The 139,459-nt window shown below is 38.0% G+C and overlaps 6 protein-coding genes across 11 annotated transcripts; 3 read left to right on the top strand and 3 right to left on the bottom strand.

Annotated features, from left to right (window-relative positions):
- Positions 1–320: 320 nt before the first annotated feature.
- Positions 321–22,444, bottom strand: LOC123879068 (pro-neuropeptide Y-like). Of its 4 annotated transcripts, none has more exons than XM_045926577.1 (3): positions 22,234–22,444; positions 2,223–2,393; positions 321–882 (listed from the first exon to the last, which is right to left on the bottom strand). In XM_045926577.1, the coding sequence occupies exons 2-3, from the start codon at positions 2,387–2,389 to the stop codon at positions 768–770; spliced, it is 282 nt and encodes a 93-aa protein (XP_045782533.1). In that variant the 5' UTR covers positions 2,390–2,393; positions 22,234–22,444; the 3' UTR covers positions 321–767. The 4 variants fall into 4 exon arrangements, 3 of the variants coding, with proteins under 3 accessions (XP_045782533.1, XP_045782532.1, XP_045782534.1); XM_045926576.1 differs by having other exon boundaries at positions 2,223–2,391; positions 22,227–22,444; XM_045926578.1 differs by lacking the exon at positions 22,234–22,444 and adding an exon at positions 21,817–21,839 and having other exon boundaries at positions 2,223–2,391.
- Positions 22,445–29,991: 7,547 nt separating this feature from the next.
- On the top strand, positions 29,992–49,733 carry LOC123879066. Of its 3 annotated transcripts, none has more exons than XM_045926571.1 (14): positions 29,992–30,010; positions 32,422–32,537; positions 33,984–34,089; positions 36,462–36,547; positions 37,149–37,294; positions 38,000–38,132; positions 39,278–39,404; positions 40,726–40,793; positions 41,245–41,365; positions 44,556–44,671; positions 46,596–46,787; positions 47,549–47,724; positions 48,735–48,870; positions 49,542–49,733. In XM_045926571.1, exons 2-14 carry the CDS (start codon positions 32,453–32,455, stop codon positions 49,601–49,603), a joined length of 1,554 nt encoding a protein of 517 aa, XP_045782527.1. In that variant the 5' UTR covers positions 29,992–30,010; positions 32,422–32,452; the 3' UTR covers positions 49,604–49,733. The 3 variants fall into 3 exon arrangements, with proteins under 3 accessions (XP_045782527.1, XP_045782529.1, XP_045782528.1); XM_045926573.1 differs by lacking the exon at positions 29,992–30,010 and adding an exon at positions 30,036–30,054; XM_045926572.1 differs by lacking the exon at positions 29,992–30,010 and having other exon boundaries at positions 32,262–32,537.
- A 3,538-nt stretch (positions 49,734–53,271) lies between these two features.
- On the top strand, positions 53,272–66,347 carry LOC123879240. Its single transcript, XM_045926868.1, has 12 exons — positions 53,272–53,818; positions 54,091–54,763; positions 55,878–56,368; positions 57,153–57,338; positions 58,385–58,453; positions 59,424–59,525; positions 60,141–60,233; positions 60,787–60,885; positions 61,627–61,775; positions 63,332–63,437; positions 64,395–64,502; positions 66,241–66,347. The coding sequence occupies exons 2-12, from the start codon at positions 54,115–54,117 to the stop codon at positions 66,304–66,306; spliced, it is 2,118 nt and encodes a 705-aa protein (XP_045782824.1). The 5' UTR covers positions 53,272–53,818; positions 54,091–54,114; the 3' UTR covers positions 66,307–66,347.
- Positions 66,348–90,793: 24,446 nt separating this feature from the next.
- Positions 90,794–103,018, top strand: LOC123879260 (protein obstructor-E-like). Its single transcript, XM_045926907.1, has 6 exons — positions 90,794–90,885; positions 97,960–98,069; positions 98,994–99,107; positions 99,673–99,769; positions 100,943–101,078; positions 101,376–103,018. The coding sequence occupies exons 1-6, from the start codon at positions 90,879–90,881 to the stop codon at positions 101,548–101,550; spliced, it is 639 nt and encodes a 212-aa protein (XP_045782863.1). The 5' UTR covers positions 90,794–90,878; the 3' UTR covers positions 101,551–103,018.
- On the bottom strand, positions 92,264–95,461 carry LOC123879247 (uncharacterized protein CG4449-like). Its single transcript, XM_045926877.1, has 2 exons — positions 93,805–95,461; positions 92,264–92,360 (listed from the first exon to the last, which is right to left on the bottom strand). The coding sequence occupies exons 1-2, from the start codon at positions 95,165–95,167 to the stop codon at positions 92,293–92,295; spliced, it is 1,431 nt and encodes a 476-aa protein (XP_045782833.1). The 5' UTR covers positions 95,168–95,461; the 3' UTR covers positions 92,264–92,292.
- A 951-nt stretch (positions 103,019–103,969) lies between the features above and the next one.
- LOC123878934 lies at positions 103,970–131,453 on the bottom strand. The gene is made up of 16 exons (XM_045926310.1): positions 131,311–131,453; positions 126,310–126,393; positions 125,693–125,875; positions 124,110–124,226; positions 122,733–122,900; positions 120,346–120,543; positions 117,715–117,943; positions 113,064–113,113; positions 112,536–112,637; positions 111,186–111,256; positions 109,978–110,077; positions 109,073–109,183; positions 106,504–106,677; positions 105,485–105,682; positions 104,626–104,734; positions 103,970–104,125 (listed from the first exon to the last, which is right to left on the bottom strand). Exons 1-16 carry the CDS (start codon positions 131,317–131,319, stop codon positions 104,001–104,003), a joined length of 2,028 nt encoding a protein of 675 aa, XP_045782266.1. The 5' UTR covers positions 131,320–131,453; the 3' UTR covers positions 103,970–104,000.
- Between the last annotated feature and the right edge of the window lie 8,006 nt (positions 131,454–139,459).

Consider the following 139,459-nt stretch of genomic DNA (forward strand, 5'->3'; position numbering starts at 1 on the left):
AAATAGTTCCCACGGGATCTTTAAAAACCGAAATCCACGCGGACGAAGTCGCGGGCATCCTCTAGTTAGTATATAAAAGTATTTTTTATTAGAGTCCCACTGCTGGACACATTTCTCGTAGAAGAGAGAAGTAAATAGAGGGCCTTTTCCATACTTATATCAGCTTTGCATGACAAATCAATCGCTGAACCGGTTGTGATAAAAGACACGTACATAGCTTGAATCCCGGAAACAGGGATAGGATACATTTTATCCCCATAAAAGAAGGGTTTACTACAGGACGTGTAAATAAAACAGACAAATCACATTCGTGTATTGCATTTCTGAAATAAGTAGGTAGGTACTATTTATTAAAACTCTACACTAGACCCCTAGAACTATAATTTTAACATTTAATAAGTTTTAAATTAATTTAACAGTGATAGCGGCCAAAAATCCCAAAAATAATTTTCACCCAGCCTGAAAATTTATTTTGAGGATTTATTTTTAAAGTACGTTAATTGACAATAAATTAATACTCAATTGACTAGTTAAGAGTAGCACATTTTGGTATTGAAATTGATAGTTAAATAAATTATAATAGTTAATAAAACTATACATAGGTACCTAATTGACAATAATTACTTAAGCGTAGTATTTGGCATATTAAAATTCACTAAAACAATTATTTACATTTTTTATAATGTTTATCAATCTGAAATAAATAATACTGGGACATTTTTTTGTGTTTTTTTTTTTTCATTTGCGACAGTTTTTTCGATTCCATTTTACTTATATCCAAGGTTCTTAAACATGGCGTCTTCGTTATGCATTTCGTCGAAAAATGGCATCTCCCTAAATACTATCGACGAATCGGCTATGTGCATTTGCCTTTTCCCGTACCTGCAATAAAAAAAAAAATATAAAATTCAAACAATGGTAAAAAAATCTTAACAAGTGTAAATAATAAATTTATAACACCCCCGACAAGTGAAGGTTACAGTAACTAGAAAAAAGCTGATAACTTTCAAACGGCTGAACCGATTGTCTTGGGTTATAGCTAAGAATACTCTCGATCAAGCCACCTTTCAATTCAAACAAAAAAAAACTAAATTAAAATCGGTTCATTACTTTAGGAGCTACGATGCCACAGACAGATACACAGATACACACGTCAAACTTATAACACCCCTCTTTTTGGGTTGGGGGTTATTAATAATTCGCCAATGAATCTTACAATACCAACAGCGCCATCTAACGATGTAGTTATAAACTACGAGATTCTACAACAAACCACGATAGAAACCAAAACGTTGCCAAGTGATTTTATTAACTTTCTTTTATATAGCAAGCGAAAGAGTCACGCCATCTAGTGGCAAATAGCTTTAATTATTAGCGCCCAGTATGGGTCGAAAAGTAAAAAAAAAAACTTAATATCGAAGAACTAAGGTAGACTGATTTTTAACTGGATGTGTTATTTAAATTTTTATAATATAAAACAATACGTTTCATTAGTCTCTAGAAGTCCCACGTTGGGCGCCAACCGCAAAATAATCGATTTCTTTAGTAACGATATTTATACCGGTTGTAGTAGCGGTTTTGAAGTAGCGATACTTATATGGGTAAGTAGCGATACTTATACACCGATAAAAGTACAATACTTATACCGGTAAAAGTAACGATACTTACCTATACCGGTAAAAGTACGATACATCAATAGGTTATTAAGCTACGCACCGTCCTCTACCATGTACAGAGTAGTATTCCTGTAGTTTTTTTTTTATTTACTATAGGTAAGCGCTTGACCACAATCACACCTGATGGAAAGTGATGATGTGGTCTAAGATGGGACGCGTTTACCTAGAAGGTGCCTATTCACTCTTGTTTTAAAGATACCCGGATTGTAAGTTCAAGTAGTTGGAGATCTGTTCGGCGGAGTCGAAGCGCTCGGGGCGGCGCGGACGGTAAAAGTGACGATATTTATACCGGTTAAAATAACGATACTTATACCGGTAAAGTAACGATACTTATACCATTAAAAGTAACGATAGATCGATATTCGATAGGTTATTAAGCTACGCACCGTCCTCTACCATGTACAGAGTAGTATTCCTGTAGTTCCTTCAAGTAGTTGGAGATCTGTTCGGCGGAGTCGAAGCGCTCGGGGCGGCGCGGACGGTAAAAGTGACGATATTTATACCGGTTAAAATAACGATATTTATATATTGGTTAAAGCTACGCACCGTCCTCTACCATGTACAGAGTAGTATTCCTGTAGTTCCTTCAAGTAGTTGGAGATCTGTTCGGCGGTGTCGAAGCGCTCGGGGCGACGCGGGCGCGGGTACTGCGCCTGCGTCACGCACGACAAGATGGCGCACAGCAGCAAGATGGCTGACAGGAGGACGCGCATGGCTACAACAAAGAATCCTCATCATAATCATCGTCAAACTACATACAGCGTCCACTGCTGGATATGTAGGTATTTTTAACCGACTTCAGAAAAGGAGAAAGTTCTTAACCGACTTCAAAAAACGTTCAAAAAACTACATTACACGTGTAGAAACAAAAATTATTTTTTACTTTTTAGTGTTTGTGGTAATTGAAGTCGGTTTTTTTTTGTTTTTTTTTTAAGAAATGAAATTAAATGATTTATTTATTTTGCGAAATTTGACTAACAATGATGGTATATTGACAGGTCTTTGGCCTTCACATTTTGCCATTTATGTATGGCGTGCTAAATAGACACTTCCACACTTCGCGGTCTATCCAGCGGCGAAACATTTAGGGTACTTCCCGTTGACCTAGAATCATGAAAGGCAAGTAGCAAGGTCCTATAGCACAAGTAAAGGGAAAAATCTGAAAAACGGGAATTTGTGGTTCCATCACAAAAAATTAAAGATTTGTCCGAAATGATTAATTTGATAAATCACATCAAGATGGCGCTGTGCGACATTAACTTTCAACATTTCATCGTACTAGTTTCAGAAATCTTAGTGAGAGTCAGTGGAAGAAGAAGACATTAAGCCTCAATAGCTCAACGGTTATAGGAGCGGACTGAAATTTCGGATTTCAGTCCGCTCCTATAACCGTTGAGTTTAGTTGGTTGGCGGTTCAAACCCCACGTTGTTGTTGTTACGAATGTTAGTCATGATTAAAAATGGGTATTTTTTTTAAAATGTTGTGCCGACCCCACGTAGCATGGGATGAGGTCTGGAAAAAGAAGGAGTTTCAGAAATCTTGTACCATAGTGCGTAACCCCTCGTGTGTAAATCCGATTCGCACTTGACCGTTTTGTTTTTAAGTATCGCGGCAAAATATTAGAGAGATAAAAATCCACAATCTATCATATTAAAATCCTGTAACTGATTAAATTACAAAAGAACCGATGCTGTTCTAATATCGATTACATAATTAAATCTCGATTCGGGGATTTCGATTATCATTTCGATAAACAAAATCGATTATTACAATCAGTATCGGTACTCTACAGGATATACTATTGACATATATTTTGGAGAGATTTTAGAAATTTTTGACCTGGTTCCTCTTTTACCTTTCTACCATCGTACTGCAAGGCATCGTCAAGGTCTGCATCCGTACGTAGTCGAAATTCCACGCGCACGTACGAAGCGATTTGCTTCCTCGTTTCTTATCCGAAACGTTAGGATATGGACGCCCTTCCAGCATCAGTTTTTCCCTCCACTTTTAATATGGGCACCTTCAAGTCAAAAGTGAATAGGCATCTTTTAGGCAAGCGCGCTCCATCTTAGGCTGCGTCATCACTTGCTAGCAGGTCTGATTGCAGCCAAGCGCTAGTTTATAAATTGTAACTTAAAATTTAAAAAACCCCCGACACAAAAACCTCTATTAGAAAACTAGAAAAGAGCTGATAACTTTCATCGGCTGAACCGATTTTCTTGAATTATAGCTAAAAACACTCTCGATCAAGCCACCTTTGAAACAAAAAAACTAAATCGATTCATTAGTTTAGCAGCTACGATGCCACAGACAAATACACGGATACACAGATACACACGTCAAACTTATAACATCCCTCTTTTTGGATCGGGAGTTAAAAATAAAATCTTTAGTCCAATTTTCAGGCCGGCCGACACCTTAATATGGTTTTAATAGGTATTGTAACACCGATTTTAGTACTCGACCCGAAGACTAGATGGCGCTCCAACTAGTGGCCGATCCGACGCAACGGTCCAACACTTCTACAAATTGGCGTCCAACGTAGGGCTGGTCCAACGCCTCTATAAATTGGCGATCCAACGTGCGGCTGGTCCAACGCCTCTACAAATTGGCGATCCAACGTGCGGCTGGTCCAACGCCTCTATAAATTGGCGATCCAACGTCCGGCTGGTCCAACGCCTCTACAAATTGGCGATCCAACGTCCGGCTGGTCCAACGCCTCTAAAAATTGGCGATCCAACGTGCGGCTGGTCCAACGCCTCTATAAATTGGCGATCCAACGTGCGGCTGGTCCAACGCCTCTATAAATTGGCGATCCAACGTGCGGCTGGTCCAACGCTTCTACAAATTGGTGCTCCAACGTGCGGCTGGTCCAACTCCTCTATAGTATATTTTACCTTAACTTACAAGATATTGAATGCAGTAAGTACTACCAAGCATTTTACCTAGGTACTTGAAATGTATGAAACATTTCGGAGTGAGATGCGCAATGTTATTCAGACATCTCAAGTTATTTCGAGTATCTCTACGGTTAAATTTTACGATAACTGAGTTTCAGATGTGTTTAAGAGGTTTATTCCTTAGGAAGTGGCTAGAAAGAATATTCATTTTTAACCTACTTCCAAAAAAGGAGGTTCTCAATTCGTCGGAAACTTTTTTTTTTGTTATGTATGATTACTTAAAGACCCCTGGGCCGATTTGGAATTTTTTTTTTGTTTGAAAGGGTATAGGTACTGTGCAGGTAGTCCCATATTTTGATGAAGATCTGATGAATATCTTCGGAAATGGAGAACAGAACTCCGCAATGGATAAGAGCAAATTGCTCGCGATCAGTGTAATAGCTTAGTAAACAGTAGGGTTTTAACTGGGCATAGCATATTATAGTATAGTAGGGCCACCAAAAATTGTGAAATAAAAAATTTTCAAAAGTAAAATTTAGCTAGACGTGTAATGTACCTAGGTATGAAGGCGGGCGAGCTTCACTCTTGGATTTCTAATTTTGTTTTAATATGCTCCTTCGACATCATACCTAGGTACATTACACGTGTAGCTAAACGAAAATTATTTATTACTTTTTAGTGTTTGTGGTTTTTAAAGTCGGTTATATATTTTTCTTTTGAATTTTTATTATTAATTTTTAACAAGACAAAACTTCTACTTATTTTCTAATTGCCTGAAATGTGAAATTCAATAAATGCTAATGAATACTAGACAGGTATCTCCTAATAAATCAAGTATCTAGTTTGACCACAATCACACCTGATGGTAAGTGATGATGTGGTCTAAGATGGGACGCGTTTACCTAGAAGATGCCTATTCACTCTTGTTTTAAAGATACCCGTATTGAAATTTGTAGGAAACACAGATCGCGGAAGAGTATTCCAAACCTTAGCCATGCGTATGAGGAATGATGACAAAACGTTTCGTGCGTGTAGATGGAATGTCGACGACATACCTACTCTGCGTTACTTTCGTTCGAAAACTGATCTAATTGGATCTAAAGAAGTTTTAGATACGTCATTTTTTTATTTTAAATTCAGTATAGGTAAGCGCTTGACCACAATCACACCTGGGCCCCAAGTCTGCTATTTTACATGATTTGTCATTGAACTACAATGCAATTTTAATTCAATTACCATTGGTTCATAATTTCGTAGTCTACTAAATTCACAATGGCCGACCGATGGTCTTATAATTGGATTGTAGTTGCATTGTAGTTGGTATTGCCATTTGCTCAAAAAGCTTTTGCCGAAATGAGTCCAAAAAAAATAATACATATTAAAAACGTTTATTTAAGCTAGATTCGATTATAAATGTTATCTATTTGTGTTTTAAAGATTAAGCCTTAAGTAATATGATCATAAAAAGCCAAAAAGATAAATTTTAAGTGCGATCTAAAAAATAAAATGTTAAAAATAATTATATTTCATCTGTAACTGTCGAATTGACATTAAATGTCAATGTCATTTGATAGTTCTTGCAATAAGCAAGCCACTAAAATAAACAACAAGCAATTTGAATTTTGATTTTTGATTTTTGAGGCGACTTGCGAATACCTACCTAGGTAGACAGAATATTTAAATCTTAGAGGTGTGAATATTATAAGGAACTGCGAAAATGGTAGTAGTGGAGCAGATTTCGTCACTGCTACACTACTTGGAGAGCCATCCCGGTGACTGCAACCGCACCTGTGACGGGGCAAAGCCTGGCTAAGCGGTGTTCGCAGGCCAGGCTTGACCAGATCGAGGTTAAAATGCAGACGCAATTTTGGCTCAAGCCCAGGCGACAGAAAACTTGGATGCAGCAATTGTCAGACTGGGGACTGCAACAAACCAAAACCAAGCTGCTGCTAGGCTGGCTGCAGCAATTGAGAAGTTTGCTGCTGCATTTAGCAGGACAGCAGGAGGAGCAGGAGTTGCATTTCCCTCGAAAAAGGTTGCCTTTTTATTCATTTAATATTTAAAAACAATTTAGGTCATTATATTATATTGAATAAACAGTAGTTTGTTTTCATAAATATCGCACAAAACAGCTATCAGGATCAGAATCTGATGACTACATTCAATGTACAATTTAGTGTCTGTTCAAAGAAATTAAATGGAAAATACTCTGGTAATGGTGTCAGATCAGCAAATTATTATTATTATCAATTACTATGCTTGGAGTTTCCAATATTAATCTAATCAAATATTGAATAGAAACAGACATTACATTGTGGAATTCCATGGCATTTAAAGAAAAATTAATATTCTTATGTTTCACTATAATCACTAAACAGTTTGCGGATTATAGGAAAGAAATATTATTTTTTCTTTAAAAATCTAATCAAAGTCTAGTCAAAATTCAAAATCATTTATTTCAATTATTTATTATTAACTTCATGCATTTCTCCACAGCCTGTTGATGAGAGCCTGCTGCAGCACCCTACCTTCAAGCAGACCTTGGTTAACTCGATGGCTTTGTGAATGCTGTACTTCAGTAGCACTTTCCAACTCAGCCCTTGAATTGTGTTCATCCTAAAATATACAATAATGTTGTTTAATTCATAATATTATTACTCTTATATATTAAGGATATTTTACTCTTTTTTATGTTAAATGAATAAACATATTTGTGGGAATTAGTTTTTTTTTTAAAGAATTAATAAACAAAAATTAAATCACATGCCTGTTGCAGAAGAAGAGCTTCCACAGGCATGAGTGGAGGCACGTGCTTTGGTCCGAACGATAGCGTTGTTGAGTATCAACCGCGTTGGCCAATTCCAAAATATTCCATCTTATTCTAGACATTATGCCTAGGTGTTCACCTTACAACGTAGAAAGATAACTTTACAACTAAGTACCCAAACTATTGCTAAACATGATGTAAAACCCTTGTAAAACCAAACAAACACTGGCATAAAAGCAATGACAGCACAATGGCGCATCAATGATAGTTCAATGGCGATCCAATGGTCATTGCAACTGTCAAACTATTCAAATTCAAATTCAAATTCAAAATGTTTTTATTCAATTAGACTTTTACAAGTTCTTTCGAATCGTCAAAAGCATCTACCACTGGTTCGGAATGCCTTTCCTACCGAGAAGAACCAGCAAGAAACTCGGCGGTTGCTCTTTTCAAAGATTTGATATACAATATTATGCCATGTATAAAAGCAATTGAAGTCCTGCGCATTGCTGGAGCGAATCGAAGTTTAAATCCACGCTTTTTTATCATTTACATAATCTTCGATAGTATAATATGCTTTTCTCAAGAGCATATTTTTAATAGATTTTTTGAACCTGTGTAAAGGCAAGTCCAAAATTGACTGAGGAATTTTGTTATAGAAGATTATACCCATTCCCACAAATGACTTTTGGACCTTCCTGAGACGGAGCGTAGGAGTCGCAAGCCCGTTACGGTGTCTAGTCAGCCTGTTGTGTAGATCGCCAACCTTCTTGTAACTAAGAATATTTTGTCTTACAAAAATTATGTTGTTGTAAATATATTGAGAGGCTACGGTAAGGATACCTATTTCCTTAAATTTTTCTCGAAGTGAATCGCGTGGTTTTAAGTTATAAATTGCCATATTAGCAGACTACGCTTAAATTCGATCATTGACTTGTCATTAAGTACGGGACTACCAATTATTTACAATTGTGTCAGTGGCACGCCATCGGAAAACAATTGTGACGCCATTGAATTAGTAGACTACCAAAATTGCTAAAAGTAACAATTAAGATGTCATTGATAGACAACTGAAACACAATTGCAATAGTAGACTTGGGGCCCTGATGGAAAGTGACGATGTGGTCTAAGATGGGACGCCTTTACCTAGAAGATGCCTATTCATTCTTGTTTTAAAGATACCCGGATTGAATTACAATCCGGGTATCTTGGTAGGAAACACAGATCGCGGAAGAGTATACCAAAACTTAGCCATGCGTATGAGGAATGAAGACGCAAAAAGTTTCGTTCGTGTAGATGGAATGTCGACGACATAAGGATGGAAACTCGCCCGACGTCTTGCGGTTCGGTGGTAAAATGGTGAAGGGGGGACAAGATCGAAAAGTTCCTGTGCACACTCTCCGAAATATATCCTATAAAACACCGATAAGCCGGCGACCTTACGGCGGTGATCGAGACTTTGAAGTTTCGCCAACAAAGGAGAGTCTTCGCCTATAAGTCTCCTAGCTCGACGAAAAGCTCATAAAAGAAGTTAGATAAATTAGCTGTTATTTTAAGTCTGTAATAAGTGTAAATTAAAAATTTATAACACCCCCGACAAGTGAAGGTTACAGTAACTAAAAAAGAGCTGATAACTTTCAAACGGCTGAACCGATTTTCTTGGATTATAGCTAAGAACACTCTCGATCAAGCCACCTTTCAAACAAAAATAACTAAATTAAAATTGGTTCATTAATTTATGATTTACGATGCCACAGACAGATACATAGATACACACGTCAAACTTATAACACATACCATAACTTCGGGTCGGGGGTTCATCATTTTGATGATCATATTTTGATTGGACACTATAACTAGGTATTTAATAGGACTTCGTCTGTGTTGGTGTTAGCTGGCGGGCGTGCTCTGTCTTTTTGGGGTGTTTTTTTTTGTTAAAACTGACTGGAAAGCGCTCTAAGGGGGTGCCGTGCGTATGTCGGCGAGCGCCGGCACAGACGGGGTCCATGCTTGTATAGTTTAACTAACTTGTTACAAATAACTACAAACTTGACATTGGCTAATCTTTGTAAAGCCAGACGAGAGAGGAAAAAGGTATTTAATAATACCATAACATAATAATAACAGCTTACAACCTACGAACGACCAATTAAAACCCTTGACAGTTGACACATACGCCATGTTTGCAAACCTCTTTCCCGCGCTTTGCCACGATACCTATTTATAATTTTAACAAAGCCGACAAAGCAAACTAATTTATGTAATGCGTTGACGCTACCCACTTTAGTTTTACAATATTATGAAGTGTTTTACAACTTTTGTTTAAAACCTGTATAATTACCACTTGTAGAAAACTTTGTAGGTAATTACCACAGAATCACACTAATATTATAAAGGCGAAAGTTTGTATGTGTGTGTGTGTGTGTGTGTATGTTTGTTACTCCTTCACGCAAAAACTACTGGATGGATTTGGCTGGAATTCGGTACCGAGGTAGCTTGCGTCCCTGTAATTGACATAGGCAACTTTTTATCCCGGAAAACCAAAGAGTTCCCACGGGATTTCGAAAAACCTAAATCCACGCGGACGAAGTCGCGGGCGTCAGCTAGTTATAAATAAACTAGAGGATGCCCGCGACTTCGTCCGCGTGGATTTAGGTTTTTAAGGTCCCGTGGGAACCGTTTGATTTTCCGGGATAAAAAGTTGCCTATGTCAATTACAGGGACGCAAGCTACCTCGGTACCGAATTTCATACAAATCGGTTAAGCGGATGGGTTTTTGGGAATCCCGTGGGAATTTTTTGATTTTCCGGGGTAAAAAGTAAGCTAACCCTGTACCAAATTTCGTCAGAATCGGTTAAACTGTTGGGCCGTGAAAAGGTAGCAGACAGACAGACAGACAGACACACTTTCGCATTTATAACATTAAGTATGGAAGTATGGATTACCACTTGTAGATAACTTAAATCCCTTCAATCGTATGAACAACGTTGCATGGGGTTATTCAAGGGGCGGCCTAGCAAATTCCTGAAAGGCCAATAACGCACCGGCGGCATCTCTGGTGCTGCAAATGTTCATGGGCGGCGGTAATCACTTAACACCAAGTGACCCAGCTCGTTTGCTCGCTATTTTTTATTTAAAAAAAATCACAAACCGCAGATTTGCGTAGGTATTTCCTTAACTTCTAGTTTTTAGGGTTCCATACCCGAGGGGTATGGAACCCCGGATTCCTGAAGCCTCCGCTGTCCGTCCGTCCGTCCGTCTGTCTGTCAACGGGCTGTATCTCGTGAACCTTATTAGGCAGAGAATTGATATTTTCACAGAAAATATAATCAATACCGGTAATAGACAGACAGACAGTCAGACGGACAGACGGAGGGACGGACGAATGGACGGAGGGACAGCGGAGGCTTAGTTAAAAGTTATAAAGTCCTATTGGCACCCTTGGGGTTACAAATTAGCGCCGATTCTGTTGACTTTCTCTATAATAAATAGAGTAAGTAAAAAATCTTTTTAATATTGCTGAAAAAGGACGTAACATGAATTTTACATTTAAGAGGGCTCTCCGTCACTCGTTTCATACAATCCTAGTTCCAGTTTCATTTGAATATTAAGCAACCAAAGTCCATGAAATTTTGCAGACATATTCTACAAACTAATACCTATGTCTGTGGTTTTCCAGATTTCTGTTAAAATATTCGGTTTCAAAGTTACGCGGTCTTAAAAATTTTCATACAAATCTTTGAGCCCCTGTAATTTTAAAACTACATATTTTTAGAAAAATCTAAAACACCACAGGCACAGATATTAGTTTCTAGAATATGTCTGCAAAATTTCATGGACTTTGGTTGCTTAATATTCAAATGAAATTGGAACTACGTTTGTATGAAACGAGTGACGGAGAGAGCCCTGTTAAAGACTCTAAATTTTAGTACACGCTACAAATTTAAACAATTGGCTCGCGACTGGCAGCTAAGTCAAAGGTAAAGTGGCAGTTTGACAGCTCTAAATTAAACTTAAAACTTGTCTGTCTATATATAAGGTCTATATGATTTTCTTGAGAAAAAGCAAAAGGGCAGTATACACCATCCAACATAAACCATCATGATTTACGACGCAATAATGGCCATACAATATCAACAGTTACTTTATTGGTGGAAATAATGAAATACCGCTTGCAATACCTGCACTTTATTTGAAAATATTAGCTCTTATCGTGCTCTTTTAAAATAGATTTTCTTCTGGAAATACCTAATTATGTGAACTTACATGCAATTTATTATATAATTCTTTATGTAAATATATTTAGCTCGAAGGCATACAATACGGGCGTTGGTAGCGATGGGAAGTTATCTTTTTTCTATTATTAGACTTTTCTTTATTCTGTTCTGTCTATATTACGTTGCAGCTAGAAAATATTATCCGGTTAAAAAAAATATTCAATTGAACTTTTATACTCTGAATCGTCAAATAATGCATCTTCCACTGGCACTGGTTCAGAATGCCAGTTTTTCAGGTACCTAAAATTATTTTTACCTGAAAAACCGGCCGAGTGCGAGTCAGACTCGCGCACCGAGGGTTCCGTACTGGGGTATTTTTCCCGATATTTTGCGCGAGAAATCAAAAACATGCATTAAAATAAATAAAAATCTGGTTTAGAATGTACATGTAAAGCCTTTTCATATGATAAGCTTACTTTGAAAGGTGAAAATACTAATGAGAACACATTTTAATTTTTTAACAGACTTTAAAAAAAGGAATAATAATTATTTTTTCTTTATTATCATGACATTATTACAAAATTCATTTAGGTATATTCTTTTTCCTCTCTCCGTCACACATTCCATACAAACGTAGTTCGTCTCTCACTGGAATACTAACCAATCATACTCAATGGAATATCCGGGAACTAATATCTATGCCTGTGGTTTTCCAGATTTCCGTTAAAATAATTGGTTTCAAAGTTACGCGTTCTTAAAAATTCACATAAAAATCTTTGAGCCCCTGTAATTTTAAAACTATATAATTTTAGGAAAATCTAAAACACCACAGGCACAGATATTAGTTTCTAGAATATGTCTGCAAAATTTCATGGACTTTGGTTGCTTAATATTCAAATGAAATTGGGGCTACGATTGTATGGAGTAAGTGACGGAGAGAGCCCTGCTGAGGGTCCTATATTTCCATTCAATATTTTTCATACAGTAGGTAGGTACTAAACAATTCGCTAATCATGCTAACAAAACAGTAGCTATTGTTTAAAATGTAAAAAACGTTGTTTTCTTTCCATCGGCTGAGAATATAAACGGGCGCCACGTTTCCCCTGTAATCGCGGGTGAATTTTCCCTCTTTCCAATAAATCGGTGAGGAGAAAATTACAAGCCTTTTCTACGGCACGTTTAGTGATGCGCTTGGATTTAAATATCGATTTATCGATGGTTGATTTTAGATATCCATACTAATATTATAAATCCGAAAGTGCGTCTGTCTGTCTGTCTGTCTATCTGTCTGTCTGTCTGCTACCTTTTAACGACCCAACAGTTTAACCGATTCTGACGAAATTTGGTACAGGGTTAGCTTATATCCCGGGGACGGACATAGGCTACTTATCCCGGAAAATTGAAGAGTTCCCACGGGATTCCCAAAAACCCATCCGCTTAACCGATTTCTATGAAAGGTACCGAAGTAGCTTGCGTCCCTGTAATTGACATAGGCAACTTTTTATCCCGGAAAATCAAATATTTCCCACGAGATCCTTAAAAACTTAAATCCTCTAGTTTTTAATATTTTATTGGTCCGTTTTTACCCGACTACGGCAAAGAATAAAGAAGTGTTATGATTTTAGCAGTCTATGTATGTATGTAGCTTTGTATTTATGTGTGTTCTACCGTAGCGCCTAAACTACTGAGCCGATTTTGATGAATGAGGTGTCAATCGATTCGTTATTATGGACCGGGTGTAATAGGCTAGGGTGTCATAGGCTACATTTTATACGTTTTTTTTAACAAGATGATGTCCGTGACTTCATTAATAGCATGAATTAAGGTTTTTTGAAAAATCCGATTGGCACTGATTTGTCCTGATAAAAAGGAGCCTACACCCAGTTTACATCCCGCAGAATCTATGAACCTTTCATCAAAATCTTTTCAACTTCAATGTAGTTTTTGACTAAAAATATCTGTGTATTTTTTTTTTATTTTAAGGGCCGATTTCGCAATCTTCAAATAACTTTTATCTAAAGGCTCTACACTCGTACGTGAAGTCGCGCCATTATTTCACGCCATGAATGTATGCCGCGATCCACGCGTGAACTGTGTCCCTCCACACTCGCAAATCAACACAGTCTTGTGCGTGACTATGAACGAAACCCTTTGTCGCGGACTAAAACCGACACTGATCGGGGAAAGGGGAACGCGAAGGTGTGAACAACAGCTACACTTGTGATTCGCAGTTGTCGCGAGCTTACGCGGCCGTTCGGGAGGTTTTAGCCCCTTGCGTAACGATTTCGCATTTGAACTTTCGAAATTCAACACTCGATAAATGTATCGATAGTGACTGTCGTCACATCACTAGTAGCAGGTGATTTGACGCGTTTACAACAACAGACTGATTGCTGCTATGTTTAGTTCAAAGATCTATTCTTTGTGCTACCCGACACGTTCAACTCATTCATCGGCAGTTATCTATTATTTAGCAGCCGCTCTCTCATTATTGAGGGTCAAGCCAGCGAAGATGAGGTCCTCAAGTCATTTTTATTTAGGTATTTTTAACCCCCGACCCAAAAAGAGGGGTGTTATAAGTTTGACGTGTGTATCTGTGTATCTGTCTGTAAATTGATTGATATTGAAGGTATCTGTACCAAGTAAAGATTTCGTCGTTGACTTCGAGGACCCAACTCCTCAACCCTGATGCTGTAAGGAATTGCATTCCTAAGTCCTGGCGATCCCTCGGAACTTTTAAAGGATCATCCGTTTAAATGTTTTCACGTGGTACAGAAACACGTTGCATCCAGGGGACGGGCTATTACGGATAGGCTACTTTTGTCCTGGGAAATCAAAAGTTCCCACGGGATTTCAGACCCTAAATCCACGCGGGCGAAGCTGCAGGCATCAGCTAGTTTTTTTAATAATATAATGAGCTTTTGGTAAGTAATATGCACCGAAGTTAAACTTTCCAAACGAGAATTATTTATTTTTAAACTTCCATACATGTTTAATGTCACCTCAGCTTCGCAATTTACATAACTAAAGCGTTTCAAAAGGGAGGAATTATAAAACTTTGTACGTGCAAAAGACATCAACCAGTGCGCGGCAACCGCCATTTTGAATCTCACGTTCACGTATCTTATTAAAATGTTGCCAGGCGTAAAAACAATATCCGACGCGGTCTGAATCCCTTTGACTTGCAACACTGGGCTTCAAAATTTCAAAGTTTAAATTTTGAATTAGAAATGGCGCGGCCATTTTGAATTCCTGTTAATTGAAGCTTGCAAATTGGGTGAAATGATAATTTTATTTTATTCTGTTGGTTTTGTATTTGGAATATTTATTACGGATTCGTTATTTAACTAGCCGGTTTCCGTCGGCTTTGCATGGATGGGTTACCAATCAATGTAGGTATCTAAACGTACAATATCTACCTACTACAATATCTTCCTTGTGTAATGCATTTAGGTATTGCAAAAATTATGGTGGTTAAAAATGGAAATCCACTAAAAGCTAATTACTAACCACTGAATTTAAGTTTGTCTAAATACTTTGTGCACAAGATGAATAAATCAGTTTTCTTTCTTAAAAAATAAAAAATAAACCGGCCAAGTGCGAGTCAGACTCGCGCACTGAGGGTTCCGTACTTGGGTAGTTTTTCCGACATTTTGAACGATAAATCAAAAACTATTATGCATAAAAATAAATAAAAATCTGTTTTAGAATGTACAGGTATTAAGTCTTTTCATATGATACTTGAAAATTGAAACACATTTAAATTTTTTTTAATGATGTATCCACAAATTCACGGTTTCCGGATTTATTCCTTTACTTGTGCTATAAGACCTACCTACCTGCCTTTCATGATTCTAGGTCAACGGGAAGTACCTTATAGGTTTCTTGACGGACACGATGGATGGACGGATGGACGGACGGACGGACGGACAGACAGACAGACAGACATACAGAGACAGACAGACCAACAGACAACAAAGTGATCCTATAAGGGTTCCGTTTTTAACCCCCGACCCAAAATGAGGGGTGTTATAATAAGTTTAATGAGTGTATCTGTGTATCTGTGTATCTGTCTATCTGTCTGTGGCATCGTAGCTCCTAAACTATTAAACCGATTTTAATTTAGTTTTTTTTTGTTTGAAAGGTGGCTTGATCGCGAGTGTTCTTAGCTATAATCTAAGAAAATCGGTTCAGAGGTTTGAAAGTTATCAGCTCTTTTCTAGTCACTGTAACCTTCACTTGTCGGGGGTGTTATAAATTTTTAATTTACACTTGTAAGTAAATACCTAGGTAGGCACCTTCATATATTATTTCGGCTGACATATAAATAACTTAAGTAATTCTTATACTTAACTAGTAATTTATCTTTATTTAAAAGTAAAGGCACATTACCTACCGTTTATTCCGAAGTTAACAATAGCTTTTATCTTACAATAGACCGTTAATTTAAAACCTTTTAACTCCTTGCTTTATCCATTGCATAAAAATAGCGCATTGAAAACAGAAATCCTTAAGAGCGTTAACGCATGAGCCTGATTGGCAAGTTTAGGTATTTACCCGAGGTTCTTTGTTTGTTTCCGTGAACGGACGTACCGAGTTCAGTTTAGTTTATAACAAACCGTTTTGATCCTAGACGATTTTCAAACGGATTATTTTTTCAATATTTTTAAGTATGTGGTATTAGTTTGTCGTTTTTTTTTTTAAAACAGTGATGTTTTTAAAAACAGTGTATTGTCTTTATAGATTAAGTACGAGTGAATAAAACTTATAATTGTAGTCAGTACTTAATACTAATCTTTATATACTTGTGTAAGTATAAGAGAGTCAAGAAATTATACAAAATTCAACTTTCCTTATTCATATTTACGAAAATATGGTTCCCTTATCATGCACAGTATAAATAATTACGAAAGATTTGGTTCTGTCATCTTATTAGTTCAGGACCTTTTCTTTGGTAAATATATTTCTTTGTGAGAATCGACCAAGTAACTTTTGATGTAGTGAACGTCAAAGATGACACGAAATCCAAAATTCAGTAATAGTCTTTTGGTATTTTAGGCAATAAAAGATAAAATATGAATAAATTGCAAAATGTTGTCTGTCAATTTGATAAAACAGGAAATATTCTACAAAGTAGTATATAAATGTTTTACATAAATGCAGTGTTTAATAAAATATAGGGGGGCAAAATAGCTTAAAAATAGCTCATACCGGTTCAACAGTCTTAAAAATGAGCAAAATTTTAAATTACGCGTAACTGCCTAATTTCTTAAACTGGACCCTTTCAAGTAAAGATTTTTATATAAAGCTGTGAGGATGATACTGCCATTGGCGCAATTAGAATGCCATAAGCCTACTTTGTCGTATTGGTTTATAAATTGCGAAAAACCAAATTGAATTTGAATTTTGCAGAGGGGCCTCTCCGTCACTCGCTTCATACAAACGTAGTTCCAATTTCATTTGAATATTAAGCAACCTAAGTCCATGAAATTTTGCAGACATATTCTAGAAACTTATATCTATGTTTGTAGTTTTCCAGATTTCTGTTAAAATATTCAATTTCAAAGTTACGCGGTCTTAAAAATTTACATACAAATCTTTGTGCTCCTGTAATTTTAAAACTACATATTTTTAGAAAAATCTAAAACACCACAGACACAGATATTAGTTTCTAGAATATATCTCCAAAATTTCATGGACGTTGGTTGCTTAATATTCAAATGAAATTGGAACTACGATTGTATGAAGCGAGTGACGGAGAGAGCCCTGTTAAGGCTCGGTATCCATCTAAGCGGAGAGGACAGGAGATGTGTTCAGTCCACCAATCAGATTCATAATAGGTACATAACGTGTAAAAATTATCATGTAAACTTTTAACAAGTGTAAATTAAAAATTTAGAACACCCCCGACAAGTGAAGGTTACACTAACTAGAAGAGAGATAACTTTCAAACGGCTGAACCGATTTTCTTGGATTATAGTTAAGAACACTCTCGATCAAGCCACCTTTCAAACAAAAAAAAAAAACTAAATTAAAATCGGTTCATTACTTTCGGAGCACTGACAGATACACAGATAAACAGATACACACGAACTTATAACACCCCTCTTTTTGGGTCTGAGGTAAAAAATCTGATGGATAGGTACCGGGCCTTAGTAACAGGGTTCCGTTGGTACTCTTCGGGTACGGAACCCTAAAAATTACCCTTAGTCTGATAAAGAGATGATGAAGTCATTTATTTCACATCTAAACAACTTTATAAAACACAACAATATAAAGACTTAACTCATATAAGTTGTTCAAAATGTCATCTACCTCTTACGAAGTTGTGAAGTCTTGATATTAACAGGGCTCTCTCCGTCACTCGTTTCATACAATCGTAGTTCCAATTTCATTTGAATATTAAGCAACCAAAGTCCATGAAATTTTGCAGACATATTCTAGAAACTAATATCTGTGTCTGTGGTGTTTTAGATTTTTCTAAAAATATGTAGTTTTAAAATTACAGGCGCTCAAAGATTTGTATGTAAATTTCAAAGACCGCGTAACTTTGAAACCGAATATTTTAACAGAAATCTGGAAAACCACAGACATAGATATTAGTTTCTAGACTATGTCTGCAAAATTTCATGGACTTTGGTTGCTTAATATTCAAATGAAATTGGAACTACGATTGTATGAAACGAGTGACGGAGAGAGCCCTCTTAACGACTTTTGCTAAGAGATCAAAGGTACCGTATGTAACAAGTGACAAATTAAAAATTTGTAACACCCCTGACAAGTGAAGGTTACAGTAACTAGAAAAGAGCTGATAACTTTCAAACGGCTGAACCGATTTTCTTGGATTATAGCTATGAACATTTTAGATCAAGCCACCTTTCAAACAAAAAAACTAAATTAAAATCGGTTCATTATTTTAGGAGCTACGATGCCACAGACAGATACACAGATACACACGTCAAACTTATAACACCCCTCTTTTTGGGTCGGGGGTTAATAATTCAGATGAACAGTGGACTAGAGTAAAGGAATTCTTGGTTTGATTTTGAACCCTAACTATATATTTTGACGTAAGATTTTTTGACAGCATTATTACCTGTTATATCTCAAAGCCACCATAATCCAAACTTCATAGTCGCTGAACGTTCTTCCCTGTGTTGGGGATAAGACGCGGAGAAATTTTCAGCTTTTATAAAATAACTAGCTGATGCCCGCAGCTTCGCCCGCGTGGATTGGTCCGATGCCCTGCAGCATCAGGATTGAGGAGTTGGACTCCAAATTTTTTATAAAACAATGTCGCAAAGTTCCTCTATCGATTAAAAAAGAAATGACGCAAATCGGTTCAGAAATCCTGGAGATTTCGGTGTACATAGGTAGAAAAACATAACTCCCTTTTTGAAAGTCGGTTAAAAAAGTAGCCTATGTTACTCCCTGGTCAATTTTCTACTTGTCTGTGAAAATCCCGTCAAAATCGGTTCAGCCGTTCCCAAGATTAGCCTTTTCAAACAGACAGATAGACAGACAGACAAAAAATTTAAAAACGTGTGATTCAGTTATAGTATCGTTCAAATAACCATATGACCTTAATATGCGGTAGATATTTTGAAATTACAGACAGACACTCCAATTTTATTTATTAGTGGTACGTGCCCAGGATCAAACTCCAGGCCTTCCGATTAGGAAGCTGATATAGTCAAGTCAAAGTCAAAATCATTTATTTAAAGTAGGTACAATTGTACTCTTTTTGATGGTCGAATTTGTACGATATGGTGATAATTAATTACGTAACTTAAAACTAAAGCTACGAGGGTGCCAAACGCGCCCAAGTCTGAGAAGAGCCCACAACAAACTCAGCCGGGTACTATTTTTTTTTATTTTATTTTTTATTTATATTAACCACTAGCTGATGCCTGCTACTTCGGCCGCGTGGATTTAGGTTTTTGAAATACCGTGGGAACTCTTTGATTTTCCGGGATAAAAAGTAGCCTATGTGCTAATCCAGGACATTATCTATCTCCATTTCACAGCTAAATCCTTCCAGTAGTTTTGCGTGAAGGAGTAACAAACATACACACACACACACATACACACAAACTTTCACCTTTATAATATTAGTGTGACTAGGCTTGCACCGCTATTTGCTAATTGGCTATCTTAAAACTTCTTGTGGATGTCAGAAATTGTCGAGAGCTCTCGTCATTTGATGAAGAAAACTCAAGTGTCCTATTTGAGTTAAATCCAATGTTTTTTACCCGACTATGGCAAAGCCAAAAGGAAGAGTATTGATTTTAGCAGTTAGTATGTAGGTTTGTGTTTATGTGTATTCCATGGTTTGCTGATGTCCTAAAAAACTCGGCCAAGTGCGAGTCTTATTCGCGCATCGAGGATTCCGTAATCGGGTATTTTTTCTGACATTTTGCACGATTAAATCAAAAACTGTTATGCATAAAAATAAATCTATAAAAATCTGTTTTAGAATGTACAGGGAAATCCGTTTGGTATAGTTATCTTACTTTGAAATTGACTATACTAATTATTTGTTCATGAACACATTTTAATTTTTCTTTTGTGATGTAACCACAAACTCACGGTTTTCGGATTTTCACCTTTACTTGTGCTATAAGACCTAACTACTTGCCAAATTTTATGATTCTAGGTCAACGTGAAGCACCCTATAGATTTTCTTGACAGACACGACAGACAGACAGACAACAAAGTGATCCTATAAGGGTTTCGTTTTTTCTTTTGAGGTACGGAACTCTAAAAATCTGCCATATCCCTTCCAAGTTAGCCCACTTCCACCTAAGACTCGATGAGCATCAAGACTTGAGCACCATGATCACTTACTACCAAGTGAGATCGCAATTCGCAGTAAAGGGTTAACTTATGCTGGAATAAAAAAATCCCCTAATGCTAAATGATTGGTCTTTTGAACACGTCTCCGCACCGCTTCGCTTCAATGGAAACGCGTCCTTTAACTATCTAGATTCTAGTAGGTAGTCATAACAATGCTGCAATGTCTGCCTAGGTAATGTAGGTGTAATAAAAATATGATACACGGATGCTAAGACGTTATGTGGGAACTTATTAGTTATTTATATAGGTACTTATGGAGTAAGAGCCAGCGCGTGCCAGACCTTCGTTCCTTCTTTTTTGAAGTCGGTTAAAAAGTCGTTTAAATAGATCAAAAATATATTCATAATTTTTTCCGAGTTCAAATTATAACGTGTTTATATAATTTTTAAGTATGTAACTTACATGAACCTACGTAACTTATAACATTTTCTTTATTAGATAGTGGTGGCATTTTTCTCTTCAGCTTTTGTAGCGTCATAAGGTTTTCAATTTCTAGAGGATTATATCGAAGATAGCTCCTTATTCCTTGTGTAATGTGTAACATTGATATAAGTATTTTTATACGTTTAGGTACAGTAGTTACGATAGGCGCAAATTATGTAAACAGAGAATTAGTTTTGTATTATTAACATATCTTTTTTTTTTTGGACTTCGTCTGTGTTGGTGTTAGCTGGCGGGCGTGCTCTGTCTTTTTGGAGTGTTTTTTTTGTTAAAACTGACTGGAAAGCGCTCTAAGGGGGTGCCGTGCGTGTGTCGGCGAGCGCCGGCACAGACGGGGTCCACACTTGTATAGTTTAACTAACTTGTTACAAATAACTACAAACTTGACATTGGCTAATCTTTGTAAAGCCAGGCTAGAGAGGAAAAAAATCTTTTCTTTTTTTTAATCTTAAAATGAATTAATCTTTTTTTTTGTCAGCCCTAGCACAGACTGCGGTCTATATTTGGGCTGCAAAATTTCAAACACCAGTCTCAGTTTTTGTCTAGTGCTTTGGTCTACAACAATTGGTGTGAAATGTTCTTTTTTAATTAAGTCTTTAATTAAATAAATTAAAAAAAAAATTGTATTTGTATGCGATTCTTTGGTGTTGTAACCATAATATTACCACCATGTGGTCCACTACAACGTGTCAGTCCAAATAAAAAAAAAATAGTTTATTGCACAATACAAATAATTCTTTTTAAAAACCATGTCTTATTTTATCAATAAAGTATTTTTTTTAAATATGAAAACAAGTTTAAAAAGCATATAAGTAGTTCGTAAATTAATTTATTATTGTTTTTGTCTTATTTAACATAAAAAAGCATACAGTTGAAATTATATCTCTAATGTGGTTTTAACTTTTTTAAATGTTTTCGAATGGGTGATTCGAAAAACATTTTAAAAAGTTAAAATCACCTGCGTCTTGAAGTCTCGATAACTTTAATAAAATTTAAGTTATCCGCCGCTTGCTAACCAACCGGTGTTGGTTAGCAAGCGCTTCCAAATCAATTATTTTTAATTTTATAAAAAAAAATAGGCAAGTTAAATAAAAAAATATTCAGTCCTTATAGAAAATGTTTAATAGATACGTTATTTGGCCAAAATATATAAGATAAATAATAAGATGTGTAATTTAATTTTAAAAACTGGCTCGCTCTACTTTTTAATTATTTTACTTTTCGATTTTAATTTTTACTTATGCTACTTAACTGTGTAGGTACGATAAAATACCTCATATTAAAAAAACATCATCCAGTCGACATGATGAAGCACCCATTCGGAGAACATTTTAAAAAGTTAAAACGGTACGAAAGTTCCGAACTCACCTGCGTTGCGTCTTGAAGTCTCGTTAACTTTAATTAGCTCGCGTCGGTTTAGCGGCGCTTAGACAGTGCGGCGCGCGCGAGCTCGCGGCCGCTTTTATGTGATCTTGCTGCTTGCTGCGTGAGGCGCTGAGGTTGTACCCAGTGTTACAGGTGGGCGGCGCGGACAGGGGAGGCGTAGAGACGACTTTGTTTGTTATTAATTAGCTCGCGTCGGTTTAGCGGCGCTTAGACAGTGCGGCGCGCGCGAGCTCGCGGCCGCTTTTATGTGATCTTGCTGCTTGCTGCGTGAGGCGCTGAGGTTGTACCCAGTGTTACAGGTGGGCGGCGCGGACAGGGGAGGCGTAGAGACGACTTTGTTTGTTATTAATTAGCTCGCGTCGGTTTAGCGGCGCTTAGACAGTGCGGCGCGCGCGAGCTCGCGGCCGCTTTTATGTGATCTTGCTGCTTGCTGCGTGAGGCGCTGAGGTTGTACCCAGTGTTACAGGTGGGCGGCGCGGACAGGGGAGGCGTAGAGACGACTTTGTTTGTTATTAATTAGCTCGCGTCGGTTTAGCGGCGCTTAGACAGTGCGGCGCGCGCGAGCTCGCGGCCGCTTTTATGTGATCTTGCTGCTTGCTGCGTGAGGCGCTGAGGTTGTACCCAGTGTTACAGGTGGGCGGCGCGGACAGGGGAGGCGTAGAGACGACTTTGTTTGTTATTAATTAGCTCGCGTCGGTTTAGCGGCGCTTAGACAGTGCGGCGCGCGCGAGCTCGCGGCCGCTTTTATGTGATCTTGCTGCTTGCTGCGTGAGGCGCTGAGGTTGTACCCAGTGTTACAGGTGGGCGGCGCGGACAGGGGAGGCGTAGAGACGACTTTGTTTGTTATTAATTAGCTCGCGTCGGTTTAGCGGCGCTTAGACAGTGCGGCGCGCGCGAGCTCGCGGCCGCTTTTATGTGATCTTGCTGCTTGCTGCGTGAGGCGCTGAGGTTGTACCCAGTGTTACAGGTGTGCGGCGCGGACAGGGGAGGCGTAGAGACGACTTTGTTTGTTATTAATTAGCTCGCGTCGGTTTAGCGGCGCTTAGACAGTGCGGCGCGCGCGAGCTCGCGGCCGCTTTTATGTGATCTTGCTGCTTGCTGCGTGAGGCGCTGAGGTTGTACCCAGTGTTACAGGTGGGCGGCGCGGACAGGGGAGGCGTAGAGACGACTTTGTTTGTTATTAATTAGCTCGCGTCGGTTTAGCGGCGCTTAGACAGTGCGGCGCGCGCGAGCTCGCGGCCGCTTTTATGTGATCTTGCTGCTTGCTGCGTGAGGCGCTGAGGTTGTACCCAGTGTTACAGGTGGGCGGCGCGGACAGGGGAGGCGTAGAGACGACTTTGTTTGTTATTAATTAGCTCGCGTCGGTTTAGCGGCGCTTAGACAGTGCGGCGCGCGCGAGCTCGCGGCCGCTTTTATGTGATCTTGCTGCTTGCTGCGTGAGGCGCTGAGGTTGTACCCAGTGTTACAGGTGGGCGGCGCGGACAGGGGAGGCGTAGAGACGACTTTGTTTGTTATTAATTAGCTCGCGTCGGTTTAGCGGCGCTTAGACAGTGCGGCGCGCGCGAGCTCGCGGCCGCTTTTATGTGATCTTGCTGCTTGCTGCGTGAGGCGCTGAGGTTGTACCCAGTGTTACAGGTGGGCGGCGCGGACAGGGGAGGCGTAGAGACGACTTTGTTTGTTATTAATTAGCTCGCGTCGGTTTAGCGGCGCTTAGACAGTGCGGCGCGCGCGAGCTCGCGGCCGCTTTTATGTGATCTTGCTGCTTGCTGCGTGAGGCGCTGAGGTTGTACCCAGTGTTACAGGTGGGCGGCGCGGACAGGGGAGGCGTAGAGACGACTTTGTTTGTTATTAATTAGCTCGCGTCGGTTTAGCGGCGCTTAGACAGTGCGGCGCGCGCGAGCTCGCGGCCGCTTTTATGTGATCTTGCTGCTTGCTGCGTGAGGCGCTGAGGTTGTACCCAGTGTTACAGGTGGGCGGCGCGGACAGGGGAGGCGTAGAGACGACTTTGTTTGTTATTAATTAGCTCGCGTCGGTTTAGCGGCGCTTAGACAGTGCGGCGCGCGCGAGCTCGCGGCCGCTTTTATGTGATCTTGCTGCTTGCTGCGTGAGGCGCTGAGGTTGTACCCAGTGTTACAGGTGGGCGGCGCGGACAGGGGAGGCGTAGAGACGACTTTGTTTGTTATTAATTAGCTCGCGTCGGTTTAGCGGCGCTTAGACAGTGCGGCGCGCGCGAGCTCGCGGCCGCTTTTATGTGATCTTGCTGCTTGCTGCGTGAGGCGCTGAGGTTGTACCCAGTGTTACAGGTGGGCGGCGCGGACAGGGGAGGCGTAGAGACGACTTTGTTTGTTATTAATTAGCTCGCGTCGGTTTAGCGGCGCTTAGACAGTGCGGCGCGCGCGAGCTCGCGGCCGCTTTTATGTGATCTTGCTGCTTGCTGCGTGAGGCGCTGAGGTTGTACCCAGTGTTACAGGTGGGCGGCGCGGACAGGGGAGGCGTAGAGACGACTTTGTTTGTTATTAATTAGCTCGCGTCGGTTTAGCGGCGCTTAGACAGTGCGGCGCGCGCGAGCTCGCGGCCGCTTTTATGTGATCTTGCTGCTTGCTGCGTGAGGCGCTGAGGTTGTACCCAGTGTTACAGGTGGGCGGCGCGGACAGGGGAGGCGTAGAGACGACTTTGTTTGTTATTAATTAGCTCGCGTCGGTTTAGCGGCGCTTAGACAGTGCGGCGCGCGCGAGCTCGCGGCCGCTTTTATGTGATCTTGCTGCTTGCTGCGTGAGGCGCTGAGGTTGTACCCAGTGTTACAGGTGGGCGGCGCGGACAGGGGAGGCGTAGAGACGACTTTGTTTGTTATTAATTAGCTCGCGTCGGTTTAGCGGCGCTTAGACAGTGCGGCGCGCGCGAGCTCGCGGCCGCTTTTATGTGATCTTGCTGCTTGCTGCGTGAGGCGCTGAGGTTGTACCCAGTGTTACAGGTGGGCGGCGCGACAGACAGACAGACAAACAGACAGACAAACGGACAGTTGTCTGTCTGTCTGTCCGTCCGTCCGTCCGTCCGTCGGTCCGTCCGTCTGGATATAGGATGTCTGTCTGTCTGTCTGTCTGTCTGACAGACAGACAGACAGACATCCTATAAGGGTTCCTTTTGAGGTACGGAACCCTAAACCCTAACCTAATGTTAAAAAACATGATCGAGACTTTCGTGAATTGTTTTCACGAAACTACAGTGTTTATAACCTGAGTGAGGATTGCTTAGCAACGCTCGTGTTTGATTAGTCGAGTGTCTAGGTCGCGATGTCTTCCATGAAGCATTTGCATTGGCAACGCGAGCATGGAAAGAGTGGAGTCGAATTATTTAAAAGAATTTAAAAAACCGCCCAAGTGCGAGTCAGACTCGCGCACTGAAGGGTTCCGTGCTCGGCTATGATTTCCGTCATTTTGCACGATATATCAAAAACTATCGTGCATAAAAAAAAATCGGGATTTTTCGGATTTTTTCCTGTACTTGTGCTATAAGACCTACCTACCTGCCGAATTTCATGATTCTAGGTCAACGTGAAGTACCCTATAGATTTTCTTAACAGACACGACGGACGGACGGACAACAAAGGTTGCCTGGTAGAGATTGCTCAAAGCAATAAGGCCGCCTTTGCACACAATTGTCTTTTCTGTTTTCTTCTATCTTTGTTGTGTTCCTTTACATGTGTTTTTGTGTGCAATAAAGTGTTCTATCTATCTATCTATCTATCCTTTTTTTTAAAAACGCTTCCGGGTGATCCTTTGTAACAATACGCTTGCGTGTATTGCCATACAAAAAAAATATAATAATGCGAACCTTTTTACTACTTTTCGCGAATAAAACAACTCCGTTCCAACCATGTTCTCCTGTTACGTAGCATCTTAACATCTCTGCGTCTTTGAGAGGTGGATTTTTGTAATTAAGCCATACGTATCTCGGGATTTAAGTTTAATGAGTGCACGGATCCTACTTGTAATTCAATTAACGCGTTTAACAACCAATTAACGAGAAGAGGGGGGGGGGGGGGCGGGGGTGCGTGTGTGTGTGCAGAGTTCCGTTCCGGGTGGACCTATTTTTGGAGATCTATTAAAAGCATAAGGGTAAGCATTGTTTTAAGCATTTGTTCAAAACAATACCATGCTTTTTTTAGCCGACTTTGGCAAAGCCGAAAGGAAGGGTTATGATTTTAGCTGTCTATGTATGTATGTATGTTTGTATGTAAGTTCTGTGTGTTCGTGCCTAAACTACTGGGCCGATTTTGATGAGTGAGGTGTCAATTGATTCGTCGTAAAGGTCCGGGTGACATAGGCTACATTTGTTACGAAAAAATTGATCTCACGGAAGTTACATCAAAAAAAATTGGAGCGGCCCCAATTGTTTTTTTTGCCATTGTATCGAGTGGGATGTCAAATGAAAGAGGAGAAAATTCTGAGTTCATAAATATAAATGTACTACAACATTAAAATATACCAAGCGACAGAAAAACAATTTTACTATATTTCAGTTTATTAAGACGATCGCAGTCGGGTTTTAGTTTTCAACTTTATCATGTTATTCATTTTAGGCAGCTCTTGACCACAATCACACCTGATGGAAAGTGATGATGTGGCCTAAAATGGGACGCGTTTACCTAGAAGACGCCTATTCACTCTTGCTTTTAACCCCCGACCCAAAAAGAGGGCTGTTGTAAGTTTGACGTGTGTATCTGTCTGTGGCATCGTAGATCCTAAACTAATGAACCGATTTTAATTTAGTTTTTTTTTTGTTTGCAAGGTGGCTTGATCGAGAGTGTTTTTAGCTATAATCCAAGAAAATCGGTTCAGCCGTTTGGAAGTTATCAGCTCTTTTCTAGTTACTATAACTTTCACTTATCGGGGGTGTTATAAATTTTTAATTTACACTTGTAAAGATATCCGGATTGTAACACAGATCGCGGAAGAGTATTCCCAACCTTAGTATCAGGAATGATGACGCAAAACGTTTGGTGCGTGTAGATGGAATATCGCGACCTTATAAGATCCTATAAGATTTCCGTTTTTCCTTTTGATGTACGGAACCCTAAAAAAGTGTTACTTCTTGTAAAACGGTACGGAACCCTTCGTGTACGTGTCCTACTCTTACTTTACCGATTTATAACGTAGCATCATTATTATTGCAGAAATAGTTCAATACTCGGTAAACCCGCGCAGTATGCAAGAATGCACAATCAATCTATGCAGATCACACCTCGGTTGCGTTCTATTCAAAACTTCCCATTTGATACTAAACAGTTAGGTTTGCGAGAAGATTAAACGTATATTTATATCTTACACTAGATATATCATAATATCCGCAACTTCGTTCGGGTGGATTACACTAATTTCGAACCCCTATTTTACCCCCTTGGTAGGTGAATTTTCAAAAATCCTCTCTTAGTTTTTTCTTAAAGAATATTAGTCATTTTAATCATGACTAAGATTCCCCTTTCCCCTCCAACTAAGCGTAAAGCTTGTGCTAGGAGTGGGTACGACAATAGTGCAACGGGTGGGGTTTGAACCGCCGACCTTTCGGATTTCAGTCCGCTCCTATAACCGTTGAGCTATTGAGGCTTTCTCTTAGTATTATTTACGTCATAAAAGATATTTGCATGCCATTTCAGCCCAATCCGTCCAGTATTGTAGTTTGCAGCTCAAGTGTTGATATATCAGTCAGTCAGTCAGTTACCTTTTTCTTTTATTTTAGAAAAAGATTTTTTTTTTTTTTTTATTCACTATAGGCAAGCGCTTGACCACAATCACACCTGATGGAAAGTGATGTTGTGGTCTAAGATGGGACGCGTTTACCTAGAAGGTGCCTATTCACTCTTGTTTTAAAGATACCCGGATTGTATTGGTAGGAAACACAGATCGCGGGAGAGTATTCCAAACCTTAGCCATGCGTATGAGGAATGAAGACGCAAAACGTTTCGTGCGTGTAGATGGAATGTCAACGACATAAGGATGGAAACTCGCCCGACGTCTTTGATGAAGATTGTAGAAATAGTTCAATACTCGGTAAACCCCCGCAGTATGCAAGAATGCACAATCAATCTATGCAGATCACACCTCGCTTACGTTCTATTCAAAACTTCCCATTTGATACTAAACAGTTAGGTTTGCGAGAAGATTAAACGTTTATTTATATACATATAAAAACTACCCTATATACCTATATAAATTTTTAATTTACACTTGTAAATTATCGATTTAACTAAACAAGTGTAAATTAAAAATTTATAACACCCCCGACAAGTGAAGGTTACAGTAATAACTAGAAAAGAACTGATAACTTTCAAACGGCTGAACCGATTTTCTTGGATTATAGCTAAGAACACTCTCGATCAAGCCACCTTTCAAACAAAACAAACCAAATTAAAATCGGTTTATTAGTTTAGGAGTTACGATGCCACAGACAGATACACAGAGACACAGACACACACGTCAAACTCATAACACCCTTCTTTTTGGGTCGGGGGTTAAAAAGTGGTTACTTACGTTAAATTACGTCAAATGTTATGACGTCACATCTGTATATTTCATACAAGCTCCCATACTAATCGAGCGTTTTGACGTTTGATAAAAAGTCGCTGATTTGACTAGTAGTCATCATGTTATGAAAATATGATGATAGAATAATCGATTGTGTAATACCTAGGTTAGATACCCGTCATTCATTAGGTAAGTAGGTATTTTATTATCATAACATCAGCTATTTTTTCTCATAACAAAATAGTGTTGTCAAAAAGAATTCTTTATAGGTAAGTATATCGATAGTCATATTAGTGGCATTTTGAGGTATATTAAAAATCGGTCAAATGAGAGTCCGTAACATTTTATAAGAAATATTACAACAATTTTTAATGTTTAGTGTTCCGTACCTCAAAAGGAAAAACAGAACCCTTATAGGAGGTCTGTCCGTCCGTCCATCCGTCCGTCATGTCTGTCAAGAAAACCTATAGAGCACTTCCCGTTGATCTAGAATCATGTTTGGCAGATAGGTAGGTCTTATAGCACAAGTACAGGAATAAATCTGAAAACGGCGAATTTATGGTTATTTTATTTAAAAAAAATTAAAATGTGTTTCAATTTTCAAAGTAAGATAACTATACCAAATGAAAATGAAAATGAAAAATCTTTATTTAGAACTCTTTACAATTCCTTAACAGTAAAAGTACGATAACAACTGCATTAGTTTCAAAACTGTGTTGCAGTTGTTACAATGCGACATCATATGCAAGGGCTTTAAGTATACTTTCTTAAACACATTTTTATTTATTTTTAAGCATAATATTTTTGACTTGACAACGTCTTATAATTCGATAGAGCCGGCTGCACGCACGAAAAAACATGACTCATGCGGCGTTACCTCGCTCTGAGGCGTTCCATGTAAGGCTTGAAGTGCAAGCGAGAGCGCGGAACGAGCGACAAAGAAGCACAATCGGCCTTTGTTGTCACGTTCAACTATCGTCAGTAAACCGACTTTACAGACAACCAATTTTTTGATTCATCGTGCAAAATGTCGGAAAAAACACCCGAGTACGGAACCCTCGGTGTGCGAGTCTGACTCGCACTTGGCCGGTTTTTTCATATGGGTCCTTAAGAATCTTCCATCGATACTTAATTAATCGGTCGGTTGTACAACATTATTAAATATTTAAAGACAAAAATCGTCAGTTATTATAACCACGACAGTTACTATAATCAGATTATGATAATCTTAGTACAGTCACTCTTGTACAGTTAAGACATTATCAAGATTTTTTTTTTTACCTTATACAGTGATTTAATTAATAATAAACTAAACAACTAAACTAAATAACTAAATAATAATAACAATTAAAATAAAACTAAATAATAATAATAATTAAAATAATAACCTAAAACTAAAAAAAAAACTTTATTAAAAATATAATCTACTAGCTGATGCCCGCAGCTTCGCCCGCGTGGATTGGTCAGATCCCCTGCAGGATTGAGGAGTTGGAATCCAAATTTTTTATGAAACAATGTCGCAAAGTTCCTCTATCGATTAAAAAAGAAATGACGCAAATCGGTTCAGAAATATCGGAGATTTCGGTGTACCTAGGTAGAAAAACACAACTCCCTTCTTGAAAGTCGGTTAAAAAGTAGCCTATGTTACACCCTGGTCAATCCTCTACTTGTATGTGAAAATCCCGTTAAAATCGGTTCAGCCGTTCCGAAGATTAGCCTTTTCAAACAGACAGACAGACAGACAGACAGACAAAAATTGTAAAAATATAAATATAAAAAAATATAGATATCTATATTCTATACTAATACTAATACTAATACTATCTATACTAATAAATAAAATTGGAGTGTCTGTCTGTAATTTCGAAATAACTACCTCATATTAAGCTCATATGGTTATTTGAACGATACCATAACTGAATCACACGTTTTTAAAATTTTTGTCTGTCGGTCTGTCTGTCTGTCTGTCTGTCTGTCTGTCTGTCTATCTGTCTGTCTGTTTGAAAAGGCTAATCTTTGGAACGGCTGAACCGATTTTGACGGGACTTTCACAGGCAAGTAGAGGATTGACCAGGGCGTAAAATAGGCTACTTTTTTAACCGACTTTTAAAAAGGGAGTTGTGTTTTTCTACCTATGTACACCGAAATCTCCGAGATTTCTGAACCGATTTGCGTCATTTCTTTTTTAATCGATAGAGGAACTTTGCGACATTGTTTCATAAAAAATTTGGAGTCCAACTCCTCAATCCTGATGCTGCAGGGGATCTGACCAATCCACGCGGGCGAAGCTGCGGGCATCAGCTAGTAATAAATAAAATTGGAGTGTCTGTCTGTAATTTCAAAATAACTACCTCATATTAAGCTCATAGGATTATTTGAACTATACCTTAACTGAATCACACGTTTTTAAAATTTTTGTCTGTCTGTCTGTCTGTCTGTCTGTTTGAAAAGGCTAATCTTTGGAACGGCTGAACCGATTTTGACGGGATTTTCACAGACAAGTAGAGGATTGACCAGGGAGTAACATAGGCTACTTTTTTAACCGACTTTCAAAAAGGGAGTTGTGTTTTTCTACCTATGTACAGCGAAATCTCCGAGATTTCTGAACCGATTTGCGTAATTTTTTTTTTAATCGATAGAGGAACTTTGTGACATTGTTTCATAAAAAAATTGGATTCCAACTCCTCAATCCTGATGCTGCAGGGGACCTCACCATCAATACTGATGGGATTTAGAAACTGTCGGTTATAAATTGATTTATATTGAAGGTATCTGTACCAAGTAAAGACTTTCGTTGACCTCGAAGACCCAACTCCTCAACCCTGATGCTGTAAGGAACTGCATTTTTAATTTATGGTGATCCCTCGGGATTTTTAAAGGATCATCCGTTTAAATGTTTTTACGTGGTACAGAAACACGTTGCATCCCGGGGACGGGCTATTACGGATAAGCTACTTTTGTCCTGGGAAATCAAAAGTTCCCACGGGATTTCAGACCCTAAATCCACGCGGGCGAAGTTGCGGGCATCAGCTAGTATAATAATATTTTTGTTTTATAATCTTTATATTTAGGTAGGTATTTTTAACATTTGTGAAAATCTGTATTATTACTTTCTGAATAAACAGTTTATATAATTGGAAAAAATAATAATAATATAATAACTAAAATAAATTATTAAAGGAAGTCCCTTTAGGCAAGGTTCCGAAGATACTGACAGCGTTCCCCCTTTGACTGGCTAGACTAATTCTTTGTCCGAGGTAGCTGCCAGCTCTTCGGTCTCCTGTGATGTCGACTAACCTTTTGCCCTAAAAACCTTTTTGCTTTTTTTTTTAATTTTTTTTTGTTTTTTTTTTTTTTGTTTTTGCTTTATTATTTATGTAATTTACCTATTTTCTGTTCTTTTCCTATGTACCTTCTTATACCCGGCTATTGTGTGTTTTAATTTTGTGATAACTTTTCGTTGGACACTGTTGTGGTGTGTGTGCTTTGTATTTGTGTTACCTTTTGTTTATTGTTAATACTGTGTCTCCATAAAAATAAAATAAAAAAAAGCCTTATAGCGCTAGGACCCCACGGACCAAGGGTCTCGACACCGAATGGGAAAAAGTCATATTCGGAGCATAGACCCCTGTATTTGCACACTTTAGCCTTTTCAGCCGCTTCACAAGCCGCACCAAGATATTAATTATGTATCCCGTTTTGATAAATTTTGTGTTGAGTTTGACTCTACTCGTACAAGAGTGTGTTAGCAGTTTACATGAGCAGTATAGAGGTAAGTAACTTCATAATTTAATATTATTTCTGACTAGAGGATGCCCGCGACTTCGTCCGCGTGGATTTACGTGATCCCATGGGAACTATTTGATTTTCCGGGATAAAAAGTTGCCTATGTCAATTACAGGGACGCAAGCTACCTCGGTACCGAATTTCATACAAATCGGTTAAGCGGATGGGTCTTTAGGAATCCCGTGGGACTGTTTGATTTTCCGGGTTAAAAAGTAGCCTATGTCCGTCCCCGGGATATAAGCTAACCCTGTACCAAACGTCAGAATCGGTTAAACTGCTGGGTCGTGAAAAGCAAACAGACAGACACACTTTCGCATTTATAATATTAGTATGGATATATGGATTTAGAATTTAGATACTTTGCAATAAAGACCTTCAAACCGATTTTCTTTATTAACAATCACACTGATATCTTATATTATAAACGCGAAAGTTTGTGTGTATGTATGTGTGTATGTTTGTTACTCTATCACGCAAAAACTATATGGCTGTTTCGAATAGAGATAGATTATAGCCTGGATTAACACATAGTACACTTTTTATCCCGGAAAATCAAAGAGTTCCCACGGGATTTCGAAAAACTAAATCCAGGCGAATGAAGTCGCGGGCATCAGCTAGTGTTGCAATAAAACTTAAAGCTGCCTAGACTTTTCTAATTACTGTACAAATCATGCTCACGTGGAATGGTGCCAAGAATACTAGTTGAATTTCTACGCTGGACAGCCAGGCTGATCCTTTGCGCAAAAAATGAGCCAGCCCTTCTGTCTCCAGATGAGGCCATAAACCTTTAAGATTTAAGTTTTTTTTCACCCCGATTTTGATTTCCCGGGACAAAAGGTGTTTATTATATCCGTCGTCAGGAATCATCTATAGCAAACAAACAGACAGACATACACACGTTCGCATTCTTACCTACTTATGGATATTTGCAAACACAAGAGGTCAATGGTCTAGGTTGCAATGACAGCATAAAACTTTAAGTACAAATAAGTATAATTATTATAGCTGGTAGGTAAAGTATCAAATTGCACTTTTTGCAACATTGAAACTTGAAACAATAACTCAATTGTCCTAAACTAAGGCTGCCTGATCACGTTTTTTAAGATACTATTACTAGTCTATCTGTCTGTCTGTCCGTCCGTCCGTCCGCCCGCCCGCCCATCGAATTTATTCCTTTACTTGTGCTATAAGACCTACTCACCTGCTAAATTTCATGATTCTAGGTCAACGGGAAGTACCCTATAGGTTTTCTTGACAGACACGTCACACGACGGATGGACGGACAGACAGACAGCAAAGTGATCCTATAAGGGTTCCGTTTTTCGTTTTGAGGTACGGAACCCTAAAAAAAGATAAAAAAATGATTTTGATTTTGATTTTGGAAGTCTAAAAAGCTACTGTCCGATTAGCCTCTTGTGTCTTGTTATTTCAGTGCCCCGTGCCTCATCTGACCGCTGGGAAGCCTACGTCTTCAACGAGCAGGAGTATCTGATACAGAATCTACCAGTCACTTGGGAGAACGCCAAGATTCTATGTCGGTACGTATATGTCGGCGACAATCCCAGAATATAAAGCCATTATTGTAATTCATAGATCATAACAAACATTAATTCAAGTTACAATGATAATTATTTACACTCTAGCCTTTAAAATCACATTAATAAAATTAAGTATTCAGAAACATGTCTACTCTTTTTTTTTTTCTTCTCTCGTCTGGCTTTACACTGATTAGCCAATGTCAAGTGTGTAGTTATTTACAAGTTAGGAAAACTATATGTATAAGTATGGACTTCGTCTGTGCTGGCGCCCGCCGACATACACGCGGCGCCCCTCTAGAGCGCTTCTCAGTCAGTTCCTCGGTCAGTTCCACCACCAATAAACACCAGCACAACACAAAAACCGGCCACTTCTAACAAAAAAACACTCCAAAAAGTCACAACACGCGCGCCAACAAACGCCACCACAGACAAAGTCCCGTCTACTCTTCCACTCTTCTTCCAAAAGTTAGCTGTTTCCGCCGAGGCACCCTCAGCTCTGGCGCGACCAACGTGATTCGTCAAAATGGAGTCAATTAACATTTTCTATATTTCTTAATTAAATAATTATCAAGTTTTTTTTTTTTCTTTATTTATTTAAGGGCTTTTATACCTTTTATATGTACATGTCAGCCCTATTATAATCTAATTAAATATAACAATACAACAAAATTCTTAACCTAACAAAATAAACAAACTATAACATTTAAATACAGTGCAATAAATTCAAAGTCTTTCTCACTACCCATAATTTGATTTAGTAAGCTGCAGTCATGTGCAGATGTCATTATTCCCAAACCAAACCGAAATATACTTCATAATCTCCTCAATAATAAAACCAATGAATGCTTTAATTTTTTCTTCGAAAGTACAGTCCGACAAATATATCTCTTTCAATTTTTTAATTTATTTTATATAATTTATGCTACCTTTTTCTCTCTCGAATTTTTTCTTCCCGTTGCCTTTGTTTTCATCATCACACTCATCCATGGACATATCTGTATTACTTTCTTTCTTCTCTTCACCACTGCTTCCTGTTTTCGTATTATTAATTATCAAGTTAAATGCCATAATAAATATCTTAAGAATAATAAGATATTTAAATAATATCAAAACAAACAACAGAAGGTCATATTAATCAACTTATAAATTCTATTAGGACAATTAGTTCTAGTATTGGCGCCAATTTATACGTACTAAGCGGTGATAGAATCTGGCTAACGAAAGTAGAGACTAGAAAAGTGCGCCAAATCCAATAAATAACCAGTCAATTGCGAGTATAATCCATACCTACTATAAATGCGAAAGTGTGTCTGTCTGTCTGTCTGCTACCTTTTCACGGCCCAACAGTTTAACCGACTTTGACGAAATTTGGTACAGAGTTAGCTCATATCCCGGGGATGGACATAGGCAACTTTTTATCCCGGAAAATCAAAGAGTTCCCACGAGATTCCTAAATACCCATCCGCTAAACCGATTTGTATGAAATTTGGTACCGAGGTAGCTTGCGTCCCAGTAATTGAAATAGGCAACTTTTTATCCCGGAAAATCAAACAGTTCCCATGGAATCTTTAAAAACCTAAATCCACGCGGACAAATTCGCGGCCATCATCTAGTTCTAAACAATGTCTTACGTAGGTAAATGCTCCAATGAATTTTTAGTGAAGTAATTCGGAAGCACCAGAAATCTGATCCCTTCTTAAACCGGAACCTTGTAATCTTCGAGGGGCTTTGAGATGAAACATTTTTAAAGGGCACCTACTTTAACTACTCGGTGATTATTTTTTTTTATTCAACATTTTTACCTGTTGCTATTTATATTGCAACATCATTCTAATCTAATTTTAACTTAACTTAAACCTACCTACTCTTGGAAAATAAAGCTGTTTTTCCGGGACAAAGCCTAAAGTCTCCAAACTTAAATGGGAGCACCGTAGATTTTTCGTAAATACAATTAATAAAAATGTCGCGCTCGCTTCGCTCGCGCTTTTATTGTATTAGTTTAGCACGGGTTTACATTTTTGAATATCCCTAGAAAGCTAGAAACTCTTTATTTTTCATGAGAAAAGTTGAGTGAGGTGCTTTAAAACATAACACTTTTTATGGCTGAGCTCGTACATTTCTCACTTTTTTATCTGTATTAAACAGATGTTGTTTTCTATGTTGCTGTCAAATTGAAAGGTAAAATTCCACTAAGCAACTAGATATTCACCCCGCCAAGTCGAGTAGAAGTTTTTTTTCCTCCGGATAACACCCCCCCCCCCCCCCCAACCAATTTCTGGCTACGGCCTTGCTATAGGGTACTTCCCGTTGACCTAGAACCATGAAAATGAATTGAAAATTAAAATTAAAACTGGAAAATTTTATTTTCATAGTGGACATCATAACGGCTCGCTGGCTATCTTGGATACAAGGGAAAAAGCAGAATTTTTGGCCGAGGCACTATCGGAACTGCAATTTAGTAAGTACATAGTCAAGCAAGAGCTTTTAAGCAATAAGGATAACCATCAAATCAAATCAAATCAAAATAATTTATTCATAACATTACAAGTGTAAATTAAAAAATAACACCCCCGACAAGTGAAGGTTACAGTAACTAGAAAAGAGCTGATAACTTTCAAACGGCTGAACCGATTTTCTTGGATTATAGCTAAGAACACTCTCGATCAAGCCATCTTTCAAACAAAAAAACTGAATTAAAATCGGTTCATTAGTTTAGGAGCTACGATGCCACAGATACACACGTAAATCTTATAACACCCCTCTTTTTGGGTAGGGGGTCAAAAATAGACACTATTGTACACCTTTTGTTAGTCCGATTTGTTAGATTTGAAAGATGATATTATAGTGGTGATAAATCGATTTTGAAAGTTCCACCTACTTCTATACATGAACATAACATATATAATAATCGATTTGCTCGATTACTCAACATTAGCCGATTCAACATCGATATACAATCGATTGAATCGTTTGCGTTAAAGGTCTTACATCCAAATTCCGAACTCCGATACGTTGCGTGAGCGAAGCGAGCGCACTTTTGTTGCAACAAATTGTTCCAGCGATCGAATCAGTATGGGTAGGCGCTAGACGTCAATCAAGTGATGACCCTGAAGGTTACCGCTGGAGCCATGGCGTGGAGCTGACGAGGACCGTTGCTGATGTGCTGTCCAATGAGTTGGATGAAGCAGGGGGACATTATCCTATGGTAACTTCACTTTTAGGGTTCCGTACCTCAAAAGGAAAAGCGGAACCCTTATAGGATCACTTTGTTGTCTGTCTGTCTGTCAAGAAACCTATAGGGTACTTCCCGTTGACCTAGAATCATGAAATTTGGCAAGTAGGTAGGTCTTATAGCACAAGTACAGGAATAAATCTGAAAACCGCGAATTTGTGGTTAATGTCATTAAAAAAAAATTAAAGTGTGTTTTGATTTCCAAAGTAAGATCATTATACGAAGTGGGGTATCATATGAAAGGGCTGTACCTGTACATTCTAAAACAAATTTTTATATATTTTTATGTATTATAGTGTTTGATTTATCGTGTAAAATGTTAGAAAAAATACCCGAGTACGGAACCCTCGCACTGTCTGACTCGCACTCGGCCGATTTTTTATAATTAAACCTGAACGCTGGTATTCTAACTTGCCAGTATGGTAGCTAGTACAGTTGGTAACTTTTTAATTTGCTGATTTTTTGACGTGACAACGTCTTATAATTCGATAGAGCCGGCTGCACGCACGAAAAAACATGACTCATGCGGCGTTACCTCGCTCTGAGGCGTTCCATGTAAGGCTTGAAGTGCAAGCGAGAGCGCGTAACGAGCGACAAAGAAGCACAATCGGCCTTTGTTGTCACGTTCAACTATCGTCAGTAAACCGACTTTACAGACAACCAATTTTTTTATTCCAGTGGTTGAATCGCACTCACGTGCCGGTTCCTGATGGTGGCGCAGACTGCGTGGCGTTGGAGAGAGTGCGTCACGACAAACCAGTGTTCCTCGACCTGCCCTGCTATTTGGAGAGGCCTTTTGTCTGCGAAAGAGGTACCAACTCAACGGTTATAGGAGTGGACTGAATTCCGAAAGGTCGGCGGTTCAAAGTTCAAACCCCAGCCGTTGCACTACTGTCGTACCCACTCCTGGCACAAGCTTTACACTTAGTTAGAGGTGAAAGGGGAATGTTAGTCATGATTAAAATGGCTAATATTCTTTGTAAAAAAAAAAACTCTACCACTGACTCCTATATGCAGCAAAAATAGAATACACCAGTCATATGACGGCACATATTCAGAAATGGATCAGAATGGCTGTGTCATAGTTTTTTCAGTCCAGACTCCAGAGTGAACTCTAGTGAATGAGCTTCAATCTAATTCTGAATCGACACCTGTCAAATATTTGGTATTTGAGTATTAGGGGTGGCGTGAAATCAAAGATTAAAAAATAGTATAATATTTAAATTTAAAGGTCGCTGCATACGTAGCGTGTTTTCCACGTCCCGGGCGGGACGGGAGGATTTCTCGAACTACTATTAGATAACTAGAAAACGGGCAGAGCGGGACAGTCTGTAGCGGTTGCCACCTTCACAAGATGTCGCTTCTAAACTCAATCAATCAATAATGCTCGAAACACGAACCTCAGCCTGATAACTCACGACCTACGGCCTAGATGGCAGCACGGGTAGCTTAATTGGAAACTCAAGTAGAACACGCAACTTTCAATCGCATTGACAGAGCGTTTACCAAATTGCACTATATACAGAAGTTTCGACGCACAACCGTCGGAGCACAACACCGCTCGGTTGGGAAATGTAGAGGCTCTAGCGTGTAAGCATTTTAGAGGCTACGCGTGCGACGACGTAGCGAGATTAGTCAATTGCTTGTAGCTCGCGGTATTGCATGGTAGCTTCCAAAATTGTTACTTAAAAATTGTGGATAATAATATATATTTTTTAGTGTTCATTTCTTTTGTTTTCCTTACTACCCTGGTAAAGAACACGGCGCTATATATCCAGCAACATCAGTCGTACACCAAATACCTGTACAGGAAATTTCCCTATTGCTACGGAAGTTGTCCAATAGTGGTTCAAGAAATCCTTCCGTCCCGTCCGGGACGTGAAAAAACACGTATCGTATGCAGCGACCTTAAAACTCTGTGGATCATGAAGATAATGATAATCTTGTTTTGAGTAGAGGCCCGAGTGGAAGTAAAAGTACAACAACTGAAGACTGTACGTTGCCGTACAGGACGGTACCACGTCTTCGATGGCAGGTTGGACTGGTATCAAGCGGCCGCTTACTGCGTGCTGAGGAAGATGGCGTGAGTAATCGAAATACGATTGGTGGAGTCAATGAAGCCGTAAAACAGCCAATCTTAGGAAGTCTAAGACCTCAGAAACAGTCCAGGAGCTGTTTCTGAGGCCTTCCGACGAAAAGGCTTCATTGCTTCCACTAGATATACACCTACTAGTACCTAGTAACTAGATAGTACTTATCTAATTTACCTATTTATTACGACACGGCCATTCTGATACAGTTTTTTTAAATCACACTTCACATCACACTAATCACACTAATATTATAAAGACGAATGTTTGTATGTGTGTATGTTTGTTACTCCTTCACGCAAAAACTACTGGACGGATTTGGCCGAAATTTGGAATGGAGATAGATAATATCCAGGATTAGCACATAGGCTACTTTTTATCCCGGAAAATCAAAGGGTTCCCACAGGATTTAGAAAAACCTAAATCCACGCGGGTGAAGTCGCGGCCATCGGCTAGTACATAATAGTTTTTGATTTATCGTACAAAATGTTCCCCTCCTCCCTTATCTCCGAAGATTACCAATCGAAAAATCTGAAATAGTTATGGTTGATAGGAGTTTATTTATATTTTTTAGGGAAAATCAAACCCGCTAACTAGCGTAGTTTTTTCATTGTACCTACACTGGACTGTACTTACCATGAGTATAATGATAGATAGAACTGACCTATTTTTCCAATATTTTGTCAGACTTTTCAACATTTTATTGTAGAACAAGTGTAAATTAATTTATAACACCCCCGACAAGTGAAGGTTACAGTGACTAGAAAAGAGCTGATAACTTTCAAACGGCTGAACCGATTTTCTTGGATTATAGCTAAGAACACTCTCGATCAAGCCACCTTTCAAACAAAAAAAACTGAATTAAAATGGGTTCATTAGTTTAGGAGCTACGATGCCACAGACCATAGAGTAGGATTATCCACAGACAGATACACACGTGAAACTTATAACACCCCTCTTTTTGGGTCGGGGGTTTTTTTTTCTCTCTCTCGTCTGGCTTTACAAAGATTAGCCAATGTCAAGTTTGTAGTTATTTGTAACAAGTTAGTTAAACTATACAAGTATGGACCCCGTCTGTGCCGGCGCTCGCCGACATACGCACGGCACCCCCTTAGAGCACTTTCCAGTCAGTTTTAACAAAAAAAGCACACCAAAAAGGCAGAGCACGCCCGCCAGCTAACACCAACACAGACGAAGTCCGGGTCGGGGGTTAAAAATATTTTCTGATGATATCATTAGTGTTTCTAAAAGGCCTAAAACATGGATGACTCAAACACATAGGTACTACTCTAAAGCCTCTCGTCTATTCCACAGGTTAGCAAACATAGCTTCAATGGCATGCTTGAAGAAGATAGGGCTTACCATGTTGAAGGCAAGACCAAGTGAGTACAGAGTATTTTATACGTACCAGGGTTACCACCTGCCATTTTTAGGGTTCCGTACCTCAAAAGGAAAAACGGAACCCTTATAGGATCACTTTGTTGTCTGTCTGTCTGTCCGTTCGTCGTGTCTATCAAAAAACCTATAGGGTACTTCCCATTGACCTAGAATGGCAAGGTAGGTCTTATAGCACTAGTAAAGGAATAAATCCGAAAACCGTGAATTTGTGGTTACATCTTTAAAAAAAAAAAAATGTGTTTCAATTTTTAAAGTAAGATAACTATACCAAGTGGGGTATCATACGAAAGGGCTTTACCTGTATATTCTAAAACAGGTTTTTATTTATGTTTATACATAATAGTTTTTGATTTATCGTGCAAAATGACGGAAAAATTACCCGAGTACGGAACCCTCGGTGCGCGAGTCTGACTCGCACTTGGTCGGTTTTTTCAGGTATAGAGAGTGCGTGGATAGGCGCTCGGGGTTCTCTGGGTCAATGGACGTGGTCAGACAGCGGGCGGAGCATTTCCAGTGCTTCTCAGTTCACTGACTCTCCGAACTGGCCGCCTATGAGGTATCTAACTATCTAGATTTTACAGGTAGGTATAATAATGCCCTCCTAGCCGAATATAGGCGGCCATCTCCATAAAATCAAACCACTCAGAATCTCCGTAGCAAAGCTTTTTTACTTATATACCTACTTATTAGGTGGGTCATAGCCGTCAATATACAGGATGTTTGGTAATTAGTATATAATGACGACACGTATCCATGCTACTTTGATCTGATAAATACAATGCTGAAGTAAAATGACGAAATAAAATTATAAAAATTTCCATACAAAATTTTAATTTTTTTTTATGACCAAGTTTTCATGGCCCTAATATGCCCTAACTCACTGAAATCGTTGGCATCGGCCTATCTAAAGATGGAAAACGATCTCAGTGAGTTAGGGCACGTTAGGGCCATGAAAACTTTGACATAATATTTTTTTAAATATTGTATGGAAATTTATATAATTTTATTTCGTCATTATACTTCAGCATTGTGTTTATCGGATCAAAGTAGCATGGGTACGTGTCGTCTTTATATACTAATTACCAAACACCCTGTATATTTGCCGTATTCAATTCGTTTACAAGTATTTTTGAATCATCAAAAGTATTTACCACTGTTTCGGAATGCCTTTTCTACCGAGAAGAACCAGCAAGAAACTCGGCGGTTGCTCTTTTCAATGATTTGATATACAATATGCCATATATGCAATCGCGTTCCCGCGCATTGCTAGAGCGAGCTGCAGGTCAAATCCAAGCTCTTTACGTTACACGTGTAAAAGCAAAAATTATTTTTTACTTATTAGTGTGTGTGTATTGAAGTCGGTTTTATTTTTAACCCCCGACCCAAAAAAAGGGGTATTATAAGTTTGACGTGTGTATCTGTGTATCTGTCTGTGGCACCGTAGCGCCTAAACTAATGAACCGATTTTAATTTTGTTTTTTTTTTTGTTTGAAATGTGGCTTGATCGAGAGTGTTCTTAGCTATAATCCAAGAAAATCGGTTCAGCCGTTTGAAAGTTATCAGCTCTTATCTAGTTACTGTATACTTCACTTGTCGGGGGTTTTATAAATTTTTAATTTACACTTGTTTTGAATGTTTTCTGTTTATGTGTAGTCTATCGCCTAAATGGCAAGTATAAATTGGTCGACAGATGGCGCTGTGGGTTATTGTAGCGCGCCGTTATATTAGAGTTCATAAGGATATAACTGCACAAACAACTATGAACGAAGCATTACAATTGTCGGCTTAAAACCTAAAGCCTCCGAAATCCTCAATTATCAATTTTTGAAAGTCGGCAATCCTGATACTTCAGAGTTACCATAGTGGTTGCAGACTAGTAATTTCTAATATTATAAATGCGAAAGTGTGTCTGTCTGTCTGTCTAATGTCTATCTGTCTGTCTGTCTGTCTGCTACCTTTTCACGGCCCAACAGTTTAACCGATTTTGACGAAATTTGGTACCGGTTTAGCTTATACCCCGGGGATGGACATAGGCTACTTTTTATCCCGGAAAATCAAAGAGCTCCCACCACGGGATTCCCTAAAACCCATCCGCTTAACCGATTTGTATAAAAGGTACCGAGGTAGCTTGCGTCCCTGTAGTTGACATAGGCAACTTTTTATCCGGAAAATCAAACAGTTCCCACGGGATCTTAATAAACCAAAATCCAAGCGAAGTCGCGAGCATCCTCTAAAATAAAATAATAGAGTTATACCATAGTAGTAAGAGAATTCTCGGATTGTTAGACAAGTGTAAATTAAAAATTTATAACACCCCCGACAAGTGGAGGTTACAGTAACTAGAAAAGAGCTGATAACTTTCAAACGGCTGAACCGATTTTCTTGGATTATAGCTAAGAACACTCTCGATCAAGCCACCTTTCAAACAAAAAAAAAACTAAATTAAAATCGGTTCATTAGTTTAGGAGCTACGATGCCATAGATCTGTCTATCACACGTCAAACTTATAACAACCCTCTTTTTGGGTCGGGGTTAAAACATTCGGTTGGTGACTCCAAATAGTTATCGCCCACTGAGATTTTCGTCTCTGTCATATGTATGGCATTACGCAACAGAGAGAGCCCTATACTGGTTATACTAACTTCTTTCCGTGAATAGAGTTATAGTGATCGCTACAGATTAAAAACCGGCCAGGTGCGTGTCAGACTCGCGCACTGAGGGTTCCGTACTCGGGTATTTTTTCCGACCTTTTGCACGACAAATCAAAAACCATTAAGAGGGCTCTCTCCGTCACTCGTTTCATACAATCGTAGTTCCAATTTCATTTGAATATTAAGCAACCAAAGTCCATGAAATTTTGCAGACATATTCTAGAAACTAATATCTATGTCTGTGGTTTTCCAGATTTCTGTTAAAATATTAGGTTTCAAAGTTACGCGGTCTTAAAAATTTTCATACAAATCTTTGAGCCCCTGTAATTTTAAAACTACATATTTTTAGAAAAATCTAAAACACCACAGACACAGATATTAGTTTCTAGAATAATATATGTCTGCAAAATTTCATGGACTTTGGTTGCTTAATATTCAATTGAAATTGGAACTACGATTGTATGAAACGAGTGACGGAGAGAGCCCTGTTAAGTATGCATAAAAATAAATAAAAATCTGTTTTAAAATGCACAAGTAATGCCCTTTCATAATATGATACCCCACTTGGTATAGTTTACTTACTTTGAAAATTGACACTTTTTTTTTAAATGATGTAACCACAAATTCACGGTCTTATAGCACAAATAAAGGAATAAAATATTATAAAGCGGAAACCTTTGTATTTTTGTATGTTTGTATTAAATAGGCTCAAAAACTACTGGACCGATTTCAAAATTTCTTTTACCATTACTTAGAGGGATTCTTCCGAATCCGTATAGGCTATATTTTTATCCCGGAAAATAGATAGGATTTTTCGTGGTAGTGTTTACCCGTGCGAAGCCGGGGCGGGTCGCTAGTAAAGGAATAAATCCGAAGATTTATTCCTTTATTTATGCTATAAGACCTACCTACCTTCCAAATTTCATGATTCTAGGTCAACGGGATTTCTATATATATCCCTATAAGTTTTCTTGACAGACACGACGGACGGACGGACGGATGGACGGACAGGCAGACAGACAACAAAGAGATCCTATAAGGGTTCCGTTTTTCCTTTTGGGTATGGAACCCTAAAAATTGAATTGAATTTCACAGGGACAGGTCGGCTATGAAACAAAATGGCTGCCTTCAAATTGACAGGCATGAAACTCGAAATCCTGTGTTTTTGGAAGCGCGGTGTGAAAGAAAAATGCGGTTTATATGCTATCAAGGTAAGTCCATACTTCTAAATATACAGGTAACCAGTGTGCCTAGTGGGAGATTTTTAACCTATTCGATCGCGTAAAAGTTAACTGCGTTTTGTATGGAATTGAAACAGCGCCATCTTCTTGTCACTAGATGGCGCTGTTTCAATTCCATACAAAACGCAGTTAACTTTTACGCGATCGAATAGGTTAAAAATCTCCCACTAGGCACACTGAACGCTTGCAAAAACTTAGCGTTATTATTATACTAGGTACCTTAACACAATGCAATGCCAATTTTTTTTTTTTTAAAGAATATTAGCCATGCTAATCATGACTAATACTCCCCTTTCCCCTCCAATTAAGCGTAAAGCTTGTGCCAGGAGTGGGTACGCCAATAGTGCAACGGGCGGGGTTTGAACCGCCGACCTTTCGCAATTCAGTCCGCTCCTCAACCGTTGAGCTATCGAGGCTCTCATTACCATTTGCCTTACCTTGTAGTTTTAGTGATTTCGTATTTTTCAAAACCGCATTGTATAGCGTGCGAAATTCAGGTCAGTGCCCCAGCTACGACGTGGCATTGACTACGATTGACCTATTTACGGAACCGTCGTTGACCTCTAGCGTCAGTCAGGTGTTTTATTTGCAATATATTGTGAACTTTTAAAAATACAGGATTTTTTAGTTATATTTTCGCTTTTTTTTGTGGTAGGTATATCAGTTACTAGCCGATGCCCGCGACTTCGCCCGCGTGGATTTAGGTTTTTTGAAATCCCGTGGGAACTCTTTGACTTTCCGGGATAAAAAGTAGCCTATGTGCTAATCCAGGATATTATCTATCTCCATTCCAAATTTCAGCCAAATCCGTCCAGTAGTTTTTGCGTGAAGGAGTAACAAACACACACACACACACACACATACAAACTTTCGCCTTTATAATACTAGCCGATGCCCGCGACTTCGTCTGCGTGGATTTAGGTTTTTCGAAATCCCGTGGGAACTCTTTGGTTTTCCGGGATAAAAAGTAGCCTATGTGCTAATCCAGGATATTATCTATCTCCATTCCGAATTTCAGCCGAATCCGTCCAGTAGTTTTTGCGTGAAGGAGTAACAAACATACACACACACACACACACACACACACACACACATACAAACTTTCGCCTTTATAATATTAGTGTGATTAGTGTGATCATCAGTACTATGACCGGTCTTCGTTTTTGCTAGCGTTCTAATTACATCCTGTATATGAAACAACAGGCTTACTGAGTACTGACTGACTGACTGACTGATCTATCAACGCACAGCTCAAACTACTGGACGGATCGGGCTGTTTGGCATGCAGATAGCTATTCGGAGAGTGTGCACAAGAACTCTTTGACCTGGTTCCTCCTTCACCTTTCTACCATCGTACTACCAAGCATCGTCAAGGTCTGCATCCGTACGTAGTCGAAATTCCTCGAACACGTACGAAACGATTCAAAATTCGCGAAATTCAAATTTTATTTGGTTTTTCGCAATTTGTAAACTAATACGACAACGTAGGCTTATGGCATTTTCAATTGCGACAATGGCAGTATCATCCTCACAGGTTTATATAAAAATCTTTACTTGAAAGGGTCCAGTTTAAGAAATTAGTTCTAACTAGCTGACGCCCGCGACTTCGTCCGCGTGGATTTAGGTTTTTCGAAATCCCGTGGGAACTCTGGTTTTCCGGGATAAAAAGTAGCCTATGTGCTAATCCAGGATATTATCTATCTCCATTCCGAATTTCAGCCAAATCCGTCCAGTAGTTTTTGCGTGAAGGAGTAACAAACATACACACACACACACACACACATACAAACTTTCGCCTTTATAATATTAGTGTGATATCGACTAATGTGTCAGAATTAGTCGATACTACAGCTTATTTCTTTGGGTTTGAAAAAAACTTTTATTTATTTGACAGGTATACCAACCTTCCAGCTGTTACCAGCGCCACCTAGCGATGAAAATTATTACTACGTGCTTGTCAGACAGCTTTTCTATTGGCAGCACGCCTTTGAAAACTGCCAAAAACTGAACGGTTCCCTCGCAGCCATTGACAATAATGATGTATTGATACAGCTGCTCTTGGTGATGGGCGAAAATAAAGACGAACGTATTTATTTATTTATTTATTTATTTTGACCACTTAAAACTATCATTACAGGCTAACCTAATTTAACTTAAATTATTTATATCTAATTATGATTACATACTTTTACTACATATGTACAACTAACTGACTTAAACTTAAATAACCTACTTTATTTAAAACTTAACAAAAACGTTGTGGCCCGTATGTATTTTTAACCCCCGACCCAAAAAGAGGGGTGTTATAAGTTTGACGTGTGTATCTGTCTGTGGCATCGTAGCTCTTAAACTAATGAACCGGTTTTAATTTAGTTTTTTTGTTTGAAAGGTGGCTTGATCGAGAGTGTTCGTAGCTATAATCCAAGAAAATCGGTTCAGCCGTTTGAAAGTTATCAGCTCTTTTCTAGTTACTATGACCTTCACTTGTCGGGGGTGTTATAAATTTTTAATTTACACTTGTTAGCGCCATCTATTGTCCAGTAGTGAATTAAAAAGTTTTACAATAGGGCCTCTGTCGTCGAGTGGTAGATAAGTTTTAAAAATTACTACTTTTTGAAATTTTTTGCTTAATTTCTTTGAAATATTACAATATAAAAAATTATCCTTCGAACCGGATTTTAGTGCTGTTTAACTTTATTTGTCATTATTTGCAGCTGTTGAACATATTTTTAAAAATTACTACTTTTTAAAATTTGTTGCCTAATTTCTTTGAAATATTACAATATAAAAAATTATCCTTCGAACCGGATTTTAGTGCTGTTTAACTTTATTTGTCATTATTTGCAGCTGTTGAACATATCTGGATCTCTGGTCGCCTGGACATGAGGAAGGACGTGTCCAGTGACATGGCGACATATACTTGGTACAATCCGGCCAATGGGAAAAGGATACCACATCCTAAGACATATAATGATATACAAGCTCATCCCAATAGCTTCAATGACACTTCTGTTGGAGAGTATGTAAGTTGGTTCGCTTGTTTTATATTTCTATACCTCCCATACACAACTAGTATAGGGCTCTCTCTGTTACGTAATCGCATACAAATGACAGAGACAAAAAACATATATCATAATATAGTCACACTAATATTATAAAGGAGAAAGTTTGTATGTGCGTGTGTGTGTGTATGTTTGTTACTCCTTCACGCAAAAACTACTGGACGGATTGGGCTGAAATTTAAAATGGAGATAGATTATACCCTGGATTAGCACATAGGCTACTTTTTATCCCGGAAAATCAAAGAGTTCCCACGGGAATTTAAAAAACCTACATCCACGCGAACGAAGTCGCGGGTATCAGCTAGTTACTTATACAAATGAAAAAAAAAACTTAGTAGGTAGGCGTTAAATGTTTTGAGCCACAAATCAATCCAAACGAAACAATGTTTTAAATTGAGTTTGGACGATTTTTGGGTTCCGTACCTTAAAAGGAAAAAAAGAACCCTTATAGGATCACTTCGTTGTCTGTGTCCGTCCGTCTGTCAAGAAAACCTATAGGGTACTTCCCGGTGACCTAGAATCATGAAATTTGGTAGATAGGTAGGTCTTATAGCACAAGTGAATAAGAAAACCGTGAATTTGTGGTTGCATCGCAAAAAAAATTAAAATGTGTTCATGAACAAATAAATAATTAGAATTTTCAATTTCAAAGTAAGGTAACTACCAAGTGGGGTATCATGTGAAAAGAATTTACCTGTACATTCTAAAACAGATTTTTATGCATTAATAGTTTTTGCTTTATGATGCAAATGTCGGAAAAACACCCAAGTACGGAACCCTCGGTGCGCGAGTCTGACTCGCACTTGGCCAGTTTTTTTATAGAGAGAGTTCTCTCTAATTGATTACGAAAAACATTGGTCGTTTGTGATTGATTGGCCAATGAGCCCCTATACTAACTTCTCTCCGTGGATACCTACCTATAGCTACCTATTGAGTGAATAAATTTATTTTATTTCTCTCGTCACTACTAGATGCCGCCATGGCTGAACGAGGAGTTCACCATGGACAGTTCCTGCCTGAATCTGGACAGACAGGACCATCTGAACGGGCTGCTATACGGGTTGCCTTGTGATACTCCGCAGTACTCCGTTTGCATGATACGTATAGGTATAGTTCGCAATTTTTAGGGTTCCGTACCTCAAAAGGAAAAACGGAACCCTTATAGGATCACTTTGTTGTCTGTCTGTCAGTCTGTCTGTCGAGTCTGTCAAGAAAACCTATAGGGTACTTCCCGTTGACCTAGAATCATGAAATTTGGCAGGTAGGTAGGTCTTATAGCACAAGTAAAGGAATAAGTCCGAAAACCGTGAATTTGTGGTTACATCATTTAAAAAAATTAAAATGTGTTTCAATTTTCAAAGTAGGATAACTATACCAAGTGGGGTATCATATGAAAGGACTTTACCTGTACATTCTAAAACAGATTTTTATTTATTTTTATGCATAATACTTTTTGATTTATTGTGCAAAATGTCGGAAAAAATACCCGAGCACGGAAGCCTCGGTGCGCGAGTCCGACTCGCACTTGGCCGGTTTTTTCAGATACAAGTTAGCCCTTGACTGCAATCTCACCTGGTGGCAAGTGATGATGCAGTCTAAGATGGAAGCGGGATAACCCGGAAGGCGTATATCAATTATTATTAAACCTTTGGTTTCTACACGGCATGTACCGGAACGCTTAATCGCTTGGCGCCTTTGAAGGCTTTTTCCTGGTTGAGTCCTAAGTGAGGAGTGAGGACCCTCCATAAAGTACAGAGTGAATTTCTCTCTTATTTCAGAGAAATCTTCACCAACACCTGCATCCAGTGAAAATATCAAAGAGGGATCTGAATCTACATGAAACTTTCATCACAGGGCATTAATGCCCACACTACCAAGTACCAGCAAGAAACTCGGCGGCTGCTCTTTCAAAACAGGACAAAGTTTTAAAAATGTAGCCTGTCACCATATGTATAAATAAATGTCTGTCATTTCCAAATAACTGACTTTCATTTCCCATCCGCAGGAGTGCCCGCATACCGAGAAGAACCAGCAAGAAACTCAGCGGTTGCTCTTTTTCAAAATCTTAGTCTACTATTTTTTTTTCTCTCTTGTCTGGCTTTACACAGATTAGCAAATGTCAAGTTTGTAGTTATTTACAAGTTAGGGAAACTATATTTAAGTATGGGCTTCGTCGGTGCCGGCGCCCGCCGACATACACGCGGCGGCTCTTTAGAGCGCTTCCCAGTCAGTTTCACCACCAAAAAACACCAGTAAAACACAAAAACTGGCCACTGTGATAATTTCTACTCTCTACCTATTACAGTTCATGAGATACAGCCTGCTGACAGACAGACGGATGGACTAACAGACAATGGAGTCTAAGGCCGAGATCTATAGCCCATACTTTGACTTTGCTTAGACTTAAGTTTCGGTTAAAACGAGACAGATTTATGCCAGCGGTATAATGCTGTCTCGTTTTAACAGAAACTGAGAAAAATCAAAGTGCATTCTGTAGATGTCAGCTTAAGTATCTGGCAATGCAAAACATGTTTTTTTTTTTAAATATAGAGAGCAAATGTTTTATGTTGGCGATATAACAGTCTTGTTTTAAAGGTCCTAAGTCTGAGCAAGTATGCTCTATTGACCTCAGCATTAGTAATAGGGTCTCTTTGGGACCCTGAAAAAAGATGTAAGTAATAAAATGTAGTATAATGTCACTCCATAATATTTAATGTATCCGTCCACTGGCTGTTCACTTTCACAAGATGTTTACAGTTTTCATTGACAGCGTGCAAGTCTTTTCTCATGGTCCGTAGATTCTCCAAGTAAACTCGCAGGCTGGTGTTCAGGGCAATTATGGCTTCTATTTCTTGTTTTAAATCCGATATTGTCTTCTGCAATGGAAAAATAATTTAAATTAGTTGTATAGAAGCTACATGGTGGTGTAGCATAAAGCATGGTTCACAAAAAACAGTGAAGTGCATGCGTACACAGAAATCCCCACAGTAAAGGAGGAAATAGAGAGGTCACTTGAGGCCTAAAAACTAGACTTGCAACGAATATTCGGTTACTATTCGGTATTCGGCCTATTCGGCTGCTTTTATTATATTCGGCCGAATACCGAATATCTACATATTATTCGGCCGAATACCGAATACTTAACTAATATATTTTGTCATAGAGAAATAATTGGTAAAATGAAAAATTAAAATCGATTGATTACATGTACATATTCATATTTTCATTTCTGTTATAATCATTTAAGTAGTCATTGGTGCATAACACAGGTACACAATCATCTTCTGAATTGGAAAAATGGAGGATTCTATGTATTTGAATTATTGTGGTAATCAAAATTTAGAAGGGTAAGGTTCCCATTTCTTTTATAATCATTTATTAAGTAGTCATTGGTACATAAAACAGGTACATAATTTAATCCAATTTAATAAAAAAATCCAGCCGAATACTTTTGCCTAATATTCGGCTATTCGGTCAGGGGCCTCGCCGAATATTCGGTATTCGGTATACTGCCCAATATACTATTCGTTGCAAGTCTACTAAAAACAGAGACATGAGAGTCATAAAAACAGCCTAGCAGTCCAGCTTCTGGATGCCAGTTACAGCATGTTCCGCCTTAAGAGCACTAGATTGGCCAGCTTATAGTAAAACTTCATCTTGAAGGGATGTCACATGTCTGGATGTGCAAAGCCTCGTCTGTTAAAATATTTACAGTCCTCAAATCTGTTAGCCAAGGACTGATAGCAGATGGAAGAGATATGTAGAGGAAAAAAAAGTTGTATAGAACCAGGTGTTACTTTGCAGAAGTCCATGATATACAAGTAACCAAAAGCTTAATTTGCTATAATCTATTTAGATACTAACTTACATACAAGTAACCAAACCAAACTATACAAGTAACCAAAAGCTTAATTTGCTATAATCTATTTAGATACTAACTTATAATATAAATATTAATCCCTAATTCCTAATAATAATAATATAATGTGAAAGTTTGGATGTTAGTTACTCCTTCCCTTCATGATCCGATTTGGCTAAAATTCAATCGAGTTAACTCATACTAATTATTAATTTTATGTAACTTACCTATTTTCTGTTCATTTCTGTACTTACCTTTTTGTACCTGGCTATTTGGTGTGTTTAATGTGTGTGAACTTTTCGTTGGAGACAGTTGTGGTGTATATGCTTTATGTTTGAGTTACCTATTGTTTAGTTTTAATACTGTGTGTCTCCATTAAAAATTAAAAATTAAAAAAAAAAAAAAACTTGACTTCAAACATCAGCTAGTAACCTATACTTCATAGGTAGGTACCTAATTTTTATCCCGGAAAGTTCTCGCCGATTTAAAAAACCCATTTCACGCGGGCGATATGTATCCTAGTGGACAATAGGGAAACGTTGGAATTTGGATGAATTTCGGAAAACTCCGCATTGCTAAGCTGAGACGAAAACATTAAGTAAGAAGTCGAACTTTTAAGACCACAAACTTTTACCTCTCGTTTAGACGACGTCACAGATGCACTGGACATTTTAGCGACTCAAATACACACGTTGTAATTGTAATTTTTGTAATAAACTGAATTATCTAAATATCTTGCCGTTGAAATCAATTTTTAAACGCATAGATATTGCATAGATTAAAGATTTCGCAATTTCGATTTTCGGCGGTATTTTCTTGTCAAACGGCGAACGGCCATAGGCTGTCATTTTTTTTTTTTTTTTTCTTTAAATCTGGCTTTACTCTGATTAGCCAATGTCAAGTTTGTGATATTTTCAAGTTATTGAATTTATACAAGTATGGACTCCGTCTGCGCCGGTGCCCGCCGACATACGCGCGGCGCCCCTTTAGAGCGCTTCCCAGTCAGTTCCACAACCAAAAAACAGCAACTAACACAAAAACCAGCCACTCTTAACAAAAAAAACACTCCAAACAAGCACAGCACGCGCGCCAGCAAACGCCATCGCAGACGAAGTCCATAGGCTGTCATTGACATTGACAATGACATTAGTTTTTTTTAACAGGCTTTACGGCTCTAGGTTCTAGCCTTGAGATTAGCATTAACACACACAAATTATGACCATTTTGAAAATATGTTTTTATCTTTCTAGCTGTGGACTAGGGATTCCGAGTTCTTTTCACTGGGTTTCAAAAAGTAAAGTTAGTTCCTTATATAATCCTACTCTATGGTTCCTTCCATAATTTGGATTTAGGTAGCAATATAAATTTTTAACCGTAATATTTATCGCCCTCGCGATATTTTTATTAGAAAAGTAAAATTTGTTGCTTTTTAGTTTTGCTTGCACGTGCAGCCCAAGTTTCGACATTGATTCTCCTTCTATCAAAGGTTTTGAGAATTAAAAAGAGTCTAGACTGCAAAGTGCAAGATCTGCAGTGCTGAAGTTAGTGGCTACACTATCGAGTATCGACGTTTTTAGAGCAAAAATAAAACGCATGCGCAGTTCCGCAGCGCCATCTGAAGAAAAAATTCTTCATTACGAAAGATAAAGAATCGCCGCCATTTTGACATTTGTTTGGCTTTGTGTTTTTCAATGCACAAAATATTGCTTAAATTACGTGATTATCGAGAAGCGCATCCACTTTTCTGTTACAAAATATTTTCAGCGATGTGTCAAATAAATAAAACTGTACGCATGAGTGAGAGGGTTAAATGATAAGCGGCGCACAAATCAATAATTCAGCACCGCCGCTTTTTTTATTTTTCGGGATAGTTATTCTGTGATTATTTTAGTATTACAGCGATTATATTGATTATGAATGCATGTTTTATGGTTTTCGGCGTGTTTAAACTAAATTTCGGTGAGAAATAGTTCGTAAAAGTGTTTATATTTGTCCCGATAAAAAGGCGCGAAGGCTGCCGCGCCGATTTTTTTTTGGTGAACAAAATTTTCGTGATCAAGTGCGAAATATTTTGTACGCTTTCAAAGCGTAACTTACCTACGTTTGGAAAACACTAATCGCAATGTACAAATATAAACTGTTACATCATTTAAATATGTGGAGTAAGACTTAACTTTCTAATGCTATAGAGTTCAAGTAAGTATAACGCTTATAGTTATAATATATACTTAACTGATAGTTAATAATTTAATGTTTATAAAATGGTAAAGACTTATATTATGAGACAAGAATCTTAGAGATCAGTAGAACGAAATAGGTGAAAAAGATATATAAATTAAAAAAAATGGTTTAAGTTTGAGCAAAGTCAAAAGAAGCTGTAAAGATATGCCTAAATGTACTTATGTATAATTTATAGAAGTTCATTAATACATTATTATTACTGATAAAAAATATCAAATCTTCTACAGATTAAGCATCTTCTTAAACTTGCGATGCGGTTAAGAAGTAGAAAGAGGGAGCGACCGCTCTCAACGAGAAACAAACAGCGGGTAACAAAATCCAAACAGAAGCAGTTAAAAACCATCCTTAAAACCAAGTCAACTTGGAAAAAGATCTTAAAAGCGGACAATGGTCTGGTTTCCGGACCTCACCTGCATTGCATCACTAGATCTCAAAAGAATTTGGACTTAAAAACCAGGCCGGTAAGAACTAAAACCGCTAAAAGCATGGAGAAACCAGTGGAAAATAAGACCCGGGCCAAACCGAAAGAGGAACCGAAAAAACCCATATTCCAAACGGTTGTGAGAAGTTCTAATAAAGATATAATGTCTATAAAACCGAAGACTCAAAACGATAAGGTTTCAACGACGTCTAAGAGCAAACTTAAAGATGTACGGACAACTAAAAGTGTTCAGTTAAGGCAGAGCTCGTTAAATAGGGAGTTGAGAAAGACCGAGTCCGTATCCTCAGCATTGAGCTCTCCTCGTAAAACTAGGAGGATGGATAAGCCAGATAAGTCAGCTTCGTTAAACAGTTCACCGATACGTAAAATAAGGCAGATGGGTGTGCCTTCGTTAAAATTGGGCAAGATTGCCGTTAGTTCAACGAATGAGAGCCCGAAGAAGAAGTTGAAAGCCAAAGGTAAAGTATTTCTGGCATGTTATAGACATACTAGCGACCCGACTCGACTTCGCACGGGTGGACACTACCACGAAAAATCCTATCTATTTTCCGGGATAAAATATAGCCTATACGGATTCGGAAGAATCCCTCTAAGTAATGGTAAAAGAAATTTTGAAATCGGTCCAGTAGTTTTTGAGCCTATTCAATACAAACATACAAAAATACAAAGGTTTCCTCTTTATAATATTAGTATAGATAACCAGAGGTATTTTATTTCTGGCATATATTTCAATCAATTGATATGTGCTCTTAAAACTAGGTTTACTAATTTTAAGGGCTTCCATATTTGAAGAGTGCCAATGAGACCCTATTACTAAGCCTTGGTCATCTGTCTGTCCATCCATCTGTCAGCGAGCTGTATCTCATTAACTGTAATAGGTATAGATTTTTTTTGACGTGACAACGTCTTATAATTCGATAGAGCCGGCTGCACGCACGAAAAAACATGACTCATGCGGCGTTACCTCGCTCTGAGGCGTTCCATGTAAGGCTTGAAGTGCAAGCGAGAGCGCGGAACTAGCGACAAAGAAGCACAATCAGCCTTTGTTGTCACGTTCAACTATCGTCAGTAAACCGACTTTACAGACAACCAACTTTTTTCTCTTCATATCTCTTCCATGTGTGATCAATCCTTGGACTATGAACAGATTGGGTATAGATTATAGAGTTCAACTTTTAACAGAATGTGTATTTCTATTACTAAGAACTGCTAAGTGCTATAACAACAAATAATAAAAATTCCAAAATGGTCACCATGAGAATTAAAAAAAAAAAAAAATTGGTTGTCTGTAAAGTCGGTTTACTGACGATAGTTGAACGTGACAACAAAGGCCGATTGTGCTTCTTTGTCGCTCGTTCCACGCTCTCGCTTGCACTTCAAGCCTTACATGGAACGACTCATGCGGCGTTACCTCAGAGCGAGGTAACGCCGCATGAGTGTTTTTTCGTGCGTGCAGCCGGCTCTATCGAATTATAAGACGTTGTCATGTCAAAAAAATTCTTGTATGATTCTTTGGAATCCTTTTGTGTGAGTCAGACTTGAATTTAACTGATTTTTATCGTTATTTTAAAGCTCCAGTCGTGCCAGAACAAACCAACGGCTTCACGGATGACAACGACATTACAATGTACGAACCACACACAACAACCTTTGTAGACTTTCCGATACCAAAAACGGAATCCGATTCCGAAGTTGAGTCATCAGAACTGTGTCTTCCCAATGACTGTCTCAACGATTTAATGGCTATTGCTGAATGTGCAAGGCTAATCACCAACGATTTGCCAAATAGATTATTAGCCAATGATTTACCAGCAAGGCTATTGACCAACGATTTGACCAATGGTTTGGCCAGTGACGACGACGATATCAATTTCCTAGCAGACAGAGCAGCTAAAGTCATGACAACAGATAGAGATAGAGAAGAGAAGAAGAAGAAGTGTGATAAGAAATTGCAGAAGAGAAGAAAGTCTAGCAATGATCTGGAGATGTATCAGCCAACTTCTACGACTGATGACTTGGATTCGTGTGGCGACTTTTTGAATTCCGCGGAGAAATATGTACAGGTATGAAATAATCCATCCATGCTAATATTATAAACTAGCCGATGCCCGCGACTTCGCCCGCGTGGATTTAGGTTTTTCGAAATCCCGTGGGATCTCTTTGATTTTCGGGATAAAAAGTAGCCTATGTGCTAATCCAGGATATTATCTATCTCCATTCCAAATTTCAGCCAAATCCGTCCAGTAGTTTTAGCGTGAAGGAGTAACAAACACATACACACACACACCCACACATACATACATACAAACTTTCGGCTTTATAATATTAGTGTGATGTGATGTGATAGTGTGATTAGTGTGATAGTGTGATGTGATGTGAAGTGTGATGCGAAAGTGTGTCTGTCTGTTTGTCTGCTAGCTTGTCAGTGCCTAACAGTTTAACCGATTTTGATGAAATTTGGTACAGAGGTAGGTTGCATCCTGGACTGACATACAACTTTTATCCTGGAAAATGAATGAGTTCCTACGGGATTTTTATAACCTAAATCCACGCGGATGAAGTCGCGGGCATCATTTAGTTGTAAGAGTTATGGGTACCTACCTGAAATAATATTTTTTGTGTGAACTTTATTTCATCCATACTAATATTATAAATGCGAAAGTGTCTGTCTGTCATCTGTCTGCAACCTATCTCTGGAACAAGTTTCATCAAAATTGGCTAAACAGACAGACACACTTGCATTTATTATATTAGTATTAATCAAAGATATTCTTCAATTTTATTCATATTTATCTTAAAGTTAACTTAAAAAGAATTCTACAATATCAAGCTATCTCTCTCCCACAGCCGGATTTCGTCTCAATGTTAGAGCAGGACAGCTACGTCCGGGATCCAGAGTGTGAAATCTCATCTACCTGTGGTGATGCACAGGGCACAGCTATAGAAAGTTTAGAAGCTCTCTCTGCTCGGAGCCCTAGTTCTGGTTTCCTTGCAGAGATCAGCCAAAGCCTGGCTGCGGAAGCTGCTGGATGGGTGAGTGATGCTATCTCTCTTCTACAACTAGTCTTGCCCATATGCTAGAGCAGAACAGCCACTTCCAAGGTTGCTGAGTTACTTGCTGTCTCCCTCTCACAGCTACATTTATTTGAATGCTGGAGCAAGACAGCTGAGTGTGAGCTATTGAAAGTTTAGAAGCTCTCTCTGCTCGGAGCCCTAGTTCTGGTTTCCTTGCAGAGATCAGCCAAAGCCTGGCTGCGGAAGCTGCTGGATGGGTGAGTGATGCTATCTCTCTTCTACAACTAGACTTGCCCATATGCTAGAGCAGAACAGCCACTTCCAAGGTTGCTGAGTTACTTGCTGTCTCCCTCTCACAGCTACATTTATTTGAATGCTGGAGCAAGACAGCTGAGTGTGAGCTATTGAAAGTTTAGAAGCTCTCTCTGCTCGGAGCCCTAGTTCTGGTTTCCTTGCAGAGATCAGCCAAAGCCTGGCTGCGGAAGCTGCTGGATGGGTGAGTGACCTATCTCTCTTCTACAACTAGACTTGCCCATATGCTAGAGCAGAACAGCCACTTCCAGGGTTGCTGAGTTACTTGCTGTCTCCCTCTCACAGCTACATTTATTTGAATGCTGGAGCAAGACAGCTGAGTGTGAGCTATTGAAAGTTTAGAAGCTCTCTCTGCTCGGAGCCCTAGTTCTGGTTTCCTTGCAGAGATCAGTCAAAGCCTGGCTGCGGAAGCTGCTGGATGGGTGAGTGATGCTATCTCTCTTCTACAACTAGACTTGCCCATATGCTAGAGCAGAACAGCCACTTCCAAGGTTGCTGAGTTACTTGCTGTCTCCCTCTCACAGCTACATTTATTTGAATGCTGGAGCAAGACAGCTGAGTGTGAGCTATTGAAAGTTTAGAAGCTCCCTCCCACGCGTCCAGGATAGTGTGAGATATTGTTACTTGTTATCTCTTTCCCACAGCCAGACTTGCTTCAATACTAGGATGTCTGCTTTGAATAAAAGTAGTTCAAAGTAGCAACTTTTCCAGATGGTGATAAGAAATGGTATACATAAGTTTACTTTTTTCAGAGTGCATCCGACGTCGTGGTGGACGAGAACTCTCTAAATTGTCACGATGAACCAACACCTGACATAGAGGTAGGATTTCAATACAATTTTTGAAGCTAAACTTGTGTTATTACAGGCTAGAAACTAACCCTATAAATTAACATATTCTGAAAAAACCTGCCACTTATAAAATTACCCAAATTTAAAAGCTGCTCAAAATTCTCAGCTATCACCAACCGTTCTCGTTTCTTCAATCCCACACGATAATTTTTTTTTTTTTTTTAAAAAAAGAATATTAGCCATGTTGAATGACTAATATTCCCCTTTCCTCTCCAACTAAGCGTCAGGCTTGTGCTAGGAGTAGGTACGACAATAGTGCAACGGGCGGGGTTTGAACCGTCGACCTTTCGGTTTTCAGTCCACTCCTTTACCGGTTGAGCTATTGAGGCTCTAATATTGGCGAAGTAAATCGCGCCCACCCGGTGCAGCTCCGCGCCATAAAATAAAATATAATAATAATGAGTGTTTTTTAATTGCCGCTACAGCAACAAATGATAAAAATTAAAAAAGGCCACCATGAAAATTTAAAAACATAGTATGGAACCCTTTGTGTGCGAGTCTGATTCACACTTGACCGATTTATTTATATTGTCCAGAGCTCTTGATTTCACTAAGAAAGATATTGGACTTTGATTTAGACTTTGACTTTTGTTTGCAGGAGGAAGCCGAAAATTAAAATGGGCCAACATGAAAATTTAAAAACATAGTATGGAACCTTTTGTGTGCGAGTCTGATTCACACTTGACCGATTTATTTATATTGTCCAGAGCTCTTGATTTCACTAAGAAAGATATTGGACTTTGATTTGGACTTTGACTATTGTTTGCAGGAGGAAGCCGAAAATTAAAATGGGCCACCATGAAAATTTAAAAACATAGTATGGAACCTTTTGTGTGCAAGTCTGATTCACACTTGACCAATTTATTTATACTGTCCAGAGCTCTTGATTTCACTAAGAAAGATAGTGGACTTTGATTTGGACTTTGACTATTGTTTGCAGGAGGAAGCGGCTGCAGTCATATCATCGTGCAGCGTCCGGTCGGATTGTGAACAGATATCGTCCTGGGCGGATGCGTTTGATCCATATTTGTTCATCAAACAGGTATGCTATATTATATCCACAAAATGAATCTCGCTCTCTCTATCTAATCCCATACAAAAACAGAGAGAGCGCTATACTAACTTCATTTCGCGGGTCTTTGAGTGGTCGAAGTTTTTAACCTCCGACCCGAAAAGAGGGGTGTTATAAGTTTGACGTGTGTATCTGTGTATCTGTCTGTGGCATCGTAGCTCCTAAACTAATGAACCGATTTTAATTTAGTTTTTTTTTTGTTTGAAAGGTGGCTTGATCGAGAGTGTTCTTAGCTATAATCCAAGAAAATCGGTTCAGCCGTTTGAAAGATATCAGCTCTTTTCTAGTTACTGTAACCTTTACTTGTCGGGGGTGTTATAAATTTTTAATTTACACTTGTTATTAAATAAAATCACGCAACTACTGCAAAAGAAAATAAAACATTCATATTTTTTTGCGCCAAATCGGTAAAAAAAGAACCCTATGGTGCGACTTTTGTGTTCGTCCGTCGTTATAAATTTTTAATTTACACTTGTTTACGAGTTCTTTTCCGCAATCAGCTCTTTGTAGGGTTGTCACATTGGAGTTTTAATTTAGTTACATTATATTTTTGTAAACAATTTTCACAATCCTCTTATTTCACAGCTACCCCCACTGGAGACGGTAGCAACGGGCGCGCTGCGGGCTCGATACCCCGCGCTACCGCTCAAGACTAGGACCAGCCCCGACTTCAGTCTGGTGAGTTCACTACATCACAGACCACCGCATTGGCAAAATTCGATTTCTGTGCAGGTGTATCAACCTAACTTATAAAAGTGGTAGGTACTTTTTTTTGACGTGACAATGTCTTATAATTCGATAGAGCCGGCTGCACGCACGAAAAAACATGACTCATTTTTTTTTTTTTAATCTAGTTAATCAAAAAAATTTAACAAGAATCTATAATATTATAGCTCGCCAAACTGGTGTGCCAGTTTGTTGGCGAGGTGGCGCTCATGCGGCGTTACCTCGCTCTGAGGCGTTCCATGTAAGGCTTGAAGTGCAAGCGAGAGCGCGGAACGAGCGACAAAGAAGCACAATCGGCCTTTGTTGTCACGTTCAACTATCGTCAGTAAACCGACTTTACAGACAACCAATTTTTTTTTTTTTCTTTTTTTAATAAAGAATATTAGCCATGTTAAATGACTAATTTTCCTCTCCAACTAAGCGTCAGGCTTGTGCTAGGAGTAGGTACGACAATAGTCGTAGTCGTAGGGATCTCTTCATTTCAGAGAGAACTGTTTATTCACAGGTGTTGGATCTGGACGAGACGCTGGTGCACTGTTCCTTGCAAGAGCTTCCCGACGCGAGCTTCCACTTCCCAGTTCTCTTCCAGGACTGCCGGTATACGGTAAGGATTTTTAAATACATAATGCCATTGACTATGACTATGACTATGACTTAGGTACAGTCAGCAATGAAGCCAGGTTTACCCGGTTTACCAGGTTACACCTGGCAGTAGTAAGCAACAATGGATGGGTGCAAAGTTAGCCTTTTTTTTCAACTGCATTGTTTTTCCAGAGGACTACGGGTAAAAATATACCTGTGGTACCTTCCCGGGGTCTACGGGAGGCACCCTGGGTAACCAACCTGAATTAAAAATTAATTAATCCATACCAATATTATAAATGTGTGCGAACGTTTGTCCGTCTGTCTGCTAGCTTTTCACGGCTTAAGAGTTTAACTGATTTCGATGAAATTCGGTACAGGGGTAGCTTGCATCCCGGGAAACTGACATAGGCAAATTTTATCCCGGATTTTTTTAAAAAAACCTAAATCCACTCGGACGAAGTTGCGGACATCATCTAGTAGTAAATAGTTTAGTAGTAACTAGCCGATGCCCGCGACTTCGCCCGCTTGGATTTAGGTTTTTCGAAATCCCGTAGGAACTCTCGGATTTTCCAGGATAAAAAGTGGCCTATGTGCTAATCCAGGATATTATCTATCTCCATTCCAAATTTCAGCCAAATCCGCCCAGTTGTTTTTGCGTGAAGGAGTAACAAACATACACACACACACACACACACATACAAACATTCGCCTTTATAATATTAGTTTGATAGTAGTAAATAGTAAGAGTAATTTTTCGCAGGTCTTCGTACGAACGCGGCCGCATTTCGCCGAGTTCCTTTCGCGGGTTTCGCGGCTCTACGAAGTGATTCTTTTCACGGCGAGCAAGCGTGTGTATGCAGATCGACTCCTAAACCTTCTGGATCCTGCACGACGGTGGATTAAATATAGGTAAGGAGATATCACATTATGGCATAAATATGACATATCATGACATTAATATGACACATTATGACATGAATATGACACACGGCATGAATATGACACATTATAACATGAGTATGACACATTATGACGCGAATATGACACATTATGGCATAAATATGACATATTATGACACATTATGACATGAATTTGACACTTTGGCATGAAAATGAGTTTCTTTCGCGGGTTTCGCGGCTCTACGAAGTGATTCTTTTCACGGCGAGCAAGCGGGTGTATGCAGATCGACTTCTGAACCTTCTGGATCCTGCACGACGGTGGATTAAATATAGGTAAGGAGATATCACATTATGGCATAAATATGACATATCATGACATTAATATGACACATTATGACATGAATATGACACACGGCATGAATATGACACATTATGACATGAGTATGACACATTATGACGCGAATATGACACATTATGGCATAAATATGACATATTATGACACATTATGACATGAATTTGACACTTTGGCATGAAAATGAGTTTCTTTCGCGGGTTTCGCGGCTCTACGAAGTGATTCTTTTCACGGCGAGCAAGCGGGTGTATGCAGATCGACTTCTGAACCTTCTGGATCCTGCACGACGGTGGATTAAATATAGGTAAGGAGATATCACATTATGGCATAAATATGACATATCATGACATTAATATGACACATTATGACATGAATATGACACACGGCATGAATATGACACATTATGACATGAGTATGACACATTATGACGCGAATATGACACATTATGGCATAAATATGACATATTATGACACATTATGACATGAATTTGACACTTTGGCATGAAAATGAGTTTCTTTCGCGGGTTTCGCGGCTCTACGAAGTGATTCTTTTCACGGCGAGCAAGCGGGTGTATGCAGATCGACTTCTGAACCTTCTGGATCCTGCACGACGGTGGATTAAATATAGGTACGGGGATATGACTTGAATATGACACATTATGACATGAATATGATAGACCGTTACATGAATACCGTTACATGAATAATGCACTTGACTATATATATAATTAATGAAATTTGAAATAATGCACTTGACTCTTGATTCTGTTTGACATTAATTTAAATTAATTTTGTTATCTTAAATATTTGCACACTAATAATTTAGTAGAAAGTTAAGGACTCTAATCATAAATTTCCATCTTATTGTACCAACTTTCTCGCAAATAAATTATCTTATCTTATCTTATCTTAATATCACACAATATGACATGTTGCGACATGAATATAACATGTTGTGACATGAATATGACACGTCACATCAGTATGACACCTTTTGATATGAATATGACACGTTTGACATGAATGGGACATGTTGTGATATGAATGACACATTGTGACATGGATATATCATGTTGTGACATGAATATGACACATCGTGTCATGGATGGACTCATTGTGACATAAGACATGAACGTGACACGTGACATATATCGTGTTCGCTTCGAATTGCCTACGCAAAGCGACGCCTTAGTTAAAATTACAACATTGTTTCAGATTATTTCGTGAACACTGTTTGTTGGTGAACGGCAACTATGTCAAAGATCTATCGATCCTAGGGAGAGATCTACGCAAAACTGTCATCGTCGATAACAGTCCGCAGGTATGTTCCCACGTATCTCTTGAACCAATGTTAAAACATGTAGGTCTGTCAATTTCGTAAACAGTACATTTTTAACCCCAATTTTGTAAACACTTAAATACATTGTTGTCCCCAATTGTGTAAATTCTACATTTTGTAACATTTTGTAAATATTGTTGTCCCAAATTCTGGAAATAATCTACATTCTACACATTGCCGTCCCCAGTTCTGTAAACCGGCTGTTTGTCCTTAATTCGGCAAACAGTATTATACATTGTTGTCCCCAATTCTGTAAACAGCCAACAGTTAACAGCCAATACATTTTTGTCTACAAGCCTTAGGATATCAACTTTGGTATCCCAATAGACAATCCCAATGGACTACAGCGACAATGAATTACTGAAACGACTACCTTTCACATGTCGCCAATTTTGTACTGTCTGTATATTGTCGTCCCTAATTTTGTAAACAGCCTGGACCTTTATGTTCCAAATTCTGTAAATAGTCTATTTTTGTTTCTTATTTTTAACCCCCGACCCAAAAAGAGGGGTGTTATAAGTTTGACGTGTGTATCTGTGTATCTGTCTGTGGCATCGTAGCGCCTAAACGAATGAACCGATTTTAATTTACTTTTTTTTGTTTGAAAGGTGGCTTAATCGAGATTGTTCTTAGCTAAAATCCAAAAAAATTGGTTCAGCCGTTTAAAAGTTATCAGCTTTTTTCTAGTTTTCTTGTAGAAAAGGTCAGATAACCGTTAGGTTCATAATATTATGTCAATTGACAAATGTCAAGCTGTCAAGATGGACGTTGCCTAGATACATGATTATTTATTTGAAAATGATGGTTTGGAAAACTCAGATACTTTGGACTAGTTACTGTAACCTTGACTTGTCGGGGGTGTTATAAATTTTTAATTTACACTTGTGTAACAGTCTATACATTGTTGTCCCCAAACGATATATACATTGTTGTCCCCAGGCCTTTGGGTATCAACTGGAGAACGGTATCCCCATAGACAGTTGGTTCGTGGACCGCAGCGACAATGAACTACTGAAACTACTGCCTTTCCTCGAACACTTGGCCACTGTAAGTATTATTACACTTCGTACTATAACTATCCACGGAAAGAAGTTAGTATAGCGCTCTCTCTGTCACGTAATCCAATACAAATGACAGGGACGAAAATCTCAGTGGGCGTTATTTTGCCATTTTGGGCGGTGGCCAACCATTTTGAGCCACCAACCAATCACAAAACAACGTGTTATCGGGCGCGAGATGGGGACTATCTCAGAAACTAAACTAGTTAGGAATATGAAACGGTATATTATGTACAATTTCAACAATAAATACTGAAAACAAAGATTTATAAAATAGTTTGTGAACTGTGACCAAAACAAACGAACATCTTTTAGGTTTTTCTTTCGCGGTTTTTATTTTATTTTAAACTAGCTGACGCCCGCGACTTCGTCCGCGTGGATTTAGGTTTTTCGAAATCCCGTGGGAACTCTTTGATTTTCCGGGATAAAAAGTAGCCTATTTGCTAATCCAGGATATTATCTATCTCCATTCTGAATTTCAGCCAAATCTGTTCAGTGGTTTTTGCGTGAAGGAGTACCAAACATACACACACACATACAAACTTTCGCCTTTATAATATTAGTGTGATAAGAATTTTATCCCCGTTCCCCTCCAATTAAGCGTATAGCTTGTGCCAGGAGTGGGTACGACAATAGTGCAACGGGTGGGGTTTGAACCGGCGACCTTTCGGAATTCAGTCCGCTCCTCAACCGTTGAGCTATCGAGGTTTATTGCGATGTTCTAGCTCTGAAAAGAAACAAGTATTTCATACACCCAATATACGATGTTCATAATTATTATGTACAGAACCCTAAGGCTGCTTTTCCACCAGAGATGTGCTATGCTACGTTGCTATGGATGCGTTTGATGTCCACCAATCATATTCATTGGCGCACATAGCTTAGCACTGGTGGAAACGGATTCAACTAAGATATGTTTTTGACGTGACAACGTCTTATAATTCGATAGAGCCGGCTGCACGCACGAAAAAACATGACTCATGCGGCGTTACCTCGCTCTGAGGCGTTCCATGTAAGGCTTGAAGTGCAAGCGAGAGCGCGGAACGAGCGACAAAGAATCACAATCGGCCTTTGTTGTCATGTTCAACTATCGTCAGTAAACCGACTTTACAGACAACCAATTTTTTTATATGGAAGGATGCGTGCTATGGATGCGTGCTATGGGCCGTCGCGAGTGGTGTAGCTATGTGCAGGCACGGCAGGCGTCTCTCCTCACCGCGTCGCTCTCACCGCTTCCCTACTATCGATACATCGCATAGCTCGAGCTGCGCATGTTTCTCGCGCAGCTACTTTGCGGCGGCGCATCTTCATAGCGCATCCTCCTCGCACAGCCACATAGCTTAGTATTGGTGGAAACGGTCACATATTTTCGTAGCGTAGATTTCACATCTTCATAGCATAGCTGCATAACACATCTCTGGTGGAAAGGCACCCTAAAAGAGCGAGGGCCGACTCGCACTTGACCGGTTTGTATCACACTAATATTATAAAGGAGAAAGTTTGTATGTGTGTGTGTATGTTTGTTACTCCTTCACGCAAAAACTACTGGACGGATTGGGCTGAAATTTAGAATGGAGATAGATTATACCCTGGTATAGCACATAGGCCGGTTTTTTATTCCGGAAAATCAAAGAGTTCTCACGGGAATTTTAAAAAACCTATATCCACGCGAACGAAGCCGCGGGTATCAGCTAGTTAATTAATAAGTTTATCATTATCTTTTGCAGAAAGACGACGTCCGGCCGTACATCAGGGACAAATACAAACTGTTCAGCTACCTTCCGCCCGACTAAGCGAGCTTAACTCACCATCATGACCATTCGGACCGTACTAGGTGTCCTGCCTATGTGTTTTCAAAAGTTTCACCATACACTGTCCATTCAGAGTCTGTTTAAGGTGCATGAAACGGGTCTGCCCGCGAAATTCAAATTTTATTTGGTTTTTCGCAATTTGTAAACTAATACGACAAAGTAGGCTTATGGCATTCTAGTTGCGACAATGGCAGTATCATTTCCACGTGTTTACATAAAAATCATTACTTGATAAGGTCCAGTTTAAGAAATTAGCTCTAGTATCGACTAATTTGTGAGTTACAGTCGATACTAGAGCTAATTTCTTAAACTGGACCCTTTCAAGTAAATATTTTTATATAAATAGGTGGGGATGATACTGCCATTGTCGCAAATAGAATGTCATAAGCCTACGTTGTCGTATTAGTTTACAAATTGCGAAAAACCAAATAAAATTCGAATTTCGAGGGCAGACCCGTCGCTTGCCCCTTAACACACTATTCTAGCTCGCATCCCCATTAAATGAAATAAATAATATTTTATTCACTCCTGACAATTTAAATGCTAAAATATTTTATTACATTTTTTTGTTTCATTAAAAAATTTTATTCATAGAAATAAAAATAAATATAAACTTTTAATTATTAAAAGATTGATTTGATTATTTTATTAATTAGACTAATTAAAAACAACACGTTTTTTTTTAACTTTTGAAAACATGTGGGTAGTTTCAATTATTTTTTGTTGTTTAATTAGTATACATTATTATATTATTATTAATCATAAAATATGATATAAGAATAAATTACGAATCGGTATTAATTTTTGAAAATGAGAATAATTATGGTTATTATTATTGTTTAGGATAAAAGTTAGTTTTAGAATTATTATTATTATAATATTACAGATTAATTTATTGAAAATTGACAGTTAAAAGGTTGTCGCCCACTGCATAAGATCGTGTTTATGTCAAATGATCTGTCAAATTATATCAAATAAAGTGTGATATAAGCAGTGTATTTTGAGTTAGTTAGTAAAATGAGTTTTCTTATAAAGTGAATTGTAGTTTTTTTTTTAATTCACAAACAACAAAAGTAATCGAAAATCATTTGTATTGATTTTGAATTTTAAAAAAACATTGCATTTTGAAATGAAATTTTTGCTTTTTTTAGTAATACCTACTATTTTATTTATTATTTAAGCATGAAGAATTTTTTTGAGACATGGAACACCCTTAATTGTAATCTTTTGTGGTTAATATTTTGAAATATTCATTGAATATACAAAATAAATGTTTGTCAGTTTGTTCCTTTACAGTATGTTTTCGCGCATCGCCTATCCGATTGAGTTGAAAGTTTGTGCGGTTGTTGTTGGCACTTGAAGATTTATTTTCGACGTAGTGCCCATCAATGTACGCGAGTTGATACTGCAACGCAGCCAGATATTAGCTAGTTTAATATAATAACAAACATTATATGACAGGCTGAGCATTTTTGACAGGGTCCTATTCAGTGAGCGTATACCTTAACAGGGCTCTCTCCGTCACTTGCTTCATACAATTGTAGTTCCAATTTCATTTGAATATTAAGCAACCGAAGCCCATGAAGTTTCTAGAATATGTCTGCAAAATTTCATGGACTTTGGTTGCTTAATATTCAAATGAAATTGGAACTACGATTTTATGAAGCGAGTGACGGAAAGAGCCCTGTTAATAAAATTATATACAAAAAATGACTTAGATATAACTATAATACAATACATTGATAATGTTTAAGTGAATTTCAAATTTTATTATTTCCTACTGACATTAATATTTTTATTATATTCTGTGATGGTTTTTTATAATAATATAATTGTGTTCGTAATGATTTTATGTGTGTAGCTTTTTACGAATATATTTTAATTTTGATTTAAATTAAGGGCTCGGGCAAATATAACGCGTGGCGAAAACTACCAACGCAATTTCTAGAAAGCGTTGTATAAGCACTGCTTCGTTGGTCTATCTATTAGAGCTATGAAATGCATGGAAAGCGGTATTTTAAAATTAAGTATTTGTGATCTTTATTTTTATATGTTTTTTTTTGCGTTATGGCCTAAATAAAAGAATATTTATTTATTCATAGGCAATTACACAAGCTGTGATAGCCTAGTGGTTAGAATGTCCGCCTCCTAATCGGAGGTCGCACCACTAACTTTTCAGTTATGTGCGTTTTAGGCAATTAAATATTTATTTGCTTTAACGGTGAAGGAAAACATCGTGAGGAAACCTGCATGCCTGAGAGTTCTTCATGTTCTCAAAGGTGTGTGAAGTCTGCCAATCCGCATTGGGCCAGCGTGGCAGACTATGGCCTAACCCTTCTCATTCTGAGAGGAGACCCGTACTCAGTAGTGGGGCGGAAATGGGTTGATCGATCATGTAATTACACAAGCGCAATGTATGATATATGTTCATGTTGATGATTGTATGTTCTAGATTTTGTTAATACGGTTAATAGTTAGTCAGTTAAAGGTCTTTAGGGGCACATAAAGAGGTCTTTAAGTGCCCCTTGGAGAGCACGTAAAGACCTCTTTCGTCCGCCGCGCTTTGTATATGCCCAAGCCTTTAAGGTTATTATGTTATATTATTACCGTGACTGGCGAACATATTGCACAACAAGCGGCGTAGTAGGGGAAAGTTGACACCAAGAGGAAAGCAAGGGCCGACTGATCAACCAATAGGGATGATGACTACTAGTCAAATCAGCGACTTTTTATCAAACGTAACAAGGGAGCTTGTATGAAATACACAGATGTGACGTCATAAATGTTTGTCGTAATTTGAGCACTTTTTTAGTTAAATCGATAATTTGAAATAGTTAGCAAACTTAAAACTAATAGCAGACTTGGATTTTACGAATTTCAGAAGACTCTATTTAATAGTCCCTAAGAAATAATTTATTTTTGACACAGTCACCATCCCAATTAAAATAGAAACACAGACAGACAGACTGGATGAGATTATAGCGGTTCCTTGTTTTGCTACGGATCTCTAAAAATTGACTACTGTGCATTTTTCCAACGTTTGCGGGTCACTATATACCTACGGACAAATTACGGAATACTCATTAAAACATTAATATTTTTTATTTGCATGTTTTGTAAGTAAACAATCAAAATAATATCATCAAAGAAATTCATCATAATTTTATTATTTATGCAAGCATGTCCGTTAAATGATATTCAAATAAGTTTAAATACCTTAAATGTCCTGTTTATTAGAGTATAGAATGATTTATTTGCATGAAAATAATTATATTTTATAGCGTAAAACAAGTAGTCCAGCGAGTTTGCCTGGTAGGAGGCTTCGGCCGTGGCTAGTTACCACCCTACCGGCAAAGCCGTGCCGCCAAGCGATTTAGCGTTCCGGTACAATGCCGTGTAAAAACCAAAGGTTTAATGAAAACTGCCGAAAGGTGCCAACGGGGTCCTATTACTAAGCCTCCGCTGTCCGTCCGTCTGTCAACGGGCTGTATCTCATGAACAGTGGCGTGCACAGGATTCAAAGTCAAGTCCTAAATACTACTACCAGGACTACTACTAGGATCTAAATACTGGCAGGTTATAATGAAAAAGAGCGTTGAGCTATTTTAATCAGGGTAAGCAGTGCTTTAATGCCTCTATGATTTGCACGCCACTCGTCATGAAACCTAATAAGTAGAGTTGAAATTTTTATTGCCGCTATAACAACAAATATGTACCCAATAACAAAACAAAGATGGCGAATTTAAAAATGGCCGCCATATATGTAAATAGTATAATTAATATTACTCGTATCTTGTTTAATGATACGGAACCTTTCATGTGTGTATCCGACTCGCACTTGGCCTGTTTTTGTACAATGCGCTCATGCCTCGTGTTCAGAATGGATTACTTGTTTTGCGCGTATAGTACGCGATCCAGGTGGGGACACCCCCGCGCTAACCCGCTGCGGGATAGCGCGGGTGACGTGCGGGGCGTCCCCCCGCCTCATACCCCGATTGCCATCTCGACCTGTCGCGACAGGTACTATACCTTACGTACGTCTATATAAGTAGCGGGTGCTATTTAATTATAAGTTTTTTTTGTATGTCCGTCTATGTTACAATATGAAATGAATATCATAATATTAATCATCATGATCAACTCATCGCCGGCTCACTACGGAGCACGGGTCTCCTCTCAGAGTGAGAAGGGGTTTGGACATAGTGTACCACGCTGGTCAAGTGCGGATTGGCAGACTTCACACACCTTTGAGAACATTATGGAGAACTCTCAGGCTGAAATCTATAAAGCGCACTTTGACTTTGCTCTGACTTAAGATTGAGTTAAAACGAGACAGATTTATGTGAGAGATATAGCTCTGTCTCGTTTTAACTCTGTCTTAAGTCTAAGCAAAGGCAGAGCGCGCTCTATAGATCTCACCCTCAGGCATGCAGGTTTCCTCACGATGTTTTCCTTCACCGTTAAAGCAAGTGATATTTAATTACGAAAAACGCACATAACTCGGAAAAGTTACTTAATAGTTCAGTTAACTATAAAATAGTTAGCTTCCATCTTAGACTGCATCATCACTTACCACCAGGTGAGATTGCAGACAAGGGCTAACTAGCATGCTATGGGGGTTCGATCCCGGGCACGCACCTCTAACTTTCCGGAGTTACATGCGTTTTAAGCAATTAAATATACATAATTCAAATTCAAAATATTTTTATTCAATTAGACTTTTACAAGTTCTTTTGAATCGCATTTGAAAGCATCTCATCAATTGAAAGCATCTGCCACTGGTTCGGAATGCCTTTCCTACCGAGAAGAACCAGCAAGAAACTCGGCGGTTGCTCTTTTCAAAGATTTGATATACAATATTATGCCATGTACAAAAGCAATTGAAGTCCCACGCATTGCTGGAGCGAGCTGCAGGTCAAATCCACGCTCTTTTATCATTTACATAATCTTCGATTGTATAATATGGTTTTCTCAGGAGCGTAGTTTTAAAAGATTTTTTGAACTTGTGTAAACGCAAGTCCAAAAAGCACTTGCTTCAACGGTGAAGGAAAACATCGTGAGGAAACCTGCATGTCTGAGAGTTCTCCATAATGCTCTCAAAGGTGTGTGAAGTCTGCCAATCCGAACTTGGCCAGCGTGGTAGACTATGGCCAAATCCCTTCTCATTCTGAGAGGAGATCCGTACTCTGTAGTGAGCCGGTGATGGGTTGAGATTATGATTCTTTTTGTAACTTTGCTATTCATTTCTCAATATTTTTTTTGTAATTACGTATAAGTATAATGACTTTTATATTATTAGGTTTATTCTCGATTATTTTCAATGAATCAAGCATTTGTTTTTTAATCTATTTTGTTTTTGGAGGTATTTTGTTTGTGTTACGTTCGGTCGATCTCTACAATTATGATCCAAAATATTTTACGAAATTTTTTCCCAACGTTTGATTTAGCTTTACTTGAGGGCAGCAAAATATATGTATTGTACTTAAAAATATGAAACAATGGCGTTGATTCGGATGTCTTTCTCTAAACTAAATTTAAAGTATCTGCATCTTTTTCTTTTTAATATTGCTAAAAAAGGACGGAAAATGAATTTTAAACACAGTTCTCAAGATTGGCATATAAAGTCCAAGGTTCGACAGTTCTAAATCAAAATAAGTTTGTCTGTCCTTTTCTTATCACATTGGTAAGAAAGAGATGCAAATGCTCTAAAAATAATTTGCCATCAAAATCAATAACATTGTGGCTAATCACAATCTCTAAATTAAACGAAATTGATATCTCTAAATCTATTACTATCCTTTTCCGTAGAGAGCCTTATGAAAGGGATGGCAATACATTTAGACCGGTCATTTTAGTTTAGAGATTTGGTAGTGTGGAACTGAATTAGTTACATTTTTTTTGTTTCAACCCTTTGCCTACATTGAAAATTGAAATAAGTGTAATTTGCCAAATTCCTAAGTTCAGTATGGTTAGTATAAGAATTTGGGGGTTATTCCGTTTATGCACCCTAAAACACCCATCCTAGGGTGTATACTCGGAAACGTATGGTAATCCCTAGGGTGGCTCTTTTAGGGTGGATAAATGGAGTAAGTTGATTTCACATCTCACCTATGTCGATAGAATCTGAAAACAAATGGACCTTAAAGTACTTGTTTTAAAGCTCAAATTCGTCCATATATTAAAGCCTCGATAGCTTAACGGTTGAGAAGCGGACTGAATTCCGAAAGGTCAGTGGTTTAAACCCCACCCGTTGCACTATTGTCGTACCCACTCCTGACACAAGCTTCACGCTTAATTGGAGGGGAAAGGGGAGTATTAGTCATAGTTAGCATGACTAATATTCTTTAAAAAAAAAGCGAAAACCTTGTGTAATTAAAATCGGTGTTACCGAATTCCCGACTTTAAATCAAGGAGTTTTTGGTCCATTTTACTTTGCTTTGCCATTCGAATTGTATCAACGTTGCCGCGTTGGTTAGATTTAAAATCTCATACTAACCATACAGATAAATTTTATTGTACAACGTTATTTTGATGTTACTTTTATAACCGCCTATTTTTTTTATAACTTTAAGATTAAAAAAATGTAAATTAAGAAAACTCTATGCCACCTTGTTTCATACATTCATAGACTAAAAAATATTATAGAGTTATTACATTTCCGTCTAAGGGCTTCTTCACAGTGTAAGATTTTAATTCATAACTAATTATAGACTAGCTTTTGGTCGCGACTTCGTTCGTGTGGGTTTAGGTTATTCAAAGTCAAAGTCAAAATCAAAGTAACTAGGTACAATTGTACTTGTGATGGTCGGAATTGCTAAATGTGTACGATATAGTGTTGATAATTAATTAAGTAACTTAAAACTAAAGCTACGAGGGTTCCAAACGCGCCCAAGTCTGAGAAGAGCCCACAGCAAACTCGGCCGGGTGTTTTTTTTTATCATCACTTCTTTACAAAATCACATACTTATAAGAACTATCAAAGTAGCCTATATATCTCCAGTATACAGTAAGACTAATCATCATCATCATCATTATCACCAACCGATAGACGTCCCCAGCTGGACATAGGTAGGGACTTCCACACCCCACTGTCTTGCGCCGCCGACATCCAGCGGCTCCTATACACTCGTTTGACTTCGTCTGTACACCTATAAGGGGTCTGCTAATTATCATGTGGGAGGTCGCCATTCTAGCACTTTGGGACCTCAACGTTTGTCGGTTCTTAGAAATATGTGCCCCGCCCATTGCCACTTCCGGCATCAGTTTTCTTCTCCACTTTTAATAGGCAATCTTCTAGGCAAGCGCGCTCCATCTTAGGCTGCATCATCACTTGCTGGCAGGTCTGATTCAAAGTCAAAATCATTTATTCAAAGTAGGTACAATTGTTAAACTTGTACGATATAGTGGTGATAATTAATTACGTTACTTAAAACTAAAGCTACGAGGGTTCCAAACGCGCCCAAGTCTGAGAAGAGCCCGCAACAAACTCAGCCGGGTATTCTTTTTTTTTTTATTGCAGCCGTAGCCTATAAATTTAAAAAAAACTTCAATTTCTCAAACCGTTAAGCTATGTCGGTTACTCCGGTTCTTCTACGGAACTTCTTCATTTCTGATTTGATCAAGTATAGAATGTATAGAATAAGATGTGCAAAAGATAGCCAATGTGGGCGAAGTCGCGGGGAAAAAGCTTGTATTTCAAGAACTTAAAAATAAGGATCTCGCAAATTTCATATCAGAAGGTTGCATAAAGTTTTAATTTATTTTCAGACGGAAGGAATTTTGCAAAACTTTACAATAAATACTGTACAATACTTAATTATTGCCATACCTACGTAATCCACCTAGTTTTTGAAAAACAAAAAAAAAAAAAATTAAGTCTTATAAGGTCCAGTTGCATGACATGTTATAGTTTAACTTTGAACATCAATAAACATAAAACAGCAAAGTGGGTGCACAAGTCAGTATCTATGCCTACTCCATGATTATTGATTAGGGTTAAATAATTTTTGCCCTGACAGTCAACAATTTGTAACTTGTGCAAACTCATTTTTCTTTTCACCGTAATTTCAACCGCTTGTCATGCAGGATCTAAGATATCTATCTAGACAGATCTAAAATTTTGAAGGTTTATTCCGTTTTAAACACCCTAAAACATCCTAGGGTGTGGGCTGTGGGTGTATTCTCGGAGACGTGTGTATCTATCCGCCCCGGACTAAAAGTAATATACGAATTCCGAGTTTACACCCTAGGGTGGGTGTTTTAGGGTGAACAAACGGAACATTTTAAAGAGATATTTGATTAAAATTCCTTTCGTTCGAAAAACTAAACTTAGATAGACTATTATATGTGTAACGCTTAACTGAGATGGGGCGGGTTACGATAGAATGACAGTGACGTTCAATTTCTTCATTTTGACGTCTAATGTCACCCTCGCAACCCGCGTTCACTATAACTTGTCCCTCTCATGTTGGCACCATTGCTTTATTTGCTTTATTCCTTAGGTGGATGCGACGGGTCTGCCCGCGAAATTCAAATTTAATTTGGTTATTCGCGATTTGTAATCTAATACGACAACGTAGGCTTATGGCATTTTAATTGCGCCAATGGCAGTATCATTCTCACAGGTTTATATAAAAATCTTTACTTGAAAGTGTTCAGTTTAAGAAATTAGTCAAAATAATGAGTTTGACGTGAGTTACTCACAAATTAGTCGATACTAGAGCTAATTTCTTAAACTGGACCCTTTCAAGTAAAGATTTTTATATAAACCTGTGAGGATAATACTGCCATTGTCGCAATTGAAAATGCCATAAGCCTACGTTGTCGTATTAGCTTACGAATTGAAAGAAAGAAAGAAAGAAAAACTGTTTATTTGGTACCAACAAAAATATAACTTAAAATAAATAAAATATAAAATGGGACGCGAGGTGTGTGGTGCCAAAATGGACTCCACTCAGCATTTGCTGCGCCTGTGTCGGGAACGCAGGCACAGCGCTGGTCTTCCGTGAAGCCAGAAGTTTCGGACGGTAACTATAGGATGCAATATACAAAATACAAATACAATACAAAATAAATAATGTGGTTAGTAGATATAGGGTTAGTACAATAATTTAATGATAAAGTAGGTATAAAGTATATATTATATGTATATATTATATGTATATAATTTATATAATAAAATAAAGTAGAATAAAGATGTGGGAGGACCTGAACTACGCGCCTTCCTCACCCTTTTGCTGACGCAATAACAAAATTCTTAAATTTGATTTGAACCATGTTTTTGATTTGCTTATATCGCGCAGGGGAGGAGGCAAGTTGTTCCAGCATTTCGTAGCGGCATATTTAAAGCTGCCACGAAATGCTGCGGTTACGTGATGAGGAGTTTTAAGAGTCCAGACTCTGTTGGAGCGAGTGTTGGTCTTTTTGGCCCATTCGATCTTATTAAAGAGGTAGTAAGGCTTTTGAGACTGTATCACCCCAAACAGTAACGAGGCCAAGTGCAACTCCCTTCTGGTTTTCATATTGAGCAGGTTTCCTTTATTGATGTAGGGCGAGATGTGCGATCTTGGAGGAACATTATAGCAGAATCGTATACAGGCGTTTTGAATTCGCTGAATAAGCCGTTGAGTGCGACTTAACAACATGGGACCATACAGGGCGTCGGCGTAGTTCAATCTGGAGAGAATTAATGCTTCGCAAACCTTGAGGCGAGTGTCAGTGGTAAGAAACTTACGTACGCGGTAAAGAATTTTAAGTTTATAGAAACAGGTTCGGGCTACTTGAAGTATGTGGTTCTCAAAACGAAGTTCGCTGTCAGTCAGAACTCCCAGATTTCTAGCTTCTGTGGTCCGTTCCAGCACTTCACCTCTGACGCACACTGGAGGAGCATTGAGAGGAATTTTTGCTATACTCTGACGAGTTCCGAGAAACATGTATTTCGTCTTACTACAGTTTAGAACGAGCTGGTTTGAATCCGACCAGTCTGCAATACTTTCCAAGTCTTCATTAATTAAAGTTACAGCATGAGAGATATTACTTAATTTAAAGGATGTATATATTTGTGTATCATCAGCATACATATGGTAATTACAGTTATTTATACTCTTAATGATATCTGCTGTGTATATAATAAACAAAAGGGGTCCTAATATAGATCCTTGCGGAACGCCGTTAGTCACTGGTTTGAGTGTCGAATCTACAGTATGGCCATTAGAATGTCGCAACTGTACAAACTGAGAGCGGTCATTGAGATAACTTGCAAACCATTGCAAGGAATTAGAATCCAAGCCATAGAACGACAGCTTAGCGAGCAATAAAGCTGTATTGATGGTGTCAAAGGCACGCGAGAAATCTAGTAGTATAAGCAAACTCACTTCACCGGAATCTTGTGATGCTAGTATATTATCGACAACATCAATCAGAGCGGTGGCAGTCCCACAATTTTTTCTGAAACCAGATTGTCGCTCAGGCAGAATATCATGCTTCTCTACGTACTTGGTCAGCTGCTCACAGATTACTTTTTCAAGAATCTTTGACAGGCAGGGAAGAATACTGATAGGACGTAATTCTTTGAGAGTAGTGACATTCGCTTTTTTTGGAATCGGTCTGACTATTGCAGTTTTCCAGACTTTCGGAAAAACACCCGTTTCAATTGACCGATTTATAATTGCAGTTATAACGCTTAGGGTTGTGGGTAAGGTTAATAAAATCATATCTAATGATATCGCGTCGATCCCAGTAGCGTTCGATCTCAGAGAACTAATGATTTTTCTTACTTCACCTTCTGTAACACAGTGAAGCTTAAACTTAAAATTGCCAAAAGTATTCGTTTTATAATAAGCAATATCAGTTTCTTTGACATTTTTATGCACTTGTATGTCTAGGAAATGATTATTTATAATGTTTGGATCTTTGAATGTATTTATTATATCCTCATCAGAAGTATTGCTTTTTGGAACAACGTATTTTCTGAGGTTTTTCCATAATAGTTTTGAATCATTAATGTATTTATTTATATAATGATTATGAAAGGCCTCCTTTTCCCTATAGAGAGCGGTATTAACTATATGCTTAAGATCTTTATAATACTTCTTGCTAACTTCACAGCTAGCGTCTAGACGTGACTTCGCATGTGCATCATTACGTAATTTCATCATTTGTACAATAGTAGGAGTGATCCATGGGTAAGATTCCTCTTTAATAGTAATAGTTCTCAGTGGTGCATGGACATCAAATAACAATAAAATGTATGAATTAAATGTCTCAAGCATGGTATTTACATCTTGCATGCCAATAATGAGATCCCATTCTATTTGGTTAAGATGTACATCAAATAAGTCCTTGTCTATATTTTTTAATGAACGAAAAGTGAGTTTCTTGGGTACTCGTTTGGTATTTACGACATCAACTTCACACTTCACAAATGCATGCCTGCTCAAGTCGGGGATAAAATCAATGTGGATATTTGAGATGCTAATGTCTGCACAAATGAGATCTAAAAGGGTTGAGCTATGGTCTGTAAAATGAGTCGGATCCGTGACATACTGCGTAAGATTCAAGTATCTTAAAAAGTCACTCAGCTTCTTGTAATTTGCAGTGTCGGGCTGTAACATGTCAATATTGAAATCACCCAGTAGAATAGTATGGTCATAGTTCGAAAACGAACTTACCGATGCAGTCAAAGCATCTATGAAAATAGTTGCATCGAGCCAAGGCGGACGGTATGCCGTACCAATGATAAGCTTTAAACCTTTAAACTGACACGCCAGCCACATCTGTTCCACCGGAGGGCTTTCCGGGTGAGCACAAAGTTTAACATTCACACCTCGCCGAACATAAAAACCTACTCCGCCTCCGCGCATGCGCACGCTAGACGGCCGCGGGATATGACATAACTTGTAACCAGGTACCTTTGGCGCGCGACAGTCTTCGCCCTCCTTTAACCACGTCTCATTAATAGCCATTATGTCCACTCCGTGAGTCTGCATTGAATCAATTGCAAAAAACCAAATTAAATTTGAATCTCGCGGGCAGACCCGTGTCATGCACCTTGTGTGATTTGCAATGGTGCCAACATACCGTCTGGGGACAAATAAAGTGAACGGTCCATACTTTACGAGCTGTCTCAGCGATACAGTATACCCTGTCACTGTACCCTATTATAGAATAGTATTGAATTTCCTGTCTTGTAGTAATAAAGTAGATAAGTGAATTGAAACGTTTTTATTGTAGTTGATAGCTAGCGTGAGGGAAATTTACTTTGAACGTAAATCGTAATCAAATGTGTAACCTATTAAAAATTATGAATAGAAGAAAAAGTTGTTTTATTAACCCCCCACCCAAAAAGAGGGGTGTTATAGGTTTGACGTGTGTATCTGTGTATCTGTCTGTGGCATCGTAGCGCCTAAACGAATGAACCGATTTTAATTTAGTTTTTTTTGTTTGAAAGGTGGCTTGATCGAGAGTGTTCTTAGCTATAATCCAAGAAAATCGGTTCAGCCGTTTGAAAGTTATCAGCTCTTTTCTAGTTACTGTAACCTTCACTTGTCGGGGGTGTTATACATTTTTAATTTACACTTGTTTTTACCTACTTTTCAATCGTCCGCGCATCTACCACTGGTTCGGAATGCCTTCCTACCGAGAAGAGCCAGTAGGAATCAGATCTTCACGTCAATAAGTTCATGACAGGATTTCAGTTCAGACTGAGGGGGCAAATTCGGACCTCTGAGGTCGGTCACCCATCCAGTTACCGACTTGGGTCAACGTTGCTTAAGTTGATACCTACTATCTTTCAAAGGTAATACCCACTAAATCTATTGTGTTGTTATTATTTTATTGAACCTACTAATAAAGAAATCGTAATTTTATTGGTGCTGTAGTATTGATAAAATTGATAACTATAGGTAATAAATACCAAAGATTTGATTTTATTTACTTAGGTGCACTGGCCTGTGAAAAAACACTCAAGACTCAAGTTTTTAACGACTAAGTAACTACCTACCTTTTTTTCTCTCGTCTGGCTTTACAAAGATTAGCCAATGTCAGTTTGTAGTTATTTGTAACAAGTTAGATAAACTGTACAAGTATGAACCCCGTCTGTGCCGGCGCTCGCCGACACACGCACGGCACCCCCTTAGAGCGCTTTCCAGTCAGTTTTAACAAAAAAACACTCCAATAAGGCAGAGCACGCTCGCCAGCTAACACCAACACAGACGAATTCCCTACCTATTCCACCTAAAATGTAAGGGTGCGTTTCCACTGACGTGGAGTGGAGCGGAGAAGAGCAATGAAAAGTGGCAAGTGTTTTCATTGACGCGGAGCGGGGCGGAGTGGAGCTGAACTGAGCAGTTTTTTTTTAGTCATTACAGGCAAGCGCTTGACCGCAATCACACCTGATGGAAAGTGATGATGGGACGCGTTTACTTAGAAGATGCCTATTCACTCTTGTTTTAATGATACCCGGGTGGGTTGTAATTGGTAGGAAACACAGTCGCGGAAGAGTATTCCAAACCTTAGCCATGCGTATGAGGAATGATGACGCAAAACGTTTCGTGCGTGTAGAATGTAGATGCAATGTCAACTAGAGCTGCATTGAGCCGTGTTCCAATCAGTCAAATTTGTCTACCGTTTCCGCCGCGCCGCACCGTCCCGCTAACCCCCGCTCGGCACCAAAGTGTGTCTGTCTGCTACCTAATCATTGCCCAACAGTTTAACCGATTCCGACAAAATTTGGTACTCGGTTAACTTATAGGTACTCCGGGGATGGACAGGAAAATCAAAGAGTTCCCCGGGATTCCCAAAAACCCATCCGCTTAAGCGATTTGTATGAAATTTGGTACCGAGGTAGGTAGCTTGCGTTCCTGTAATTGACATATGCAACTTTTTATCCCGGAAAATCAAACAGTTCCTACGAGATCTTTAAAAATCTAAATCCACGCTGACGAAGTCGCGGGCATCATCTACTATTATATGTATTTTATTTGAAAGTCCACTCCGCCCACCTCCGCGTCAGTGGAAACGCACCCTTAAGGTGGACTTTCGAGTCGAGCGTCTGTGACGACACGGCGGCAGATTAATGTGGGTACCTATGCAATTGTACATAGTGAAGCAAACCCTCACACACCTTATGAGAGCATTATGGAGAACTCTCAGGCATGCAGATTTTCTCACGACGTTTATTAACCCCCGACCCAAAAATAGGGGTGTTATCAGTTTGACGTGTGTATCTGTGTATGTCTGTGGCATCGTAGCTCCTAAACTAATGAACCGATTTTAATTTAGTTTTTTGTTTGAAAGGTGGCTTGAGAGTGTTCTTAGCTATAATCCAAGAAAATCGGTTCAGCGGTTCGAAAGTTATCAGCTCTTTTCTAGTTACAACCTTCACTGTCAGGGGTTATAAATTTTTAATTTACACTTGTTTTACAATATTTTCATTATAAGCAGGTAAATCACATACGACACCGAACTGATAACAATCTAAGATTGTGCTAACGATAATGCATGTACATATGTTTTTCACTTGTTACAATGCCAAGGTAGGTATAATAGGTACTTTGTCTGATGCGCGACAAGAAATATCGATTATATTTCACGATAAGTCGATAAAGTTCAAATTGTATGTCTTTATCGATGACGTCGACTGCACTTGATAGGTACTTAGCTACTTATTACCTATGCAGTCAAGTTTAACAGGGCTCTCTCGGTCACTCGCTTCATACAATCGTAGTTCCAATTTCATTTGAATATTAAGCAACCAAAGTCCATGAAATTTTGCAGACATATTCTAGAAACTAAAATATATGTCTGTGGTTTTCCAGATTTCTGTTAAAATATTCGGTTTCAAAGTTACGCGGTCTTGAAAATTTACATACAAATCTTTGAGCCCCTGTAATTTTAAAACTACATATTTTTAGAAAAATCTACAACACCACAGACACAGATATTAGTTTCTAGAATATGTCTGCAAAATTTCATGGACTTTGGTTGCTTATAATATTCAAATGAAATTGGAACTAAGTACGATTGTATGAAACGAGTGACGGAGAGAGCCCTGTTAAATTGTCATTTCGATGGTCGACCGCGGAAGCTTCTTAGTGATCTATACTAATAAATAAAATTGAAGTGACTGTCTGTTTGATCGGGCTAATCTTCGAAATGGCTGAACCTATTTTGACGGAACTTTCACAGACAAGTAGAGGATTAACCAAGGAGTAACATACGCTACTTTTTTAACCGACTTTAAAAATGGAGGAGTTGTGTTTTTCTACCTATACACTGATATCTCCGAGATTTCTGAACCGATTTGCATAATTTCTTTTAATCGATAGAGGAACTTTGCGACATTGTTCCATAAAAAATTTGGATTCCAACTCCTCAATCCTGATGCTGCAGGGGATCTGACCAATGCACGCGGGCGAAGCTGCGGGCATCATCTAGTCTCATAATATAACTATTCTTTTCGCCATTTTTATTTTATTTTATTATTAACTATCAAATATTGAATGTTTTACAATCTGCTTTTAACAACAAAAAACCACTAAGGTTTACTATTGTTGCGTATCATTCCGTCCATTAATCAATTTAGGGTATAGTGCTTCCATAAATCACATCACACTAATATTATAAAGGTGAAAGTTTGTATGTGTGTGTGTGTGTGTGTGTGTGTATGTTTGTAACTCCTTCACGCAAAAACTACTGGACGGATTGGGCTGAAATTTAGAATGGAGATAGATTATACCCTGGATTAGCACATAGGCTACTTTTTATCCCGGAAAATCAAAGAGTTCCCACGGGAATTTAAAAACCTACATCCACGCGAACGAAGTCGCGGGCATCAGCTAGTAGTGAATATAAAGTAGGTTTAGCAAATAAAATCCTAAGCACGCTTTCAAAAGCTTGCGAAAACTTATCTTATCACGAAATAGCTGAGTTAATTAAACTACAAATGCCCCGATGTTGAACATTGATGTTACAAGTTTACGTCATTAGATATTCAATTTTGAAATAACTTAGATAGGTATGTTTATATAGAAACACGATATAAGCACGTGGAAGCCGGTACCTATGCTACCTACCTAAGGCATTTGATTTAGCAAGCGCCCGGGGCGCGTGCGAGACACTGCGAAGACAAAATATAGGAAATTAATTTATACTAGCTGTGCCCGCGACTTCGTTCGCGTGGAATAGTGACTTTTCGGGCAGCATATACTCTGTATAAATGTTCGCCGTGATTCTTTAAATTGACATAACTTTTTTATTTATAACCCGATAGACATGAAATAAACACTAAATTTTAAGTGAAGCTTACTACAATATATTAGTGAAAACCGTATCTAAATCGAATAAGCCGTTTCTGATATTAGCGTGCACAAACACAAAGACAAACAGACAAAAAAAAAAATTAATTACAATTTCGGGTTCGGCATCTATTATAATAACAACCCCTGCTACTTTTTTTTTATATATTTCCATTGTACAGACACCACTTTTCTACAATTTTATTATATGTATAGATTAACTAGGACAGCCAGAACCACTTATATGTCAAGACTACCACCGGTTTGGAAAGCAGTTTCTATTGAGAAGAGAAGGCAAGAAACTCAGCAGTTGCTCTTTTTTAGAAAATATTAGGTACAATATGTGAATATACAGTACGAGTATAAGTATAAGCAATCTATTCAGCAGACCTTGATAAAAAGTAGCGTATGTCTGTCCCCGGGATTTAAGAGCGTTGAAGCATGAGCTTGGAACACAAGTTTAGGTATTTACCCGAGGTTCTTTGTTTGTTTCCGTGAACGGACGTACCCAGCGCAGTTTAGTTTATAACAAACCGTTTTGATCCTAGACGATTTTCAAACAGATTATTTTTTCAATATTTTTAAGTATGTGGTGTTAGTTTGTCGTTTTTTTTTCAAAACAATGATGTTTTTTAAAACAGTGTATTGTCTTTATAGATTAAGTACGAGTGAATAAAACTTATAATTGTAGTCAGTACTTAATACTAATCTATATCTTAATACAATATACTTGTGTAAGTATAAGAGAGTCAAGAAATTATACAAAATTCAACTTTCCTTATACATATTTACGAAAATATGGTTCCCTTATCATGCACAGTATAAATAGTTACACCTACTATAATAATTTTCACACATATATTTATAAAGGCTAAAATAAATGTGAAATCCGTCTAAAATTTAAACAGTCTTAAATATTTAATTTGCAATATTATCAAAAATATAATGCAATGCTAATACTCATAAAGACATTGAGCATTTTTTATTTATTTATGGTCCTTTACAATCTTTTCAAATTTTATTGTTAGTACTAAATCGTACTTACCGTAAGCGCAAGACAATGGACAGTACAATGAAAGGGATTAACAGGTACAAAAATGCAGATGTTACACTTGAGTAGGTATTTATTCATCAAAAATAAGTGCATTGCTACACGAGTAAGCTAGGGATACAAAAACAAAATAAGATAAAGTTCAAAACTAAAAGTACAAAAACCCACCTACTACTTTTAAAGACTTCACCGCAGATGATTGATTTATATTTGAATATGTATAAATTATTATATACATGTATTCGAAATTTTCATAGTAACTGCTATGACTTGATATCAAACTCGATCCATCTATTTCAAGTTTATTTTTTCTCGATATACATTTCTTTTTCATGTCATGTGTAGGTAAACCAATTTCAATATACTTTTTTGGGTTTTGTAGGTTATATCTCTTACATTCGTTTTGATTATGATAAGTTCTTTTATGACATATCGGAAAATTTTATGACATATGACAATATAGCCTCTAACACACGGAATGGTAAAGCGAAGCCAAAGAGAGATCTCATTTATCAAAATTTAATGTGCAGTTTGGCAGTAATAAGTGAATCGATGAGCCAATAAACAAACAAATACGCAACACAACACGTGACAGGTTGTGATGGCAATCAGAGTGAGGACGCCCCGCACACCCACACAATCCCTGGGCTAATCCGGTGCGGGATAGCGCGGGTGACGTGCGGGTGTGCAGAACGTCCCCCGCCTCATACCTCGATTGCCATCTCGACCTGTCACGTACTATACATAGCTCCCGAAAACTCAGTTCTCTCTTAGTTACATACTATAATATTATAAATGCGAAAGTGTGTCTGTCTGTCTGTCTGTCTGTCTGCTACGCTTTCACAGCTCAACCGCTGAACCGATTTTGATGAAATTTGGTACCAACTTAGGATATTTTCCGGGAAAGGACATAGGCTACTTTTTATCCCGGAAAAACAAACAGTTCCCCCGGGATAGCACGCTGTGTTTCACGCATTTGTCGTTCAATAACGCCGCAACAGAGCTACGGTTTGACGGCATTTTTTGCACAGACATAATTGAAGACATAACAAGTGATACAGAATACTTTTTTTCCAAAATAAACAAACAGTTCCCAAGGGACAGCACGCTATTTTTCACGCATTTGTCCTACAATAACGCCGCAACAGAGCTACGGATTGACGGCATTTTTTTGCGTAAACATAGTTGAAGACCTTGCAAGTGATATATGCTACTTTTTCCAGAAAAAACAAACAGTTCCCACGGGATAGCATACTATTTTCTCGTATATTTGTCGTTCAATAACGCCACAACAGAGCTATTTATTAACGTCAATTTTTTGCATTGACATAGTGGAGGATCTAAAAAGTGAAATAAGCAACTTTTCTCTCTAAAAATCAAACAGTTCCTGCAGGATAGCATGCTATCGTTCAGGCATTCGTCATTCATTAACGCCGCAACAGAGCTACAGATTGACGCTTTTTTTGCAAAGACATAGCTGAGAACCTAATAAGTAATAAATGAGACTTTTTCTGCCGAAAAATATGGACACTTCCCGCGGGATAGCATACTATTTTTCACGCATTTGTCGTTCAATAACGCCATAACAGAGCTACGGATTGACGGCATTTTTTGCACAGACATAGTGAAGAATATAAAAAGTGAAATAAGCTACTTTTCTCTCTAAAAACCAAACAGTTCCTGCAGGATAGCATGCTATCGTTCAGGCATTCGTCATTCAATAACGCCGCAACAGAGTTACGGATGGACGCTTTTTTTGCAAAGACATAGCTGAGAATCTAATCACACTAATATTATAAAGGAGAAAGTTTGTATGTGTGTGTGTGTATATTTTTACTCCTTCACGCAAAAACTACTGGACAGATTGGGGTGAAATTTAGAATGCAGATAGATTATACCATGGATTCGCACACAGGCTACTTTTTATCCCGGAAAATCAAAAAATTCCCACGGGAATTTTAAAAACCTACATCCAAGTGAACGAATTCGCGGGTATCAGCTAGTCACATCACACTAATATTATAAAGGCGAAAGTTTGTATGTGAGTGTGTGTGTGTGTGTGTGTGTGTGTTTTTGATACTCCTTCACGCAAAAACTACTGGGCGGATTGGGCTGAAATTTAGAATAGAGATAGATTATACTCTGGTTTAGCATATAGGCTACTTTTTATCCCGGAAAATCAAAGAGTTCCCACGGAATTTTTAAAAAACTACATCCACGCGAACGAAGTCGCGGGCATCAACTAGTAAGTAATAAATGCAACTTTTTCCCCCGAAAAATATTATATGAACACTTCTCGCGGGATAGCATACTATTTTTCACGCATTTGTCATTCAATAACGCCACAACAGAGCTATGAATTGACGTCATTTTTTTAGGGTTCAAGCAAAAACGGAACCCTTATAGGATCACTTTGTTGTCTGTCTGTCTGTCTTTCCGTCGTGTCTGTCAAGAAACCTATAGGGTACTTCCCGTTGACCTAGAATCATGAAATTTGGCAGGTAGGTAGGTCTTACAGCACATGTACAGGAATAAATCTGAAAACTGCGAATTTAAAAAAAATGTTTCAATTTTCAAACTAAGGTAACTATACCAAGTGGGGTATCATATGAAAGGACTTTACTTGTACATTCTAAAACAGGTTTTTATTTATTTTTATGCATAATAGTTTTTGACTTATCGTGTAAAATGTTGGAAAAAATAGCCGAGTACGGAACTCTTAGTGCGCGAGTGTAACTCGCACTTGGCCGGTTGTTTTGCATAGACATAGTCGAGGAAAAAGTGTTATAGACTACTTTTCCTTTCAAAAAAAAAACAAATAGTTCGCGCAGGATAGCATGCTAAAACACATGATAAAATAACTTAGGCATTGCATAAAATATTGTAACAAACCTCAATTATTATTAAAACCTTGAATCACGCGAGTGATGCCGCGGGTAATAGCTAGTTCAAAAATAAAACCATCATAAAGATCCACGAGGGATGACCACGTGCAAATGATAGTAATTATCCTATTGTTTCAGGTGTTATGGTAGAGTGTACAATGTATACAACCAAAATCTAAATACAAAATACCGTACTAATGCTGTAAAAGACAATAAACTAATGCTATTATGCAAATGAAAAAAAAAGAAATCATAATGGAATACAAGAAACCGCGCTAATGCCATAAAAGGACGATGAATCATCAAAATTTTATTTAGCGGCTAGGACAAATAGCAAGGCTATTGGGATATAGCATTGTCAGCCGGTAATAACTGTAAAACTATAAGCCTTTAAGAATATTTGATTCTGAAAAATTATAATTCTAGTCAATAACTAATTATACAAAATTCAACTTTCCGTTTATTTAAAAACATGGTTTTCCTTATCACAAACGGTATAATGAAACCTTGAGTATTGAGTTTTACATATTTATAAAAGCTCTTGAAATAAATGTGAAACCCATGTAAAATTTAAACAGTTAAAAATTTATTTTTTAGAAATTATTAAAAATATAGATCAATGCCACTGCTCTGATAGGCATTGATCTATTCTCTATCGAAATCGCGTTTTACAATTTTTTTCAAATTTTGAAAATTAAATTATTCCCTTTCAATGACAGGGAACAATAGATACCAATGCAGCTATTTGCTCGAGGCAATACTTATTTATTAACTAGCTGATGCCCGCAGCTTCACCCGCGTGGATTTAGGTTTCTAAAAATCCCGTGGGAACTTTTGATTTTCCAGGACAAAAGTAGCCTATCCGTAATAGCCCGTCCCCGGGATGCAACGCATTTCTGTACCACGTAAAAAACATCTAAACGGATGATCCTTTAAAAATCCCGAGGGATCACCAGGATTTAGGAATGCAATTCCTTACAGCATCATATTAACACAATTTAAAAATATACAAAAAGTTTTAATCTATCTTTAAGAAAAAATAGCGAGTATTAAAAATACCTAGTATTGAGAAGTGATAGTCGCACTACAATTTCAGGTAAATCGTAAATAATCCGATAACAATTGCTAAGCAAACAAGCGTTACGTCCGTTCTCGGAGAGGCCTCGGCCGATACTAATTTCCTAGTTCAATTTACTATTGCTTGTTGCACGGTTTTGTAGTGTGTTTCAAGATTATTTTTTGGAAACAAATATTAATTAAATTTAATTTTTTTTTTTCTGTTTATATTGCAAATATGTTCTTCTTTAATGAGTACTTAGTTTTATTTATAAATGAAGAAAAATAACCCACCTAAATGACAGTTTTATGTGTCTGTAGTTTTATGAAATTATGACTTTTTTGTTTGAATTTTTATAATGTAAAAAATGCCAAACGAAAGATTTGGTTCTGTCATCTTATTAGTTCAGGACCTTTTCTTTGGTAAATATATCTCTTTGTGAGAATCGACCAAGTAACTTTTGATGTAGTGAACGTCAAAGATGACACGAAATCCAAAATTCAGTAATAGTCTTTTGGTATTTTAGGCAATAAAAGATAAACTATGAATAAATTGCAAAATGTTGTCTGTCAATTTAATAAAACAGGAAATATTCTACAAAGTAGTATATACATGTTTTACATAAATGCAGTGTTTAATAAAATATAGGGGGGCAAAATGGCTTAAGAATAGCTCATGCCGGTTCAACACTCTTAAGTTCGTCAGAATCGAATCTGTTGGACCGTGAAAAATTAGCAGACAGACAGACAGATAGACCGATTGACAGACAAACACACTTTCGCATCACACTAATATTATAAAGGAGAAAGTTTGTATGTGTGTGTGTGTGTTTGTTACTCCTTCACGCAAAAAATACTGGACGGATTGGGCTGAAATTTAGAATTGAGATAGATTATACCCTGGATTAGCACATAGGCAACTTTTTATCCCGGAAAATCAAAGAGTTCCCACGGGAATTTTAAAAAACCTACATCCACGCGAACGAAGTCGTGGGTATCAGCTAGTTTATAATATTAGTATGGATTTTTTAGTTTGGGGACATGTTTTTACACCCTAGGGTGATTGTTTTAGAGTGGATAAACGGAAAAAGCCCCTTTTTAGGGTTCCGTACTTCAAAAGGAAAAACGGAACCCTTATAGGATCACTTTGTTGTCTGTCTGTCTGTCTGTCCGTCGTGTTTGTCAAGAAACTTATAGGGTACTTCCCGTTGACCTAGAATCAGGCATGTAGGTAAGTCTTAAGCACAGGTACAGGAATAAATCTAAAAACCACGAATTTGTGGTTACATCATTTAATTATTTTTTTTTAATATGTTTCAATTTTCAAAGTAAGATAACTATACCAAGTGGGGTATCATATAAAAGGGCTTTACCTGTACATTCTAAAACAGATTTTTACTTATTTTTATGCATAATATTTTTTGATTTATCGTGCAAAATGTTGGAAAAAATATCCGAGCACCCTCGGTGCGCGAGTCTGACTCGCACTTGGCCGGTTTTTTTCTTAGTTTCGATTTTCGAAACTAGTTTCGTAAATGAAAATCAAATGCCATTGACATTGTATTGGTAAGTTTTGATAAAAAATATCTGCAATATACTTATAGTTACAACAATATAGATAATAAACTTAATCTTTACAAGTATTGTTCCTTATAATAATCATTATTATCTAATTAAACATTTGCGGATGATTAAAAACACGTTGCGCTTTATTGTAATGCAATAAAAACTATTTTCGCGATAGCTTTTTGTTTTTGAGTTAACCTGGAATTTGTTTTTCAGGATATTAATATAAAATTTGGTAAAGCGAATGTGTTTGTGCTGTGTATATTTAGTATTTGATTTTTCCACCACGAATCGGCTTTCATATTTTTCAAACTTTTAACTACATAAAGTTGAAAACTAAAACCCGACTGCGATCGTCTTAATAAACGCTGAAATATTATAGTAAAATTGTTTTTCTGTCGCTTGGTATATTTTAATGTTGTAGTACATATACATTTATGAACTCAGAATTTTTTTCTCTTTCATTTGACATCCCACTCGATACAATAGCAAAAAAAAATTTGGATATCCCCACTTTTTTCATGTAACATCCGTTAGGTCAATTTTTTTCGTACAAAGTGTAGCCTATGTCACCCGGACCTTTACGACGAATCGATTGACACCTCATTCATCAAAATCGGCCTAGTATTTTAGGCGCTACGGTGGAACACACAGAATATGAATACAAACATACATACATAGACTGCTAAAATCACTCCCTTCCTTTTGGCTTTGCCGCAGTCGGGTAAAAATTAGACAATTTTGGTCTCATTACATTCAGTACACCTTAATCTAGACTCGTAGGTACGGTTTTTTTTTAGTATTTTAGTTTAGCTAAATTAAAAAAAACTCCAGAAAGTTTTTTAGTCAATAAAATGGATATTTAGACGATAGTCTTTAAAATTAAAACGTACCAGCATAGTTCTTCACTATAGCTACATTTATAACATGTGTAAATTAAAAATTTATAACACCCCCGACAAGTGAAGGTTACAGTAACTAGAAAACAGCTGATAACTTTCAAACGGCTGAACTGATTTTTTGGATTATAGCTAAAAACACTCTCGATCAAGCCACCTCTCAAACAAAACTCAATTAAAATCGGTTCATTAGTTTAGGAGCTACGATGCCACAGATAGATACACAGATACACACGTCAAACTTATAACACCCCTCTTTTTGGGTCGGGAGTTAAAAAACGCTATCGCTTCTTGTATAAAAATTTACAAATAGACAATTCTCTTACAACTCATAACTCCGAAATGATAGAGCCTAACTTGTATTATTAGACTAGCTTTTGAAACTATAATGATCGATTGTTTTCCAATGATAAAAGAAGCCTAGTTTAATATAGCAAGCCTGGTGGGAGGCTTCGGTCATGGCTAGTTACCTACCTACCGGGAAAGCCATGCCACCAAGCGTTCCAGTACGATCCAACAAGGGGTTTACGTTTAATATAGGTACCCCATACTGCCATACCCCTTTCAAGTTAGCCCGCTTCCATCTCAGACTGCATCATCACTTACCACCAGGTGAGATTTTATTCCAGGGTTAACTTGTATCTGAATTTAAAAAAAAAAATTTACAAGCGAAGTCGCTTGAAAACGCTAGTATAAACAAAATCTATATAAGATAAGGGAAACAAAAAAATCCAATAGTCCTAATTAAAGTGCTATTCAAGGAAGTGCAGTGATTAAAAAAAACCGCAAAAATTTAAAAAAAATGATTGGTACGTAAATAGTGTTTTTTACGTCGAAGCTACAAGGAGCCAATAGCCCTAATTCGCACGAGCGTTAAAAAAGCGTTAACAGGGCTCTCCCCGTCACTCGCTTCATACAATCGTAGTTCCAATTTCATTTGAATATTAAGCAACCAAAGTCCATGAAATTTTGCAGACATATTCTAGAAACTAATATCTGTGCCTGTGGTGTTTTAGATTTTTCTAAAAATATGTGGTTTCAAAATTACAGGGGCTCAAAGATTTGTATGTAAATATTTCAACAGAAATCTTGAAAACCACAGACATAGATATTAGTTTCTAGAATATGTCTGCTTTCATGGACTTTGGTTGCTTAGTATTCAAATGAAATTGGAACTACGTTTGTATGAAGCGAGTGACGGAGAGACCCCTTTTAAAACCCGGCGTTGCGCTGACAATACAAAGTGCGCGTTAAAAAAGCGTTGACGTGTGAACAGATACTTGGGAACGCATTTGTTCTATTTGAACGATTTTTTTAACGGACGTTAAAAAAGCTCTCGTGCGAATGAGGCCTTAAGAGCCCGCTTCATCGAAGCGTAACTCGTTGGCGGGTGGAACCTGTAATGCTGTTTCCACACATGACGGAAACAATGTTATCTGTGCGTGTCACCCTTTCCCTCTAACTGCACCTCACCAGCCTGGCTAGCATGGGCAGTAGATAAAAATTATATCCCCGATTATATCCACTGATTTCTATGACATCAGTGGATATAATCGGGGGATATAATTTTATCTACTGCCTTTCATATGATACCCCACTTGGCATAGTTATCTTACTCTGAAAATTGAAAATTCTATACGACATTTTCATTAATAGAAAATGTAATTACTAGACTAGTACATAGTTCTTTTACTAGCTGACGCCCGCGACTTCGTCCGCGTGGATTTAGGTTTTTCGAAATCACGTGGGAACTCTTTGGTTTTCCGGGATAAAAGTAGCCTATGTGATGTGCTAATCCAGGATATTATCTATCTCCATTCCGAATTTCAGCCAAATCCGTCCAGTAGTTTTTGCGTGAAGGAGTAACAAACATACACACACACACACACACATACAAACTTTCGCCTTTATAATATTAGTGTGATTGTATTATAATATTATTAGGATTAGGATATTAGGATAAGGATTGCATGCCGTAAGGTAGAATTTGGTAGAACCTAAATAGTAATAAGATCTGATACATATAAGATATTTGTAACTATTTATTAAAAAAAAACATGGTTTTCGGTTTTTTTTCGGAGTTAACCTAAAATGAAATATTTGTTGGATACACCCATTCCTGATTCAACGGACGAAAAAGTTATAGTGTCAAATTTATCCATTAGATAAAGTTTATCCAGAAGTTTGTAAAAAGGCCTTTAAAGTAGTAAATAAATTCAGCTAAGTATGATAACGTCAATGCAGTCTCCATTTTCTAAACCCATCTGTTGTGGAGTGTTAGTGCCTGAAAAAATTAAAAAAAAAAACATGTAAGCAATTATTGGCATATGTACATTTTTAGGGTTCTGTAGTCTGTACCTTAAAAGTAAAAAAGGAACCCTTATAGGATCGCTTTGTTAAATCAAATCAAATCAATCATTTATTTGCTCTAAATGCAGGTCAACAAAGATATTACAAGTATTCATTTTAGTATCACCACATTTGCCATGCGATGGCGTGCAAATATTTTATAGAGGCACTTATATCTATTGTTGTTATTATCTTAGTATGTTAGTATCTTATTGTTGTCTGTCTGTCAAGGGAATCAAAACCTAGGGTAGCTTCCCATTGATCTAGAATCATATATGGCAGGTAGCAATATCCTATGTAATCTCTAATGTACAGTGGATTTGTGGTTACGCCACAAAAAAAAAATATTTCTTGTATGATGGTACAAAACTGCAGAACTCTTTTTTTTGCTCTTACAGTCATTTATATCAAAATACTAGCCAATGCCCGCGACTTCGTCCGCATGGATTTAGGTTTTTTGAAATCCCGTGGGAACTCTTTGATTTTTCGGGATAAAAGTAGCCTATGTGCTAATCCAGGGTATAATCTATCTCCATTCTAAATTTCAGCCCAATCCGTCCAGTAGTTTTTGCGTGAAGGAGTAACAAACATACACACACACACACACACACACACATACACACGCACACACACACACACACACACACACACACACACACACACACACACACACACACACACACAAACTTTCTCCTTTATAATATTAGTGTGATTATGCAAGTAATGAAGTCTTATTTTTTTTTTTTTATGAAAATATTACAATAAAACTTAAATCTTATCTAATTACTTATTTATTACATTAATTTAATTAGTCATTTATGATCAACATTAATAGTTCTGATACATTGCAGGTGATTTTTCACGGAAAGTGAATTTTCACATATCCATACTAATTAATATTATAAATGCAAAAGTGTGTATGTCTGTCTGCTACCTTTTCACAATCCAAAAGTTTTTTTTTTTATATTCAGTCCACAAAACTGACTACAATTGAAAAAAAAAAATACAAGATGATAAGTTTAACTGATTCTGACAAAATTTGGTACAGAGTTAGCTTATATCCCAGGGACTACCCATCCCTATCCCCATAGGCTACTTTTTAACTCAGAAAATCAAAGAGTTCCATGGGATTCCTAATGATCCATCCGCTCAACCGATTTGTATCAAGGTACTGAGGTAGCATGCATCCATGTTATTGACATAGGTAACTTTTATCCCAAAAAATCAAACAGTTCTCACGGGATCTTTAAAAACCTAAATACATGCAGACAAAGTAGTGGGCATCCTCTAGTTTCATTATAAGTGCGAAAATTGGCACTCTGTGATACGTAGCCAACAATTGCTTGCTAAAAAATTGTAACAACGTAAAATAGTCTCACCTACAATGACGTCACCATCAAATTCAAACTTTAGCTTATTCAACGGAATCTCCAAGCGCTCAGCGCATTGTGTCATTGCTAACGATACTTTATCATCTTTCCCAATCGTTATTTCAATGGGCTTCTTACTATTCTGGCACTGAAATTTAATCTGGATTCCGTTAACTTTAGTCTTTTCATGCACTATGTCTTTTAAACTTTGACTAACGATACCTCCATCTATGAACTTTGCGATATTATAGTCTATGGATGCTGGTGTATCGTCACAAGTAAAGATTTTATTGTTATACGTGAACAGTAACTTGTCTTTACCAACGTTTTCCTTTTGTGCGAAATGATCAAATATTTGTGTTAACTTCTGGTATTTTCGTATCGTGAATTTAGAGATTTCCAAACTTCTCCATATGACTTTCACGGATAACGGTTCGTTGTCCTCGGCATCTGTTTCTTCACTATCTAACATGACAACATTATCCGTTACAGTGGTGGGCGTACTGGTAGGCTTACTGAATAAAGGTACATCATCCGATTTATCATAATATTCATCAGTATTACCAATACTATATGTTGGATAACTAGGAATCATATTAACATTTGGTAAAACCAGGGGTCTATCCATGATTGGTTGCCTCGTGCCTCCTCTTCCCCCCACCCTTCCCCTACCTCTGCCCCATGGGCTACCTCTTCCTCGTCGAGAGGTTGGGGTACCCCGACCTCTTCTACTAACATTACCAGTTAGTAAGCTTTCTAATACCTCTTCTACGGAACTGTTTGGTGAATAGGTTGCTCTCCTTTTTCTGCCCCTACCTCTACCTGTTAATACACTTAGTATATTTGCAAGTATTGAATCATCTGCTTCTGATATTGAACTGCTAGTTCCATTCCGTTTTCTTCTATTACTTGTGCCATTTAATAATTCAGATGTGTCTAATCTTAGTTCAGTGTCTGTGACATTGGTTTTCGATGCCCTACCTCTTTTTCCACCTCTACCTCGGCCTCTGCCTCTTGTGTTACTAACTTCAGGGGGTTTTGGAGGTTCTACAATGGATTCTTTCTTTTTCCTGCCTCGCCCTCGGCCTCTTCCGCGGGCGGGCTTCGAGTTTTTCGCAATTATTTCGTCCAAAATCAAGTCATCCTCAACTGAATCAATAAACGAATCATTCCTAGTGGTATTTGGTAAATCCGTAATTTTGGCCACATTTACGTCATTCACAGTACTGCTGCCTTCATGACTTTTCCCGATATTTTCTGTTGAACCCTCTTGGAATTCCAGATTTTTTCGAAGTTGCTCCCGAGCGAGTCTTATGTTTTTAAATACATTTACATTGCTATAAAACCCGTCGTCGGAATCCGACGAAGACATTGTTTAGATCACAGTGAATGAATGACAAAGGAACAAATAATATTTATTTATTGACTTGAAATCGATCACAATTCACAATTTGGCTTGTTGTAACTTGTAACTCCAAAAACTTAACTTTATGCAAATGTTAATTCTTTTTATAATCACTGTTTCCTATGTTATTGGTCTGGTGGTCTCCTTCATAATTTTTTGTGATTTATTATGCAATTTTTGCATTTTTAATAAACGAAGATGCAAAAACAAGTCATAAATACCATACGACAAGGAATAAGGAGTTTTTGTTTTGGTTTTGAGTCTTGAATGACATTGCCAGGGGGGCGTAGTTTTAAAACAAAGGTTGCCAGCAAATAAAAATATCTCCTCAATTTCAGAGAATATATTGAAAATGTCAATGTTGAAAACTGAGTAAGTTTTGTCTTGTTTATTCTAAGGTTTTATCTGATTCCAACTGATAGAAAAAATGGGAAAGCATTCCCTGTTTCCACAGCGAGAAGTAATAATAAAATCCATTAGAAGGCCTTGCAATCCATCAGGTTTATCTGCTTAAATATTATATTTACGTATATACATAGTTATAAGATGCGGAAACATTTATGCTGTATCTATCGTGATATTAATGTATGGAATGAATGTAATATTAAAAAAACAAAACAGTGAATTTCTGATTTTTTACTTAGCAACACCTCATACAGGGGGACAGCGTGACACTTGACAAGATGGCGGCGTTAGTTCCGATCTCCGATCAAGGTTCCGATTGGCTACGCGCCAAAAGATCCTTCTCCCTTGTCGCAGTGACAAAAAAAAGAAAAGAATGACATTTGCCCATAGACCATTTCTTTTTTCTTCAGACTTCAACTGGCTTTACTGCTCTGAGTTCTAGCCTTTTTGAACCTAGACCATAGATAAAATATTAACACGCCACAAACGAACAATTCTTACAATTTTTTTTTCAAACTGTCTTCACCATTATTTACTTTAAAATATTATATTTTAGTAAAAATTTTTTCGTCACAGTTACAGTTAGGTACGGTTTTCAATTTCACACAGTCGTAGATATTCTAATAATTAAGTAGTTATTTATTAATTGCTTTAATAATGAATCGTGTGCGTAAATAAATATCGCTAACATATTATTTTGTAATTTGCATGTTCATTAATGGTTTTAAGAAAATATATGAATATTTAAATGTAACTGATTAAAATTAACAGCAATGCTTTGATAACAAGTCCACAAAATAATTGATAAAACATTGATACGAATCTAAAACTGTAATCAAACAAGTAAATTCGGAGTTGATTTTCATGTTTTCATCGATTGATAATGCGATATGAAATTATAATGCAAATTTTATCTTTTATGTTAAAATCTTGGACTTGACTGGAAAACCGTGAAATACAACGTTTCTGGCTTTTTTTATATTCACTATACGCAAACGCTTGAGTCTTGACCACAATCACACTTGATGAAAAGTGATGATGTGGTCTAAGATGGGACGCGTCTACCTAGAAGATCACTCTTGTTTTAAAGATAACCGGATTGTAATTGGTGGGAAACACAGATCGCGGAAGAGTATTCCAAACCTTAGCCATGCGTATGAGGAATGAAGGTAGATGGAATGTCGACGACATAAGGATGAAAACTCGCCCGACGTCTTGCGGTTCGGTGGTGGTATATTCCCCTCTACTTTTATTACAGGTAGTTACTTTCAAGTCAAGAGTGAATATAGGCATCAAGCAAGCGCACTCCATCTAGATTCTAGTTAGGCTGTATCATCACGTCTTGCTATATTCTATCCGGGGAATGTAGTTAGTTAATAGCTCTCTCTCTCTCGTAATCCCATACAAATAATAGAGACAGAAAATTCAGTGGACGCTAACGATTTTGAGTTACAAACGAAGCTATCTATTTAAATTGAATTTCGAATGTCAATGTTCGCGTGATTAAAAAATTAAATCCTCGCGGACGAAGTCTCAATATGATATCGTAATTCGTACCTAACTATATTATTATAGTGCATACATTTTGAGAACACATTTTGAAGAGGGGTTTCAACCCCCGACTCAAAAAGAGGGGTGTTACAAGTTTGACGTGTGTATCTGTGTATCTTTTTGTGGCATCGTAGCTCCTAAACCAATGAACCGATTTTGATTTAGTTTTTTTTGTTTGAAAGGTGGCTTGATCGAGAATGTTCTTAGCTAGGTATAATCTAAGAAAATCGGTTGAGCCGTTTGAAAGTTATCAGCTCTTTTCTAGTTACTGTAACCTTCACTTGTCGGGGGTGTTATAAATTTTTAATTTAGGTACACTTGTTATTGAACCAATATTCACTGTTTATAGCTGGACACTTTTTCAATTCTCTCCCATGTGAGATCGTTCTCCTAACTTCTTTTCGTTCTACGTAAACCTTTTAGTAAGAGTTAGCGCACACCACGGTACCTTACGTTTTTTCCCCGCAATATCTGTAAAATATAGAACTAGGTACATAGAAAAGCGCGCATTCTGAAATTAATTTCGCACAGAATAGAATAGAATAGAATAGATTTTTATTCAAATAAACTTTTACAAGTGCTTTTGAATCGTCAAATAATTTACCACTGGTTCGGAATGCCGTTCCTACCGAGAAGAACCAGCAAGAAACTCGGATTTTGATTGATTTCAATTCAAGTTTACGGATTTCAAAACGCACCGCAACTCGCCGCACTCAACCGCACTTTTAACAGTTGACACCCCAAATATGGCGAGTGCGTTCTCAAAAATGCATTTTTCAAAAAAAAAAAAATATTTTTTTCAGGTAACTATATCGTGTCGCTTCTTATCTTCGTGAGCTGCGTCGCCCGCACCGTCCGAGGCTCCTTCGAGGGCGTTGACCCCAACACGCTGTCATGTGATCCCAAAGGAGAGGTACGTGGCCACGTCCTACAGCCAGGAATCGAAGCCGGGACCCTGGGCGCACCAGCACGACACCGCCATTGTAAAACCAAAATGGCGGCTGCAAAATATAAAATGGTTGTCAAAAAACCTCTGGGCGCACCAGCATTGTAAAACCAAAATGGCGGCTGCAAAATATAAAATGGTTGTCAAAAAACCTCTGGGCGCACCAGCATTGTAAAACCAAAATGGCGGCTGCAAAATACAAAATGGTTGTCAAAAAAGCCACCAGTGGTTGACCTGGGTTTGCACGCTATACATTGCGGGTTTGAAAAATACTAAATCACTAAAACTACAAAATAAGGCAAATGATCATTGGCATTGGGTTATGTTTAGGGTTTCACAGATCACTAACGTAAAGTACTAAATTATATTATTCTGTGTTACTAGGTAGACTAATAATAACCCTAAGTTTTTGCTATTTGTAGCGTTCAGGTTACACTATGTATTAATTTCTTTTGACGCTATAACAACAAATCACACTATCACACTTCACACTACATTATAAAGGCGAAAATTTGTGTGTGTGTGTGTGTGTGTGTGTGTGTGTGTGTGTGTGTGTGTGTGTGTGTGTGTGTGTGTGTGTGTGTGTGTGTGTATGTTTGTTACTCCTTCACGCAAAACTACTAGACGGATTTGACTGAAATTGGGAATGGAGATAGATAATATCCTGGATTAGCACATATGCTACTTTTTATCCCGGAAAATCAAAGCGTTCCCACGGGATTTTGAAAAACCAAAATCCACGCGGGCGAAATCGCGGGCATCGGCTAGTACCTAATAAAAAATCGCCGTCATGAAGATTAAAAAATAAAGTGTTATTTCTTGTACAATGGTACGGAGCCCTTCATGTTTGAGTCCGACTCGCACTTGGCTGATTTTCATATATTCTTTCAGATACACCTCCTGCTTCCCCACTTTTATGACTGCACAAAGTTTTTCATGTGCGCTCACGGAGAAGAGGTGCTGTTCTCCTGCCCTGCACCACTCCACTTTGATTTTGTTCTACAGGTAGGTAAAGTTTACTGAGTACGGGTCTCCCCTCAGAAGGGTTTAGGCCACGCCACGCTAACCCAATTTTTTGTTTTTAAAGTGTGTCTTCCTTTTTTTACCCGACTGAGGCAAAGCCAAAAGGAAGGGTTATGATTTTAGCAGTCTATGTATGTATGTGTGTATGTATGTTTGTATTTAAATTCTGTGTGTTCCACCCTAGTGCCTAAACTACTGTGCCGATTTTGATGAATGAGGTGTCAATTGATTCGTCGTAAAGGTCCGGGTGACATAAGCTATGTTTTATACGAAAAAAATTTACCTAACGGATGTTACATCAAAAAAGTGGAGGTCTCCAAAAAATTGTTTTTGCTATTGTATCGAGTGGGGTGTCAAATGAATGAGGAGAAAATCCTGAACTCACAAATAATTAGACACGTTTAAAAAATCACAAACTTTATTGTATTACTATTAAAAAAATGTAAGCTTTTTTTTTATTTTTTATTTGTTTTTTTAAACTTAAATAGGGGAGAGTCGGATATATTGTACCAGTTTTCAGTTTGCCTAATTATTTCATATTTTTTAGACGTGTAACTGGGCCGACCAGACGAAATGCGTCTTCCGAGATGGCCACGAAGGTTCTGGTGAGGACTGGATGAGTGACAACGCTGATTTACCTTACGGTACTGATATTTATTTTCTTCCTGGGTTCCGTAGTCCGTACCTGAAGAGTGTCAACGGAACCCTAGAAAACCTCTATTAACTAACTCTAAGCCTCTTTAAAGTACTTTTTATCGAAAAAAAAAACACTTTCTCCAAAACAAACAAGTGTAAGCGGTTCACTTAGCCACGGCTCTAATGTCCCGGCCTCATTAACGGCCAACAACGCGTTGTTCAACGGCGTTACCCTTTAAACGTAGATGTAGCCACGATCAACGTACAACGGCATTCACAATGCCGTTTGGCGTCAGACGATTTTAACCCCAATCCAATTGGCATTAGATGTTAACCGTTCAAGTGTGGTCACTCAGTTTAACGCGTTGATTATCGCAGTAATTATGGCGTTCATTGTTGGTATTGACGATTGCTCTGGTGGGCTGCTTCGGGCTTAGCTAGTTACCACTCTACCGGCAAAGCCGATACGCTACGATGTCGTGTAGAAACCAACGGGTTATGGGTTTAATGAAAAATGCCATACCCATTCCAGGTTAGCTCGCTTCTAAGATTACATCATCACTTACCACCAGGTGAGATTGCAGTCAAGGGCTAACTTGTATCTGTATAAAAAAAACGTCAACCTAAATAGTTATAGCCGCAACATAAAACCACTAAAATTTCACCATTTAAGAGCATTATAATTTTAGATCCTTACATATGAAATTGGTGTCTTGCCGTAGGTACTGGCCACTTTGATCTCAAATATCTCCTCTTTGGTTAGGAATTCCAATTTCAAATTTATACAGCTATGCACTCATACTTTTGTGTTTTGAAGACCCTAATGCATTAGTTTTTTCCTCTTTTGGTGATTTCCTCTTTTGATTGTAATTTTTTTTTTGTTTTTTTTTTTTTGCTTTAGTTTTTTTTTTAATTTAAAACATATCACAATTATACGTATGTTTTTTTTTATTGAAAATTTACAATAAAACTTAAAGCTACCCTTATCTAATTACTATACAAATCATGCCCGCGTGGAATGGTGCCAAGAATACTGGCTGCATTTCCGCGTTGGACAGCCAGGCTGATCCGTTGCGCAAAAAATGAGCCAAAATTTTGATTGTAATCATTTAGTAAAATGGAAAACTTGAATATCGCGTTACATAATATTTAGATTCTAACAATCCTGTCTTGTCTTCCAGGCTCTCTGCTGACAGGTGATGCTGTGGCGAACAAGATCAGACCTCTCAACATCGAACCACCCGGCAAGTCTCCAAAATTCGACACCAGCCTAAATTGCCTGAGGGCTGATGATGCGTCGAGACTTGTGGCTTATAAGTAAGTCTCCCTACTTATAATCTACTAGCCGATGCCCGCGGCTTCGCCCGCGTGGATTTAGGTTTTTTGAAATCCCGTGGGAACTCTTTGATTTTCCGGGATAAAAAGTAGCCTATGTGCTAATCCAGCATATTATCTATCTCTATTCCAAATTTTAGCCAAATCCGTCCAGTAGTTTTTGCGTGAAGGTGTAACAAACATACAGACACACACATACAAACTTTCTCCTTTATAATATTAGTGTGATTTTCAATTTAAAAAAAATGTTGTTCTAATGTTTATTATTTTGCTTATCAGGGGTGATTGCCAGCGGTACTGGCACTGCGTGAGGGGTGTTCCGCAGACGGCGTACTGCTCTGATGGTTTATACTTCAACGAGCGAACCCAGCAGTGCGACTTCGAAGCAAACGTCAAATGCTCTGTCTTACAAGAAGACGAGCTCAACGGGGAGTTCCTCGCCATAAAGAAGTAGACCTTACCAGAAACACCACGAAGGACTAAGGACTTAGATAATTAGGACGTTAATATGCGGTGCAATGGAGTGTTGTGTCGATGTGAACATTGTGTTGGAATGCATTACATTACATACGATAGTGTTTTTTAGTTAGACAATTATGACAACGTTTAGTACCTTCACTAAACTTAAGCCCAATCATTTATCATATTCTATAGACATTCTAGAACGCAATTAGTCAAAATGATCTGTCTTACAAGAAGCTGAGCGGAGTGATCCTTCCCATTAGGGAGAAGTAGACCAGATAACCCATGAAGACCTAATGGAGTTAGATAAGACACAGTGACCCCAGTAATCTGACTTCGAGGCTAAATTTAAATGCTTTGTCATACAGAAAGTCAAAATCAATGGGCAGTTCTTTGACACCAAGGAATAGAAATATAACGTTCTAAAAACCTTTGCGAAAACTCAAGACTTTACAATTTTAACATTCAAATGCAGTAACCTGGTGTATTTGTGAACAGTATGAGAATTTCCAAAATGCTTATTTAAGGGGCATGAGACGGGCCTGCCTGCCAAAAACAATAATTTGTGAGAATAGTCGATACTAGAATTAATTTTTTAAACTAGACTCTTTCAAGTAAAGATTTTTATATGAACCTGTGAGGATGACACTGCCATTGTCGCATATATAATACCATAAGCCGACGTTCTCGTATTAGTTTACAAATTGCGAAAAACCAAATTAAGTACATTTGAATTTTGCGAGCAGGCCCGTCGCTTCAAGCAATTATTACAATCTTCTTCACGTATTTAATATTGAGTATTTTCTAGATGTATATGAAAACTTAAAACTAAATATAAATTCTTAGTGGCTGCATTTGCCTCATTGTTTTAACATATTTTCAACCTTACTCAGTCTGTGTCATGCTAAAGTATAAATAAAGTATGGAAAATATAGCTACGAAATAGTATTACACATTTATTCGGTAAAATGGGGATGATGATTAGGTCAAAAAAAAAATATTTCTTAGTAATTATTAAATAGAGGGTCTTCCAAAATTCGTAAAATCAACATTCGCTGGTAGTTTTAACTTTGCTAACCTTTTTAAATTATCGATTTAACTAAAAAGTACGTCGAATTACGTCAAATATTATGACGTCACATATGTGTATTTTATACAAGCTCCCATACTATGCGAGCGTTTTGACGTTTAAAAAATATCGCTGATTTAACTAGTAATTATCATCCCTATTGTAAAAAAAATCAGTTGATGTTCAGTTTCCATGTTCCGTTGATCGGTAACATTAGAAGCAATCTCTGTTATTTTGCATATACTTAGTATAGTTTAATTATCACTATATAAGTTTCAAGCAAAATCTGAACTTTGAGTTATTATTATTGTATTAGCATATTGTATAATATTGATATTATTTAACACTTTGTACCTACTATTTATGCCATTTTTGACAATAAATAATATTTGAAACATGAGCGTATTTATTTCAGTAAACATCTAATAAGTTTAATCGTGAAGCATATTGTATAAAGTACAATGATATTGTTTAACACTTTGTACCGATTTATAACGTTTAACAAATAAAAAAATTATAATAAATAAATATGTTTAAAAGAATGAGCGTCTTTATTTTAGTAAACTTGTTGATTTTGAAATAAGTTTATTTATTAATCACGGAAGTATTTAAGCCTAAAATTATAGTATCTGCATTCAATCATAAATAAACAATAATGTAAGCCCGTAAAGACTACCTTGGAAAACACCTTGTAAAGCAGTAGGTAGTATAAATTATAGTACTTATTTGCACAATTCTTGTGTGCGGTTTAGTTTCTTACACCGCATTTGAGTAAATAATAAGTATTAATTAATAATAGAATGACCGTAGAAAGCAATATTATTGTTAAGTAATTCAAAAGCTTTTGAAGGGTCCATGCTTTTAGCAGTAATTAAACAACTCGTCTAAAGTATGGTAAAGTTTTACATAACAGGGCTCTCTCCGTCACTTACTCCATACAATCGTAGTTCCAATTTCATTTGAATATTAAGCTACCAAAGTCCATGAAATTTTGCAGACATATTCTAGAAACTAATATCTGTGCCTGTGGTGTTTTAGATTTTTCTAAAAATATGTAGTATTAAAATTACAGTGGCTCAAAGATTTGTATGTAAATTTTTAAGACCGCGTAACTTTGAAACCGACTATTTTACAGAAATCTGGAAAACCACAGGCATAGATATTAGTTTCTAAAATATGTCTGCAAAATTTCATGGACTTTGGTTGCTTAATATTCAAATGAAATTGGAACTACGTTTGTATGGAGCGAGTAACGGAGAGACCCCTCTTAATTTCTTTAATCTCACTGACAAAATAATATGTAATTAGTATAAGTTTTTTTTTTACAAATAATAAGCAAAAATGTATGAAAATATTTTTTTTATGAGTTATTCTTATTCTTTCTGCCTCCCTGATTTGAAAATGTCGGGCTCTGCGACGGCTTTTTTCTCAAACGGGTAGTAGGGGTGATCTTGCCAGAAGGATGGCCACACTGTTCTGTAGTCCTTGTTAAATTCACCTGAAAAAAAATATTGTTCCATTGTGATATTATATGTACATATACGTAACCAGTAGATACCTATACCCGCGTAGATTTCGGTTAAAAAATCCCGTTATATTTTTCTGGGATCAGAGTAGCCTAATACCGCCCTTGAGGTCTTTAAGGTGGATGCGACGGATGTGCCCGCGAAATTCAAATTTAATTTGGTTTTTCGCATTTTGTAAACTAATACGACAACGTAGGCTTATGGCATTTTAATTGCGACAATGGCAGTATCATCCTCACAGGTTTATATAAGAGGATGATACTGCCATTGTCGCAATTAAAATAGCATAAGCCTACGTTGTCGTATTAATTTACAAATTGCAAAAAACCAAATTAAATTTGAATTTCGCCGGCAGACACGTCTCATGCCCCTTAAGTAAATATATCTTAGCAAAAATAACATCGATCTGTTAAGTTCACAAAACTTTAATTTATAGGTAAATCATATTATCAAAACACAAAATTGAACTGACCTAATCTTTCCATATCTGTATCACTTAATTCAAAATCAAATATATCGATGTTTTCCTCGATTCTCTCCTTACGAATCGATTTTGGGATCGGTATCACACCTTTTTGTACCTGAAAAATGAAGGTATATTTTAAATAACTATTCCATTATGATCCTGGAAATCATCCTGGATATTTATCATCAGGTAAGATAACAGACCAGATCTAAATTGATATCAAAATACAGGAAACAAATAATAATAATATACACCATCAAAAAAATTAATAGGTGCTTCGATAGCAATCGCGCTCTAATTAAATAATTTATTTTGCCATTAGTTTTATCAGATAGATCTCTCGAAAACCCTCTACGAGTTGTAACCTGTGTTCTCGCGTATGTTTTGGGAGGGCATTCCAATTATTCGTTGAAAACATTTCTTCTTTTAGTACTTTGTCTAAAAAACCGGCCAAGTGCAACTCAGACTCGCGCGGGTTCCGTACTCGGGTTTTTTTTCAACATTTTGCACGATAAATCAAAAACTGTTATACATAAAAATAAATAAAAATCTGTTTTAGGATATACAGGTAAAGCCCTTTCATATGATACCCCACTTGGTATAGTTATCTTATTTTGAAAATTGAAACAATTTTTTTTTTAATGATGTAACCACAAATTCGCGGTTTTCAGATTTATTCCTGTACTTGTGCTATAATACCTACCTACCTATCAAATTTCGTGATTCTAGGTCAACGGGAAGTACCCTATAGGTTTTCTTAACAGACAGGACGGACGGACGGACAGACAGACAGACAGACAGACAACAAAGTGATCCTATAAGGGTTCCGTTTTTCCTTTTGAGGTACGGAACCCTAATAACTTACCAGATACCTAAGTACAATTTGAGGTACAGTTTTCTTGTATTTGAAAGCTAGTCCAACAAGGATTGGGTTATCAGCTCTTGGTGGAGGGGCATCAGTTTTCTTCTCGAATAGTGAACCAAAAGGAGTGTACGCCATCACCGCTATGTTGTTGGCTTTGGTGAAGTTTAGGATCTTGTTTTGAGCTAGATTTAAGTTGACCTGAAAGATGTCATAAAATATTTACCTACTAGCCGATGCCCGCGACTTCGCCCGCGTGGATTTAGGTTTTTTGAAATCCCGTGGGAACTCTTTGATTTTCCGGGATAAAAAGTAGCCTATGTGCTAATCCAGGATATTATCTATCTCCATTCTAAATTTCAGCTAAATCCGTCCAGTAGTTTTTGCGTGAAGGAGTAACAAACATACACACACACACACACACACACACACATACAAACTTTCGCCTTTATAATATTAGTGTGATTACTTAGGTATAGATAGATAGATAGATAGAAACACTTTATTGCACACAAAAACACATGTATAGGAACACAACACGGAAAGAAGAAAACAGAAAAAAAACAATTGTGTGCAAAGGCGGCCTTATTGCTTGGAGCAATCTCTACCAGGCAACCTTTATTATTCAGTCGTTTAGCAACTGAAAGTTTGAACTACGATAAATCCTGAGATTTTTCAGTAATATCTAAAATTATTTGTCTTAGGTATCTGTCTGTGGCATCGTAGCTCCTAAACTAATGAACCGATTTTAATTTTTTTTTTTTGTTTGAAAGGTGGCTTGATCGAGAGTGCTCTTAGCTATAATCCAAGAAAATCGGTTCAGCCGTTTGAAAGTTATCTGCTCTTTTCTAGTTACTGTAACCTTCACTTGTCGGGGGTGTTGTAATAATTTTTTTTAAAGAATATTAGCCATTTTAATCATGACTAACATTCCCCTTTCCCCTCCAACTAAGCGTAAAGTTTGTGCGAGGAGTGGGTACGACGGGATTAACAAATTTTCATTTTTTAATTTCATTTCATACCTCAACTTGTAAAACAGCGGGTTTGACCTCACAGTTGTCCAAGAGTCGTTCCATTTGGCTGATATTGAAGTTGGATATACCGATGGACTTGGCCAAGCCCTGTCGTTTGGCTTCCTCCATTCCTTTCCACGTGTCCACGTAGTCTACGACATCAAAGTCTCCGCTTCCATCGGCCTGAAAAGAATTATTTGTGCAACTCATTTTTTCCATTCCATTCCATCTGCCTGTAAGCGTCCAATGCTGGACATAGGCCTTCCCAAGAGCGCGCTACCAAACACGGTCGCCTTCCTCACCCACCCGCTCCCCGCCACCTTCTTCAGGTCATCGGTCCAGCGGGCAGGAGGTCGTCCCACACTGCGCTTACCGGTACGCGGTCTCCACTCCAGAACACGTCTGCCCCAACGGCCGTCAGTTCTACGACAGACATGGCCTGCCCAGTGCAACTAATTACTCACTATTAATTACTAATTAATTATTTACTATAGTTGAGCCATTACGAACGTACAGTAAAATTAAAACAACAACAACAATAATTTTGATAGGTTTATTTCAGACCAAAGGCCACGGACAAAGGACCGCCAGCGCTGCATTTGCAGCCTAAAATCCTCTATTTTCTCCACCCGTTTGCCATCTGTTGTCTTAGGTACAAAGGATACAAACTCTTTCAAATCACTCAACATTGGAATACTGATAAACATGCAGGAAAAGCCAGCCACCAAGCAAGTCATACCAGCACCACGCAGCACCACACCAATCCCAAAAACCTGTTGTTTTTCCTACATGTTTATCAGTGGGAGGGCGGGCGGTGCATGTCGCATGCTGCATGATGCACCATACAGATTTCTTTGGTTTGGCGGATTATAGCAAATTAAGCTTTTGGTTCCTTGTATAAATGACTAGCGACCCGCCCCGGCTTCGCACGGGTGGACATTTATTTTTTCTATTTTCCGGGATAAAATATAGCCTATACGGATTCGGAAGAATCCCTCTAAGTAATGGTAAAAGAAATTTTGAAATCGGTCCAGTAGTTTTTGAGCCTATTCAATACAAACATACAAAAATACAAAGGTTTCCTCTTTATAATATTATTATAAATGTAGAGTTCATGTATAAGTCACAGATAGTGAAATATAAACAATATTTAAATGAAGAAAGCGATTACCTTATTAAAGCAATAGTACAACACGATACACATAGGGATAAATACTCAATAATGAAGGAAGCACAAGAGATAGAAAGAGAGTTACATTTACAACAAAAAAATATACATACGAATAAAGAGATTAAGGACGCAATAATAAAAAGACACAATGAAGCATGGCGAAGTAAACAGTTACATGGCCAATTTCCTAAGAAAGTACTAGATCAGGCTAATGTATACAAGGAACTTTCATTTAAATGGATGAAAAGGCAACAGATATCTCCAAGCATTGAGGCCTCAATATTTGCCATACAGGATCAAGCCGTCATGACGCGACAACATCAACGCGACATACTAAAAGAACCAGTAGATGGAAAATGTCGCCTATGTGCAACCAAAGATGAAACCACGCAGCACATTATTTCAGGGTGTGAAAAATTGGCAGGGACCTATTATGTCAAAAGGCATAATAACCTTGTACAATACGTCTACTGGTGTCTGGCCAAAAAACACAACTTTGAAGTCTCCAACCTGTGGTGGAAAGAAATTCTCACCCAACCGCAAGTTATAGAAAACGCAACCGCAAAAATCTTATGGGAAATGCCAGTTCAAACTGATGTCACCGTAACTCATAACAGACCCGATTTAATTTACATAGATAAAAATAAAAACCGAACATTTTTAATAGATATAACAGTTCCATCAGATTATAATATAGGGCCTAAAGAAATAGAGAAGTTAAGTAAGTACCATCTTTTAAAAACCGAAGTCAGTCGTTTGTGGGATACACAAGCGACAGTAATTCCAATTGTAATAGGTGCGACGGGTGTAGTAGCTAGAAGCATTAAAAAATATATAGATACATTAGATACCAACATCGACATAAGTATTCTTCAAAAACAAGCAGCAATACACACTTCAATTATGATATCCAAAGTGCTAGGAGATACTGTTTTTGTTCACCACACACAGCCGGAACAACATACGCTACGTGATAATATCGCAAATTAAGAATATGTATGTGTATGTATGTATGTGAATGAGTATATAAATTGTAATTAATAATAAAAAATAAAATATCTGTAGTAGTAGCGTAGGTTTTATAATTTAAATATGGTATGTACGTATGTATGTGTATGAGTATATAAATAGTAAATAAAAAAAAAAAAAAAAAAAAAAAAAAAGTTGTAGTAGTAGCGTAGGTTTTATAATTTAAACATGGGGACATAAATACCTTTTTTCCTGCGTGTGGCGGGACGGGGTATTTATTTGAACCGACCAAGATAGTCGAGAGAAGAAAACAAGTATAGATTGATGCAGGTTTTCCGGAATAGATCTACTACTTCAACTATGAGCTTTAAGTTTTACTGTAATATTTTCATTAAAAAAAAGTTAACTAATTTAAAAAAAAAACTATGAGCTTCATACCTTTATAGCAACAGGGTTGTGTATCAAGTACAAATCTACGTAGGTCATGTTGAGTCGACTGAGGGATCTACTCAGCGCGCCAACTACGTCCCTTTGCTCGTTGAGACCCAGCTGAAATCATTCAAAATAGTTTTTTTTTTTTTTAAAGAATATTAGCCATGTTAAATGACTAATATTCCCTTTTCCTCTCCAACTAAGCGTCAGGCTTGTGCTAGGAGTAGGTACGACAATAGTGCAACGGGCGGGGTTTGAACCGTCGACCTTTCGGTCTTTTCAGTCCACTCGTTTACCGGTTGAGCTATTGAGGGTCAATATTATATTGATATTGAGTTATTTATACTGTGGAACTAGCTGATGCCCGCGACTTCGTTCGCGTGGATATAGATTTTTAAAATCGCGCGGGAAACAAGGATTTTTACGGGATAAAAAGTAAAGTAGCCTATGTATTAATCCAGGATCTAGTCTATCTCTTCTAGTTCTAAATTTCAACCAAAACGGCCCAGTAATTTTAGCGTAAAGGAGTAACAAACATACACACACACATACACACTTTCTCCTTTATAATATTAGTGTGATTTCCTGTCGATGTTCCTAAGACCTAATTCGATCTTTTCCCTGAGATCTATACTAATCTATACTAAGTGTAAATTAAAAATTTATAACACCCCCGACAAGTGAAGGTTACAGTAACTAGAAAAGAGCTAATAACTTCCAAACGGCTGAACCGATTTTCTTGGATTATAGCTAAGAACACTCTCGATCAAGCCACCTTTCGAACAAAAAAACTAAATTAAAATCGGTTCATTAGATTAGGCGCTACGGTGCCACAGACAGATACATAGATACACACGTCAAACTAATAACACCCCTCTTTTTGGGTCGGGGGTTAAAAACCAGTCAAATACCTTCGTGACAAGAAACACATTTTCTCTCGGGACTCCAGACCTTCTGACTCCGAGACCAACCTGCTCCTCATTGAAGTACAGAGAGGCTGTGTCTATCATTCTGTAAAGGTTCTTATGGTTAGCTTTAAGTTGTATTGTAATATGTTCAGTATAAAAAATAAATAAATATAAAACATGAATAATTAAGTTGTACCTACTTTTTTTTCTCTCGTCTGGCTTTACAAAGATTAGCCAATGTCAAGTTTGTAGTTATTTGTAACAAGTTAGTTAAACTATACAAGTATGGACTCCGTCTGTGTCAGCGCTCGCCGACACACGCACGGCACCCCCTTAGAGCGCTTTCCAGTCAGTTTTAACAACAAAAACACTCCAAAAAGGCAGAGCACGCCCGCCAGCCAACACCAACACAGACGAAGTCTAACTTACCTACTTATATATTTAAACCAATCCGTTTTTTCATTTTTAGGGTTCCATACATCAAAAGAAAAAACGGAACCCTTAGTCTGTCTCTCATCATCACCCGTTCATGTTAAAATAAATCTTCCCGAGGGGTCACACTGTTACTCGTTTTGGTGTGACTCGTTGGGAACCCATCTCTGTCCGTCCGTCCGTCTGTCTGTCTGTCAAGACAACCTATAGGATACTTCCCGTCTACCTAGAATGGCAGACAAATGGGTCTTATATAGCCCAAGTAAAGAAAAAATCCGAAAACCGTGGATTTGTGGTTACATCACAAAAAAAAAATTAAAATGTGTTCATGAACAAATATTTAGTATTTTCAGTTTTCAAGGTAAGATAACTATACCAAGTGGTGTACCATATGATACCTTTACATTCTAAAACAGAGCTAGACAATACAGCATTGTAAAGTCGAAATCTCCTGAGGATGCTCCGGTGTCGGGGCGAAACGTGCGTCGAGAGTAGTGGAAAAGTCTTGTGTGGTGGTGCATGTGAATGGTGGTGGCAGTGCTTGCTTGGGAACTTGACTTTATTGCTTGGTTGGGGAGGTAAGCGGTGCTTAGCTTGTAACTGCATGTTTGACCATACAGATTTTTTCTGTTGGCGGATTATAGCAAAATAATTTTTAACTGTTTCTTGCATTCTAAAACAGATTGACAGACCACAAAGTGATCCTAAAAGGGTTTCGTTTTTACTTTTGAGGTACGGAACCCTAAAAACCACTATATCCTAAACAAGCTTATTGTTACCTGTAACCAGCACTCAGCGCCCAGCTCACAGGGAGTTCCACTTCCCCTTCTTCAACTTTCTTCTGGCCTTTCTGAAAGCACACGTTTATTTGGTAAATATTCATTAATTGGTAACAACTAACACGCCACACTTTATTGGGTGCTGCCAAGTGCGAGTCCGACTCGCACACAGAGGGTTCCGTATCATAAGAAGTTATGGGTAAGATATTATAACACAACAATGTACAGTCAAAGGCCGTAAGTCGTGTAGCGCCTTAATGATCATAATATTCGCGTTGCACGGTTATCACATGCGTTAGGTGTGTGTATAGAAAAGGGTCATACTTATGACCTTTTTCTATAAACACACAGGTTTTTGATGCAATAGTTTCGCGAAATTGCTACTCGAATACTAAGGCCGACCGTTCTTACATATTTATTTATTTTGACGTGACAACGTCTTATAATTCGATAGAGCCGGCTGCACGCACGAAAAAACATGACTCATGCGGCGTTACCTCGCTCTGAGGCGTTCCATGTAAGGCTTGAAGTGCAAGCGAGAGCGCGGAACGAGCGACAAAGAAGCACAATCGGCCTTTGTTGTCACGTTCAACTATCGTCAGTAAACCGACTTTACAGACAACCAATTTTTTAATTTGCATTGCGATTATTTTGATATTCTTCTATCTTCTCGCTGACTATGTTGGTTTTTGAGGATTCCACGGCTCAATAGGAAAAAAGGAACCCTTATAGGATCACTTCGTTGTCTGTCTGTCCGTCTGTCAAGGTAATCCTATAGGATACCTATTTCCCATTGATCTAGAGTCATGAAATTTGGCAGAATAGCACAAGTAAAAGAAAAATCCGAAAGCCGTGAATTCGTTGTTACATCACAAAAAAAAATTAAAAGTAGATATACTTATTACTTACTAGCTGTGCCCGCGACTTCGTTCGCGTGGAATAGTGACTTTTCGGGCAGCGTGATTCTTTAAATTGACATAACTTTTTTATTTATGAACCGATTGACATGAAATAAACACTGAATGTTAAGTGAAGCTTACTACAATATATTAGTGAAAACCGTATCTAAATCGAATAAGCCGTTTCTGATATTAGCGTGCACAAACACACAGACAAACAGACAAAAAAAAATTTAATTACAATTTCGGGTTCGGCATCGATATAATAACAACCCCTGCTACTTTTTTTATATATTTCCATTGTACAGACACCACTTTTCTACAATTTTATTATATGTATATAGATATTACTTCATGTGCGATGGCACGGAACCCTTCGTGCGCGATTCCGACTTGCACTTGGTCAGTTAAAAAAAAGAATAATGGCTCCTTGGTATGCAAAACCATTTACCTCATCAAATCCTAGAAATGTACCAAGTCCCAACACAGGCATGGAGTTGCCATCATTCAAGGTGATCCTTGGTGCTTTGCCTCCGTCATTTTCATCACACATCTGCAACACAGAAAAAAAGAATAACTTTTATAAGCATCTTGAAGACTCTGGGGTGTCTGTCTGTCTGTCTGCTACGTTTTCACGGCCCAACAGTTTAACCGATTCTGACGAAATTTGGTGCAGGGTCAGCTTATATCCCGGGGACGGACATAGACTACTTTTTAACCCGGAAGATCAAAGAGTTTCCACGGGATTCCTAAAGACCCATCCGCTTAGCCTATTTGTATCAAAGGTACCGAGGTAGCTTGCGTCCCTGTAATTGACATAGGCAACTTTTCATCCCGGAAAATCAAACAGTTCCCACGGGATCTTTAAAAACCTAAATCCACGCGGATGAAGTCGCGGGCATCCTCTAGTACTTAATATGATGCAAATAATAATTTTATTATTATAGTAAAAAATATAAGTAATTAGGTAAAAACTTACGCAATTATATATTAGCGTCGATATGATAAGATATAACAACATGGCGCCCGCTCACTTCACGTTCTCTTGAGAAACTGATCACAGCCTTCACTGTTTTTGTTTCCTAGCTATTTATAGTGAAAGAGCCTGTCGGATAATTTATGGAAGTGCTTGATAACAGAGGAAAGGTTGTAGTACGGAAACTCATCGTATGAGACGTAGAGTTCTTCTTTGACTTTTTCTTCTCATTGAAGACGGTGCATTTCTCACGATCGTCCCTTTGCAATTAGGCATTGTAAGGTCTACATCTCCTAAGGATGCTCCGGTGTCGGGGCGAAACGTGCGTCGAGCGGTGTTGGGATTTGTGTGGTGCTGCGTGGTGGTGGTGCGTGTGGCTTGCTTGATGGCTGGCTTTACCTGCATGTTTATCAGTGGGAGGGCGGGCGGTGCATGTCACATGCTGCATGTTGCACCATGCAGATTTCTTTGGTTTGGTGGATTACCTATAGCAAATTAAGCTTTTGGTTCCTTGTATATCATACAATACTTGTTTGTATTGATGCCGGCTATTGATTAATATAGGTTTTATGCGTGACAGCTATTTGGGCAAAAAAAAAAAAATTGGTTGTCTGTAAAGTCGGTTTACTGACGATAGTTGAACGTGACAACAAAGGCCGATTGTGCTTCTTTGTCGCTCGATCCGCGCTCTCGCTTGCACTACAAGCCTTACATGGAACGCCTCAGAGCGAGGTAACGCCGCGTGAGTCATGTTTTTTCGTGCGTGCAGCCGGCTCTATCGAATTATAAGACGTTGTCACGTCAAAAGAAACATGGCAGATTACTAGACAGGCCAAAATCTTCAAAGCTCTTTTGAGCATCTGTCAAGCGTCTTCTCTAAAGCCACACTCTCTTGGATTATAACACTGCAACTCATAGGCCACATAGCATAACTTGTTCGTGGATGGTGTTATGCATAATACGTTATCGTATTATGATAATTTTTATTTTACCTCTCAGGGCTTTTGTGTACTCATTCGTATTCCGTTCGTATTCGTGTTTTTATAAAAAACTGATCAAGTGCGAGTCAGACTCGCGCACCGAGGGTTCCTTACTCGGATATTTTTTTCGAAATTTTGCACGATTAATCAAAAACTATTATGCACAAAAATGAATAAAAATCTGTTTTAGAATGAGCAGGTAAAGTCCTTTCATAATATGATACCTTTCTTGGTATAGTTATCTTACTTTGAAAATTGTTATTTGATTACATTATTATTAATTGTTCACGAACACATTTTCTTGTAATGTATCTACCTACCTCTACCTAGTTAACCACAAATTCACGGTGTTCGGATTTTTCCTTTACTTGTGCTATAAGACCTACACCTACATGCCAAATTTCATGATTCTAGGTCAACGGAAAGTACCCTATTAGTTTTCTTGACAGACACCACTGACGGACAGACAGACAACAAAGTGATCCTATAAGGGTTCCGTTTTTCCTTTTGAGGTACGGAACCCTAAAAAAAGTGTTATTTCTTGTACGGAACTCTTCGTGTGCGAGTCTGACTCGTTTTTGACCGACTTTTAACTAACGATTATCAAGTCTGGATGAATAGATAACAGTTAAAATAAAAATATTTTGCAAATTAGACTTACTTCTTTGCGTTTTATCTATAAATCACATTTGGGAACCGACCTCAAAACTAAACAAGAATTCAATTTTAAGTCTTATTTTTCAAGGAATAAAACTCAATTTTCGTTGTCAAAATTAGAACTGGGTTTTTGAAAGGCCAGTATGATAAAAGATACAAGGTCAAACGTAACCAACATAGGTAGGTACCTATTTAACGGGGCTCTCTCCGTCACTCGTTTCATACAATCGTAGTTCCAATTTCATTTGAATACTAAGCAACCAAAGTCCATGAAATTTTGCAGACATATTCTAGAAACTAATATCTGTGTCTGTTGTGTTTTAGATTTTTCTAAAAATTTGTAGTTTTAAAATTACAGGGGCTCAAAGGTTTGTATGAAATTTTTTAAGAACGCGTAACTTTGAAACCGAATATTTTAACAGAAATCTGGAAAACCACAGACATAGATATTAGTTTCTAGAATATGTCTGCATTTCATGGACTTTGGTTGCTTAATATTCAAACGAAATTGGAACTACGATTGTATGAAACGAGTGACGGAGAGAGCCCTGTTAAGCTTTGATAGTGTCATTCACTTCCCGATAGTACCTACTTCTACAGTGTGCAAAAATGCTTCATCATGATCAGCTCATTGCCGGCTCACTACAGAGCACGGGTCTCCTCTCAGAGTGAGAAGGGGGTTGGCCACAGTCTGCCACGCTGGCCAAGCGCGGATTGGCAGACTCCACACACCTTTCAGAACATTATGGAGAATTTTCAAGTATGCAGGTTTCAACGATGTTTTCCTTCACCGTTAAAGCAAGTGATATTTATTTCAAGTGTAAATTAATTTACAACACCCCCGAAAAGTGAAGGTTACAGTAACTAGAAAAGAGCTGATAACTTTCAAACGGCTGAACCGATTTTCTTGGATTATAGCTAAGAACACTCTCGATCAAGCCACCTTTCAAACAAAAAAAACTAAATTAAAATCGGTTCATTAGTTTAGGAGCTACGATGCCACAGACAGATACACACGTCAAACTTATAACACTCCTATTTTTGGGTCGGGGGTTAAAAACACACATCTCCGAAAAGTTAAAGGTGCGTGCCCGGGATCGAACCCCCGACCTCGATTAAGAGTCGGACGTCTCAACTAGACTATCACAGCTTGCAAAAATCCATACTAATATTATAAATGCGAAAAAGTGTCTGTCTGTCTGTCTGTCTGTCTGTCTGTCTGCTACGTTTTCACGGCCCAACTGATGAACCGATTACAGACTTGGGATGCATCCCGGGGACATAGGCTACTTATTATCCCGGAAAATCAAAGAGTTCCTACGGGATTTAAAAAAACGAAAACCACGCGGGCGAAGCCGCGGGCATCCCGTACATAATAATTTAAGTAAAAACCGGCCAAGTGCGACTCAGACTCGCGCACCGAGGGTTCCGTACTCGGGTATTTTAGCCGCCAATTTGTATGATAAATCAAAACCTATTATGCATAGAAATAAATAAAATTCAGTAGCGGTAGTAGGGCCTACACAGCCTACTCAATCGGAATCAAAAATTGATGGGTTAGCGCTTTTTGGAAAAGGTTGGACGTCCGCAAGCTGAAATGATACGATGATAAAGGTGCCCACGCACTCGAACTGAACTGCAACTGAACTGCGCGTCGCGGCAGCGCCCCGCACGATATTCTCTCCAGCCGCGACGCGCGGCAGTGACGTACGCCTTAATGATGAAAGGAATGTGAATAAAACAAGGAAATATGTCAAAATCTTATTTATTTACTACACAGATTCCTTGATCCTCCACCATTTGAAAGGTTCCCTAGTCAACGGAACCCTATTACTAAACCTCCGGTGTTTGTCTGTCTGTCTGTCTGTCAGTGGGCTGTATATCATGAACCGTAAATAGGTTCTCAAGAGTACAACGAAGCAATAAAATATCGCATAAAACCTGCATTTATCAATAGCTGGCATCAATACAAACTAGTATTAGTAAAATCTTCCAAAGTGTTACTTTTCCGAGTTATTACCCGACTGCGACAAAGTCAAAAGGAAGGGTAATGATTTTAGCAGTCTATGTATGTATGTATGTTTGTATCTAGATTCTGTGTGTTCCACCGTAGCGCCTAAACCACTGGGCCGATTTTGATGAATGAGGTGTTAATTGATTCGTCGTAAAGGTTCGGGTGATATATGCTAACATTTTATACGAAAAATTGATCTTCAAAAAAAATCGGAGTCTCCAAAATTTTTTTTTGCTTTTGTATAAAGTAGGGTGTCAAATGAAAGAGGAGAAAATGTTGAGTTCATAAATATAAATGTAACAACATTAAAATATACCAAGCGACAGAAAAACAATTTTACTATAATATTTCAGCGTTTATTAAGACGATCGCAGTCGGGTTTTAGTTTTCAACTTTGAGGTAAGTATCAAAGTTGTATGACTCCACCATACATACATACAGATTTTTGTCAAAACTGAACTTTGTGTTTTATGAGATACAGTACCATTTGAAGTTACTCAGTATTATTAAGACTTAATTGAAATATATAAATGCCATATTATATTGCGAGTTGGTGATTTTTCGCGGCTATGACAAAACATTTCTTACGTATTATCTTGGCTGCGGTCTGCCCGCGAAATTCAAATCTTATTTGGTTTTTCGCAATTTGTAAACTAATACGACAAAGTAGGCTTATGACATTCTATTTGCGACAGTAACAGTATCATCCCCACCTATTTATATAAAAATCTTCACTTGAAAGGGTCCAGTTTAAGAAATTAGCTCTAGTATCGACTGTAACTCACAAATTAGTCGATACTAGAGCTAATTTTTTATACTCGACCTTATCAAATAAAGATTTTTATATAAACACGTGAAAATGATACTGCCATTGTCGCAACTAGAATGCCATAAGCCTACTTTGTCGTATTAGTTAACAAATTGCGAAAAACCAAATAAAATTTGAATTTCCCGGGCAGACCCGTCTCATGCCCCTTAAATAAGGTCTTAGGCCTTAGGCCTTAGGGTGCGAGCAAAGTTGGAGGACATTTAGGTATTTCACCATCAATTTTGTCGAAAGGATAGTTTTCATAATTCTGCCAAAACCAGGGTCGGACAGTTCGATAGTTATTGTCGAGATTTTCTAGTGTTTTGACGTCTTCTTCGTCGAGCTCGAAATCGAATATCGATGCGTTTTGCAGAATTCTCGATTTCGTTATCGATTTTGGTATGCTGACGATACCGCGTTGATACTGGAAAAAAGAAAAGATAAATAATTTGTATATTAAAAAAAAAATGATTTCAAAACTATTATCGCACTAATATTATAAAGGCGAAAGTTTATATGTGTGTGTGTGTTTGTTACTCTTTCACGCAAAAACTACTGGACGGATTTGGCTGAAATTTGGAACGGAGATAGATTATAATACAAAGGTTACTTTTCTTCTGGAAAATCAAAGAGTTCCCATGGGTTTTAAATAGCTACTAGGTCATAATCCTTATGGTAGGGGGTTTATGCTTAACTGAATTTTTCGTACGCTGATGTCGGTCGCAGACGTCGGTTATGCATACTGACAGTCTTGAAGTCTCAATTCAGTACTTAGTGGTACTTACCAGATATCTCAAGGCCACTTGTGGGACAGTCTTGCTGTGTTTCCCAGCAATTTTCGTCATTGTATTCCTCATTGCTGAGGGTCGTGATCCTTTGTTGATGGTCTCAGGTCCTAATGGTTTATGTGTGACTGAATTTCTCGTACGCTGATGTCGGTCGCGGACGTCGGTTATGCATACCTACTGACAGTGTTGAAGTCTCAATTCTCAAGTACTTAGCGGTACTTACCAAATACCTCAAGGCCACTTGTGGGACAGTCTTGTTGTGTTTCCCAGCAACTTTCATCATTGTATTCCTCATTGCTGAGGGTCGTGATCCTTTGTTGAGGGTCTCAGGTCCTAATGGTTTATGTTTGGCTGAATTTCTCGTACGCTGATGTCGGTCGCGGACATCAGTTATGCATACTGACAGTGTTGAAGTCTCAATTCTCAATTCAGTACTTAGTGGTACTTACCAAATATCTCAAGGCCACTTGTGGGACAGTCTTGTTGTGTTTCCCAGCAATTTTCATCATTGTATTCCTCATTGCTGAGGGTCGTGATCCTTTGTTGAGGGTCTCAGGTCCCAATGGTTTATGTTTGACTGAATTTCTCGTACGCTGATGTCGGTCACAGACGTCGGTTATGCATACTGACAGTGTTGAAGTCTCAATTCTCAATTCAGTACTTAGTGGTACTTACCAAATATCTCAAGGCCACTTTTGGGACAGCCTTGTCGTGTTTCCCAGCAACTTTCATCATTGTATTCCTCATTGCTGAGGGTCGTGATCCTTTGTTGAGGGTCTCAGGTCCTAATGGTTTATGTTTGGCTGAATTTCTCGCACGCTGATGTCGGTCACGGACGTCGGTTATGCATACCGACAGTCTTGAAGTCTCAATTCTCAATTCAGTACTTAGTGGTACTTACCAGATATCTCAAGGCCACTTGTGGGACAGTCTTGCTGTGTTTCCCAGCAATTTTCATCCTTGTATTCCTCATTGCTGAGGGTCGTGATCCTTTGTTGAGGGTCTCAGGTCCTAATGGTTTATGTTTGGCTGAATTTCTCGTACGCTGATGTCGGTCGCGGACATCAGTTATGCATACTGACAGTGTTGAAGTCGCAATTCTCAATTCAATACTTAGTGGTACTTACCGGATAAAAAAAAAAAAAAAAAAAAAAAAAAAAAATCGTTTTATTGCAGGTTAGGGACCCATATAAACAGTAAAAAATACAAAATATAATATAAAAATTAAAATAGTTTAAAATGAAATAGTTAGTCATTTTACGTTAGGGATCTGGTGTACCCGGAGCCAGTGTTTATAGAACACATTGTCAGGGGACGCCTGAGCGACGACTTTAAGCATCTTATTTTTAGAATTGCGGACTGTTTCCCAGAAACCCGCAATTCTATTTCGTATAATGGCGTAGTAGTCCGGGACTCCAGCGTCGGCGAACATGCCCGACGCACTACAATACCTTGGCATTTTTAATAAAATGCGAAGGGCATCATTATACTGTACCCTGAGGATGTTAAAAGATCTTTTGGTGTAATTGATCCATAGTTGTGAAGTATAAAAACTCATACAATAAGCTTTAAACAAGGCAAGATATCTCAAGGCCACTTGTGGGACAGTCTTGCTGTGTTTCCCAGCAACTTTCATCATTGTATTCCTCATTGCTGAGGGTCGTGATCCTTTGTTGAGGGTCTCAGGTCCTAATGGTTTATGTTTGGCTGAATTTCTCGTACGCTGATGTCGGTCGCGGACGTCGGTTATGTATACCTACTGACAGTGTTAAAGTCTCAATTCTCAATTCAGTACTTAGTGGTACTTACCAGATATCTCACGGCCACTTGTGGGACAGTCTTGCTGTGTTTCCCAGCAATTTTCATCCTTGTATTCCTCATTGCTGAGGGTCGTGATCCTTTGTTGAGGGTCTCAGGTCCTAATGGTTTATGTTTGGCTGAATTTCTCGTACGCTGATGTCGGTCGCGGACGTCGGTTATGTTAACTACTGACAGTGTTGAAGTCTCAATTCTCAGTTCAGTACTTAGCGGTACTTACCAGATATCTCAAGGCCACTTGTGGGACAGCCTTGTTGTGTTTCCCAGCAATTTTCATCAAGATTGGGTCATCGTGAGAGGTCGCAGCGCCAACGGGAGCGTCTCTATAGAAGCTGCCAAATGGGGTGTACGCTACCACTAGGATATTGTGCTTCTTGCAAAAATCGACCAGGTCTTTCTGGCCGAGATTCAGGTTTATCTGTGGAGGAAAACGGGTATTTGAAACTAGCATCATAGCGTAATGGTTCTTTCTTCTCTCTGTTGGCCTAACATGCACCTCGCGAGATAATTTTGTCTACGCATTTTGTCGTCTTATCTCTCTATGTCTACCGAAGCTAACATGGTTGCAAACGTCAATCGTCTCGTGACGTCACAAGTAGAGATAAACTTAATTTTTACTTATCTGTGGTATTTTTGTCTACGAGCACTAACATGCCAACGTAATTTTCTCGACTTTTGACATTTAAAATAGGCATAATTGTCGTTGTCGTTTCTAGCGGACGAGATAATTTGTCGGAATTGCGATGGCCGTTAATTTTTATAATTATTTAATTTCATTATATGAAGAGCGAGAGGCGCGCAAAATCCAGCGCAGACGAATTAGGGATGTGTGTGATCCATTTGATTTAGGCGATAGAGAGTTTCAATCGCTTTGGCGGATCTCCAAACCGATGGCACTCTATATATTGTTGTTTCCGCACTTCAACGTTTCCGTCTGTTGTGCGTGCGTTGCCCCTCCCCGCCGAAGTCTTCACTCCAGCCAGCCAAGCTCGCTCCAGAAGCCGAGTAGACCGCCCAGGCTGCCGAGGGCTTCATGAAGTGAGGTTGGGGATCCCAAATCGCGCTCTCGTTGTTCTGCCACGCCCGTGCAGACCAATCAGGCGGCAGCATAGCCACTAGGGTGGTCCTTATTTTTCGACTTTTGAATTATCCCCGGGGCACTTTCTCATTTGATTATATACCTCTAAATATGAAATAAGTATTTTTTGTTTTTTGTTTTGTTAAGATTTAGAGGTCGCTACCAGCTGTCAAAATTTTTACAAAAAGCGTTGAAGGACAGCTCAAATTATGGTTTCATTTAGGTGTTTATTTTACATTTTACGCGCTCACATAGACAATCGGTTCTTCCCCTGCCTCCCCTCATCTTTACCGACGCGTCGAGATTTGGACCGATCATACAAACAAAATCATAAGCCATAAGCACTTCTCCATATTAACGTATTACGCCTATTATTCTATTATTATTTGTTATTCTAGATCTATTACTAAGCCACATATCGATATATCTCCCCATTATCTATGCCCTAAAATAATAAATTTAAAAAACAAAAAAAAAAAATTGACCTTTTACTTGTGTAAAATTCAAACCTTGGTAGCGACCTCTAAATGTCATTTAAAAAATTCAAAGAAAATACTGAAATACTTTCTAATGGTATATAATCAAATAACGTGGTGCCCCGCGAAATTTAAGAAAAAAAATTTTTTTCTTAGGAATAAGGACCACCCTAATAGCCACCTTACCTGAACCTTGATTTTATCTATCTATCTGTTTATCTGAAACTATTCTATTTATCCTCAATCTGATGTGCTTATATTTTATTTATTTCTACTTTTTATTCCTCGTATCTGTCGTCTATTCCTATCCTTATTCCGTTCTTATTTACTGTAATATTATTATTATTATTTACTTAATTATTTATTTTAAATTTTATATATACATTATGTTTATTTACTTTATTTTATTAGTACATTTCACTTCCACTTTTTTTAATTTTTATTACCTCCTCACCCTAAGGTTGCCTGGAAGAGATCGCTATTTTAGCGATAAGGCCGCCTTTTGTACATAAATCTATAATGTTATATATATATTACTGTCTTGTTGGTGTACAATAAAGAATATTTTACTTTTACTTTACTCAGGTACCATCGTCGCCAGCAACCGTCTTACTTTTCAAATGTCGTCTTAAGAGGGCTCTCTCCGGCACTCGTTTCATACAATCGTAGTTCCAATTTCATTTGAATATTAAGCAACCAAAGTCCATGAAATTTTGCAGACATATTCTAGAAACTAATATCTATGTCTGTAGTTTTCCAGATTTCCGTTAAAATATTTGGTTTCAAAGTTACGCGGTCTTAAAAATTTTCATACAAATCTTTGAGCCCCTGTAATTTTAAAACTACGCATTTTTAGAAAAATCTAAAACACCACAGACATAGATATTAGTTTCTAGAATATGTCTGCAAAATTTCATGGACTTTGGTTGCTTAATATTCCAATGAAATTGGAACTACGATTGTATGAAACGAGTGACGGAGAGAGCCCTGTTAATTTTCGGGAAGCAAATGGTCGACTGAGGAACCAATAGCGCGACAGCATAGACACCTTACCTCAACCTGGTTGATCGCGGGCACCACCGACGCGTTGGCCAGCAGACGCGTCAGTTGTTCAACATTGAAGTTAGATACACCAATGGTCTTGACCAACCCCTGCTTCAACACGGACTCGAACCCATGCCATGTGTCTATGTAGTCTATCTTCTCGTCTACTCCGTCTACCTGGAAACCATTTTCAATATTATAGATAAAAAATTGTGTCTGTCTGTTTGTTTATTCCGTCTACGCCTTCAACGAGGCAGAAAGCGAAGGATAAGGATTGGGCACTTTTTTACCAGACGAATTTGCGGGCTATGCTAGTTTTAACTGACTGACTGATTCCGTGTACAATTCAAGGGTGGCAAGCAGATTCTATTTCTATTTCTAAAGTAGCAAGTTTGTAAGTGCTATGCCAGAAAAGCCGCTCCGTCATCCCTTCATTCAGCTTCACCAACTCGACTTGCGTGACAATATGGATGTCACCAGCCCACTCATAGGCTCACTTAATTTAGGATTAAACTTCTCAAATGTCTGGCTTAACGCTCTACAAAAAGAATCTAATGGTAGGGTAGGAGAAAACTTTGCAAGGAACAAGTGTAAATTAAAAATTTATAACACCCCCGACAAGTGAAGGTTACAGTAACTAGAAAAGAGCTGATAACTTTCAAACGGCTGAACCGATTTCCTTGGATTATAGCTAAGAACACTCTCGATCAAGCCACCTTTCAAATAAAAATAAAAACTAAATTAAAATATGTTCATTAGTTTAGGAACTACGATGCCACAGACAGATACACAGATACATAGATACACACGCCAAACTTATAACACCCCTCTTTTTGGGTCGGGGGTTAAAAACATGAGAAACAGCTTCTAGGATTGAAAGCCAAGATCCTCTATGGATCATTGAGTAAGTGAAGTAAGTTAATATAGGTAGGTACAGTGCCCGGCAAGAAATATTCATCGGAAAGAATAGCATCGAACTTTAGTAAGAGATAACGGTTTCGTAGAGTGTTGTCTCTATCGTTGAGACCGACGAAACGTAACATAGGTATGAGTGACAGAGACGACGCTCTAAGAAGCCAAAATCTCTTTTTAAAATTCGATATACAATTTCTGCCGAGCACTGTACTACATTTTTAACCCCCGACCCAAAAAGAGGGGTGTTATAAGTTTGACGTGTGTATCTGTCTGTGGAATTGTAGCTCCGAAACTAATGAACCGATTTTAATTTAGTTTTTTTTGTTTGAAAGGTGGCTTGATCGAGTGTTCTTAGCTATAATCCAAGGAAATCGGTTCAGCCGTTTGAAAGTTATCAGCTCTTTTCTAATTACTGAAACCTTCACTTGTCGGGGGTGTTATAAATTTTTAATTTACACTTGTAGTACTTACAGATATAGACATCGGCCAATGCATGAGCACACAGTCAATGTAATCCAATCCTAAACGCTTCAGCGATCCCTTGACTGACTTCTCCACATCGGCTGGTCGGTGGTTATGGTTCCAAACCTGAAAATACATATAATAGCCATATATTAGGATTGCTAGATGCCCCGTATTTTACGGGTTAAACCCCGTATTTCGGGTAATGTTAATACAGAAACCCGTAGTTGCGAAAATAAAATACGGGATAGATAAAGCTACCGTATTTTTCACAAACTCAGCCGGGGCTGGCTGGCGAAACCAAACCCTGACCATTTTGATTTTTTTGACCCATTTTAGCAGTCCGTCCGTCCGTCCGTCCGTCGTGTCTGTCAAGAAAACCTATAGGGTACTTCCCGTTGACCTAGAATCATGAAATTTGGCAGGTAGGTAGGTCTTATAGCACAAGTAAAGGACGAAATCTGAAAACCGCGAATTTGCGTTCACATCATTTAAAAAAAAAATGTTTCAATTTTCAAAGTAAGACAACTATACCAAGTGGGGTATCATATGAAAGGGCTTCACCTGTATATTCTAAAGCCGATTTTTATTTATTTTTATGCTTAATAGTTTTTAGGGTTCCGTAGCCAAATGGCAAAAAACGGAATCCTTAACAGGGCTCTCTCCGTCACTTACTCCATACAATCGTAGTTCCAATTTCATTTGAATATTAAGCAACCAGAGTCCATGAAATTTTGCAGACATATTCTAGAAACTAACATCTGTGTCTGTGGTGTTTTAGATTTTTCTAAAAATATTATGTAGTTTTTAAATTTGCATTTGCAAAATTTCATGGACTTTGGTTGCTTAATATTCAAATGAAATTGGAACTACGTTTGTATGGAACGAGTGACGGAGAGACCCCTCTTATTGATATATCGTGCAAAATATCGAAAAAATTATCCGAGTACGGAACCCTCAGTGCGCGAGTTTGACTCGCACTTGGCCGGATTTTTACTCCTATTACTCCTAGCCACTGTTTTACAAGTACAGTGGACCCCCGGTAATCCGGCCCCTGCCTAATCCGGCACCCCCTGTAATCCGACAAGTCTATTTTATTATTGAACTAGCTGATGCCCGCGACTTCGTTCGCGTGAATGTAAGTTTTATAAAAATCCCGTGGGAACACTTTAATTTTCCGGGATAAAAAGTAGCCTATTTGCTAATCCAGGGTATTATCCATCTCCAATCTTAATTTCAGCCCAATCCGTTTAGTAGTTTTTTGCGTGAAGGAGTAACCAACATACACACACATACATATACACATACACACAAACTTTCCCCTTTATAGTATTAGTGTTATGTGATGTAGTTTACTTTTGACATACATAGTAAAGAACCTATGACTTGTGTTTCAGAGTAGGTAACTAGGTATGTATAACATATAGAATCTTATCGTTGGATCTTTAATTTGTCGGATTACGAGGTACTCTTTTGTAAAAAACGCCGGACTATAGGGGTTCTTACGCAGTACTCTATAATCCGACAAATTCGATAGTCCGACACTGCCCTGCAAAACGTTTGTCGGATTACCGGGGGTCCACTGTAGTTACCTTAGTAGTGATAAAGAGGTCTTCTCTCTTGACGACTCCCTCTTTTATCTTCTGCGCCACCACCTGGCCCACTTCTGGTTCCACTCTGTACAGGTGTGCGGTGTCTATATGCCGGAACCCCGCGTCTATAGCGTAGCCCATCGCTTCTGCTAGCTTCGGTATATCTTCTGTTATGAGCTCCATCTTTGGATTAATCAAATAAAGCTTTAAGAGGGGTCTCTCCGTCACTCGCTCCATACAAACGTATGTCTGTCAAGAAACCTATAGGGTACTTCCCGTTGACCTAGAATCATGAAATGTGGTAGGTGGGTACTGGGTAGGTCTTATAGCACAAGTAAAGGAATAAATCCGAAAACCGTGAATTTGTAGTTACATACTAAAAAAAAAAAAATTAAAATGTGTTTCAATTTTCAAAGTAAGATAACTACACCAAGTGGCTTGGGGGGGGGATTTACCTCTATATTATTCTAAATCAGATTTTCATTTATTTCTATGCATAATAGTTATTGATTTATCGTGCAAAATGTCAGAAAAATTACCCGAGTACGGAACCCTCAGTGCGCGAATCTGACTCGCACTTGGCCGGTTTTTTATCAATCTTGATACATACAACTTACTTTGTCGTTAAGTCCAACCCACGTCCCGTAGCCCAGCGCTGGGATGTCTAGCCCATTGTTGAGCTTGAATGTTGGTATCTTGACCTGGAATTTAAAAAAAAATTAATCTAAGCCATTTGAATCATGACTAACGTTCCCCTTTCCCCTCCAACTAAGCGTAAAGCTTGTGCTAGGAGTGGGTACGACAATAGTGCAACGGGTGGGGTTTGAACCGCCGACCTTTCGGATTTCAGTCCGCTCCTATAACCGTTGAGCTATTGAGGTTTTTTTTTAATTTTTTTTTTTGTTAAAGCTAAAGTAGGTTCGACGGTCTCCCTGGAGCAGTGGTAAGCGATGTGGTCTTATTAGTGCGAGGTCCCGGGTTCGATTCCCGACAGGGATATAGGTATAATTTCTAAATATCTGGTCTGGTCTGGTGGGAGGCTTCGGCCGTGGCTAGTTACCACCCTACCGGCAAAGCCGTGCCGCCAAGCGATTTAGCGTTCCGGTACGATACCGTGTAGAAACCAAAGGAGTATGGGTTTAATTAAAACTGCCATACCTCTTCCAGGTTAGCCCGCTTTCATCTAGACTGCATTATCACTTACCACCAGGTAAGATTGCAGTCAAGGGCTAACTTGTAACAGACAGACACACTTTTGCATTTATATTATTATATTACATATTCTTAACTACTTAAAGTTAGTGTAGGTACTTTGTATAGATAATAATATTTTCTTAATTACTTACCTTGTATTTGATACTAAACCCGTTATTATCTTAATTGGGTATTTTTCTTCAGTTTTTAGGTTTCCGCCCCTCAAAAGGAAAACGGTACCCAGGATCACTTCGTTGTCTGTCTGTCTGTCCGTCTGTCAAGAAACTTTTTACATGACAGTTGACCCATAGAGTTCGAACCGTATGTATTCGTTACTGAGTAACGGGTGCGCCATCTAGTACCAAGTAACGAAACGTTACTCACAAATGCATCTCGTTACTCGCATTTTGCGTCGTATGGCCGTTCCTATACCGTTTCGGTTCACGCAAGTACCGTAGATGCGTGCATTGAAATGTTTGTTGTTGAATGTTTTACGCGCAGGCGCGCTCTCTCGGTGAATTTAAAAACGTACGTTACAAAGACCGATGTTTGTTTAGTTTATTGTTAATTTTAAAAACGAGTGATTCTGATAAGGTATCGTTCAAATAATCATATGAGCTTAATATGAGGTAGTTATTTCGAAATTACAGACAGACACTCCAATTTTATTTATTAGTATAGATATTTAACATAAGCTCAAGCTCAAAGTAATTTTTTTTTTAAATTTAGTAGATTCCGTCAACAGTTCACTTGTAGTTCTACACTTATTAAATCAAACTAAATTGAGAACAACTTAAACACATGTCTGGTTCAAAATACGGAAAAGTGAGAAATTGCACCTTACGCAGCTTTGTATGTACTGTAGACTTAAGTATGTTTTCTACAAATTACGAATGTTGCGACGCGGACGCCGCGACATCATACTGTCGTACGCAATACGACTCGATTCGTTCATCTTACGTGGTATCAAAAATAACGAGTAACGATACGATAGTAACGAGTCCTAATTGTTATAGTAACGAATGCATACGGGTACGCTCGTTTTCGTTACTTTTACACCTCTACATCGAATCCGTTCTAAACGAATGATTGCAATCATTTACACGACCCGGGTCTAATGATCAAATCGTTCATAATTTTAATGACACATGACTATAAACTATTGTCGTATTGTATTTGTAGTATAAAGTCTGCAGCCGCGGTGGTACTTGTATAAGTATCAGGGTTGCAGACTTGTCAAAAATTCTTGGAAAGTTAGGTGGATGAGGAATATTCTTCGCCATTGATTGTGTCCCTATGCATCTTATATCCTTATATAAACTCCAATATGACGCGTTGGAATAGCCTACAGCGCCATCTGTCGACCAATTTAAACTTACCATTTAGGCGATATTACATATAAACTACATATACTTTATCCACGGAAAGAATTTAGTATAGCGTTCGCTCTGTTACGTAATCCCATGATACTAAATTTTCAAAATTCAAAATATTTTTATTCAACTAAACTTTTACAAGTGCTTTTGAATTGTCAAAATAATCTACCATTGATTCGGAATGCCCTACCGGGAAGAACCAGCAAGAAACTCGGCGGTTGCTCTTTTCAAATATTCAATTTACAATAATAAACTATAGGCATTGCTATCAATGCTCCGCTATGCTGAGTTTGCGGTCTATTGTTAAGTGTTAGTTTTTTATTTTATAATATATAATATAACACATGTTTATGTAACTAGCAATAAGAAAACAATGAAGCCTATTTATTATTATTAATTATTTATAATTACACTGTCAAGTTTGTAGTTAATACAAGTTAGGGAAACTATATGTATAAGTATGGACTTCGTCTGTGCCGGCGCCCGCCGACATACACGCGGCGCCTCTTTAGAGCGCTTCCCAGTCAGTTCCACCACCAATAAACACCAGCAGAACACAAAAACCGGCCACTTCTAACAAAAAAACACTCCAAAAAGTCACAACACGCGCGCCAGCTCACGCCACCACAGACGAAGTCGCTATATACAGGGTGTCCAAAAAGTCGTGGATCAAACGCAATAGGAAAATAGGTCATTTCCAACAAAAAAAAAATTCTACAGCATGCCCATATTTACATTGCCCTAAAAGTTATGAATACTTTTGGATTTTTTAACAAAATACCAAATTCTCTTACAATTAGACTAATTAAAAAAAAGTGTGATAAAAAACAATAAAACAAACGATGTTGTGTCGTTACTAAATAATGTATCAGCACTACAAACCTTCTATTGAGGCTCTGGCTACCAAATTACAAGAGCAATTAATTTTTTCCAAAACTTTTAAAGCGTTACCAAAAATTAAATGTCACTTTAAAAGCGCACTATGAAAAAAAATGTACTACGGAAAAGTGACCCTGTATCAAAAAAAATTGCTGATTTAATGCCAATTCAAATGAGGTATAACACATTATTCTTTGATTCGTAATTCTGGTATTATAATCGTTTTTTCATACATTCTTATATTCAGTGGGAGGTCCTTCCCACTGAATATAAGACAGCAACGTCCACTACGCTAGTCATCAACTGTTGATCATATTATTACTAGACTAGCTGTGCCCGCGACTTCGTTCGCGTGGAATAGTGACTTTTCGGGCAGCATATTTTGAATTATGTTCGCCGTGATTCTTTAAATTGACATAACTTTTTTATTTATGAACCGATTGACATGAAATAAACACTAAATGTTAAGTGAAGCTTACTACAATATATTAGTGAAAACCGTATCTAAATCGAATAAGCCGTTTCTGATATTAGCGTGCACAAACACACAGACAAACAGACAAACAGACAAAAAAAAAAATTACAATTTCGGGTTCGGCATCGATATAATAACAACCCCTGCTACTTTTTTTTTATATATTTCCATTGTACAGACACCACTTTTTTACAATTTTATTATATGTATTATTATATGTATAGATGATGTCCGCGACTTCGCCCGCGTGGATTTAGGTTTTTAAAAATCCCGTAGGAACTTTTTTTTTAATCAGATACAAGCTAGGCCCTTGACTGCAATCTCACCTGGTGGTAAGTGATTTCAGTCTAAGATGGAAGCGAACCTGGAAGGGGTATGGCAGTTTTAATTAAACCCATACTCCTTTGGTTTCTACACGGCATCGTACCGGAACGCTATATTGCTTGGCGGCACGGCTTTAGCCGCGGCCGAAGCCTCCCACCAGACCAGACCAGTTTAGATATTATAAATTCCACACCCCTGCCGGTAATCAAACCCGGGACCTCCCACTAATAAGACCACAGCGCTTACCACTGCACCAGGGAAGCCATCGAGTTCTTTAATTTTCCAGGATAAAAAGTTGTCTATGTCAGTTTCAGGGATGTTAGCTACGTCTGTACCAAATTTCATAAAATACGATTAAATGGATGGGACTTTCAGGATCCCGTGGGAACTCTTTGATTTTCCTGGAAAACGCTTGACCACAATCACACCTGATGGAAAGTGATGATGTGGTCTAAGATGGGACGCGTTTACCTAGAAGATGCCTATTCACTCTTGTTTTAAAGATACCCGTATTGAAATTTGTAGGAAACACAGATCGCGACAGAGTATTTCAAACATTAGCAATGCGTATGAGGAATGATGACGCAAATCGGAGGCATAATAATATTATGTCCTTCCCCGGGATGTAAGCTAACTCTGTCCACATCAAAATCGGTTAAACTGTTGGGCCGTGAAAAACTAGCAGACAGACAGACAGACCGACAGAAACTTTCGCATATATAATATTAATAGCTGTGCCCGCGACTTCGTTCGCGTGGAATAGTGAATGTTCGCCGTGATTCTTTAAATTGACATAACTTTTTTATTTATGAACCGATTGACATGAAATAAACACTAAATGTTAAGTGAAGCTTACTACAATATATTAATGAAAACCGTATCTAAATCGAATAAGCCGTTTCTGATATTAGCGTGCACAAACACACAGACAAACAGACAAAAAAAAATTAATTACAATTTCGGGTTCGGCATCGGTATAATTACAACCCCTGCTACTTTTTTTTATATATTTCCATTGTACAGACACCACTTTTCTACAATTTTATTATATGTATATAGACTAGAGGATGCCCGCGGCTTCGCCCGCGTGGATTTCGGCTTTTTTAAATCCCATAGGAACTCTTCGATTTTCCGGAATAAAATGCCTATGTCCTTCCCCGGGATGTATCCCAAGTCTGTACCTTTCATTAAAATCGGTTCAGCGGTTGGGCCGTGAAAACGTAGCAGACAGACAGACAGACACACTTTCGCATTTATAATATTAGTATGGATAGTATGGGAGTATGGATTATAATAAATTATGTCAGTCAGTTAGGAAGTGTCTCCATCTAAAAATATAGATTCTATTTCGGTTAAGAAACAACACTTACCTTTGCCATTTTGCGTAGTTAAACCACTAAATAACCAGGTATACGTACAATTATTATAATTACTAAGTATTTTACTGTAATTGTTTTATTTGTTCAGTTGCTAGAAAACACCACATGTGTTTCCGAAGACAACCGGATCCGAACTGAAGTCTTTACGACTATCTCAGTATTCAGTATACAAATTGAGTTGTTATATAAACCGAATTGTAGAGAAAAATAGACTTTAATGAGATATATCTTTAGGTATAAATTCGGGTGGATATTTTATTGTTTTCAATTTGGTTCCTTTGATAGCATATAATATCAGATTTTGTCAAGGTCATAGATTACGTAGGTGTGTGGGGCTCACAAAGTTTGTATCTTAGCGCACCAGAAAGTGTAACTCACGCAACCTAATCACACTAATATTATAAAGGAGAAAGTTTGTATGTGTGTGTGTGTGTGTGTATGTTTGTTACTCCTTCACGCAAAAACTACTGGACGGATTGGGCTGAAATTTAGAATGGAGATAGATTATACCCTGGATTAGCACATAGGCTACTTTTTATCCCGGAAAATCAAAGAGTTCCCATGGGAATTTTAAAAAACCTACATCCACGCGAACGAAGTCGCGGGTATCAGCTAGTCAATATTTAATTCTATTTCTACGCACGCAACACTTTAGAAATTATGTACATAACATACTGGAACTCTGTAACATATACCTTTTTTAGGGTTCCGTACCTCAAAAGGAAAAACGGAACCCTTATAGGATCACTTTTTGTCTGTCTGTCAGTCTGTCTGTTTGTCCGTCCGTCCGTCCGTCCGTCCAATATTAATAAAAAAATCCGATCAAGTGCGAGTCAGACTCGCGCACTGAGGGTTCCGTACTCGGGTATTTTTTCCAACATTTTGCACGATAAATCAAAAAATAACTAAAATAAAATACATAAAAATAAATAAAAATCTGTTTTAGGATGTAGGTACAGGTAAAACCTTTTCATATGATACCCCACTTGGTATAGTTATCTTATTTTGAAAATTGAAACACAATTTTTTTTTAATGATGTAACCACAAATTCGCGGTTTTCAGATTTATTCCTGTACTTGTGCTATAAGACCTACCTACCTACCAAATTTCATGATTCTAGGTCAACGGGAAGTACCCTATAGGTTTCTTGACAGACAGACAGACAGACAGACGGACGAACAACGAAGTGATAAGGGTTCCTTTATTCCTGTTGAGGTACGGAACCCTAAAAATGACTCTTGTACTTAAAAGCTTTCGTGTGCAAGACCGACGAACCCGGAACATCCCAATTAAAGATCATAGCTTTTACCACCGCGCTAAGATGTCGTAAGTACAGGCCGTTCACTATAACTTGCTTCCTCGTTATGTTGGCACCATTACAAATCATACAATACTTAACCATAAGTTCTAAGAAATAAAGCAAACGAAGCAATTGTGCCAACATTAACTTGTCTCCCTAACATTGTTTTGGCATTATTGCAAATCACACAATAGTAAGCCCTAAGTTCTAGTCCATAAAGCAAACAAATCAATTGTGCCAACATGACGGCAAGGGACAAGTTACAGTGAACGGTCAGTTAGGTAGGTAGTTTTTTTTTTTTTACGTGACAACGTCTTATAATTCGATAGAGCCGGCTGCACGCACGAAAAAACATGACTCATGCGGCGTTACCTCGCTCTGAGGCGTTCCATGTAAGGCTTGAAGTGCAAGCGAGAGCGCGGAACGAGCGACAAAGAAGCACAATCGGCCTTTGTTGTCACGTTCAACTATCGTCAGTAAACCGACTTTACAGACAACCAATTTTTTTTTTCTCGTCTGGCTTTACAAAGATTAGCCAATGTCAAGTTTGTAGTTATTTGTAACAAGTTAGCGAAACTATACAAGTATGGACCCCGTCTGTGCCGGCGCTCGCCGACACACGCACGGCACCCCCTTAGAGCGCTTTCCAGTCAGTTTTAACAAAAAAAAAAAACACCCAAAAGGGCAGAGCACGCCCGCCAGCTAACACCAACACAGACGAAGTCCAGGTAGGTAGTTTACATTATGTGACGTATCTTTATTATTTTTCTTTATCTATATTCTATGACAACAATAATTCCAGGTAGCTAATTTAGGTAAATGATAGCAATTTGTACTCTTCAGGGAGACATGAATTGACTGTACAACAAATAAGAACATACATATTATTTTATGTAATGCCTATAATCATTTTGATTATCTCAAATAACTTTACTAAGTATATATTTATCGTACTGGAATATATAGGTACCTACATACAGTCGCTTAAAAAATAAGTGTATTTTAAATAATTAACAAGTGTAAATTAAAAATTTATAACACCCCCGACAAGTGAAGGTTACAGTAACTAGAAAAGAGCTGATAACTTTCAAACGGCTGAACCGATTTTCTTGGATTATAGCTAAGAACACTCTCAATCAAGCCACCTTCAAACGAAAAAACTAAATTAAAATCGGTTCATTAGTTTAGGCGCTATGGTGCCACAGACAGATACACAGATACACAGATGCACAGATACACACGTCAAACTTATAGCACCACTCTTTTTGGGTCGGGGGTTAAAAAAATAATACAAATTAGTATCACTTGCTTCAACAGTGAAGGGCTTGAACAGTGAAGGAAAACATCGTGAGGAAACCTGCATATCCAACAGTTCTCCATAATGTTTTGGGCGGTGTGTGAAGAATGCCAATGGACATTTGGTCAGCGTGGTGGACTATGGCCTGTTATGTGCTATAACCTAATGGTGTGTTATGGCCTAAGCCTTTTTATTCTGAGAGGGGTTCCGTGCTCAGTAATGGGCCGGCAATGGGATGAATATGATAACATTAGAAACTAGTAGCACTGAATATCTATTTACTCTTAAAAGATGATTTTGAAAAAAATTATCAGAAAAATTTGAGACCTCTAGCGGCTTTTCTATTTTCCGAGCTTTTCCCAAACAAGGGCTGGTGCCAAAATATAAACGCAGATGTCGCTCGGTTCTGGGTGTGATAGTTAAATCAGCTTCATATAGATGGCACTGTTCTTTTAATTCTAGAAAGTGTTAATAGATGGCCCTATATTTTCTAGCTATTCATCGAGAGATGTCACTACTTGACATTCTGATAGTTTTAAAACAATAATTTATTTATCTTTTAATAATTTTTACATTCATTTTTACATTCATCACAAAAACTATAATTTTTATTTTTTATTTTTTATTTGGATGGATTTGCAAAGTTTTTGCTACTCGACAATAGATGGCGCTACGGGTATCAAAAAGAAGTTGAATTAATGAGATTAAAGATAATGGCAGTTATGTTTTGCGGTAATCAAGATATCCCATTAAATCATGCACCCATCTTCATTAACTCATTAATGTGAGTTTTATTACGCTTTTTTCTCGTCACGAAAGAGTTTTGTGAAGCCATTACAGCTTAATGTGTGTAATTTGCGATTGTTCGTGATTATGTGGGCTTTTTACGTAAAATGAATTGTTTAATAGACCGATTTAAAAAAAAGTACCTAGGCTGTATTGAAGACTACAGGATGCCCGCGATTTCATCCGCGTGGATTCAGGCTTTTAAAGATCCCGTGGGAACTGTTTGATTTTCCTGGATAAAATGCCTATGTCAATTACAGGGACGCAAGCTACTTCGGTAGGTACCATATTTCATACAAATCAGTTAAGCGGATGGGTTTTTAGGAATACCGTGGGAATTCTTTGACTTTCCGGGATAAAAAATAGCCTATGTCCGTCCCCGGGATATAAGCTTACTCTATACCGAATTTCGTCAGAATCGGTTAAACTGTTGGGCCGTGAAAAGGTAGAAGTCGATTTCATTTATTTTTATTTACAACTCACGGTCGCCCAAACTGGCTAGGAATTATTTTCACAAAAAAGACTTAAAGGTTTCTAACACAGTTTTCCTGTAGGTAGGATCTCCTATGGTTTTAGATTTTCCCATACTGTTCCAGGTAAAAATAACCGGCCAAGTGCGAGTCAGACTCGCGCACCGAGGGTTCCGCATTCGGGTATTTTTTCCGATATTTTGCCCGAGAAATCAAAAACTACTTATTACATACCTATGTATAAAACTAAATACCTAAAAATCTGTTTTAGAATGTACAGGTAAAGCCCTTTCATAATATGGTACCCCACTTGGTACTTAGCACTTACCTTAGTTTGAAATTCATTTTAAATATTTTTTCTGTGATGTAACCACAAATTCACAGTTTTCGGATTTATTTCTTTACTTGTGCTATAAGACCTACCAAGTTTCAAGATTCCAGGTCAACGGGAACTACCCTACTTATAGGTTGTCATGATAGACGCGACGGACGGACAGACAGACAACAAAGGGATCCTGCAAGGGTTCCGTTTTTCCATTTGAGATACGAAACCCTAAAAACACACTAAGTTCATAGGACCTACATCGGAGGACCTACATTGTAGTCTAATAGTCACTAAGTACCTAATCTACCACTGGTTCGGAATGCCGTTCCTACCGAGAAGAACCAGCAAGAAACTCGGCAGTTGCTCTTTTCAAGCCTAGATACCTACGTAATGAATCCGCGACTCTTTAGTCTTTTATGGCTCTACTAACCATAGAGTCAAGCCATAGAGTCTCCATGATTTAAGTGTTTCCTTGTCACTCTTAAATTCAAAGACCGAAGTGACTTGTAAAAAAGTTTAATTAAAAAAGCCCCTCTTTACACTTAGCTACGTTTTGAGAGTAACGACTGATCTTCCTTTCGTGTTATTTTTCTTTCTTTTTTACGTGTCTAGGTGTGCCGTGCTGCGTTTAAACCTACCTATAGCGGGAAATTAAGAGGGCTCTCTCCGTCACTCGCTCCATACAAACGTAGATCTTCTCTCATTGGAATACTAACCAATCCATACTCAATGGAATTTTGTAGAAACGTTCCAGGAACTTAATATCTATGCCTGTGGTTTTCCAGATTTCCGTTAAAATATTCGGTTTCAAAGCTACGCGGTCTTAAAAAATTTCATACAAATCTTTGAGCCCTTGGAATTTTAAAACTAGGTACACATTTTTAGAAAAATCTAAAACACCACAGGCACAGATATTCGTTTCTAGAATATGTCTGCAAAATTTCATGGACTTTGGTTGCTTAATATTCAAATGAAATTGGGACTACGATTGTATGGAGTAAGTGACAGAGAGAGCCCTGTTAAGGTGGAAGCGACGGGTCTGCCCGCGAAATTCAAATTTTACTTGGTTTTTCGTAATTTGTAAACTAATACGACATCGTACGCTTATGGCACTTTAATTGCGACAATGGCAGTATCATCCTCACAGGTTTATATAAAAATATTTACTTGAAAGGGTCCAGTTTAAGAAGTTAGTTCTAATATCGACTAGTTTGTGAGTTATAGTCGATACTAGAACTAACTTCTTAAACTGGACCCTGGACTGGTGTCAATGTACCATAAATTCAGCCAATCACAACAATGCGATTGTAATAATGATTGATGTTGGTTTTCCGGAATCGACATGCAGGTATAGTGCATTTCATCGAATAGTACCTATGGCGTTATGTTGGCTCCCCTGTCTGTTGGGTGATCATTGGCACCATATTGGCATGAGAAGACGCAGATTTTGTTTATTTTCATTTGATTTTCATTTCATTCATTCAGGAAAATCAAATGAAAATAAACAAAATCTGCGTCTTCTTATGCAAATATGGTGCCAATGACTTGGACAGACAGGGGAGCCAACATAACGCCATAGGTAGGTACTATTCGATGAAACGCACTATAATAACAGTTCTGATAGCCAGTAGGTAGCACTAGCAAGTGAACTCGCGGAACTGAACGCAGCACAATGGAAAGAAACCTTAAAATGTGGACTAATTAAAAAACACCCTCCCTTCAACACGGGGGGTGCAAACGATATAATTGCCAACAGGAATGTAATGAACAACTTAGTATACCTAACCTACCTACTCGTGAAGGTGTCTACCTAAGTACTTAGGTACTAAGTACTTAACTTACTCTTTTTTCCTAGGTAGGTACCTATGCAAAATCTATACTAATAAATAAAATTGGAGTGTCTGTCTGTAATTTCGAAATAACTACCTCATATTAAGCTCATATGGTTATTTGAACGATACCAACACTGAATCACACGTTTTTAAAATTTTTGTCTGTCTGTCTGTCTGTCTGTCTGTAATTTCGAAATAACTACCTCATATTAAGCTCATATGGTTATTTGAACGATACCAACACTGAATCACACGTTTTTAAAATTTTTGTCTGTCTGTCTGTCTGTCTGTCTGTCTGTCTGTCTGTTTGAAAAGGCTAATCTTGGGAACGGCTGAACCGATTTTGACGGGATTTTCATAGACAAGTAGAGAATTGACCAGGGAGTAACATAGGCTACTTTTTTAACCGACTTTCAAAAAGGGAGTTGTGTTTTTCTACCTATGTACACCGAAATCTCCGAGATTTCTGAACCGATTTGCGTCATTTCTTTTTTAATCGATAGAGGAACTTTGCAACATTGTTTCATAAAAAATTTGGAGTCCAACTCCTCAATCCTGATGCTGCAGGGGATCTGACCAATCCACGCGGGCGAAGCTGCGGGCATCAGCTAGTTCAAAATATTTTTATTCAATTAAACTTTTCAAAGTGCTTACTTTTGAATCGTCAAAAGCATCCACCACTGGTTCTGAATGATTTTCCTGCCGAGAAGAACCAGCAAGAAACTCAGCGGTTGCTCTTTTCAAAGATAAGATAATATCTTACCTACCTACTGTTAGGTGGAGTTGTTGATAGTCTATGCGTGGCCTAGCTCCCTCTGACGTTCTACAAGAGTCTATGGTACTCTGTGCTCTACACACTCTCTGGTAACGCGTAGAATGGGAGTGGCTGTTGGGATATAGTTGTAAATTAATAAAATAAGGAAACAGTCGAATAAAAGTATATTAAAGTACATACAAGTGTTTTATTTCTATTACTACCTAGGTAGGTACCTACTTAAAGCCCTTTCATAATAATATGATACCCCATCTGGTACAGTTATCTTACTTTGGGAATTGAAAATACTTACCTACTTCTTAATTAAGCTATAATATAGTTATTAATAGTTACATATATTATATTATATAATACTAGCTGACGCCCGCGACTTCGTCCGCGTGGATTTAGGTTCTTCGAAACCCCGTGGGAACTCTTTGATTTTCCGGGATAAAAAGTAGCCTATGTGCTAATCCAGGATATTATCTATCTCCATTCCGAATTTCAGCCAAATCCGTCCAGTAGTTTTTGCGTGAAGGAGTAACAAACATACACACACACACACACACACACATACAAACTTTCGCCTTTATAATATTAGTGTGATAGTTCATGAACAAATATATTATATTTGTTCATGAACATACAGTTTTTTTTGCGATAGCTACTTAAGTATAACCACAAATTAACGGTTTTCGGATTTTTCCTCTACTTGCCCTATAAAACCTAGGTATTATATACCTACCTGCTAAATTTCATGATTCATAGGTCAACGGGAAGTAGGTACCTAGGTACCTTATAGGTTTTCTTGACAGACACAACAGACGGACAAACAGACAGACAGATAGACGGACAGTATGTCATTGGTATAGTTTAATAAAAGATGGATGCTTTTTGATTCGACTTTATTCGCACTTCACATGACACAGACATTAGAACAAAACAGCGCACAGTGACAAGTGACAGATGACAAGACGTTGACATTAGGATATTACTATAGACAATATGCACAGATTTATACAATACCGTAATAGACAGACAGACAGACAGACAGACAGCAAAGTTATCCTACTAGGATTCCGGTTCCCTTTTGATGTACGGAAACCCTAAATTGAGAACTAAATTTGCTTTGACATTACGCATGAGACATCCGAAAAATAAAATCAATTATCAAGACAAGCGCCCATCATACCCGTCACACCGAAAAAAAAATACAAAAATCAATTAAGACGAGCGCACATCAACTGCGGACACATTATTTAAATCAAACAAACGCACAAACAATATAATAAACGTTTCAGAAAAGAGTTCCTATAATAAATAGGGTGAAAAAAGGTTCCCGCCCACCGGCTGGTTTAAGCCACGCCCCATTATG

This window comes from Maniola jurtina, chromosome 27 (assembly GCF_905333055.1).
Source record: "Maniola jurtina chromosome 27, ilManJurt1.1, whole genome shotgun sequence".
Taxonomy (NCBI): Eukaryota; Metazoa; Arthropoda; class Insecta; order Lepidoptera; family Nymphalidae; genus Maniola; species Maniola jurtina.

Coding starts and splice junctions, on each gene's coding strand:
- LOC123879068 (XM_045926577.1), bottom strand. CDS start 2,389: ATGCGCGTCCTCCTGTCAGCCATCTTGCTGCTGTGCGCCATCTTGTCG. Junction 883..2,222: donor TCTGTACATGGTAGAGGACG/GTGCGTAGCTTT, acceptor TTTTTATTGCAG/GTACGGGAAAAGGCAAATGC.
- LOC123879066 (XM_045926571.1), top strand. CDS start 32,453: ATGTATCCCGTTTTGATAAATTTTGTGTTGAGTTTGACTCTACTCGTA. Junction 40,794..41,244: donor CATGTTGAAGGCAAGACCAA/GTGAGTACAGAG, acceptor CGGTTTTTTCAG/GTATAGAGAGTGCGTGGATA. Junction 48,871..49,541: donor CGTTTGCATGATACGTATAG/GTATAGTTCGCA, acceptor CTCTTATTTCAG/AGAAATCTTCACCAACACCT.
- LOC123879240 (XM_045926868.1), top strand. CDS start 54,115: ATGCGGTTAAGAAGTAGAAAGAGGGAGCGACCGCTCTCAACGAGAAAC. Junction 56,369..57,152: donor CCGCGGAGAAATATGTACAG/GTATGAAATAAT, acceptor TCTCTCCCACAG/CCGGATTTCGTCTCAATGTT. Junction 57,339..58,384: donor CTGCGGAAGCTGCTGGATGG/GTGAGTGATGCT, acceptor TACTTTTTTCAG/AGTGCATCCGACGTCGTGGT.
- LOC123879260 (XM_045926907.1), top strand. Junction 99,108..99,672: donor ACTTTGATTTTGTTCTACAG/GTAGGTAAAGTT, acceptor CATATTTTTTAG/ACGTGTAACTGGGCCGACCA. Junction 99,770..100,942: donor CAACGCTGATTTACCTTACG/GTACTGATATTT, acceptor CTTGTCTTCCAG/GCTCTCTGCTGACAGGTGAT.
- LOC123879247 (XM_045926877.1), bottom strand. CDS start 95,167: ATGTCTTCGTCGGATTCCGACGACGGGTTTTATAGCAATGTAAATGTA. Junction 92,361..93,804: donor TGATGGTGACGTCATTGTAG/GTGAGACTATTT, acceptor TAATTTTTTCAG/GCACTAACACTCCACAACAG.
- LOC123878934 (XM_045926310.1), bottom strand. Junction 122,901..124,109: donor ATTGGCCGATGTCTATATCT/GTAAGTACTACA, acceptor AATGGTTTCCAG/GTAGACGGAGTAGACGAGAA. Junction 120,544..122,732: donor CCGCGATCAACCAGGTTGAG/GTAAGGTGTCTA, acceptor TTTCCTCCACAG/ATAAACCTGAATCTCGGCCA.